The sequence below is a fragment of the Vidua macroura genome, chromosome 11, assembly GCF_024509145.1.
Source record: "Vidua macroura isolate BioBank_ID:100142 chromosome 11, ASM2450914v1, whole genome shotgun sequence".
NCBI classification, from domain to species: Eukaryota; Metazoa; Chordata; class Aves; order Passeriformes; family Viduidae; genus Vidua; species Vidua macroura.
In genome coordinates, this window is record NC_071581.1 from 19,648,701 (window position 1) to 19,770,596 (window position 121,896).

General features: G+C 44.6%; 3 protein-coding genes across 4 annotated transcripts; 2 read left to right on the forward strand and 1 right to left on the reverse strand.

Annotated features, from left to right (window-relative positions):
* Positions 1-53,308: 53,308 nt before the first annotated feature.
* Positions 53,309-69,386, forward strand: WFDC1 (WAP four-disulfide core domain 1). Its single transcript, XM_053987813.1, has 7 exons — positions 53,309-53,544; positions 59,207-59,402; positions 60,415-60,498; positions 62,902-63,042; positions 64,592-64,633; positions 65,900-65,974; positions 66,754-69,386. The coding sequence occupies exons 1-6, from the start codon at positions 53,401-53,403 to the stop codon at positions 65,956-65,958; spliced, it is 666 nt and encodes a 221-aa protein (XP_053843788.1). The 5' UTR covers positions 53,309-53,400; the 3' UTR covers positions 65,959-65,974; positions 66,754-69,386.
* A 5,653-nt stretch (positions 69,387-75,039) lies between these two features.
* Positions 75,040-102,519, forward strand: ATP2C2 (ATPase secretory pathway Ca2+ transporting 2). The gene is made up of 27 exons (XM_053987393.1): positions 75,040-75,138; positions 80,602-80,712; positions 81,340-81,456; positions 83,979-84,068; positions 84,738-84,773; positions 84,866-84,927; positions 86,083-86,191; positions 86,268-86,417; positions 86,774-86,842; positions 87,152-87,227; positions 87,468-87,534; positions 88,713-88,837; positions 91,120-91,217; positions 92,279-92,380; positions 93,202-93,291; positions 94,691-94,792; positions 95,355-95,511; positions 97,132-97,302; positions 97,584-97,681; positions 97,771-97,821; positions 98,415-98,581; positions 99,242-99,310; positions 99,391-99,507; positions 100,109-100,256; positions 100,839-100,934; positions 101,238-101,379; positions 102,036-102,519. The coding sequence occupies exons 1-27, from the start codon at positions 75,040-75,042 to the stop codon at positions 102,146-102,148; spliced, it is 2,832 nt and encodes a 943-aa protein (XP_053843368.1). The 3' UTR covers positions 102,149-102,519.
* MEAK7 (MTOR associated protein, eak-7 homolog) lies at positions 102,431-115,341 on the reverse strand. Of its 2 annotated transcripts, XM_053987396.1 has the most exons (10): positions 114,885-115,341; positions 114,590-114,690; positions 113,281-113,457; positions 110,525-110,755; positions 109,915-110,059; positions 108,854-109,294; positions 107,568-107,686; positions 106,581-106,760; positions 105,423-105,574; positions 102,431-102,742 (listed from the first exon to the last, which is right to left on the reverse strand). In XM_053987396.1, the coding sequence occupies exons 3-9, from the start codon at positions 113,446-113,448 to the stop codon at positions 105,440-105,442; spliced, it is 1,419 nt and encodes a 472-aa protein (XP_053843371.1). In that variant the 5' UTR covers positions 113,449-113,457; positions 114,590-114,690; positions 114,885-115,341; the 3' UTR covers positions 102,431-102,742; positions 105,423-105,439. The 2 variants fall into 2 exon arrangements, with proteins under 2 accessions (XP_053843371.1, XP_053843370.1); XM_053987395.1 differs by having other exon boundaries at positions 102,431-105,574.
* Positions 115,342-121,896: the final 6,555 nt, after the last annotated feature.

Below are 121,896 nucleotides of genomic sequence, written 5' to 3' on the forward strand. Positions count from 1 at the left end.
TGAATTCTTGTTGCTGATCACAGCACAATGAGTAACCACACCAGTTTTGGGGATTGCAGTCACGTGACCTGCTGCTGTGGTTGCAGCCGTATCAAGGGGAATAAAACCTTGAAGAGCTAAAGAGTTTAAGTCCCTCACATACCCAGGATTGTGAAAAAGAGAATGGGAGAAAGAAATAAGGAACAAAACCTTTTATTTAAAGGCCTAACACTGGAGCAAAGTCCCTCAATTGTGCCCCATATATTAATTCAGCATCACTCATGTGGCTGGAAATGAAAGAAATGCTCCATTTGTTCTGAATGCTTTGGGTTTGCATTTAAAATTAAAATTGCCAAGGCTCTACAGGCATGTTATTTGTTGGTTTTTTTCCTGCCTTTATGTTTGCAGAGTTGGATAAACTTTATCACTTTAGTTTAACAGCATATCTGGAAGATGTTTGCTCACATGTTTTCTGTATTTAGTATTATCAACATCAACGTTTTTTCATGGATTGTTCATGGATTTGTGGATAATTCTGGCTCTGTCTGGAAAACATAAATGCCAACTGGTAAAAATCAAGTGTGAGAGGCGATCTGGATGTCTCAGTAAATAAATATCTGTAGAAGTGATTTTCAACTCAATCTAGTGGTTCTTAAAACACATTTCATAAAGTGTTTCCTGTTAAAAGTCCAGCCCAAAAAGATTTGAGAACATTTTTTTTTCAGAGAGGTGCAGTTCCCTTCTTAAGCAAGTGTTCCCTCACCTGAGACCCTGTGAGTTATTTGTGATTTCTTATTGTCATTCCTTTGCAATAAATTCATCACTGTTTCAGTGGTAATGCTTTGACTAAAGCTGCAATTTCCTAAACACTCAGCTGTGTTTGCTGAACACACATTTTTTCTGTTTCATTGTGTTTCTGTTTTCACTTTGTTAGAACTCTCTTTTTTTCTTTTTTTTTTTTTCTTTTTTTATTTTTTTGTCAATGTAGAAGTACCCAGGCCAGCAGGGTAGAAGAATTTAAATATTTAGTATCATGAATATTTTATTACCTTCAGGATTATATGTGCACCTAAAAAGAGAGAAAAAGGAACATGTACTTCTGTCCATCTCTCAGACTGCCTGCAGCCTGGGCCCAGCAGCCACAGACTGCCTGAGCAAAATACTCACATTTTTGAGGTTGTACTGTTGGGTGGTGTTTGTGTAAGTGGCAGGAGTTTTCAAGACAATGTGACAAAGTTTGTGTCCCATTTGTGAAGGTGGATTTGTATTTTTTAAAGTGTACACCCAGTAAAACCAATGGGAAACTGTTACTGATTTCAGGCCCACTGGGAAGCAGGAGGTGACTTTGTGGTGCTGCTTGGATGGATTTTCTTGGCCAGGGCTCAGCCTCACTCTGCATCTGTGTTTTTGCTCCAAATATTTGGGAAAACCACCCACTCCCAGCACAGCTGGCAGCAGCCACTTCCCCATGTTGAAGAAAGGTTTTTGGTGTGTTCCTCCTGCTCCATCCCTGCCAGGGACCTCTCTGGAGAGCTCTGAGCTCCTTGTGCTCACCAGAGGTGTGAGCCAGCACCTCCAGGAGGATCCAGCCCTCAACAAAACAAAACTTTTTTTTTTTCTTTTTTTTTTTTTTTGAGGCACTTTTAAACATTCTCAGTGCTTTTTTTTTTATTGTGTAGCTTTTGTAGCTGTCTCTCTTTAAGGCTCAGGCTGAACTGTTCACAGATTTTAAATTTATAACGAATCCAGCAACTTCTTTATTTAACCATAACATTTTTAAAAGGTCACCTGTATATTTGGAAAAGCAAGAATAAAGTTAATTGCTGTGTAGTCCTTTAAAAAACCTCTGTTCAGCTGAAGATTTTGCCCAATCCTGGCAGGACTGCAATAAATGAGACACCTGAGGGACAGGCTGTTATTCCAAACACAGATATTAATTAGTCAAGCTGCCACCCTCTGAATTGGGGTTTGCCAAGGGTCCAGAGAAGGAGAAAACTTCCCTGGTGCACTTATTCTGATTGACAGAAGAAATCCTTACAGAAATCAGAGCTTTCTAATGCTGCTGGCAGTCCCAGGAGCAGCCGAGGTGTAGAATCACAGGATTGGTGAGGTTGGGAGAGAACTCCAAGTTCATCAAGTCCAGCTGTGACCCCAGCACCATGTTCACCAGGAACCCTGTCCTCAGGTGCCACCTCCACAGGGTTTTGGGACATTTTCAGGAATGGTGACTCCACCACTGCCCTGGGCAGCCTGTTGTAATGCTTGATAACCCTTTCTAGGAAGAATTTTTTTCAAATATTTCAAATATTTTCAAATCTAAACCTCCTCTGGCTCAACCTGAGGCCATTTCCTCCAGCCCTTGGGAGAAGAGTGAGCAAGGCAGAAGTAAACTCATCAATATAACCTCTTTGACAAGTTCAGCAAGCTGGTACCACTGTCATCTCCCTTTTACAAAAAGTGCCAGAATGAAACCCAGTTTCTGGGCTGAACTGAGAGCTCTGAGCAGTACTGCAATACATTTAAATGGTAGCTATTACCAGACTGTGCAATACCTTTAAAACACATTTTATTTCTTACTGCTAGCTTTTGCTTGAAACCAGGGGAAAGGCTTATACTGGGAACCATTCCTGTGCACTTATAAAACATCTGTAAAGGAGCAGGGAAAAGCAGATTGCTCCAGCAATGGAAGCAGGGGACAAGAAATGCAGTGCTCAGGACTGAAGCTGCCTGTTTGAGGGTTTGCAGGGCAGGGAGGGCTCTCAGGTTACCTCTGAGTGCTGCTGCCCCAGCTGCGTGGGGCTGCTCTCCAGCTGGGCTCCTGCACACCTGACACGGGAACAGAGTGCTCACTGAGCCAAAGGAAACTGAGCCTTGCCTTCCCCTTGTCTGACACGTCCAGCTGACAGCTCCCTGCCATAATTAAATGGCAGAGAATTTGTTCCTGTGCCAAGGCATGATAAAGGTGCCCCTCTGCAGTTCAGTTTATCCTCAGGCAATGCTTTGAACGGAGTTGTGTGACTCCAGCTGCTCTAAGAAGTAAAATTACATCTGATACCTGGTTATGCCACTCTCTTGCCTCTCATCAGGCTTCTCAGAGAGCACTGAGCATCAATTTCCTCTCCAACACGTGGTGTTCTTACAGCAAACTGGAGTTTAGGCACTTGGAGCACAGGCTCTAGGGGTGTATCCCAGATTTAGGAGTATTTTATCCATCTGTGCTGCTCTGTCCTTAAAAACTCTCAATTCTGAAAGACCAGCCGAGAAACTTCAGCTTGTTCTATTACCTTCTCTAGTCCTCAATGTGCATGTAAAAATAAATAAATAGCAGAACCTTTTGTGAGCCAAGGGATCCACAGCACCTGTTCTGATCTGTGTAAAGGGGTTACAAACCTGATTTCAGCTGTCTGAGACTTGTGGCCACCCAAAGCATTCACCCCTCTCACTGTGAGTTTGCTCAGTGATGAATTTTCTCGCTGTTCTAAAGCTCCCACTGGATTTTGTTGTGTCTATCCATATTAAGTAATGAAATTGTAAAATAGAAAAAAAAAAAAAATAAAAAGCAGGTAGAACAGGAGTACATTGTTTGCCCCAGTGATGTGATCCAAATTAAAAAAAAAATAAGTTTCTTTTTTCCCCCTTCTTCTTTAGATGTCCTTCTAAAAGAAATGACACAATGGAGCAGAACTAAAATACCTGGATTTTCATTTCAGCCTGATGTGAGCACCTCAGAGGGACAGAACAAGGGGAATGGGATGAATTTTGAAATGCCAGCAGCCTGGCAAATAGCCACATCATAAGCTACACACTGGCAAAATAAAACTGCATGTGCTGGGAACCATGTGCATGTGTTGTGGTTGTTTTCATGAGGATGGAGCACAGCGTGACTGTGGGGGTTTATAAACAGCAGAGGGACTGAAAATTATTTGTGGGTTGGAGTAAGTAGGAGAAAATTCTAATTCTAATTGCAAAGCATTTTGGTTCAGACTGTCCCATGGACCTCTGGGTATCTGAGAATTTTTTTAATTATTTATTTTTTATTATTTATTTTTATGAAACTGAGGGGGGAGGTACTTAAAGCTTGTCTTTGCATTAATGACTTGCTTGAGGAGCATGGGAATAGCTGGCACAAGCCCTCTCTGCCCCGTGGCTGCAGAGGCTCTCCTTGGCAGGACCTCTGCTGCCCTGGAGCAGCCCCAGAACCTCTGTGCCTGGAGGGGGCTGCAGAAACCTTCCAGCTGCATTCAACACAGAGTTATTAAAAAACAGAGATGGGAATAATTCCCAGAGGCCACACACACCTGCTCCCAAAGCAGGATTAAACCACTTTTATCCCATTCCTGACAGGGACTTGTCTAAGTTCTCCCCTTGCTGCCCATCCCCTCTCTCCTGCCACAAGGGATAACTGAGAACATCCCATGCCCACAGGTGGATCCATTCCTGTGCTGCCAGTGCTCAACTCTCTTCAGAAAGACAGTAACAAGAAGCTGTCAGGTTTTTTTTTCCAGTTTTCCAGCTCCCTGCTGCCATTCCTAGCCTTGTCCAGTGTTTGTGGAGAGCTGCAAGGAGCAGAGCAGTCAGGAAAATCACACCATGTAGTTACAGCTTAATAACTGCTTTTAGTGTCCAGAATGCCTTCTAAGTGATGTTTTCCAGCTCTCCCACCACCTTTATTACCCTCTGCATGTTTCAAGAGACTCTCTATAACATTCTTTACACCCTTGGGCTGCAGGTACCAAAGTAATTCAGATGGCAAAGATGGGAACCCATGGGGTTGTGCAGGCCCCTTGCAGATTGGGGCCAAAAAAACAGAGCCTTGTCCTGCTTTGTCAGGGCTAGTGGAAATTTTTGTGTCATTTGGGGGAAGGATCAGTCCCTTCAGGAATTCTGAACAGTTCAGGCACCTCAGAATTCTGCTGAGCCTGCAGAGCAGGGGCTGCCTGGCACAGTGTGCTCCTGTGGTTGGCACTGGAGGTAATAATTCCCAAACACGGAATGGCTGGCAGGAAAATGGAAATGATCTTTATCAAATTAACTGAGAATGTGCATTGTGGCTGTATCTGGAAGCACTCTCAGGGGTGCTCTTAGCTCTCACTCTCCCAGCCTCAAAGACATGGCCCTGCACATTGCTGCCAAGTTATGTATGGGAGACAACACCAGGCAATATTCACTCATTCATATGTCAGTGCCACCTCAATGTGAGCCCTGCAGCAAGATTTAGGGTCCTCCTGGCTGGAATTTCAGCTCAGGAATGAAACTTCTAAAGCTTTCCATGTAAAATATCCAATTTTTAGGGTGAATGAGTTAAAATCAGGAGGAGGCTTCAGAAATCAGGAACCAGAGTTTGTGCAAAGAACTCGTGTAGACATCACTCAGCGTCAAGGTGAATTAGCAGGTTTTTGATCTGCTAGATTGTTAAAGGAAATTGGGCAAACATGCCAGAGAGGAATGTTTAGAATGTGTAAATTATCCAAATGTGTGTGCTTTGAGCAATGGAGAGAATGGAGAATTCTGCTGGAAACAGAGATATTTTTACTTAGCCATGGAACAAATCAGCCACGATTTCAGGTTTTCTTTCTGCAGAGATGTTGAAAGGTTTTGTGAAAACCTGCTATGGGTCAAAGGAGCTAAATCACAAAGCTAAGGCAGAGCTGAATTTATTTTCCTTTTACTTTTACTTCAATGAAATAATGATTAATTTCAATATGAAAATTTAGAGAAAATGTGGCTGTATTTAATGAGAGGAACCAAGACAGTAAAACCTTGACAACTGATTGCCTATCTAGATATTTTTCTTTGTATGTAAATCTATCTGCAACTTTTCATCTCCACATTTAGATGCAAGAAGTCCATACTATCTCTTTATATTTATTATCATTCATTTCTATATATAATCCCACTTCTTTGTATAGAATTGTTGCAATAATTGGTTATTTTCTCACGGAGCAGAATGTGTCCACTGATAGCTGGTGCTGATAGAAGTGTCCTTCAATACTAAATTAAAAATATGTGATTCTATCATCATCTGTCTAGACCAGGGTCTTTCATCCTCCTGCTGTCTGCTGCATCATGACAGTTTCCACATCTTTCCACAACTTCATCTCCAGTTGCACACATGGCAACCAGAAATAGCCTGGCTTCCAGCAAAATGTCACTCACCCCATAAAGTTAATAAAGAAGTCCAATACCTTATTTTTGCTGCCCTGCAGTTGCCATCTCACACGTCAGGAGAATGTAAGTCCAAAGCTGTGGGAATGGCCATCTGTTCTGCCTGCACACTGCTGATACTTGGGAGTGCTGAATTACTCAGATGCTCTCATTTTTAGAGACATCTGGAACTGGTGGACAGCTATTCAAAGAAAAAAAAAATTAATAAAATGCAGCAGCACAGAAAAAATTAAATTGGGCTGAGTGCCCTCTCCATGGGATCATGAGAAATTTCAGCACATTTGTAGAATCATTGAATGGTTTGGGTTGGAAAGGAACTTTTTTAAAGTCCATCCAGCCCCACCCCTGCCATGGCAGGGACACCTTCCAGGTGGCTCCAAGCCCTGTCCAGCCTGGCCTTGGGCACTGCCAGGGATCCAGGGGCAGCCCCAGCTGCTCTGGGCACCCTGTGCCAGGCCCTGCCCACCCTCACAGGGAGGATTTTTTTCCTGATATCTCATCTAAGTCTACTCAGAAAAATGTAATAAAGCCAGAAGGAATGACATCATTAGTAAGTTTTACTGGTTTGTTTCCTGAATGACACCACAAAGCTCATGGGGAAGTAGAAGACAGTAAGGAGTGCAGCAAGGTGGAAAAATCAAACTGGATGAACTCAGTTATGTACAGACAAGTGGGGCACATTGTCTAAGCCTTTAGAATGAAAGAACTGTAATTATATTTTAGCATTGCCAGTGTTAACTGGTACAGGGGAATCCCAAAGGTGCACAAGCCAGTCCTGGATTCCATGTGGAATTTTAGAGCCAAGGGCACTTTGGATCAGACCAAAGGAACATTTCCTGTGCTGTGTGATGGGATAATTCAGCTGCCAGCCCTGGCATCAGCTGTCCCTTGGCTAGAACACACCTGGGTGTTGGAAAATATGGAAATACCCACCCACAGTGAAGAGGAGAAGTTCCCAGGAGCAGGCAGCTGCTGAGGGCTCACTGTGGAGCACCTCCAGAGTCATGGAGCTGCTGTTTCATCCAGCAGGGCCCTTGGACAAGGTGCTTTTGATGCAAGTGCAGAGTCAGAAGGAGGAGTGGGGAGGCAGGGCATGATTAATAACTCTGCATTAATTGCAGGCTCAATAAACACAGCGTGGTGCCACACAGGCAGTGAGGAACCAGCTCTGTCCCCAGGGACTGCAGCTTCTCCCTGCTGTGCCACCTCACCTTTGTGCTCTCCCCAGTTACTTTCCTAAAAAACAACTCTGTTTGAAAAGTAAAATGAACATTCTAACAATATAATTTTTTTTTTCAGTAGTGAAGCCATCAGAAGATTTTTGCAATTCTTTCTTTAGTGCCTGAAACAACCAAAGCCTTCTAGAATTGTTTTTCTCTCTGATGCAGAATTTGTGTCAGTATTTTTCTGACATGGTGTTTGTGTCAGAGCAGGGAGTTTTGATGGAGAAGTTTGGAGATCAATTAATTTAAAATTCAGCCTTGCTGTGAAGTTTCCTCCAGCAGCTCTTGTTTAGGAACACGGTTTTTTATGTACTTAAATTTGAGTCAAACACACCAACAGGATTTCATATGGATGGAGCAGGTGCTTAACAACAGTACTGCCAACACCTGCAGCTAAATCACAAATTAATCTTTGCAAATTTTGTTTATAAAAAGCCAAAGATGCTATCCCACTTATACTGCCTGCTTGGCTCTGAAAGGTATGTTTAGATTAAATTTTTAATCTTTTCATGGCGATGATGAAGCCTTAATGTTGAATTTCTTTTTTATTATTATTTTTTTATTTCCTATGGGCTAAAACTCTTGCAGCCACCATCCTGCTGGACCTGCAATTTAAAGGAAGAGAGGAAAGCACCAAAGAGTGGGGAATGAAATTGAAAATATTGAAAATACCTGGCTTAAATTGTGCATTATGCTGTGAAAGCTAAAAGTAAATATTCCCTGCAAGGAAGATGCTGCTCACAGCCTGGGCAGGTGTTTTGCACCTGTGGACCTGGCAAGTTCTGGCTTTTTCCTTTATTTAGCAGCAATGTTTCAGGTGAAATATTTTCACACAAATCTACCTCTGGTGCAAAGGTCTTGAACACCTGGACAGCGAGCTGGGAGACCTCAGAAATGGGATTTTCCGTGTCAGAAGTGGCGTTTCTTCACCTGCTTTGCTGCTCAGGGCAAACTTTCACACAGGAGCTTGTGAAGCTCAGAGACACAAATTCACCTTTCAGGGGAAACGTTGCTTGTGGGGGCTGCTAAAAGCATCGTGTCAGAAATGTAGGTCCAATCTTTTCTCTGATTTACCATCATTTGATCGCTTCAGGATTAAATGTGAAGTGTTGTGAAGTAATACAGGCTGGCTGTATCTGCTGCAGGACATCATTCCTGACAGAGCAAATTGGAAGTGACTCATCACCTGCTTTATTTATTTATTTATTTATTTGTTCCCATATATTCATATGTTAATTATATGTATTAATAATATTATATTAATTATATTAATATTAATTAATATTAATTATAGTTCTAATTAATTGTATTTATTATTTATATTAAATAGATATTAATATACTATATTATAGTATTTATATCTATTAATATAATATATTGGTATAATATATATTAACAGAATAGATTATATTTTATTAATAGGTAAAATATAATTACATTATGACTCAGAATTTATATAATAATAATTAATAACTAAATAATGTATACTATATATTATAATTTATATATAATGTATTAATTATAATATAACATAATTAATATATAGTAATATCTAATATATTAGATATTAGATATTATGGACATTATATATTATAATATATATTATATATTATATATTATATATTATATTATATATTATATATTATATATTATAATTATATTTTCACATACATATTAAATATTCATCTATATTTTAGATTTTGAAGTGGATTTTCTGCTTTTATTGTAGCAAAGCAGTTAAATACAAGGCCTAGTGCTCATTTTATGGGGCTTTTTTTTTTGGGTTTGGAACCAGCCCCTCACTCAGTCACACACTTTGCTGCATCCAGGTTCCTGTAGAGACTGAACCCTCAGTGAGCAACACACAGATGGCAACTTGTGCCAGCAGTCCTGGGTTTATTACTCCCCATTTCAGATGGATATTTAATTTGTTGTCACTTTAGGCTGGAAAACTGGCTGTTAATGTAATCAAACACCTGCTTTCCGTCAGGCCCCAGGCATTTATTTTCATTACTGGGGTTGCCTCAAAAAAAAAAAAAAAAAAAAAAAAAAAAAAAAAAAAAAAAAAAAAAAAAAAAAAAAAAAAAAAAACCAACCTGGAGGCTGGGTGTTGGAGTGCAGCTCTTTGGAGAGCTGTGTGTCCATCTGGTGTGTGAGTCTGGAATAAATAGAGAGGGCCTGGTGTATCTTCAGGAGGTGTGAGAGCAGGATGCTTCACAACAGCCACAGGGAACGATGTCTGTCTGAGGATCACGAGGTTTAACTCAATTTGGGAGATCTGAAAGGAGGGGAGAGCCCAGGAGACATGAAAATAAAGTGGAAATTTTCACCCTCAGCGCCCTCAGTTGCTCTGGTTGTAATTTTAGCAGTGTTTCCATCCCCAGTGTGCTCCTCGAGGATCCTCTCCCCCACAGTTTGTCCACCTCTAACTCCTGGCTTCCCTCTGCTCCCAGTGCACAACTGCAGGGTTCTCATCCCTCCTGCCTCTTTTTCCCGGCTGCAGCTGCATGGATTGGAAAAGCAAAAGCAGCTGGGGCTATGGCAGGGCACCTGCAGCTCAAAACGAGGGAGATAAAGATGACAGAAAATCAAAGGAAACTGAATAAAATGAGAAGGAGGAAAAACAAATCACATGGAACAGGGAAAAATGAGGGGGAAAGATAAAAGAAGATTGGAAGTGTCTGAGGGATGCAGAAACCTCTCTGCAACATTTTTTTCCATAAGACAAGTTAACATGCATCAGGGAATGAAAAATAATCTGTTAAATCTGTTAAAATATTTCTTATTTCTTAGCTGAAAAGATAGTTCTGTGTCATTGTGCCAAATAAACCAATTTTAATTATTTAAATTTTTTAAATAACAGGTGTAGAAACAAAAGAGAGATCTACTAATGTCTGCCTAGGGATGCAAAAACCTACAGCCATGCAAGGCAACATCAAAATACAGGTCAAAAAGCAGGGAGGGCATGGGGAGGAAGGTGAATGTTAACACCAAGTCAGTGGAGGTCAGAAGAAAATTAATTTTGCAGTTATTTGCTTTAGGGAGCTATCAGGTGCCAAGGATGTGCTGCACAGGCAGAACCTCCCTCGTTCCCTGAAGGATGGGTGGAGACTCTGATTTCTGTCCAGGTATCATGATCACACCTGTATCTGCTTATGTACCTTGGCACTGAAGGCTTGTTGTGGTTTTATTTCTTTCCTTCCATGTAAACACTCTGGAGGCTCTGGACAGATGATTTGTCACCCAGAAAAGTGATTTAAAGTGGACAAGGTGACAAATGCCGGTTTGTTTGGGAATGAGCAGAGCAGAGGGATCTGCTCATCTGTTCCTGCACTTGCTTGCCTGGAAGAGAAGGAAATTCCCTGGGTAAGTCCAGTTTGTTGGCTCTGAGGGCTGAATGTTCTGGCTGGGGAAAATGTCTTGTTTCCATGGAGGGGGGACAAATGGAACAGCCCTAGAGAAACAGTGAGCTGGGAGGAATTTAACTTCATCAAGTTCTTGAGAGCTTTGTTACCTCTTTCAGCAATGATGGAGCTTCAGCCTTGGGTTGGAATGCTCCTCTCAGGTCTGAGATCAATTCCTGTGTTTGGAGTTTGTTTCCCCACCAGTTCAGGACTGCTGGGAGACGTTCCTTGAGCTTTTATTGCAGCATCAGCCTCATTACGTGGTGGAGGCAATTGGAAGATGGCAAAACTCACGTACAGCCAGCAGCAGCCAAAGATTTCTTTGTTACAGAACATTTTAAAAACTTTCTAGCCAATAGCACATTGCTAAAGCTTACAGACAATTGTTCTAGCTAATTACTAGAATTATTCCAGCTAGTTACTAGAATTATTCTAGCTAGTTACTAGGATTGTTTTTAGCTAGTTACTAGAATTGTTCTAGCTAGTTACTAGGATTGTTCTTGTTAGTTACTAGATTTGTTCTAGTTAGTTACTAGGATTGTTCTAGCTAGTTATTAGAATTGTTCTAGCTAGTTACTAGAAGCACACGTACACCTCCTTCACACAATGCTTGCTTGTCTTCTTTCATTTAACAATACACAACACTCCATTATTATTAAGCTTAAAACCTTCCACTATCTTGCTAAGCATATTTTTCTGCAGTCTTAAGGTCTATGTCAGCCAAGCCTAAAACTCAAGCTATTGTTTCATGTCCTTGCTTGCTGTACTATTGTAACTTTTTCTACTTTCAGACTTTGCAGCTAGCTCTAAGTTTTCTGCTCTTTTTGTCTCTGGGGCCTGCATTCACAACTTTCTGAAAATCTTCTTTCCTTTACTATGCTTCCCACAGGAAGGACTTCTGCAAGGTGGCATTTGGAGCATGCAAACACTGCCCTGTGGGTTTCACTGGAATTTAAAGTTTGTGGCAGGGAGCAGGGAGCATCTCCATGACTTCCTTGGTGGGGAGGAAGAGTTTTCTGCCAGGGCACTGCAGCCCTTCCCAGCACGAGCTGCTGGCCTGGATGTGCCCCAGCTCAGGGAGATGTAACCAGGCTGATTTAGAAAGAACCAGCCTCTGAAAAACGAGAAGGGAGAAAGTCTTCCTTCCACGACTGATCCCACTTCACCACCACAGAAATGCACAGCTAGAGATGAAACACATCCCTGCCACCTCACAAACCTTTCTGCAACACTTGTGCCAGCTTTGCATTTCCTCACTCTGACCACAAAGCTGAAAGACTAGAGCAGAGCTGGGCAAGCCAAGCCCTGTGCTGGCACAGGGATCAGGCCATTCTGGGCCATACTTCAGTGCATTATTGCTATTTGTTGACATGTTCTCTGTAATTTAAGGAGCCGTCTGCTTTCCCTGGCAGTAAAGTCAGATGGGTGTCTGGGATTTTCTGCCCTGCACTTGATTATTTCTTCTGTCTCCACAGTAAGAGCCCAATCTGTCACTGGATTATGTACATTGACTTAGCAGCAAGATTTTAAGGCTGAAACGAGTGTATGAGAATTGGCTGCTGAAATCCTGAGGCCCTTGGGTCTGTGAAAGTGAAATATTGGGAGGGGAGGGCTGATAGCAATAATATTCTGTACAACCCAGCCAATATGTGGAAGCCAAACAGCAAAGGCAAGCAAATAATTCCTTTCTATTTCCATCATGTATTTAATTTTTAATTCAGTATATAGGTAACAGGGGGCTTTTAAAAGGCCATTAGCCAAGGATTTCCTCTTGGTTGATTTTCTTTTCTTAGAACAGAATGCCTCTGATTGCATTCTGAGGTCTATTATTGACGAAAGTTGATGGTAAAAGAAAATACCAGGATCCAGAAGGAATGTTTCAGGCTGAACCAAAACACTGGGATAAATCTTTGGCCAGTCAGTACAAAGGTCTTCCACAGCCCCCAGACTGGTCTGTGTTGCTCTTTGCTGTTCTCACCCATGAGTTTCAGGGTTGGAGCCTGACTGGGAAGGCCAGGAAATATTATGCATTCTCCAAAACCATTATAAATATAAAAGCATAGCCAGAAGCAGCCAGAAAAAGCTGATAGATCTCTTACAGTTTATATCTTATGATTTAAAAATCAGCATGTTGACATGAACACACCAATATCTCCAACAACTAGAGCTGTGTTCCTTCCTGTTTCCTATTCCCAGTGAGAGCTCTCTCATCCCCTTTCAGCCCAGTGAGTCCATCAGCTCTCTCTCAGTCTGACCCACACCCCACCTTTGGAGAGGGAAATGTGGCCACGGGCACAGATGTTTGTGGGCTGGCCCCACAGGCAGAGATGTCCTCTCCAACAACATTCATTTATTCAGGTGGGTGGCTGTGAGTGACTCCTGGGTGTCACCATGGGACAGCTTCCACTGAGCTCTGCTTGGTCCTGCTCCACCTTCCAGTCATTCCATGGATTTTCTTGGGTCTTGGAGGTACCTGGCAGGAGCACAGAAGGTGGGAAGGGCAAGAGCTCGGCAGCAGATGGTGGCTCTTCATTGCTACACAGCCAGGAGTTCAGCAAAGCCAAGCTGGGTGGTGACAGAGCAGATGTTTATGGCTATTTCTCATTTTAAATCACATTATAGCAATGTATGGAATGAGGAATGACTGAGGGAGCTGGGGGTGTTCAGCCTGGAGAAAAGGAGACTCAGGGGTGACCTTATCACTCTCTACAACTCCCTGAGAGGTGGCTGTGCTCAGGTGGGGTTGGGCTCTTTCTCCAGGAACTGACAGAACCAGAGGTCACAGCCTCAAGCTGCACCAAGGGAAATGCAGGTTGGATATTAGGAAAAAGTTTTTTCACAGAAAGGATGATAAAGTTCTGGAATGGCTGCCCAGGGAGGTGGTGCAGTCACCATCCCTGGATGGGTTTAACAAAGCCTGGATGTGGCACTGGGTGCCAGGGTTTAGTTCAGGTGTTGGGGCTGGGTTGGACTCAATGATCTTGAAGGTCTCTTCCAACCCAGTGATTCTGTGAATTCTGTGGATTCTGTGAATGTAGCAAATCATCCATTAGGGATTGTGCCGAAGCAACAAAGGATGCTGTGTGTGATGGTTGCTTCACACAGCTCCTCACAGGTTCTGTGTGGTTCCAGCCCTCCCTGAGCAGGCACTGCCTGCACACCATCACCCCTTGCTGCATCTCCCAGTTGTTTATTCCAGCCTTTGGTCAAATAACATGGAATTCAAATCATGGGGAAATGCTTTACTGGGCTTTTCAAAATTAACCACATGGATTTTCTTTAAAAAAAAAAAACACAAAACACTTAAAAACCCCAACTATGTCAGGAGGAGATGATGAAGGACAGAGCGAGCCCACAGAGCAGTTCAACTGTATTTAGCACTGTGGTACATCCAGGCCATGAGTCTGAAACCCCCTGCAGTCATTAAAACATGTTAATGGCAAAACATGAACCTTTAAACTGAACCACAGAATTTATATATCAAAACCACATTTAAATTTGTTATCTACAAAGATGAAGTCTTGGTCTGGAAGGTCAAGACATCAAAGGTCCATCTCCAGCAACCTTTGCTGTATTTTTGCCCAAGTCCTATGAACTATCTGTGATACAGTTTTAAAAATGTGGATAAAAGGGTTTTTTTCTACTCAGAGTCAACATTTTTTTAAAAAAATTGTCATTGAGACCAAATTAAATCTTGGGAAAGTTGTTAAATCGCTTAATTAGATATTTCCATCAACCAATATGATATTTTTTTGATTTTTCTGGTTTCCTTGGAAACCCATTTTTGCAGTCCCTGCCTGTCCATGTGCTCCAGCTGCTGTGGGTTGAGCTCTGAAGCTTTCACAGCAGCTCTGGAGGGGCAGGGCAGGGTCAGGCTCTTCCCTGGGGCTGGCAGCAACAACGTGAGGGTCACTGGGCAGGCCAGAATGGGCAGGGATGTGTGATGGGAAGGAATTTGTGATGGGCAGGAACGTGTGATGGGAAGGTGTAGTACAGGTGGAGTCAGGAAATCACAGAAATGCAATTCCAGGAATCAAACACTGATATTTCATTAATACTCTGGTTTGCAATCCCTGAGTTTGCACCACTGACCATCCACTCAGTGGGTGTTTTAAGAACAAGTTTTCTTCTAGAATGGAAAGCAAAGATCCCATTTTATTTGGATTGGGATTTTAAAGAGTATCAGGATGAGCCGAAAACATTGCAGTCAAAATCAAGACAACTTTTGTCTCTGTAAACTTCCAAATTCCTTAAAACAATGTAGCAGCATTTTCCTTAATTAAACCATGAGAAATATTTAATATTTTTAAGGTTTCTGGTCAGAAATGTGTTTCAGTTACCAGATATCAGCCAGCTGCTCTCCACTGCTCCCTGCCCTCCCCCAGGTCCTGCCCTGGTAACGCCACACCATGGTCCAGGAGTTCTCCCTGGCTCCTGCTCAATGGTCCATTTTAATTTGGACCCTCTAATCCAGATAACTGAGTCCACAAACCTACCGATTCCTAAAGAAATAGTCCCCCTGAGAAATTCTTACATGAAATTAATCAGATTTTGCCTTTAATAAATGAAGAATTTTTAAAGGAATTTTAGAATTATATTTTGAACAACTATCAAAATAATAAAATAAGTGGGTTTTTAGAAAGTGGTCATTTTTTCATTTCAATATTCCAGGTATCTCCATCTCAAAAAGGAGATGCTTCACATAGGAACAAAATGTTTTCAGCCACCCAGAACCGATGACAAGAAATCTGAATTTCTCTTCCTTGAGGAGTTTCAAAGTGTTGATGGATTGTCCTGATGCACAACATGAAACACTTCCAAAATCTTACAGCTCTTCAGGGAACAGGAAAAATCTTCCCACTCAGTTCCTGTGGCAACGGAGGTATTTCATACTGAACTTTAAAAACATTGACAGATTTCTTCCTGCGGCCAAAGGAAGGCAGTGAGAGTTTATGTGTTTCAAAGAAAATTGAGATGCTGGCAGACAACATCAATGTCTGTGTGTGTGTCTTTCAAAATGAAGTTGTCACCCAATGCAGTTGTAGTATGAATCATATCCTTAAGAGTTACATAAGGTTTGGGCTATGAGAAAAAGCTGGGGCTTATTTTCCCCCAGGGAAAATTTTGAATCTAGTGACAAATTTTGAATCTAGTGGAAAAAAAAATATTATTAAACATAAATAATATTATAAAAATATAAATAATATTATAAAATATAATAATACTTTTAAATATAATATTATATTATATCTATTATAAATGTATATTATTATATTATATTATATTATATTATATTATATTATATTATATTTTTGTTGTTGTTGTTAATTGTAACAATAACTGAAAAACTGGAAGCCCTAGAATTAGGAGCCTATTTATCAGAGTTCAGTATATTGTATTTATAAATGGATAAATATCAGTGTAGAGAACAGCTTTTGTGGCCTGAATTTAGCAACCACTCCGTTCTGATGATAAATAAGAAAGGTCCCCTTGGTTATGTAAAAAGAAGAGGGAAGCATCTCAGCGAATAATCCCGAGGGATTACAGGGTCCCAGTGAAAGTCCAGTATTAGCCAGCAGCCAATGGCTTCACATCTGGAACTGGGAGCCCAAAGTCAGCTGGGGGGTGGCACTCATTAAAAATAGATCTGCTGCAGAGCTAAGGTGATTATTGGTGCTGATTTGCAGGATTAGACACGGGCAGCAGTCTGTCAGGCTATTTCTTCACCTGAGCGCACAAAAACCTCCTCCAGGGCTGGCGCCAACAGGGGCTCGTGGCTGGGCAAGGGAGAGGGAGGATTTGGGAGGGGAGAGGGAGGATTTGGGAGGGGAGAGGGAGGACACCTTCCCTCTGCTCCTCTGCTCGGGTGCCTGGAGCCCGAGCTGAGCTGATCACCAGAGCTGCAGAGATTTGAGAGGATGCAACGCTGGAGATGTGAACGCTTCACGTGATCTCCCCGCCTGGTGCTGGGGAGCCTTTGCAGCTGGATTCATATCCAGTGGATGGAAATCGAAGGGGAGCAGGTGCTGCAGTAAGGTAGAAAGATCATAGAGAAAGGCTTCATAAAATCAGGCCTGCTCTCCTAAAATCCATGGCTGGCCTTGTCAAGCTGGCACTTTGCAAGTTCCCCTGTGAAAGCAATCCTGGTGTGAGCAGTTGGTGAACATCACAATCTGTTCCTGGGTAAAACACAACCAGCACCTCTATAAAATGTTTTTACACTGTTAGATAGAAAAATGAAAACTGTCTCTCACAAACAGCTTTTCCTGCACGTCCCCACCCAGAGTTTGAGTGACCAATCAATACAGAATAACAATTTGTTACTGACCAATAAAGAAATTGGCAAGAAAGCTCCTGACCAACTGGAGTCCCACACGAGGTGTGTAAAACTGCATAAAAAGGAGCTATGTCAATAAAGGGGCTTTTTCCACCATGAAAAAAAATGGAGTCCATGTGATTTATTCCCATAAGCAGGGAATTACAGGTTCGTTTCTTTGAAGGAAATCAGGATACATGGGATGGACTGAGAGTGGTGAATGCAATTCTTAGTTTTATTTTAGAATAAACAAGTCAGAGGACTCCACACTGTAGTCCCCACAGAAATACCAGTGTGTAAAAATCTGACTGGGAAACCCTTCCTTTCCTTGTTACTAATTCCTCTTTATTCTTATTTTCAGAATTGTTCTGGTTTGCAAGAAAACACTTAGCAAATATTGCGGGGGAAGAATAGATTTCTGTTCAGGGACAGGAAAAATATACACTTTTTGAGGCTAAACAAGCAGCTTGGATAACCAAAGGTATATGTTCCTGAGAACCCATTTCACTTCATTTGCTGAGACAATGATAGAACAAACAATTTAAAATAATGAGCACATTCAGAAGCATTACAACGTGTTCTGTCTGCCAAGGGGGGAAAGTCTCATCCATCAAAGAAATGATTACAGGTCGTTTGCCCAGATCCTGCTAATTCCAATGCGTACCACAATTTCCTCCTAACTCCTGCTTTGTGTATTTACTGATGGTGAATGAATATTCTGTTGAACCATCTGAGCACTGGGCTTTCAGCTGGCCATTAAGTTAACTGCTGAGAAATTAGAGCTGGACCTCAGAAATGCAGATTCATGGGGGTTATTTGGGAATTCTTTAATCAACTGCTCCTGCTGAATTGCCACATGAATTTTGTTTTACCTGGGGCTATGTCATCCATAGTTACTGTTCAGATTAACCTGTCAGGTCAAATAAATGTACTTTTCTAATTAGATTCTTAATGTTTCCTTCTGTGACTCGGACAAAATATTTCAAGATCCTTTCCCACCTTGGTTCAGAAACTCTCTCCTGAGAAGGGAATTGCTGAAAAAAGTCAAGCCATCCCCAGCAGCAATTTCCCCATGCAGATGTGGGTGGATTCAGTGGGGATTCATATCTTGGAGCAGAGATAATAAAAGAGAAGCCCATAAACCCAGTTATTGAAGCCCTGACAGGCAGCAGCACTTCCTAAGCCTAATGGCAGCAGCCAGCATGTGCTTTGGAGACAATCTCACTCAGTGCTTCCCCTGTAAATAATCATAAGATACAATGGATCTGTGGGAATTAAGTTCTTAGGAGGCGGTGATGTCATGTCCAGATTCAGGGCACTATTCACTTGCTTTTGGGAAACATTTGATAGTTACATAATATTCCTCAATCCATGTTCTGGATCAGCTTTGTTCCATCAGGCTTTTCCCATTACTTTAATAACTTCTGGCCCCAGCTTCACAAGTTGTTATTTTTTGAAATGTGCCACCATATTTAAAAAGAAAAAGAAAAAAAAAAAAAAAAGGAAAAGAGAAAAAAGGAAAAAAGCCCGGGAATCCAGCAACTTCTAATTTGTAGTTGTTGCTCACATGGATATAAATAATAGGGGTTGTTTAACTGAGGGCAGCTTATTTCTTATCTGTGGAAATATTAATGCCCTCCCTGTTATCTAATTCAGCATAATGTAAGGGGATTTAGTGGAGATTAAGAGAGAAAGTGGGAGAAGGATTTATATTCTTTAGGGCCATGCTGGTGCTCCCAGGAGTTTTGGCATCACTTCCATTAGAAGAGGTGATTGCTCTCCGAGGAGTTAAAATAATTGGAAGGAGAGGCAAGCTCTTACACTGGAATGAAAAGTCCTGAGGAAAGAAAGAAGCAATTGTTCAAGTTTCAGACTCCCTGCCCTGCTGCTGGAGGGAAACATCTTTGTTCTCAGACCTGGAGCCTGAGGAAAGGCCAGCACCCCAGCAGAAGTTAATTTTTAACAGCTCTGCTCCTCTGCAGAGATTCACTCCCTCGGGGCGCTCCAGGCTGGCCAGACAGTGACAGAGCACAGTTCTATAATTTAGTGTTATCAAATCTCTCCAGTTACGTGTGCAGCTCCTCAGGGGGAGCTCTGGGAGAGGCTGCAGCACCTCCAGGTGATGGGTCCAGCATTCCCCCAGTCAATACACTGAGCTTTATGGATATCTACTGGTTTTATACAGGAATAAACTTGGTGTGGAGGTGGGGAGCCATATCAGAAGTCTACTTCTGTTTGCCCTGAATGATTTGATGTGATTGCATCGCTAAATTTACCATTGCAGCCAAGAATGCAAGGAATGCTCTGTAGCACAGTGCCTCTTTCTAGTGACAACATGAAATACTTGAATAATATTTGCTCCTCAGCCTCGGAGCCCAAAGCATCACCGTGTTTCCTGAAGGTCACATATTTCCACAAGCATTTTGGAGAAGTGAGATGAATCTATTCATTGCAAACTTACTCTTGATAGGTACTTTTTAAGCAGGGAAAGGCTTATGCAAAGACAACCACTTTTGTGAGGTTTTATGAGATTCCAGCTAATGCCAATAACAGATTCAGGTAAATTTTGTGGGAGCCTGGTTGTGATAAGCAGCCAACAGTGACAGAAGTTTTCTTCAGCATCTCAGCTCGTGTGTAAAATGCCAGGTTGACTTTTTCCCCGTGGAGGTGACATTGGTAGATATGCACAACTATACCTCGATGAGGCTGAAAATGGGATCCCTCCTGGGCAATGTGAAGGCACCACACTATTTATGACATTTGATCTTACAGTTCTGCTGAATGTAATTGCTCCTTTTGGTGCTAACTGAGCAAAGGCAGGTCAGAAACTCAATACTTCCAGGCTCTGTAGTGAAACAAACACCACCTTTCCACACAAAGGAGGCTTGAAGGGCAGGAACAATATTTAAATGTGGATTTGAACTAAGGAAAGTTACATTTGCAGTCATCCTTCTTCATCCTGTGAGTGTGGAAATCTGTGTCTGTCTTTCCTGGGACTGCAGGAAACTTCTGGCCATGGACATTTGCTGTTTGAAGCAGGTTGGAGGTAATTCCATCCAGACCATTGGGTTTTACAGCCTGCTCATTTTTATTGCTTGTTATTCCAAGCAAAAGGAGTCATCCTCTGGGAAGAGAAAGAGAAATAAATCCTGGATATAATAATACAGCTGTAACCATGCTGTCCAGTCATTTGCATCCACAAATGGAAACTCTTTGTGAAAGTGAAGGTTGGAGCCATTCTCTGGCCAGCTTAATCCAGCCAGTGATCCCATAATCCATGTTCCATTTACTGGCTTCCCCTCCTAACTGGTTTGGAGTCAGCATGATTTCTTCCAAATGCTAATGAAAACCAGGGAGCACTTACTGAGGCAAGCAAATGGAAATACAATCCATATTTTCAGCCATTATTACAGCTCAGGTCTGACTTTGGCTTCATGTCACAGCATTTTGTTGAGCTCAGCTTCCAGCCTTTGTTCTTTTCTGACCTGGAATATTGGAGGAGTTTGAGATGACCAAGAAAATTTTTGCTTAGGAAATCAAAGAAATCGCTTCCTATTGAATTCTCAAATGTGGACAAACCTGTTTGTTTGGGGCTTTTTTCCCCCAAGAAATATGAAAATTACATGCCAGAATTCTGAACAACTTCTGTTCATCACCCCACGTGTGCAACCTTTTTGTTGAGCTCCTCCCACGAGCAATTTTCATACCAGCCATGCCTCCCCACTCTGCTGTTATTTATCCATCCCCCAGCCCCTGGACATTGCTGCATGGATTCTCACCAGAGCCCTTTTTCTGGAACAGTATCTTTTTCTGCTGTATCTCCCACGGAACAGCTCCTCTGGGTGTGTGGTTGTTCCTGTTCACTGCAGCTCAGTGACACAAAACAAGGGTGAGGCTGCTCTCTCCTCGGTTTGTAACGCCTGGAGGTGCTCAGAGGAGAGCTCTGCCTGACCCAGTAAAGCCAGAGGGAACCCAGAGCTGTGATAAATTAATCTAGAGCTCAAATATACACGTCAGCCACTCCATGCCTTGGTCCACTCCATGCTGGGACACGGCGCTGAGGACACTCCTGGTGAGGAGTCTGTGTCCATTAACCTGGTGGAAGAGCTGGTTCACTCTTTGCCTCTTTTCCTCTTGGTTTGTTTTCCATCTCTTCTGGGGTGATTTATGGTTAATTTGCAGCTTTCTCTGAAATAATCAGAAATAACTGATAATGAAATATAATAATCAAAATGAAATAATTAATCAGGATTCCCTCAAATCTGAAATGGGACCCCTAAATCAGGCCCCCATGTCAGGAGCTGCAGCAGCTTTCCTCACCATCACCTCACTTCAGTTCTTCCTCACTCAATTACGTGTGGAGACGCTGAGTTTAATTGTGTTATTCCTGGCAAAGAAGGAGAAAAAAAGCAGAGGAGAACTAGTTCTAACAATCCTATTTGTGAATTATAACTGTACACTCTAATCTAATCATGTTTCTCTTTCCCCAGATGTGCAGAACTTTAAGAGTGCCTCATTACCGACCACTAATTAAATCTACTGTGAAAGAAATGTTGGGTGAAATCCTGCCAGCTTGGAGCTGCTGGCAAAGATCCCAGTGACTTCAGTGGCACTCAAGTGTTGCTTTTTGGGTTTTGGTCTAATCAGAAGATGATCATTGTAGTTATATATTATCTGGTAACATCTGGGATCTCCAATTAAATCTCAGGCCTCATGGCACTGGGCAAGTAAAGAGGTTTATTTGGGTTTTAGGTCATTCATCATGGGTAAAATCCTGACAAGTGCCTGCCTAGAACCAAAGGATTTTTTTTTTTTCCTGGGGGCCCACAGCCCCCTTTGAAGCCAGAGTCTTTCCAGAGTGTGTGTTTGGGTCTAGCAGGATTATCAGCCCCAAACAAGAAGCACTCGGGGGTTCGTGTAGGAGCCAGACATCCTGGGGAAGGCTGGCTGGAGTTCCAAGTGAGGTGTTACCCACTCACACAGAGATGTGGCAGCAGTGCAGGAGGGACCAGAACAACACCCATAACACAGGAGAAAGGAGAGAAGGGTGTTGGGTCTGCCTTGAGGGGGCTGTGAAAGCTGCTGTGAGCCAGAGATGTGAAAATCCAGTGTGTCAGGGTTCTCAGATCAGTGATATTTACAGCTGGAGCCTGGCTTGATGGTGACTTTCCTGATTCCTCCCTAAAACTCATTTAAATTCCTTGCTGGTTTGTTTTTCCCTTCCCCATGGCACTCCTTGATCTATGTAGTTCAATTAAAAGGCAGCATGAGGGCAGTGTCTACAAGAATTTGTTTATTTCCACATTTTGCCTCTAACAGAAGTTCTCTAAATGCTCCGCTTCTACAGCAACATATTTCCCACTTCTTTTTTCTCCCTTTTCTCTAAGCTGCTAAAACTTTGCTTTAATACTGCAGTGTGAGTTAACAGCTGTGTGCCCAAATCCCTGCCTGTTGGTATAAACTGAATTTCCCATTTGTGACCACTCACCTATGTGTCAGGCTAACAGAAAGAGGCTCAAATTTGGTTTCCTGATTTCCCTCTTTGCTCACAGGAGCACTGCAATGAAAGGAGACTTTTCTGGCTGTGTTTTACCCTTGTCTTTCAGCAGCACTTTCGTGCTAGATGCCTTCCTGATTAATCTGTAAGGTTAATTGTGGATGAAAAAAGACAGAATTAGGTCTCTGTCGTAGCACCACGGTGTGTTTGCCTCCTTGGGGATGCTGCAAATCAGACACCTCCTACCAGCAGGTGTCTGAGAATGAGGAAATAAATACTTTATCTTGTACAAGCTTTCTGAGGAGTTTTTCCCATGTTTAGTGCACACCATGATTTTTTTCTGAAAATGCTTTAATACTGTGAAGTGCTTGTTTACATCAACAGCTGAAGGGGGCTGTGTGCCCTTAATCTGTAGTGCTTCCTTTGGCTAATTACAAACCTAATCAGTAATTCCTTTTACATTTCTACTGACTTTGTATCTCTGAAGACAGATTTTAAGGTGAAGGGGCTTGAAACACTCAGCTGTGGAACATCAGAGCACAGTCAAAGCACCACAGTCCTTTCATTTCAGCTGGGACTGCTCTGTGGGAAAGGGTTCTTGTGGAAATTTATCCTAAGTAGTTTTTAAAGATGTTGTGTTAATACAGTGGATGTGCTTCTTCAGGTTACTATTGAAAGATGTTCCTTTTAACAGAGGGGAGATTTTTGGGAGAAAGTCCTTTGTCCTAAGCAGCTCACACATGCAGCTGAAGTGAACAGGGCTCTGTGCAGTGCCTTCTGTTCCCAGATGAATACTCAGTGGTAAACATCATTAACAGGCTATACATTTAGAAGAACCAGTATGCCATTAAAAAAAAAAAAAAATAATACAGCCCTTTGCCTTTCATCTGTGCCACTCTCTGCTGTGGAAGATGCAGTTTCTGTCTGCAGGGACAAATCTGAACCAGGGGCTGTCTGTTGCATGGCAAAGACAGAGCAAAGCCCTGGGCTGGCATTAATCAGTGCTGTGAAAGGGCAGGGAAGGAGGTGCTGCCCCAGGTAACTCACAGGGGCTGCACGAGAAAGAGCTGCAGGAAAGCAACCTGGAGGGCTGAGTTGTGGCTGTGCAACCCAGGTGCTGCTGAGGGCCCAGTCTCCACTTTATTGTCAATTAACCTAAAGTAAAAAGGTGCCAAACCCTGACTCAGGGAAGAGATGCTGATGCCTGGCTCCAGATCAGAAGGCTGAAGGATAGCTTTATTAAAACTATACTCTATTACATTCATATTCTATTTAAAGAGACACTATCCTGTTCTACACACTCACTTCTTACTCACCTCTCTAACTCAAACTCGTGACTCTGCTGAGAGCCCGAGCCACAGCTGGATCCCACTGGTCACTGACCCCAAACAACCTTCACCAGAATCCAGCCCAGCAATCACTGCAGGTGAACAATCTCCACACCACATTCCACATGGGGAAAACAAAGGGGCAGAGATAAAGATTGGTTTCTCTTCTTCTCTCTGTGCTTCTCCTGAGAGACAGAATTATATCTCTCTGTCCAGAGAACGTGAATGTCACATTATCCTTTCAAAGCAAAACTCTCTTTGCTCTCAGTTTGTTCACCCAGATGTTTCACAACTCACTCCATGGACAAGTGTACTCAGTCAGCAAAGACTCTCCATCTTCTTCCTCCTGTTAAAAAATCATATATGCATGACCATCACAGTACCTCAGCTTAAAAAGCTCTTTACTTCAAGTGGGACAGCTGAATTCTTTAAAAATGTCCAAAACACCCTGAAAAGTCTCAGCAAAGGCATCTCCCAGTGTAATTCTAGAGTGGATCTGACCCCCAGCCCAGTTCCAGTTTGCAGTGCCATGCTGTGCTTTCAGATCCTTCAGCTCTGGATGTTTCTGTTGTGACATTTTCTGTACCATAAAAACACTCACACTTTCAAGTTAAATCAACAGTTGTGGCAGAATGGGTACTAGAATTGCAGTCAGATCCTCAATTGCCTTTAAAAGAAGGGAAAATGCTGTGTGACATTTGAGGATGACACTAACAGCATCACTAAAATAAATTAAATGAATGTTATCTCTTTTTCTGAGTGGCTTTTAGAGGCTTTATAATGCTTTTTGGATTGTTACTGCAGAGTAGCATTAACAAAGTACCAAACATCTATTTCCATGTAATTCATCTTTTGCAATATTTGATAGTCCTGAAGTAATGGAGGAGCCATTCTTAACTGGAAATGGAAGAAATGGAGCATCAGAAGAGATAGGATGCTATCAAATAAGAAAACAAACAAGTCTCTGAAATTAGAAAATGTGAGTTTTCAGCTTTCAGTACCTTCTCAAACAGAACTGATAATGCCATGTGGGGTTACAGGAGGTTTACCCACAGCTGTTAAGCTGCAAAGAGCTTGTGTAAATAGATTTAATTTCCAAACAAAATCAGACCTCACTGGAAATGAGCACTTCTCTCTATATTCATCCTCAAATGGCAAATTTCTTAAGAAAGTTTGAGCCCTGACTTCTAAAACTCCACAACTCTGAGATTTACACTTGCATGAGGCAAGCCTGAGTTTGAATTTAAGGCAAGGCTTTGAGTTTAAAGCAAGAATCTCAGAGCAGCTGGGATTCAGGGAGTCTGAGGGTTTATTCTGAACTTTGTGTGACTACCTAGGGTACTCTAAAAAAAAGAGAAAACTCTGTGTTTTGAGTTATGAGGAGGATTAAAAGCTCGAGGTGCCATAAATCACAGGTAAGTGTTTTGAGGAGGAGTTTGGCTCTCCAGATGTGCTGTTCTCAGCTTGCAGGGGCAGAGTTAAAGAATTCCAGTGACCTCCTTTGACCAGGAGGCTCACAAGCCCTTGCCCTTGGCCATTTGTCAGACCAGGGCATCATGAAGGTGTCCCAGGGATGGTTCAGGCCATGTTTGTGCCTGTCTGGATGTTCCTTTCATGTGTTCAACAGCAACACAACCAGGAGCTCAAGGCCAGGGTGCCAAGATCCTTCTCAGCTCACTAACCCAAGCTGCAGCGGTTGCTCTCACCCCATTTTCTATATTATCTTGTAAAACAACTGTTGTCAGCTTTTGATGAGGTCTCAGAAGGCCCTGAATAAAGCCCCAGTGAAGGACCAATTCCCCCAAAAACAAAGGAGTCCCCCAGAGGAGCCTGTTTGTAGGATCACTGTGTTACAATTAGCTCTGCACAATCCTTCTGTGAGGAATTACAGGACCTTGCTTGCAGCATCTGTCAAAATAATTGCACCTCTCAGTGATTTTTATCCCTCCATTCCTTGTTTTAAATACGTTCATTAATTAAGTGGCTCAGTTCATTTCAAAGTGTCCCTGAACTGAAATGAGCAGTACATCTTCCTCATTATCCTGGGAGCAGACTGGGAGCTCAAGCAAACTGAAACCCTTTCTGTCAGCTCTTGGAGCCTTCTCTGTTCCTCTGCTTGCTCTGATTATGGAGACAACACGTAAAGACAGCACTGTGAAGGGAAATTTTGGAGCTGTGGGTGACAGGTGGCACCAGAGGGCTGACGTTGCACAGGTGTGTCCAGAAATAGGTGTGGTTTTCCTTCTGGAGGCAGAAGGATGGCACAGGGCCAGTCAGGGAGCATGGGTGTGCTGGTTTGGGCTGGGACAGAGCTCATCTCCTTCCCGTGGCACGGGGCTGTGGTTTGGATTTGTGCTGGAAGCTGTTGATAATCCGGGGATGTTTTGGTTCGGCCAAAGGCGTCTCCTGCTCCTCATGCCAGCCTGGCAGTGAGGAGGAGCTGGGCAGGGACACAGCCAGGACAGCTGACCCGGCTGACCAAGGGGTTAATTATTCCTTTGTAGGGGGAGGGTGAGGATGGGAGGGTGCAGAGCTCTTGCTCCAGGTGTGGGCACACATGGCAGGACCTGCAAATGTCACTTCTCTGTGGTGAGGTTCATCCTGTGCTGCTCCTTGTCACCACAGGCCCCCAGCCGGGTAATAATTAGCACTGACTCCACGATTGCAGAAGGCTGATCAATTGTTTTATTATATCATCTTACACTATATTATACTATCCTTATTAAGAAACTCAGAAAACCTTCCAGCCAGTCCCATACAGCTTTGACCTCATTGGTCAATCCATCCAAACACCTCCAGTGTCCAATTAAGAAATCACCCTTTGGTAAACAAATCTCCACGTCACATTCCACACGTGCACAACAGCAGGTGCAACAAGTGGAGGTAAGAATTGTTTCTCATTCTTTTCTCTGATTTTCTCACAGAAAATGCCTGGGGAAGTCTGTGCCTGCTCTGTGTGGCCAGAGAGCTGCTGCCACAGCTCCTCAAGCATCTCTGCTGAAACCACTCCCAGGGAAACACACATGAGCCAGATTGGAATCATCTGCAAAGAAGCAGTAGCTGAGGGGTATTTTAATGTTTTAATGCAGTAGTTCTAATGGCTCCCCATTTCCTGCCAGGAAAATGTGTATCTATTTAAGTCTATGACATTCGTTTAACTCAAACAATAAAACGTGTTCCTGTCATCAGAATTATTTACTAAACATACATTTTCCTGGAGGGAGAAGGGGAGAGTTTATAAACAAAAGGTTAAAATACATGTTTATCACCTTTCTGAATCCCAGGTGAAGTTGTTGTCAACACAATGAGGACTTGGGGCATTAATTAATATTTATTTTATAATTCATACTAATTTTAAATTATTAAATTATTGATAACAATTAATATATTGTGATATTAATTGTTATTAATAGTAATTATAGTATTATTTATCATTAATATAGGAAATAATACTTGTTTGAAGGTTAAAACTCAGAATTATTTGCTAAACACACATTTTACTAAACACTACTAATGTTTACTAAACACTACATTAATAGTAATTATAGTATTATTTATCATTAATATAGGAAATAATACTTGTTTGAAGGTTAGAACTCAGCCTCTGTGCTGGACACTACCTGATTTCTGTCTGCCTTCCCAGCAGAATCTGTTGTGTCTAACTGGAGATTATCCCAAGTATCACAACACAGCCCAAATCTGACAGTTCAGCTGAGCACTGGAGTAATGAGTTAAATAATGCACCTTGGAAAAGTTAATCCTTAAAAATCCGTTAGACATATCTTGTTTTCCAGGTCAAAGCAGAGCTATATTTAACCTTTCAGAGGAATTCAGGAATTTGGGGATGGGGGACAAAGAGAGGACTGAGCAGTTATTCTGTGGGCTGCACAATCTCATCTCATGGTGCAAAACAAACTTGTTCATTCTGTGGAGGTGCAACAAAAATTGAATTTTGTTCCCTCCTCCCAGATCTTGTCCCAGCAGATGACAGCCAGGCACAGAAATAAAATAAAGCACCATATCAAAAAGATATTAAATCCTGCTGCCAACAATTGGCTTCATTTTTCTAGTTATTGATTGCTGTCAAGGTCCTGTCTGGGGAAGGCTGCAGAGTCCTGGTTTATGACAGCTCACAGAAACAAGGGATCTTCAAATCCTTGCTCTGGGAACATTTCTATTTTGCCACTTAAATTCCCCCACGAACTCTGATATTTTATTCCTTAGATCAAGTGGCCCAGAAAGGCACGAAGTTTTCCCTGTCTCCTCTGGGAGAAGGAGGGAGAGGCTGATGGAATCATTCTGCAGGTCAGACATTGTCACTCAGGGCTACACAGAGAGCTCTGGCTGTGACCCCTCTGTGCCAGCACAAACACTCAGAACCCTCAAAAACAGCTTCATTTTTCCTTTTCCATTTCAACAGCAACCTTGGAGAGCCACACAGCTTAAACCCCAAGCCCTTTGAATTGTTCTCTACTGTAAATGCCATATTGATGCTGTGAGTATAAAAGTATAAAGTGAGTATAAGAGTATAAAAGCCATCCCATCCTCTCCAGGCTGGAATCATTTCTGCCTAACCATTTCCCCCAGAAAGAATGAATTTTCTCCAAGGAGGTGAAAGAAGTTGGCAGCAAACCACTCAGGCCAGTAGCTGGAGCAGTTTTGGGGTTTGTCTGAAGCAGTCACAGGACAGCAACAAAATTCCTGCATTCCCCTCTCCTTTCTCCCAGGGTCTCTTTACCAAATGTAGGGGATCTATCATCTGTTGAAGCCCCATTCACAGTTTCCTTCCTTCTGCTCATTTTCCCCCATCTATTTCCCACATGGGGACTCAGGCCAGCCCAGCGTGCAGCACTGTCTTTGATCTGTGCACCAGAAAATCTGTATCAAGTCAGCTGCACATTTCTAAGCAGATTAAATTTGCCCTTGTGGTTCATCTGAAGCCTGACAGATCTCTCCTTTGTGTGCTTTGAGGTCCAAGATCCCAAACCAGCAAAACCCTACAGCCCATCTGGAAGTTTAAACATATGAGGCCTCCTTCAATGGGAATTATTTAAAGTGCTTAAAGCCTCGTGCTGCCAAAATCCTCTGCTTTTCTACCCTTACCAGTGACCTTCACCTGAAGATTACTGAAGTGTTCTGGGCTTGTAATTTGGGGGTTTTTGGAAGATGGTTTTGGAAAAGTGAAAAAAGCCCACAGTCTTCCTGTGGAGAGGTGGAGGCCCTTTTTGTTCGGGGTGTGATGGAGATGTAGGGCCGAAGGCAGGACATTAGTTTGAAAGATAAGCCAATAGTTTTGGAGGAAATTGTAAGAAATGGTGTGGCTGAGTATCCCCTCTTTGGCTCCATGAAGTTACAGGTTTATTTTATCTCTCTCAGCCCATGTTCAAAGGAAGGTGTGCTCCCAAGAACCTGAGGTGTGGCAAAGTGCAAGGAGCTGAGGGAAAAGGTTGTGGGGGAAAAGTTTACCAAGGCTTGGCTTGATGTGGGACCTGTGCTTGCAAAGAAAACAGCCTGCTTTTCCCAGCAGGAGCTGGAGAAGGTCCATTCTGGGGATCTGACACCTACCCCAGGTTCCAGGAAGCACTTTTACCACAAAGACAAATCTGAGAGAAATAAAAACTCTGAAACCAACTCCAGGCTCAGCTCCCTTCTCTAAGTAAAATAGAAATTCAGTGTTCTCACTTCTTCTCAACTGCCAAACAAAGCGGAAAGGTTGTCATGCCTGGGGAAATTGATGTATTAGTACTTTTTAATAAAAATGCCCTTTTTTTGGTGGCTATTCAGCCCAATATATCCTGGGAGCTATATCTGAGTGCCATGCACAGGGGAAAATAGCCCTCTGAGGTCAGGAGCCAAACCCAGAAGGAACAAGCCTCCCAAGTATTCTTCTGGATGGTACACATCCTCCCTCATCTATGGAAATATTCCCATTTTGGTGCAAATCATTTATCTGGTATATTGCAAATGTCAAGGTAAAATGTAATGAAAGGAGTGGGAACAAGAGGAAACTGTGCCCAGTTTTCCTCTCCTTTTGCATCACCCTGTAGCCTTTTTGAAATGTGAAACTGTTTTCCAAAATATGCTTCTTTGGAGTAAACTGCATGTTATTTATGGTTTCTGACAAGATTCTAAGCTACTGATACCCTTGATTTGTGTGTTTAATTTGGGTTTTTTGCAAGAAAAACAGAGAGCAGTTGCTTGTGTGAACCTGAAATCTATTGCAGACATCCCAGTTCTTGACCAAGGAAGTTCAGGGAAATACTTTATCTGAAAAATAAATTACTCCTTTTAATCTGCTAGGTAAAAAAAAAAAAAACAAAAGAAAAGAAAAGAAAAAGCAAAATTAAATTAAAAACAACAAACCACTTTTTGATTCAAATAGGACTGAAAGAAATCTAAACTGAGGGGGAAGAATCCCGGCTGTGTTTTTTTTTTTGTGGGATCTGCAGCTTGGGAAAGCTGAGGGAGGGAATGTCAAGGGGACAGCTCTGATTTAGGTCCTGGGGCTGAGGGGACAGAGGGATCTCCCTGCTCACATACAGTTGGGAATGAGCAGGGATTTTATCCCATTTTGTTGATCCTGATAAAGCCATTTTGGCTGCTTCTGGAAGTGACTTTAATTCCTGGGGTGGGACAGCCCAGTGGGTAACGCTGACACAGCCTTCAACATCGAGCCCAGCCTGATGCTCCCAACCCAGGTGCAACAACCTCCTCCTCCTCATCCTCCTCCTCATCCTCCTCCTCATCATCCTGCTCCTCATCATCCTCTTCCTCCTCCTCATCTTCTTCCTCCTCCTCATCATCTTCATGTTCCTCCTCATCCTCATCATTCTCCTCTCCTCATCCTACTCATCCTCATCCTCCTCATCATCATCCTTATCCTCCTCATTCTCTTTCTCTTCCTCATCCTCCTCCTCCTCATCACCCTCCTCCTCTTCCCCTCGTGCACCTGCACTGCCACATTCATCCCCTGCACAGGGCTCAGTGGCAGCTGCAGCTCTGAGGAATCAGGAGATTTGTGTTTGCTGCCATCGGGTATTTCATTCCAGCCCATAAAAGTTGCAGCCTGTGCTTCCAAAATACTCTTACAACGGATGGAGCCGTGGCTGCTGCACATGGCTGGGAAGGAAGAGAGGCAGCTTGCCATGTTTTTTCCATCCTTGCTCATAAATAGCCTTTGCTTTGATGTTTCAGATGACCTCAGCATCCATCAACAGTTGCAGCCCTCAGCAGCTCATTCAGTGTGCTGATGTTTGTAAACAAAGTGGGGATTTTAATCCACAGTAGTAAAAGGTCAGTTGGAAAGGGGGAATGATTTACCCGTGGGTCTGTCTCCTCTGTCACAGAACTGGGCTGTAAAAGTCACAAACTGTTTTTGTGCAAATCAGAGAGAAATTGATTTAGTTAGATAGTGAAAGATCAAGGTAGCAATGGCCGGGAGTAATTTCTGTCAACTTGAGTTCTCTTTTTAGTAAAGCATCTTTTGTAAACCACTCCCATGGCCTTTGTTCACAAACCTTTAACTCTCTGGGAGCACTGCTCATTCCCAAACATCTCTGCAATCTCTGCCTTCCATGTGGGAGCTCCCTCCTGCTCTGACATCCCACTCTTCCTCACTGATCCCCTGCCAGAGGTGGAGGTCACGGCAGGGGCCCCACGGGGAGAGGTGCTCCCAGCAGCTGCCTTTCCTTGCCCTGAACCACAAGCTCTTTGCTGACAGTTTTCTAGCTCTTGTGATCTCTGGAATTCATCATTTTCAGCACAAAAAACCAAAAATCCCCAACATCTGTGCAAGGAAATGTCCTTGGTAGCTCAGCATCCAAGGGCTGTGTGCACATAACCACAGCAAGCAGCACAGAACTGTCCTCCAGCTCTGGTGACAGGAAAGGGAAATCTCCCATAAATTACAGTTGTGCTTTTAAAAGTTTGTAAGCAAACAGCCACGAATCCCTTTTGTTCTTCACAAGGGCCTGTTTGTGCAAGATGCAAGCTGAGGGCAGGCCTTGGCCAATGCAGGGTGCCCCCATTCAAGGTCTCCCACGAACGCCACAGCTGTGGGGCAAGCTGGCATCTCCCTGAAAACAAATATTGTGAGGAAAAGGGAAAGGGCAAACTTTCCTAAGCCAGATTGCTTAAGAAAGAAGCCTGGAGTTTGCAAGATGCTGGGCTGTGAGGGGAGCAGTGGGCCTGGTGTTTTACTGGCAGACTCGGACGGTTTGGATTGTTTGTGAAGCTGCTGAAGGAGCACTGGGCTCCCTGTGAGCTGCTCCATCTGACCTCAAAGGTTTTATACCAGTGTCCCTCAAACTCTGAAAAGACAGTGTCCCCAAACCCAGTGCAGCTGCTGATGCAGCAGGAACCTGTGGTAAGTACATTTTTCTCTGTCAGGATTTTTTCATAGAGGAGCACAGAGGAAAGAAAGAGAAAACAATTTCTATTTCTGCTCCTTGTTTTTCCCATGTAGAATGTGTTTGGAGAATTGTTTACCTGGGGTGATTGCTTGATTAGATGCTAGTGAAGATTGTTTGAGCCTGATGGCCAATCCAATCCAATCCAATCCAATCCAATCCAATCCAGTCCAATCCAATCCAATCCAATCCAATCCAATCCAATCCACCTGTGGCTGCACTCTCAAGAGAGGGTCACAAGTTGTGAGTTAGACATGGTAGTTAGAAAAAGTGGGTATGTAGTTTTAGTATCTCCTTTAAATAGTATATTAGTGTATTCTAGCACAGTTATAATAAAGAAATCATTCAGCCTGCTGAACTGGAGTCACACATCAGCATTTCTTCCCACCGGGTTCACCTGCATTTACAATAGAAACCCAGCACTGCCCTGCTGTTTCTTCCTCCTTATCCCTCAGAAACCATTTCACTGCAGGGTGAGGAGCAGCACGGAGCTCTCTCCCTCCCACAGACTCCTGCCAACATGGTTTAGGCAGCTGGGAAGCGTGGGACTGGAGGGACAGATCCACAGCACCTGCCTGCATGGATGTGGCAACACATCCCTGTAGTTGCCTTTGCTGCAAGAGCAGAAAATGCTCCAGCTCTGGCTGCAAAGCCCATCACAAAAATACCATTATTTTAAGCAGTGGTTATTTCATTACTGTGGTAAAAGAGATTGTGGCCATTTAAAGGGGCAGGATAGAGTCTGTAATATAATTAGATGATCCTGAAAAAGCAATAGTGGAATTCAATCACTGAGCAATCCACATGCACTTCCTGGAGGTAATCAATCCCGGTGGCAAAGGAAGCCCATTGTTCTCGTCCCCCAGGGTCTCCTGCTCCCACAATGTACAAAGGGCTTCCTTGTCAAGACCAACAAATCTACTTCCCCAGCTTAGTCAGAGATAAGAAAACAATGTCTGGACTATCCAGACAATTTGTCTATCTTTAGGCACTTTGCTTTTCTCTTTCTAAGTTTCACTGTTTCCCTGTTTGGGCCACTGCTGATGTACAGCTGATAATGCTTTCCCTGGGGTGAGGCTCTGCCTGTCTTTGCACAGTGTAAAACTGAAAATCCCTGCAGGTCATTTTGCATTTGGAGCAAGATACTGAAAGCAGTGTTTGCATCCCAAACTGGCTCACACGCAACGGGAAAAAAAAGTTATTCAAAATATAAACCAGCTTCCAAGCTCCTCCTTTGGTGGCCCTAATTTAGAATTATTTTTTATTGTCCCTTGCCACCTGTGCACGGTGAGGTTTGATTTGTAAACACTGGCCCAGAAACTCGGCATTCATTCATTAATTCTACCAAAAATGTTCTGGTTTATAAGCAGAAAATTTAATTACTTGCTACTTAATTTTAGTACTTTCCACCTTTTGTCTAGGAAATTGAATTATTCTGGTTAGTTTTCTTTCTCCAGTGTATAATAACTCGCACATATACACCACCTTTCTGTGTTAATATATATACAGTGTCCTTCCAGCAGGTAAAATTCCATCTAAAGCATCCCTGTCCGAGCTCGTTGAGCTCCATAGGAGTTTCAGTGGTGAAACTGAAGCCAGAATTGAGCCAGTGTCTCTCTTTTGTGGGAGCCCTGGGGCACGTAAAAACCAAGCGTCTGCCTCCATGAAGCTGCCATTAGCTAATGGTTCTCGATTGCAGCTGATGCAGTTTTATAAAGAGGAAAACTTTCCCTCAGAGTCACATCCCCGGCAGCAGCGGGAGCCCAGCGGGGACCCCGCAGTCAGGGGAGATGAAGGGCATTCCCCCAAGGCTTCCCAGTGCAATCAATGCTTGCTAATCTTTAGAAAATCACACTAACAAGCTCCAGGCACGAACTGCAGGAGCCCTGCACAGCAGCCCCTGAAATCACGCACAGCCCATTAATGTATCAGGGCTTTAATGAACTGGAAAATCTCTCCTCAGCAGAGGCCAGAGGATGCTTGGAGGCTCCCACCTCTCCTGAGCTGGGGTGAAGGCAGACAGGCAGCTCTGACAGCAAAAAATGCTGCTTTTGGGGCTGACCCAGGCTGGGGAGCAGCCCCAGGACCTCACAGGGACACGGTCTCTGAGGCCTCAAGTGATGATCAGCAGCTCCTGAAAAATCCTGAGCTCAGAAACCCCCAGATGGCAGCTCAAGGAAAGCTGCTGCTGCTGTGCTGTAGGTGTGTTCAGTGGATTTTCAGGAAACACCCTTTTTTCTTCTCTTTCAAACCACCAGGCAGATCTAGGAGGTGCAGCTGGCCAAAATACAATTGCTGGAGAGGCAGATTACTTCAAAATGAATGAAATCTTGCTACAACCTGCATTAAGAAAGCTTTTTTTTTTTCCTCCTATCAGTCATAAAATCTAGTTATTTCCTGAGCAATGTTGCAATTTGCCTGATGCATATGAAATAGATTGCCTGCTTTCTACTCTGTTTCCTATTGGGCAGTCTGCAAGGTTGTCTAATCTCTAAAAGAAATAAGCATCTGTTTCCTTCATGGTCCATGCCTGATTTAAGGTAATTATACTCCTATTATACTTCTACATGAAAAATCCTGGGGAAAATAAGAAAAACTGATTTTTTTTTCCCCCTCAAAAGATATTTTAACTTGTGATCCAAGAGGAATGAACATTGGATCACTCTTTAAGAGATGTAGTCTCCAAATTTTTGTCCTCTCTCTGGGTAAGTTTGGTGCATTTCCAATTTCTCCTCATCGCTGATGTGTCTTTGCAGAATCTGAGCCCAAGGAACTCCTCCCTTCAAAGATCTCCCAGCTGGCACATCCTGCTCCTCCTGATACATCAGCAATCTCAGCATCGCAGGAGCCATGACAATAAAAATAAGAAAGCTGATTTTTCTCCAAGAGAGAGGAGAAAGAGTGACCAAAATGCAGAAGGACAAATTGTTGGGAAAAGGACAGAGTGCAAGAGGCAAAGTCTTGGAGTTGATCACATCACCCTGTGGGCAGGGGAGATATTTTCTCTCACTGTATTTTCCTCTCGCTCCTCCATATTTTGAAGCAGCTCCCTGGAAGTGTTGGCACTGACAGGAATGGCCCATCAGAGATTTGTGCAAGGATAACAGAGTGACTCCCATGTCACCTCACCAGGAAAGCCACGTGAATCTCCATCTTTATATCTGGTTCTTTTTTAGATTTTCAGTAATTAAAAAATTAAAAACAAAAACAAAAAAAAAAAAAAGAAAACACCCAACCCAAACCATCTTTATGCTTGTTCTTTGGAGTCAAGTATTGGACTTTTGAATCCCTCGGGGTCAGCTCCTCCAAAACAAAAGGCACTTGGTGTCCCCACTGCCCTGAGGTGGAGTTTCAGTTCCATTTCCATCCTCAGAGGTTGGGCTTTGCTTCATCTCTGTCAGCAGACACTTCAAAGGCTCAAACAAAGCAACTTTCCCGTTCAGAAAAAAACAACCAGTCATGCTCCTTAAGGATTTCTGTTTTCCAGAGCTCCTTGACCCCCTGGCCTCACGTCTCAGGTTTTAATAAAAAATCTTTTCATAACTATTTTTCATATTTCTGATTCTGACATGGGGAAAGGGTAACCACTACCTTAAATTTGGCTCTGAATTAAAGACCATGCAGAATCAGCATTTTTAAATGCAGCCTTTGAACAACTGGAATGTTTCCTTCCATAAAATCCTCAATGAAAACTGTGTCTTGAAGCCAATATTTTCCCCCCCTGCAGAGTGTGAAACCCACAGATTTCAGCACAGATGCTGCAATCCCTGGGCTGTGAGAATGAAGAGCAATTTCACTTGAAATGGGAACAGGATTTCATCCCAAAATACAATGGTCCCAGAGCAGCTTATCCCAGCTGAGGGGATAAGCTGCCATTAAGTGGTGAAATTCAAAGCAGGAGGGACATACCTTGGAAAAAATTAATCAGAAACAGTTTCAGGTTCTTCTCTGCCTGTTGTCAGTTTGCTGACTTTACACCTCCCACATTCCTACTTTATAGGGTCGGGGTTTTGCTTTGCAACATACACCCATGCAACAGCAGGGGCAGAATATTATAATAATAATAATAATAATAATAATTCCAAAATATACCCCATGTGCAGAGAGGGAGGCCAACACACACAGATTGATGCAGAGACCTCTGATGAAGGTTGTTTGTTTTTTTTTTTTTCAAACCCAGAATCTCACTCATCCTTTGTAAGCCCTTATTCCCTGTCTGGGCTGGGATGGGGTGGGGCTGTGTCACATTTCAGAGTGCCCTGACCCAGAGGAGCCCTCAGAGGCTGCAAACAGAGCTCATCCCTGCCTCTTGGAAGCACTCAGCTGCTGTCAGCACTGCTCTGCTCTCCACCATCACCACTTTCCCAGCCTGGGGAAGGCAGGAAAATTGCAATCCCAATGTTAGCTGTGCTTTGGGGTGGGGACCACGCTTGTGTTCATTTTTTTACAGCAGCTGGGGCAACAAAGTCTGGCTCTGCAATGAGCCCTCCCCAGAGCTACTCTGATCCTTGTGATGCCAGCAGATAAAACCTCCTCAGGGACACATTTTGGGGTGCACCTTGGCGGTGCCCCCATTGAACCTCAAGGCTGGCTCAAACACCAAACCCTGCTGGGATTTGAAGCGCTCACGTCGTTTTCCCTTGCCTCATTCCAGACCTCCTCGTAAAACCTTCTGTCCTTTTTGCTCCTTTCCATAAATAGGAAAGAAGCAAATCCCCTCTGAGGAATAGCTGTGGATTCCAGGGTTTGCCCTCGACTCCCAGTGCCAGTGGTGGGGCAGGGAGGGAGGAGGATGAGGACAAACAGGGGCAGCAGTGGGGCTGCTCCAGCCCCTCTCTGCTCCATGGACAGGCTCCAGCTGGCTCCAGAGGCATCTGGATCCATCCCATGGTGGGAAGGGTAACGATCCAGGCTGGCATTTGTGAGACCAGAGCAGCAGCAGTGCTGCAGACATTACTCACATCCCGAGATATGCGGGGCCAAGGCCAAGATTCCTCGTGGATCTCCGGCTCCGTGGGGCTCCTGGGGCCCTTTCCAGGTCTCTGTGGCTTTGCCAGTAACTCCTCGGCTTCTGGGCTCCCAGCTCAGGCCAGCAAGTGCCTCTTTGCATGGTGGCCCCAAAGCTCTGAGCTGGAAGGAACTCGTTTACAAAGCCCTCTGTCAGAAATGTGTCAGAGAAACCAGGAGTTATTCCCTGCATCCCTTCTGCACGGGCTGTGGGAACACAAACCACTGCAGAATGAGAGGAAGGAGGAATGTACAGAATGAGAGGAAGGTGAAACAGGCTGAAATGCCCCTGGGTGACTGACTGGTGGGCACAGCTTCAGCCTTTCAATTCAGAATTGCCATTCCCTTCTGCAGGCAAGCCTCGGGGAGATGAAACAGGAAAGTCTTTAAAAAATGATTGCTTAGCAAAAGATTTTGAGAATATGGAAACTATAAGTGAGATTGAAATGAAAGCAAGCTTTAAGATACCAAGCCTTAGTTACTAAACAACTAGAAAACACTAATATAACCAGCTAAAAGTAATCCCCTTTTGATTAAACAATACCCTCTGCTTACAAACAAGTCCAAGACTCAGAACAGACCCTACTAACTCAGCAAAAAAAAGCCTGAAGAATAGTTTTTAAAGTTTAAAATATAACACAATATAGTAATGTAATAATTCTTATAAGCTATATGTAAATGCTATAAGATTTGTATCTTATACTAAATTAGTAAAAATTAGAATATTCAATGCAAAAGAAAATTTATTTTATATTTTATTTTTATATATTTTATATATTTATTTTTTTATTTTTATATATTTTTGTTTTATTTTATATTTATATTATATATATTTAGATATTTATTTTATATTTTTTATTTATTTTTTGTATTAAAACAAAAACTTCTCTCTCTTACTGCTCTCTTACTCTTTCAGCTCTCTCTTTCAGGCTGGCTTGGAGCTGCAGCTGGCAGCTCCAAACAGGGCCCCACACCCACACCCTTTACAATAAACCACAAGTTCCAAAACCTAACCTCAAAAATCTCTCATCTCCATCCATCCCAACCATCCTACCCACCATCACTCCTACACCTGTAGAATTTTTATTTTCTTCCTCTGAAAATTTGCAGACTGTTGAAATGCACTGACATTCGAGTTTGCAGTATACCTGTCAAAAATACATTTATGAAGAATCAGCTTTTCCACTATTGTAAGTGCAGGTGAACCTGGTGGGAAGAAATGCTGATGTGTGACTCCAGCTCAGCAGGCTGAATGATTTCTTTATTATAACTGTGCTAGAATACATTAATATACTATTTAAAGGAGATACTAAAACTACAAACCTACTTTTCTAACTACCATATCTAACTCACAACTCCTGACCCTCTGTGAGAGTCCAATCCAATCCAATCCAATCTAGTCCAATCCAGTCCAACCACAGGTGGGTTGGGTTGGACTGGATTGGACTGGACTGGATTGGACTGGATTGGATTGGATTGGATTGGATTGGATTGGATTGGATTGGACTGGATTGGACTGGATTGGATTGGATTGGATTGGATTGGATTGGATTGGACTGGATTGGATTGGGTTGGGTTGGATTGGATTGGATTGGATTGGATTGGGTTGGGTTGGATTGGATTGGACTGGATTGGGTTGGATTGGATTAGTTGGGTTGGATTGGATTGGATTGGATTGGATTGGATTGGATTGGATTGGACTGGATTGGACTGGATTGGACTGGATTGGGTTGGATTGGATTAGTTGGGTTGGATTGGACTGGGTTGGATTGGATTGGATTGGATTGGATTAGATTGGCCACCAGGCTCAAACAATCCTCACCAGAATCCAACCAAGCAATCACCCCAGGTAAACAATTCTCCAAACACATTCCACATGGGAAAAACAAGGAGCAGATATAGAAATTTTTTTTTTTTTCTTTCTCTCTGTGCTCCTCTGTGAAAAAATTCCTGAGAGAGAGAAGAATGTGCCTGCCACATTCCGCCTAAAGTATCTATTTTTAGGTGGTCACTTCATAAATAGTGCTGCTTCACAATAACTGCTCCCCTCTGGGGGGGACAGCCATGAGCTATTCCTGCACTGAACATGTTTTTCCACGTTTCCAGGAGCTGCTCTGTTGAATGAGTCGCTGCTCCAGTAGATGCATTGTGCCTAATGCGTTTGCTTATGCATTCCTGAGACTTTGCATTGGTCCCAGCAGCAGCCTGGAAGTTCCTGGCTGTGACTCTCGCTAACGGGCTGATGGTGCAATTATTCACGTGAAGGGAGTCGCTTTATTCTCAGTTATTATCTCTTCTGATCTCTCAGCAAACAATTACTTGCAAAGAAAGCAGGATCAGGCCATGTTACACACAATTATAAATCTAAATTGGCATGGAAGGGGGAGAGCAGCACGTTTTCTTCCGCAGAGAGAGAGGAAAAGTGTAGGAGCTGGGCTGCTGTGCCAGGTCATGTGTGACCTGTGTATAAGTTATGGAATTTCTGACCTAAATTCCAGTGTTTTCTCCTGGATATAATGCTGCCTTCCTATAGCATAGACTGCTGGTTTATTAGTCTTCATTCTCCCTTAATTTAAGATACCTTCTATTCATTCAAATAATGTTTAAATCTGTTTTCCTTGATACTTTGAGTGAGGTGTTGCTCTGTAGTAATTCACAGTTACTGTATAATAAGCTGACTGTTGAGGGGTCTAAATCTGCCAGTTTAGGTGTGAAAAACTTCCTCTGTGGGAATTCCAGACTAAAGCTTCAAAGAAAACCTCTCTTTGAGGCAGCTCAGCTAAAAATCCTAAGAAATTAGTTGGGAAGAACTTACTCCAGCTCAGCTTTGCAGCTTGATTTTTCAACATTGACTATGGAGAATGAAGGGGAAGGAATTGTTGTGAAGATGTTTGAGAGAGGGAGGGAGTTTATTTGAAATTTCTAGAAGCAGGACTACCCAGTGATCCAGTGTTGCCCTGATTTTTAAAAGTGTTTTCTTTTATAGTTCTTTTGAAAGTTTTAAAGTTCTTATAAAACTTCTTTGGCCTTTTAATAATGTTTACATATTTAAGAGTCAGACTTCCCACACAATTTCATGTATAAATAGAATAGTTTACATATTTCTCTGTAGGTAGAGAGAAATGACTGATTGATCTTTAAACCAGTGTAGTCAGAGAGGTGGTAATTCCATCCTCCAATCCACGGTCACCTTTAGAATTCTATAAATACCAGATGTTTGAATAAAACTGCCTCTTTTTCTCTTTTGAACTTAGCAAACTTCTGTGTAGTCATTTCGTGTCCCATAGTGACAATCCAGCAGGTAATTGTCCAGTCAATAGCTCTGCAGAGGGTGCTGATTGTTACTCACCCTTATGTCCAAATTAAAAGTTGCTTTGATTGGCAAAGGCTGCCTGGGATTCGTGGCTGGCAACAAGATCCCAAAGGAAAGAGCCTGAGGAATGGGGAGCTGGATGGGACTGGATAGCACTTCTCCAAAGGGGAAGTGGGATTTCATCCCTTGAGACGAAGTCAGGCCTCCCATCTGAGGAGCAGGGATCCAGGGATGAAGAGACACCACTCACACTTCCACAGCTCCGTTTCAGGGCAGAGTCTGGAAAAGCTCAGCTGTAAATGCCATAACTTCTCAGTCACAGTCTGAAACAGCTGCTTCAGTCTGCGCAGCAAAGTAAATCTGCCCTGCTGCAAACAGCGTGTCCAGGGCTCCTCTGGCAGAAGTGTTGAGTTAATTGAGACAAAGTTGGTAATAACTGCCAGCTCTGCAGACACAGAGCCCCAGATGAAAGAGGTTGTACCCCATTTGTCTTCATTACCTTGTCATGAGAAGGATTTTCCCTCCACACAGCCTCAGCAAAATATGGATGTGGGGCTCAGTGCCCCAAAAGCCTCCAGCAGAGTCATTGCTCTGATGCTGGGTTTTGGCATTTTGGAATCCCTCTAACAAGGACCCTTCCCGTGCCTACAGCTGCTCATGGGAGCTGGGGGGGGTCACTCAGCCATCAGCTAAGTCAGCCTTGTCACTTTGTCCCTGGAGGATTTGATGGAATAAGAAAGGCTTTGAATCCTCTGCTCCTGCTACTGAATCCCCAGCACATGGCCTTCAGTCTGCATTGCTCCTTTGAATAAAGTCTGAAGGGAAAAAATAGCCAGAGGAAGAGCCTTTCACCCTGGGTGGAAGAGATGAAGTTCAGAGCACCCAAAGGTGTGGGTGGACAATAAAGGAGCTGGTCTTTAACCACACAAGGAGCTATGATTAAATTAATCCAACATTCTCCTTTTTGCAGCTCTTTGGGGGAATGAGATCAAGAAAGTCACAAAGGAATGCCACAGTCTGCCAATAAAGCAATTAAAGAACCAAGCCTCATCTGAGGTTTCTCTTGCCAAAGAGCTTGCTGGATGTAAGTTGGAGAAAAACCTCAAATTCAGGACTTTAAAGAGAAGACAGAGAGATATTGTGAAAAAGTATTTGAGTACCCAGCTATTCACTTCCTCCCCTTAACACCCTCAGAATACAGAAAACATGGATGATGAAATAATGCACTTACTTCAGGAAGACAAGGCAGAAAAAAAGTGATTTCTTAGGGCTGGTTGCACTCAAGAACAGGTTGATGACTTTAAAAGAGAGGTGGAGTTGAAGGGGACCTGGAACTCATGCCAAATCAACTGCAAATGTTTATCCCATCCTATGGAGACGTGCTAAAAACCAGCCCATGGGACCAGTGCTCTACTTTTAGGTTGTTCTTCTACTCTTAATAATTAAATACAAGTCACAGAGGCCTGAGGTTGCCAGGATCCAGGCTGGACAAAATATACAACTGCTGGTTCTGTAGAAATAATTTACATTGGAACATGTCCAGCATTGCTGGGCACTGCAAAACTCAGATAAATGAACCCTGAAGAAGCAAAAAACAAAAAGTTGCCAAGTGGTGCAAAACATGAGTGTAAATCTGAGCTCAAACTCTGGCAAGCCCTGGAGCTGCCCTGCAGGTATTAAGTAGCCAGTATTAGGAAGAGCTATAACACAGCAAGCAGAGAGATTTGATAATTAGCTTGGGATTAGATTTTGGGAATAAATTCTTCCCTGGGAGGGTGGGAAGGCCCTGACACAGGGTGCCCAGAGAAGCTGTGGTTGCCCCTGGATCCCTGGAAGTGCCCAAGGTCAGGTTGGACAGGGCTTGGAGAAACCTGGGGTGGGGCTGAATGGGTTTTAAGGTCTTTTTCAACCCAAACCAGTCTTGGATTCTATGATACTCCTCAATTACTTTCTGAGGGACAGGCTGGAGAGGCATAAACACATAAGAAACATGCAGGAGATTTGAGTTTATGGAGATGTAAACAAACATAACTATGCAGAAATATAAAAATATTTATCTTCATATAACACAAACATAACACTATATAGCATAGTTATACAGTAAATCAAGTTTAAGAGGAACATCGAACCCAAGCTGAAATAAACATTTTCCAGCATATAAAATCCACAAGGGGAGCAGCAAAGGAAGCTGTGCCCTGCCTAGCTGGGCGTGCTCCCATGAGGGGCAGAGGTTTGATTGCCCTCTGCAGTCCCATTCAATTTCTCTCGGGGTTCTGTTGGTCTGGGTGACCCCAAGAGATTGTAAAGAGTCTTTGCTTCCCTAGCCCAACACAGCCAAAGAAGGAGCCTGGAATGCTTCTGATTGTGCTTTCAAGGTTGTTTATTTCTTCTTATCTACAACATTCTCTGTCTGACCTGCCGAGCTCTGCCTAGCAAGCCCACCATAGCATTTTGCCACGCCTTCCCGGGCAGTGTTCACCTTTTATATCAAAAGTTAAGCATAGTCTGTTTACAAATTATTACCAATACCTGTCACCTGTGTTAGACTGTGAATCTCTACCTTGAACCAATAGAAAAGTGTCACCATCACAGCAAGACATGGAGGACAAGATGAAGAAAGCAAGGCACGCCCAAATCCCTCCATCTTGTACCCCCTTGAACCCTATTCTAAAAATCCCAAAATTCTAGTTTTCCACCCTGTGTTAATTCAAATACCACACTACTCAAACCCTTGGGGTTTGTAATTCCTCATACAAAGTTGGCAGCTTTTTCCACAGGCTAAAATTGAAGCCACAGGTGTTTTTGACTTCATGCCAAGGTCTCCGAGACCCCAGCCAGGGTCTTGAGACAGCCAGAGGGATGTCCTGGACTCCGACAATTCAGCTCTGAGTAAGGGCAGAAGCAGGTCAGAAATACAGCCTGGTTTGAGTGCTGCTCTTCATCTCTGCCGGGTGCTAACAGCCTGTTCAGGGATCTCTTGCTTTGTGCTCTGCTAACAATGTCCAGATTGTTTTGCTGCTCGAGCAGGGGCTCCAAATGCTGCAGAAATCAAACCATGGCTTTGTAACAGAGACATCCCCATGCCCCGTGCCCTCGTTGTCTCACATGTGCTCATCCTGCTCTGCTCTGTCCTGCCCAGGTGACTTAGAGAGCAGAACGTGGCAGGGAGTGCCAAGCACTGGGAGAGGCTGCAGGTTCCCTTTCATGTCAGGATTGGGAAAAGCTGTAATAGGCAGCCTTTGTGGCAAAATGCAAGTTACTGCCACCTAAAAAGTGGCTCATTGAAGTGATGTCACCAAAATGGTCCCAAAATGCACAACTGACCATGGGGTCTAACACTTTTATAAGTTCTGCTCCATTTGCACCTTGCAGTTCATTGTCCCATTCCAGCTTTAGCCCATGCAGTCCCATCCTGCTTGTTTTTCTCTCTCCAGCCCACATTGTTTGTGCTCCTGGGCCTGAGATTTGGATCATTTGTCCTTGGTGCCCAGCTGGAGAAGGAATTGTTTTGTCTCCCTGCTCTGTGCAGAGAGCTCACCATCCCCTGGTATGAAGCCCAGACCCACACACTAAAGCAGCCCAGAGTGTGAAAAATATAAAAGCCAAAACCTGAGGCATCAGAAGGACAGAAGCCCTCCCAATAAAGACACACAGTTCAGATGGAAAGTTCTGTGCTGAGATAAAAGGTGGAAACTCTCCATGTGTCTGTCCCAGCCTGCTGAACAATTCAGAAGGAATTCAGCTGGATACTGAATGTGCTGCTCAGGACCTCACACAGAGACACCAGGGGAGGAATCCCCTTCCATTATACTTCTTCCAGCACCTTCAAAAAATTAAGCTATGTCTGACTGCTGAAAGAAGTCCCTTGCTGAGCTGAGGAGTGAAATTGGCCAGTATAGAAGATTCATTCTCTTAATTAGGGCTACATACATTAAAAAAACATTAATTACCTGAGTTTTCTTGTGTTTTCTGCCACTCTGATGCTTGCAAAATCTGTCTGTTTGCCCAGAGGCAGGTGTGGATGTCAGCAGGCAGTTTTGGGAATTTTCTTACAGGATGTTTTTGCTTTACAATGCCAGCTTGGCATCTCTTGATTTCTGATTTTGAAATGGGATCTCATTATATCTAATGCCCAAGCCAAGAGAGGATTCAAAACAATGCAAGGATGGAAGCCAGAGCCTGAGCTCTGTCTGGGCACCAGGAGCCAGTGGTGAATGAGATCCAGCCCACTTAGCAGAGATTTGGGGTAGGAGAGAGCCTGGGTGTCCCCTTCAGGCTGGGTGGTGATGGAACCACGTGCACTGACTTCCAGACACTGCTGAGGGAAAGGGAACTCTCCCAGCTACAGCCCAGCCTGCAACAGCTCCAAATATTGCTGTCTATCTTCAGCCAGCTTTAGATAAGGCTTTTATCAGAGGTCAAAGGCAACTGGGATTTTCTATGGCTTGTTCAGCCCTGCACTTTGGATAAGAAAAGACAAGAAAAACCCTTTGCATTCTCACAGCAAACTCCCTCAGAGCAACGGCGTGATCCAGCAAATGCAGCTCGGGCTCCAAAATCCTCAGAACCTTGTAAGGAATTCTGCAGCAACATCACTGACAGCAAGTCTTACAACCCCTGAGGAGCTGCAGGGATGCTCCCTGCCTGGCCAGATCCCTGCTCAGCCCCTGGCTCCTGCACAGAGCTGGGGCTGAGGGGGCAGCACAGCTCCAGGTGACACCAGCAGCTGTTCTGGTGACATTCCCAGGGCTGACATGAGCAGCTGGAGCTATTTCAGAGCTCTAGAGTTATTTGCCCAGGCCTGGGATATCATTTCATGTCCTTTCCAAAGCGCTCCTGGCCCCAGAGGAGCTGCAGCAGTGAGGGAGTTCACTGGTAATAGGATGTGGGACGTGGAGGTTAAAGGTTCCATAAAGGAAATCCTACACAAGCACGATGCTGATACACATCTGGCCTTTCCTCTGCCTCATGCAGGTGTCTCTGACAGGCCCCTGAGCTATGAATTTGCTATTTCTGGATGTAGGCAGGATATTTGTTATGGGAAATCATCTGCCTCTGGGGCTACAGGTGGGCAGAGCTTCAGCTGGGGGAGGTGCAGTCCCAAAATCAAACTGCTTGGCCCTGGCCAAGTCTCTGTGGGTCAGAGCAGGGCATCAGCCACGAGACAAGCCCTGTTTCAGTGTCCTGTGTGAAATCTGGGATTTGCACATGCCTTTTAGGAGGTTTTCTTGGTGTCTGTGTGGTCCCTGGCTCTGACTCTGCCATGCTCCAATCAAGATGTCCTGTGCCCCACAGTTTCTGGGAACCCCCAGAGCACAGCTCAGCTCTTTTAGGGCTGGGGGACCCTGAATGCAACTCCGTTACCCACAGGAATTCAGCCTGGCTGAAGGCAGAGCATGGTGAAGGCTGAGGATTTGCTGTGAAATCCATGTGGATCTGTGGGACATGAATTTGTAGAAAATTCTCAAAGCCTGGCAGAAGGCTCTGTATGCCTCTGTATGCAAACCTTGATATAAGAAATGCTCCCATCTCTGGGTCAGAAAAGAGCTTAGACCAACGTGGATCCACAGCCAAATTCCCTTGTCTTTAATTTTCAGGTGAATCTGCCCACCGGGGAGATTTCTCTGAGATTTCCAGTCTGGCACTCATCTCCTCTCAGCAGTCTCCGTGTGAGAGCTCCACTGCACATCCTCCCCTCCCAAAACATGTACCAATTCCCACTGGCCTGAGAGGGAGAGCTGTCCTCTCCTGGGGGACACCAGCAGCTCACAGAAGCCTTTTTGGAGACAAAAGGCTCTGGGACAGCCGTGCCCTGGAGGGAGCTGGCACAGGGGAGGGAGCAGCAGGGGCAGTCCCACCAGAGGAATTGTTTGGGATTGTCCCCAGGGCACAGGGCTGTGCCCCAAAGAGGAGCCTCTCCCCCACACTGAGAGCCACTCTGCCTCCTAATTAATGGGATCGTGCGTTTGGAGGCTTCCTGGGAATTTTGTCAGTGGGATGCAGCACTCGGCGAGTGCTTGCTTCCCTAATAACATTCATCTGCTTCCTTTAGACCTCATATCCAGCCAAGCTGGCTAAAAGTAGAGGCTTTATATTCTTTTTTACAGGCCTTCCCAAATGGTCAGGGGCCACTTAACACTGACCTCTGCCAGGCTTTGCGTGGGCTTGGGGCCAGATGCTTAAAGGGAATCACCTGTCTGTGTTCTGAATTGCTTTTGATCTTTTATTTCACTCTATAAATTCCCAGAGGAGCTCGCTGGTAGCAAACATCTGGCACAGCTTGTCCTGCTCAGGGAAGGAATGAACCCAGTATTGAAACCCCAGGTTTGGTGTCTTCCTGTGGAGCTGGCCATAAAAAAGCCCGTGGGTGAGGGGGTGAATCATCTGCATCCAGGCTCACCCCTCCAGAGGTGCTGCAGGTTCCTCTTTTTGCTGATTTTTGTATTCACCCCTCAGGACTGGCACACCTAAGGGACTCCTTTTCCTGCTAATCCACGCAGGGAGCAACCCCAACTGCTGGATTAGGCGAGGAAAAAAGAAGTAACAATTATAATGTTGCTGCTTTAGGACACCTTACACCCAGCAGAGGTTGGAGGAGTGGCCACACAGGGACAAATGATGCTGTCCTTCGCTGCTGGGGAGCCCAGCACCCCTGGGGCTCTCCCTGCTTTTCATGGGGCAGCTTCAGCTGAGGGAAGCTGAACCAGGGCTGTGGTTTCTTTGTGTTCATATTCACAATTTCACATATTCATATTCACAACAAAACCCGCTCTGGATTTACTTTGTTTTTTTTCTGATTTCCTAAGAGTGAATGGAAGTGGGGCAGAGTCTCCCTTCTTGAGGCAGCCTGAGTAGCAGGGAGGAGCCTTGGATTATTTTTTAGGGGGGACACAAAGCAGCTGTAGCCTTCCCACTGGATTAGGTAACATAAAATGTCTTTAATAACCCCCAGAAAACCACTGCCCTTTGCTGCTGGCAGCAGAACCTGTGCAGAGCTGGCAAGGAAACAGCCCCTGGAAAAGGAATTGCAGCAACCCCTGGCATGAAGGTGCTGAGATTATATCCAACTAAAATGAGTCACCTCGTGCTGCTGCAGTGGTGTGCTCTGAGGAAACTCTCTCTTTGATATAATCTTTCTCTAAAAGTCAGATCTTTCCTCTGGGAAAAGGCAAGCCTTGACTTAGGCTGACCTACCTTGTTTTTGGCTAGAAAAAGATATTTTCCCTTGGCTGCCCCATGACTTTCACTCACAACCTCCCTGAGAACATTTTTCAAAACCATTATTTAAAGTCATCCCAATCAGGCAGCATGAATGCTGGTTTCAAAAGATGGTTTTATTGCCCTAAGCTGATAAAATGCCCATCCTTTCATTCAGACACCTCTTCCTGCCTGTAACAAATGATGCTGAGGGTTTCACAGGCTCAAGTCTCACCCATGTCCTTCCACTATCATCTGACAGCAGTTTATGGCACTGCAGAATTTGCCTTATTGACACCATTTGTGGGATGGAAATTCACAGAGATTCGTGCACTTCCACAGATTCAAGGGAGTTCGATCTACAACCTTAAAAAGAGCTTAGATTGATGCAAAAATAAAGTACACAGACATTAAGTAGAAAAATCATAAACTTATGTTTCTATAGTTGTAAATAAAAATATACCTTAAGTAAGTAAGAAATTATACTGAGTAAAATAGTAAAGTCTATATTATAGTAATATATATAATATATATTATATATAGAAAAATATAGAAAATATAATATAATATAATATAATATAATATTATATTATATTATATTATATTATATTATGTAATATAATTAATATAATTAATATAATTAATATAATATAAATGTTAAGAGTTTAAAACTTATAATAAAAACATGTGTATACATACAACAACAGCCTATTAAGCAAAAGACAGTAGAAGTAAGTAAAAGCAATAAGTTAGAAAAACAAAATAACTATCCATTTAATTTAAAAGTTATACTTTTTAACTTAATGGATAGTTATTAAAAACTTATAACTGCTTTCTACTATAACTTATAGTTATTAAAAATCTTTTAGTTATTAACTATAGTTAGTAACTTATAGTTAAACTTATAGTTATTAACTTATAGTCATTAAAATCTTATTTAATTAAGAAGTTATACTTCTTAAAACTTATTAAGTTATAGTTATAAGTTACTAAAGTTATAGTTATAAGTTACAAAAAACTTATAGTTATTAAAATCTTATAGTTATTAACTATAGTTTATAACTTATAGTTAAACTTATAGTTATTAAAAACTTATAGTTAATAATGTATAGTTAAGCTTATTAACTTATAGTTATTAAGATCTTATTTAATTAAGAAGTTATATTTTTAAATGGATAGTTATTAAAAACTAATAACTACTGGATAGTTATTAAAAACCAATATATAACTAATGGATAGTTACTAAAAACTTACAGTTTTTAATAACTAATATATAACTAATGGATAGTTATTAAAAACTTATAACTGCTTTGTACTATAACCAGCTACCCACTCCTCTAAAATCTCACAGCCTCTAAGACTAATGTTTATGGAAGCAATAAATCATTCTTAACCCAACAATAGTCCCATCCCTTTATTGCAAACCACAACAATCAGCAGCAGTTGTTGAGGGTGACTCTGTGCCCAGGGGTGATGTGTGGAGCAATCTCACCCAGCATCCTTGAAGGCAGCGGGGATTTGGTGTGAGGAACTGCACCACAAATCTCGAAGCAGAGAAATCATGACTTAGTGATGTCAAGATACAAATGATTTGAACTGCTGGCCTGCTGAATGCCCGAGATTTCGCATCAACTTCAGCCAAATCCAGCCAAGGTATTGCAATAATTCAATTATTTCTTATACCAGCACCACTTATTGCCCTGTGCACCCACTCCCTGTGGAAGTACCAGCACGAGAGGGAATTGCTCCACTTGGAGGGAATTGCTCCACTTGGACTAAACCACTTTAGCCCTCCTGCTGTTTGTGCATAAGATGTATTTGAAGAGAAAATGGATGGCAGAGAAATGGAAGAGAAATGGAAAATGACAGTTATTTTTTTCTTTGACACTTGCTTTTAAATCACCATCCATCATCAAATACCTGGCATTTGAATTACACAACTCAGACACCTGCTTACCAGTCAATTTGGAATTTCTGATTATTGCCAGTGGTTGTGTTTGTAAGGATTTGTGCCTGATGCCTAGAATTTCTGCACAAGCTGCTCAGAATGCTTTACACTAATAGTGGAGACATAAACCTGGCAGTGTGAAACAAGAAATTCTTCAGAAAGTCAAGGCTGTTTCTCCTCTTTTTTGTCTAAATGGGCCATTAAAAACTGAACTTGGTTGGGCAGGAACTGCTCTGTAGTGGATGAAAAATTCCTCCATAAGTGAGTGGACTGAGGTCTCTCATGTTTTAGGCTTCACTGAGCTCCAAATGGGAGGAAAATGTGGCTATGGATGGGATAAAATGATGTCCTGGAGTTGTCCTGTGACAACACAGCCCAGCCAGGGACTGCCAAGAAGATGGATATCCAGCAAAGGGGAGAAAAATATTCTTTCCAGTATTGCCAGGGAAGTTTTTCTTAATCTTGAAAAAAAAAAAGATAAAATCCCTTGCCTAGCTTCCAACAGAGACTGGAGATAGAAGCATGTGAGAAATGGAGATGAATGGCAGGAAGAATTCAGGAAAGAGTTGTGTGCAGGATGAGTTACAGTTCCATAAGTATTATAACATCAACTTTCATTTTGATGTGAAGACTGTGACCAGCTGTTGAATTTTTGTCCTGCAGAATTCTCATTTCTTCAGTGCACAATCCATGGACTGCGAGGCACAGACCCTGTTTTTTTTCCCAGATAAATGTCAAAGCTGTGTATCTGCAAAAATAAAGGCCAATAACTGGTGTCTGAAGTAGCTATTAATCTTTGGAATTAGTCGCTTCAAGTCCAGATTGCAAGTATATGAAACAACAAAAAATGGAATTAAATTAGGGAGATTTATCGTGAGCAGTTGTTTCACAGTGGTTTGGGTTTCAGAGCGAGCACAGAGCAGTGAAAGATCAGCACAAAGACATAAATAAAAGTAGGAATACTCCAAGGAAGAATCTTGTTTACTCTGTGCAAGCAGCCATGGCATTTGTCACCTCGGAGCACAGGAGCCAGGGCACGGGTGGGAGCTCCTGGATGTGCCTGAGAGGTGCTGGATCAAGGTGCAGGCATTAATATTGGAACAGTGTTTGTGAAAGGAATTGGAGAATCCTGTGGTGTCAGACAAAGCCCTGTGAGCAGTCAAAAATCAAGTCAGAGGTGCAAGAGGTGGCAGTGTTATGGCAGTGATTCATTCCTCTCTGGATGTGCTGAAGCTGAGTGAGCCTTTCAGTAATTGCAGCACAGATTTCAGATGGTTTTGGATGAGATCTGGGTGGAGGTGACAGTGACCTGCATGTGCTGAGCTCTGCCAGCATCCCAAGGTGACACTTCTGTCCTCAGGGTGTCACATTTCCATGGGCTGGCCTGTGAGCTGTCCACAGTTACCAATGGATGAAGAGAGAAGCCTGAGGAAAATGGCCTGTTTGGAGGAAAATTCTGTTTAAAATGTGTGACTGCAGCCCTGGGGGAGAGGAGAGCTGGTGAAAGGGGGCAGAGCAGGTGACAAGGAGCTGGAGCTGTGCTCCCTGCAGGGACAGCCTTCTCAGCAGCCAGCTGCAGGGTGAAGCCTCTGTGGCACAGAATGCTCTCCAGCCCAAATGCTCACTCCCTGTCCCCTTCTGTGCCTGAAAGAGCTGTACCATGGGGCCACCTCAAACCCTGTCAGCCCCCAAAACCCAGCTTGCACCTATGGGGATGACTCTATGGATCAAGCAGGGTTTACAGAAACACAGCAATGCAGGCTCATTGCATCTGCACAGGGATTCCCTCTCAGGCTCCTGCCAGCAGAGCTCCTTTGGGAATCCCAGACCATGCAGAGACACAGCACTTGTGCTGTCCCACTGGGATCCCCCACCCTGTACCTCCACAGCTGTGAGGGAGGTGACCCACTCCAGTTTAACTCTTCATTCCCTTTCTCCCCATAAGAGCAATCCCTGGTTTTACTTCCCAGCAAAATTCCCTGGCATGAACTGAGCAGATTTTTTTACAAAGAACCTTTTTATAGCAGTAGAGATATAGAGAGAACTGCCTGAAGCACAGTTACTGCTAGAAAAACTTTAGGAACCTCAACTCTAGATAAATCAAATATATTCCCTTAAATACTGAGCTTTTTAAGGCACACCTTGCTCTTCTTTCAGGTTTCCATCATCATATTCTGGCAAGCTTCAAGATGAAATCCTTTGGCTTCCACCAGCGTGCAGCTATTGACACTTGGGCATGGATCAAAGTGAATTTCCACAGCTTTCAGGTATAAGGAATAATTAGAAGATTTTTGTGTGTGTGTGTGTGTGTGTGTATCCACAGGGTATAACTCCTGCACTGCTCTGCAGACCCATTTTAGAGTGGATATAAAAGAAATGAAGGCATCTTGCAAGGCTCCTCTCTGCTCAGCAGGGCTGCAGCCGGGGTAAAGTGAAGGCAATCAGGGCTTAGTGTTTGTATCTTGACAACTTTTGTGGTTCTGTTTCTTCCTTCATTCAGGTGGAGGCTGGACAAGCTGCTGGAGGAGAAACTCTGGGGAATTATGAAACAAACAGCCCCCCCATTTGGCTCAGCGAGCCCTCAGCAGCCCTCCTGATGTCTCTACAGTTAGATACATGCAGAAATACATATTTATACACAAGAATGTAACAGCTGCCTCGTTCTTACAGCTCTCGTCAGCACCTGCCCCTGTCTCCATCGCAGGCAGGATGCTGGGCAGCTTTCAGCCTGACTCCACGAGCCCATTCCCATCCTCCAGGCCCTGGATGTCCATGGAGATGTCCAAAACCCCACATCCACTCCTTCCGTCCCTCCCATTGTCAGGCACAGCCTGACTCATGTCCCCTTCCTTGCTTTCTCTGTGTGCTCATGTCATTTCCAAACCACCTTCCTTCCCTATTCCACACCCCAATTTATTTTTTCCTAGCGGTCTTTCCCCTCCTTCAAAATCGTTTTCAGAAAACCAACGTCACCTTGGTTTAATGAAAGCCCCTGGATGTTTATCATGTCATTAAATCGTTTCCTTCACGTGGGCTCCAGATGAAGTTATCACTTTGTCAAGACGTGATGCAAACCCACAGTAGGAAGCACACAAAGGGAGAGCCCGGGCTCTTGGGAAGTTTGGGTGAACTGCTTGCAGAAATCCGCCGAGCCCACCCCTCCGAGACCTTTATTTCCCCCTGCGGCAGCTGTCATCTGATCCCACGCTTCGGCTCTGAATGGGGCTCTCGGAGGATGCCAGATGTTGGGAACAAAGGTCTAAAAATAATCTTTCCAAGTAATCTTCCCGTCCATCACTCGAGGGGAGCGTGAGCTTTGTGCGAACATGCGAGCCGAGAACCTGATCTAACTGAAAGAAGTTCAACAGCAGCTCCCGGCTTCTGCCTCTGGGCTCTTTTTTCTTTTTTTTTTTTTTTTTTTTCTTCCTTTCTTTCTTTTTTTTTTCCCCTTCCCTTTTCCCTTCCCAGAAGCCGCGCAGGGAAAAGCGGCTCAGAGCGCTCAGCCCTCGCTCTCTCTCCCTCCCTCCCCGCCTCCCTCCCTCCCTGCCAAGCCTCGGAGCCGCCCGGATCCCGAGAGCTCCCGGGCTCCTTCTTCCACCTCTCCCTGCAAAAAAAATGGGCTCCAGGCTGCTGCCAGAGATGCGTTTGTGTAAAAAGATCTTCGCTGCAGCCCTGTGCGTCCTGGTTGTGCTGCCGGAGCCGGGCTGTGCCAGGACTCTCTGGAAACGCGCTCTGCTGAAAATGACCGAGAAATACGATGTGAGTAAGGGTGGGGGGGTTTGGGGGATGCTCGCAGCGAAAAGGGGAGTTCTCCTTACGTGTTTTGGGATAAGGAGTGTCTGGACCGGCGGGCTGGCTCTGTGTCACAGCGATTCGCGAAGTTTTCCCAGGCTGCGCGAAACTTTTGCCACCTAGCTGCTGCAGGGGGGAAGCTTGGGAAGCGCGCTCGGAGCAGGGAGAGAGCTTTGGGATGGCACTGGCACCGCTTGCCCTGGAAACTCCCCAGGGCAGCCAGGGAAAAGGGACGGGGGAGAAGGGGGGTGCAAACCCTGCGGCTCCGGGGAGACGTTTAGTGGCAGGGAGATAATGGGATTTATTGCTTGGAGCGGGGAGGGTTCCCTGCGCAGCTCCTGTGCTGCATTTTGGGGTAACTTTGGGTAAATGTGTGCTGGGGGGAGGGATGGTGGCATTGCCCACGGTTCTGTAAATCCCCGGAGCACAGAGAGAGCTCAGCCGCACGCTGCCAGACCGGCGTGCCCATCACCCTAAAGGGTGGCGATCCCAGAAATCCATCCCCGTGGCTGTGCCTGGCACATCCCCTGCGAGCAGAGCTGCTGCCCACGCCCTGGCACACCCTGGGTGCCACCATCTGTGCCTGCTCCTGACAGCCTGCAGCTCCACGGGGCACTGAGCACAGCCACCGCCTCCAAACCCACTTTGCAGGAGGGCTGGGACTGGAACTGGGACAGCAGCGAGTGGAGGGGATGGTGCTGGGTCTTGCCCTGGTGTGTCTGGGCCAAACCACTGTCAGAGATGGCCATGGAGGAAATGGGAATTGAAAAAAAAAAGGAAAATAAGCTAATAGCTTGAGTTTTGGGACTTGCTGTTAAAAAAAAAAAAAAAAAAAGTTATACATTTGAAATTTTTACTTGAGCCTTTCAGGTTCCCTTAGAAACCAGCACTCAAGGTTTCTGCCCCTTGAATGGCTTGGGTGCAAGCCCCAAACTGTTTATTTTCTTATGCTCAGGTCTGATTGCATCTTCCAACCACTGCATGTGTGTAAACAGCACCTTGGTGTCACAGGCAGATCCCTCCATCTGTTTCATGCAGCTTTTAATTCAAAAAGGATGTTTTTATGCCCATGACTTTTAGAGTGATGTTTATGCATGGCAACATTTGGTTTGTGCAATTGCTGACTCAGAATTGTGACACACATCCTCTGCCCCCGATGAGCAAACTGAAATTCTGTCTTGTCTCCTTGAAATTGTGTAGAAAACATTGTGCTGAGATTTGAAAGGCATCTCAGGATTTTTTAAGAAATCTTCTCCATTATAGCCTCTCTTGGGATAAGGTGTCCTCTGGTTTGCACTTTAATTGGAAAATGGTGATGTAAAGAGCTGCATTTCCTGCAAAATCACTCACTGGCAAGTGCATTTGTGCACTGGCAAGTGCAGATGTTCTTCTGCCATATTTCAATGTGAAGCTCAAATTTAATAGGAACTATGAGGTGAATGACCCAGAGAGAGAGGACAGGAGCAGAAGAGGGATTTACATGTTGATTTTCAGATAAGGAGTCCTGCCGAGGCAGAGCCAGCTCCCCTGGGGATATATCCTCTCCTTTCAACCTGCACTTCTTCAAAGGGCTGTTTTTCCTGGCAGCCCTGAATCCAGGTGCTACTGATCTGGCAAGCTCAGCTAGAATTGCTCATATTGACAGAAACATCGATCCAGGGAAAAAAAAAGAAAATGCTTTTCTTTCTCCTCCTCAAAGCCTTGTCAGGGGGAAAAGCGTCTGCTCTCCGTCCTCTCCTGCACCACGAGGCAGCTCTGGCAGCCCCTCTGGTTTCTCAGAGGGATGTTTTCTTTCCTACCAAATGCTGTGTGTACCCTGCAGTTGGAAAATCAGAGTCTGGGGGCAGAGCAGCTGATTTGTGAGTCACTTGGGTAGAGAGATGACAGATGGAGGTGCTGATGGCAACGTGCAGCCAGATGGGACATGGGCCACAGACATCCCTGTGGCACCCCAAAGGACACAGCTTTGTATGGTCTGAGCCCAGAAAATCTGAGGCTACAGCAGGAGGAGTGCATCCAGAAAAATGCTGGATGCAGAATGAGGTGTGAGGATGAGGAGCTGGCTTGGGGTCTGGCCAGGGGGTTTTCATTCACCCTGAGGAAGGGTGTTGGTTGGAAAGCAGTCTCTCCAAGGGAGACTGGAGAAAGGAGAAAGAGCAATGGCAGTGAGGAGAAAAACCTGGCAGGCACAGTGGGATGCAGGAGCTGGGCTTTAAAGCAAATCCATGTATTTTCCAGAGGGACACTTGTCAAGTTTAGTGATTTGCAGCTGGTGTTTGCAGCCCCCACGCTCCAGGGACTGTTCCCAAGGGGCAGAGGGAGGGAGCTACCTGGGAGTGGGTTCAGTTCATTATGAAACACCCATCATGTCTGTTGGGAAAAACCGGGCCAGTCTGGATTTCATTCCACTGTCAACTACAGCAAGTGTTTTAGAAAAATCCCAGCCTTCTTCTAAAGTTCTCCAGAAATGAAGAATTCCTCACAGCTGCTGTAATGCTCTTCCAACAATTTATTTACCCTCCAGCAGCCAGCTGTCATAAATCAGCCCTGGGGTGCCCTCTTTGAGTTCTGGCCCCCATATCCTCGGAGTAACCTGTGAGCAGAGCAGCCTCAGCCTCCCCTTTGGAACCTGCAGACACACACACACACACACACACACACCCCTTTTTCTGTATTTCCTGCTTTCTAGACTTTTACTCATTATTGTGCATCCTCTTGGAGCCCACCCCAGTTCTGCAGCGTCCTTCCAACTGCAAACAGCAGAACCAAAATGACAGATCCTGAGCTAGCAACAGGAGAATATTATTCCCATTGCTTTGGTCTTGTCCTTCAGACTCTTTAAGCTGCTTTCAGTCTGATATTTGCCACTTTGATCATCACTGGTGGGTGATTTTCCAGGTCTTTAATGGAAATATTGGAGGATTCAAATTTCCCTCTGACTGTGTATTTCTTTTTGTTTTCTGGCCGGTGTTTGGGAATACCTGCCAGGGCCAGAGCTGGTGGTGGGAGGCTGAAATAAACCTCATGTGTCATCTCCAGGGGCTCCATGCAGAATATGAATTAGCAGAGAGCTGGACTTTGACACAAGCTCAGGGACCAGCTCCCAACACAAATAACAGAATAGATCTGGGGGTTTGGGGAGGGAGACTGCATCCCTCAGTTGCTGTTGAAATTATGGCTGAGACTGGGTGGTTCCATCCAGGTTTTTCCTCATCTTTGTTGACTTTCAGGGCTCCTCAGCTGAACTCTGAACCTTTTCCCTTACTTTGTTTCTGGCTATCTCTAAGGCAGATATTGTCATCAAATTATTTAATAAGTCTCCCTGGGAAACAGAAATTTACCTCCTGCACTGAAAAACGTTTTTAAAGAAATTTTGACTGTCGTCACAATGTGCAAAAATAATAAATCAGAGCCAAACTGTGAGTGCTGGGAGAGCTTTTAAAAAAACTTATAACCCTAACCTGGAGACGACCTTAACCAGGTTATTTTGGGGAAGGAGGGAATCCTGTTTTATGCACCCATAAACAAGGGGTTTTATTAAACCAAATAAGCAAATTATTCTTATTCTGAAAGCAATGACTTGGGAGCAATAGGTGACCAGAGAAAATGGGCAGGGAGGTCATGAGGTACAAAGTTATTTGGCTGCAACTGTGATATTGTTCCCCAACGGAAATTTCATTCATGGAGCCAGCTGTTCATTGCAGTTTTGGCTTCTTGGTTTCTGAATCATCTGTGAAGCAACTGCAGTAATTGTTTGGTGTTTTTTTCATGTATCCATTATTTGCCAGTATTATTTTGGTCTCATTTCCGTCTGCAGATGACCTTTCAAATAGAATAGTAAACTGTGAGCCTCCAGGATGAACACTCCCTCCAAAAAGGAGACCTGTTCAGTGTTTGGAACTGCACAGATTTATTGTTCAGTGCTCCCTTATATCCCAAAATTATAGCTGGGATGAAATTTTTCTCTATTTAAAATCCAGCAACCCCAGGAAAAAAAAAAAAAAAAGGAACCTAGAAAAGTGTATTTTCAATATCTTCAATTTTAAAACACATTTTGGAGTGTTTGCAGCTTTTGAGGAATGGACAAATATGACAGCTTGCACCCTCAGCGTGGAAAACATAATCAAAATTGGGTTTTTCCAAACTTTTTTTAGTGGTTTAAACAGCCTATCAGTTCATGGGAAAGCCACAGAAGGGTTTCAAAGGAAAAAGCAGAAACTGATTATTGATATGGGGAACAGGGCAGGAGACTGTCATTAGTGAAAACATCAGGAATTCTCTGTCCCTCTGAAAACATCAGGAATTCTCTGTCCCTCTGACACTCCCTCTCCTGCAGGGGCCTCTCCCTGGCCAGCCTTTGGGAGAATCCATGTGGGAACAGGCTGTTGTCAAAGGACAGATGCTCCAAAGGAGCCATTGGGGGTTACAGCATAAGGATGGAGCAGGATGTAGAGAGGGATGTTAATCTCACCTCAAATTTCTCCATAGCCTGCTGGTGAAATTTCTTAGAAACCCCTGGGGGACTGTTGTACCATGTTTATTCTTGGAATAACAACCCCAGTTTCTCATCACTGATTTTGTAACGCACCACTGATTTGGCCAAGTATATTTACACACTTTTTAATGTATTTATAACTTTACCAGCCTGCTTGTGGGGCCATGGCAGAGCTCACTTCACACCCCTGGCTTGATGCTGATCTCTTTTAAAAGTGCAAATCCAGAATCCACTTTTGATTTTTTGAGACCTCACAAATGGTTGTTAATAACTCTGAGACCTGAGTGCCCTGAGCACTTTCTGCAGCCCAGAGGTGAGGGAGTGGTTGAGCCACAGGTGAGAAAGAAGTGGGCTGGGGTGATTCACCTCTCTGCTGGAGGGATTTGGCTTCTTGCTAAAACAGCCCCAGTGTGAAAAATATCTGAATGGTGCCTCATAAATGTTCCTGGGCCTGTTAATGCACTTTACACCTCCCTTGCCCTGTCAGTGTGCAGTGAGCAGCTCAGCTTCTTTCCGCTGCAGTGAAACAAGGGCTCATTTTCTTTGGGACAAAGCTGCCATCACTGTCACAGATCTCACCCAGAATGTCCCATGGTTTAGAAATGGTCTCTAATTTAACAGCCCAGAGTTCCACCGTGGATAAACTTGAAAGGGTCCCCTATAAATTCTGGTCCAGACAAGGTGATGGAGATGGAAGGAGCCCACTGAGGAGAAAGGTGCTACCAGGGACATTAGTTTCATGTCCCAAAAAAACACAGAGCCCTCATTTCCACTGCTTCCCCATCAAAGTGTTTGATTTCCTCATCATGAGAATGCCTGGAGTTTTCTCTCCATTTCCCAAAGAAGTATAAAAGACTTTAAAGGATTTTTTTCTTTTAACCTCCTAATTTTCAATGCAATAATCTCAGTTATAAATTGAGATGTTGCAATGACAATAAGTTAGTGCTCGTTTGGTGTTTCCAAAGCACCCCACTGAGGGGATCACACAGTGCTGGGGGAGCCACACCCTTATCTCTCCTCTCTGAGAGGAGAACCCAACGCTCAACCCGCTTTGAAACCCCTTGTCCCGCTTCCCCCGGCGGGATGCTCCGTCACTCACGCCGAACCTGATTTCCTTTTCTTCTCTTTGCAAAGGATTATGAGTACCCTCTTCATTCTCACAGTTCCCAGCAGCAGAAGAACGACCGGTGCCCGCCGCCGCCGCAGAGCCTGCCGGAGCGCGCCTGCGAGGTGCCCAGCTGCCGCTCCGACGCCGAGTGCGAGCGCCACAAGCGCTGCTGCTACAACGGCTGCATCTACGCCTGCCTCGAGTCCGTGCAGCCCCCGCCAGGTACAGGGAGCCCTGGGGGAGCTGGGAGGCAGAGGGGCTTGGGGGGATGGCGGCGATCTTCGTGTGTGTTGAGTGCGCGGTGCGAGGTTGGAGTGCGAGTGGACGTCGGTCTCTTCCACCGGGCAGCACTGACAGAACAAGAGGACACAGCCTCAAGCTATGTCAGGGAAGGTACAGGTTGGATATTAGGAAAAGATTTTTCACCGAAAGACTAATAAAGTACTGGAATTGTCTTCCCAGGGAGGTGTTGAATCACCATCTCTGGGTGTGTTTAAAAAAACACTGGACATGGTACTTGGTGCTACAGTCAAGTTGAGGTGTTGGGGCATGGGTTGGACTTGATGATCTTAGAGGTCTCTTCCAACCTCATTATTCTGTGATTCTGTGATTCTGTGATTCTGAGTTCTGTTCCGCATTTGTGGTTTCTGGCGGGTTGATGAGTCAAAAAGGTGTCCGAGGCAAGCTGGTGTGGCAAAATCTCTACTTGGATGAATTGTAGAAGTCACTCGAGGCTAATTGTTTTCCTGGCATGGCGTTTTCCATGCCCCATCCCTGGAAGTGTCCATGGACAGGTTGGATGAGTCTTGGAGCAGCCTGGGATAGTGAAAGGTGTCCCTGCCCGTGGCAAGGCATTGGAATGAGGTCCTTTCCAACCCAAACCCCACATTCTGTGTTCCTGTGTTTCTATATTCAGGAAAAGAGGCAATCCTGGCCTGAATTAGTGCTGACAAAAGTGAGGCAGCCAGCTCACCATCCCCTGCCATGGGAATGAGAATGGGAAGCAGCAGCAGCTGCTTGGGCCTCTAGGACACCAGGTGCTTGTGGCCCTGGATAACATCCATGTCTCCCTTTCCACTGGGACAACAAAAACATGAATATAAGTCCAAATCAGATCAATCCATCAGGCAGCCTCCTCACAGGCCCTTAGAGGAAATCCATGACTTTTCCATAACTCTGTGCCCTGTGGCTGCTACATCATGACACTGTGGTCTCTTATTTCTCTCTTCTGCAGTCTTGGACTGGCTGGTTCAGCCCAAACCCCGCTGGCTGGGAGGCAATGGGTGGCTTTTGGATGGCCCAGAGGAAGTCTTACAAGGTACAGGACATTTCTCTGTCTTCTCTGCAATATCCATAAGCACACAAAGGCCCTGGAGAATAAATCCCTCATACACAGAGCTTGCCTGGGATGTTGGGCTGCTGGGGCTGCTGGTATTTGTCTGGAGTTTCCACAGGAATAACTCAGTGCGGTGCTGGGAGCTGCTTTTGGGTGCAGTAAATACTTTTTATGGATATGGATTATCCAGCAGAGCACTAGGGATGCTGCAGGGGACTGGGCTTGTACCCATTCTTCAAATAATTAGAGATATATCTTCCTTTTAGAAAAAGGCTTTGTCATCATACACATAATTTTCTGCCAGCTTCCTGGTAGAACGTGGGTGGACTTGGAATGGGAGATCCTTTAATCCAGAGTGGCCTCATCACCCAGATGCCTTGGGCTGGGGCTGTGGCTTTTGGATATGAAGGTGACTTGGACAGGAGCCCTGGAAAACTGCTGGAGAGCTGTGCCAAGCTGACGTGAACCTGGGGCATCTAAGTTTGGAGACTGACAGTGAGATTGAGCTTCTCAGGTTCATTCCATAGGGAAAGGGGTTTTAATTCATTTTTTCCAATACCTAAAACTGAAATAGGGAAGGAGTGGGGAGGTGGGAAGAGAAGTTTTCTTCTGTGAGGCATTCCCAGATGTATGGACACCTGAAGTTTTTGGATTTTCCATGGAAAAGTTAACCCAGCTTTTGATCAGCTTTAGTCAGATCCAGGCAGTGCCAATAAATTCCCCTCTTTGGACTTACACAGATGGTTTTAGACTCGCTGAGCATCAAATCTCATTTATTATGGAAACTCCAAGTTCTTGAAGAGAAAATTCTGCCTCCAGCTCATTGGAGCTGCACAGCTAGAAATAAGATAAAACAGGTTCCTCCTCATCCATCCTTGTCACGCTTACATTATTTGTTCTTATCTGAACACCTTCATCTCAGCTTGAGGGAGTAATTAGGGAAGTAAGAACCATCAGTCATAGCATGAGAATTACAGCAGAGGTACTTGAAATTAAAAATGGGAGGGAGGAGCAGCCCTGCAGAGTCTGTACATGTAATGGCCACAAACACTGCCCAAGTCTGCTTTACCTTCCCTATCCCAGGCCAAAGTGGTGAAACCTCTGTTTGGGACAGGGGTGGCACTGCCTGACCCTGCAGTGAGTCACAGCTGAGGTTTGGATTCAGCAGCAGGTCCGTGGGCGTGGAGCAGAGCACAGAGCAGCACAATGCCAGCTTCCTGCTCACATTCCCCATCCTCACCCAGCCCAGAGCCTGGTGGGACACACTTATCCCTGCCTGGGGGGAGCAGCCCCATGGGGGGATCATCCTGCATGGTGGGCAGTGCTCATGGGTTTTGGACTACCTAAGGACAGAGGTCGGACAAAATTAAGGGGATAAAAAGCAGTTTATTTATATTTATTGAAGGGCCTTCAGGTACGTTTAGGGCAGACAAAGCCCCCCAGGGGCTACACTCAAAATGGACAGCAGGTCATGGGGTTTTCACACTTTCAAAAGTTTGGTCCATTTGCATATTGGGGGTTAATCTGCCAATTCCAGCTTCAGCTAATGAAGTCATTTACCCCAAGTTTGCACCCCCCCACTCACTTTTGTTTCCATCTCTGGGGGCCTGAGGCAGTGAGGTGTCCTTGATTGCCAGGCCTGGAGAGGAATTGTTGTGTCTGCCCAAAATGGGAAAGCAGCAGCTCACACTGGGTGTGGAGTTCAGAGTTATGCACTTGGTGCCTAAAGAGGCTACCTGGAACAGAGGCTGGGCAAAGTTAAAGGAATAAAATAGGGATTTCTTAAAAGGCCTCAATGGATACACCTTGGGCACTACAAGAGTCTGGCCGTGGCTCCACCCAAGATGGACAATGGGTCACGAGTTTTCACACTTTTATAAGTTTTGCTCCATTTCTATATTGGGGTTAATTGTCCAATTCCAGCTCCAGGTTATGCAGTCCCATCCTCCCAGTTAGCTCTCCTCAATTCCCTGTTGTTTATACCTTTTGGGCTTGAAGCTGCAACGATGTCCTTGGGCTGGAAGAGGATTGTTGTGTCTGACTAAACTGTGAAGAGAACTTGCTAACAATTTATACGAAGCTCAGAGTCTCACACCAATGCAGTACGGAATCTGAAAAATACAAAAGCTAAAACTTAAGGCACCGCTCTAAAGAATTGCAGGATGGCAAATATATGACAAACATACAAGCTAAAACCCTACGGCGCGGGTGGCGGGTGCTGCCCACCCCACAGCTGGGACTGTGCAGGGAATGGGGCTGAGCTGTGCCAGGAGGGGCCAGCCCCGTGCTGCCCTCGTGCCAAGGAGCCTGAGGTGAGGTGGTGGCCGTGTTGGGGTCCCCGTGGGTGTCACAGCGTGGCTGGTGACCTGCAGGCTTCTCTTGCAGCCGAGGCCTGCAGCACCACGGAGGATGGGGACGAGCCCCTTCACTGCCCCACGGGCTACGAGTGCCACATCATCAACCCGGGCAACACGGCCGAGGGCATCCCCAACAGGGGCCAGTGCATCAAGCTCCGGGGAAACCCAGGTAGGTCCCTGCAGGAAACCTCCCTTTGTGGGATGATGCCTTTTTCCAGGTAGGTCCCTGCAGGAAACCTCCCTTTGTGGGATGATGCCTTTTCCTGACTCAGAGATGGGGTAGTTGAGAGGCGTTTTAAAAACTTTTATTCCATTTTCAGTCTCACGTGAAGGGTGAGACAATACAGATGTTATAATTCACGCCATCACAATCAGAAGTGAACTATTTATTAATTATAATACATTATAAGCGTTTCTTGACCTATCAGCTTTTTGCCACACTGCTGTAGATGCCTTAAAGCCAGTCATCTAAAACTACCCCTCGTGGGTCCTACTCCAATGCATCTTTCATTGTTCTATTTCTCCAAAGAATCCAGTCTTACTTGCAAGGCCATTCCTTGAAACTTGTTTCTAGTTCCGTTTCCCTCTCAACCATGTCTGTCCTACTCCATGGCATTTCTAAGTCAGCATTTCTCATCTCAAGGTTTCCATGTGGATGCACACTGTGTGAGCCTTCTGCCAGGCTTGGAGAATTCTCTACAAATCCATTTCCCACATTCCCCCCTCTCTCTTGAATGGAAAAATCTTCTCGTGCATGCAGATGTTTGCAGGGCAGAACCAGAAAGGAAGGGACCAGGACACCAGGACACTCGTGCCAGTGTCCTCTGGGGCTGGGTCTACATGTGCTGTTACACAGCACAAAAATTAGAAATATTTATAAGTTACTGCATGCTTCAGTGAGAATTCTGAATTTTAAATTCCAGTTTTGTCTTCTGACTTTGCTTTCTGCATCCAAAATTTTGTTGCCTTTACTCTGCTGACGCATTTGCCCGAAAAAGAATTTCATACATGCCAAAATATTTTCCAGGAAAGCTCATAACATATTTAGATATTCATTGAATGGTAGGATATATACATTGGCACTGGGCTGCAAATCACTTCAGTGTAGAGATGTGAGACATCAGTTTTGCCATTTGGTCACTGTAAAAACCACGGGAAGCATCAAACCAGGTCTCTGAGCTGCTTCCAAAACAGATTGAGAGTTTTTCCAGGGTTTTTTCTTTAATAACATTCATAGTAACCAATGCAATGTAGAACTGTGGGGATCCTAGACACAAAGTATTTCTATGGGCTTAAATAATTATATAAGTGGCAAAAGAACAGAACAAAACAACAGAACAAAAGAACAGAACAAAATAGCTAGAACTTGAATTATGTAAAACACTAATAGATGGTCTGAAATGTTACCCAAATTTTATCTCATTTGGGAAAGCCTATGGTTCCTTGACTTGTAGCTACTGAAAAGGTTATAAAATGCTAGTGACAATTCCCACTCTTATGGCAATGAGTTGTGCCCACAGAGCTCAGTAATCTCAGCAGTTTATAGGAAGTTTATAGCAACCCAAATTACTTCAGCTACAGAGGACTTTTATATCCCTCATTGTGAGGTTATTATTTCCCTATCTCTAATTTCTCTGTGCTGTACACAGAAGGCCAGAGTTTAACACATAAAATGAAAGCTGGCTGGGTATGTTCTCACCATGTACCTTTTTTTCCAGATGGACACAACCTGAGGCATAAGTATTACAAGGAATATTTTGGTAAGCTGCTGGCATGAAGTGTTTGTTGTTGTTGTTATTATTAAGCTTTATCATTTTCGCAATGTTTACAGGGAATTTGCTCCTTATGAAATTAAGATTTGTACATAGAAGAAAGAGATTCTTTATGTTCAACTCTCTATGCCTTGGTCAGAAGATCTTATTTTAAAATCTACAATGTCCTGATTGTGGACTTGTGAGAACCAGAATTCTCAGCTGTGACAGAATGAGTCAAATGGTCTTCTGCCAGGGGAGCCACCCAGTCCAATAATGTATTTTATTTTTAAGCATATTTTTGGAGCTTTGCTCTTGGCCCAGGACTCCTTGCAGCTGAACACAGAGCTCTGCCAAAAGCAGAGTGTTGGGCTGTGGTAAGAGATAAGGGATGGCTGGAGCCCAGTGAATTCCCTCAGAGGTGTCAGGTCCCTCTCACAAACCTGGGGCTCACAGAAAGCAGGAGCATCTCCCACATCTTTCCTCACAGTTCCAAAGCTCCTGGTTCCTCCCTCTTGGATGTGGATCAGATTGGAAGTGACATTCAGGTATAACTAGACAGCACCTTTGACATAAGATTTACAAACAGCCAAATTTGGCCACTTTGGCTGATAAAACCATGAGAGGATTTCCTTTCCTCTTTTCCAGTGTGGGCTAGCCCAGCTCTCTGTTAAATAATGATACCAATATGTTGGAATCCTGGATGCTAAAAATTTTAGACGTTCTGTACTGAAAGGCACAGACCCACAACAGAACACTACATTTGACCTGAAGCTGTGGAGAAGATTTTAAAAATTGATTAATAGTACTGAGCTTACTGAGTATATAGTTAGTTAAAAGTGTGTAATATCACAGAGTAAAAAACTTAGAGTTTGGGGTTTTAGAATATAAAAATATATATGAAGCAATATAGAAGTTTTAGATTAGAGACAAGTTGTTGTTCTTTACCTTCTTCTTCCTTCTTCTTCATGAGTTTAAGTAATGTTTTGAGATTGGACAGAAAATTCTGCATTGTGGGCTTCAAATGATCAGTTATTGGGTTAAAAGGGAAAATAATGTAAGTGTCCTTTCTTAATTAAATAGTTTTGTTTTAAAAGACCTTGTAACAAGAGGTAGTTAACCATTTTGTGCCTTGCTAATAAAAAGCTACCAAACTCATAGCTGTGAGACTATTTCACTTACAAGGAACTATAAACTGCACTGCTGAGAGAACCTCGAGAAACCATTTGCCCCAGCCCAACCCAAAACCTGACTTTGCTGCTGTTTGTTTTACAGGGAGCAATTCCAACAATTTGGTCGGCTATGTGAAAAACCAGCAGAAGCATTTAGGCTAATTGAAGGTGTGCCTGGGTAAGTGCCCTGTGAATAAAGGGAAAGCTGGGTGGAAATTGCTGCTGCTTAGAATGCAATTATTCAGAGAAACGATTGTCTGAGGGTGATATTTCCTCTAAGGACAGCACCTTAAAACCCTGTACAGGTGCATGAAACACTCTCATTCCACCAGACACACCTGATCTCTTTGCAGAACCTTTGCCTTGTGGGTACTTAGAGGATGGAGTGATTTTTAGGATGAAAAATAATTGGTGTTCCTTAAGACTTTATGTTCAGGGGCTTCTTCTAACACTGGTGTAACTGGGCCTGCCAGACAAATTAAAAAGCTGTTTATTCTGGCCTGACTGGAAAAAGGGTCAGTCTTGCAAATACTTCAGCACATGGGGGGTTTTGTGGGATAATTTTATGTGTGTGAACACTTGTGCTGAGCAGTGGCACCCAGTCATGTGAGCAGAGGCACATTTATCTGGCCAGAGCTAAGCCAACAGCAAAAGCTCGGTCTGTTTTATCAGCCTTGCATTAGGCAAGAATGACAATATTTATTACACCAAAAGTTCTGTCCCAAGATGGTTTTCTCAACGTTTTGAGCTTCACTTTAAAATCAAGTTGGGTTTAGCTGGGAGTTGTGAAAACAAAGCAGTTCAGTGTCGTTCTGTACCTACGTCAGGCTGGCTGTTAAGATTACTCAGCTACTTAAGGACAAGTTCTGTGCAAACATCCTAGGAAGGATAAATATTTTAATTCCTCTTCCTTTTTTTTTTTTTTTTTTTTTCTTTTGTTGTTTGGTTTTCACCCAGCTGGACCACTCTGTCAAGGAATGCTTTACCCAGCAGCTTTCTGGTCCCAGATCTCCACATCTCCAGCACCCCCTGATCCCTGCCCATCACTGACCAAAAAATTCATTATCCAAGGAATAGGATGAGTCCAGATTTTAACCCCACCAGGAAGGGGTGAAATGCAATCCCCTGAAGGAAGCCACACTGCTTATCAGCTGCCCTTCTACAAATGAAATGCAAACACCTCCAAGGGATCCCTGTAAGCCACAGTGCCATGATCAGGCTGCTGACACAGAGCCTGCCCTTCATGTGCTTGTTGTGTGACCAATTCAGATTTCAGGCCTGTGAACACAACCCACTGATGTCAGAATTCTACCTAAATATCATATCTAAGTTGCTTTAAAATAGGCGAGACTAAAGAGGTTCTCTGGATCAAATCCAGTGCCTGCCTGTCTTGAACAGCCCCTTTAAAGGAGACTTTTCATCAGCTTAAAATTCAAAGAAACCTGCAAGTTTCTTCTTTTCCTATTTACATACAGATAAAAACCAGGCTTGGCACCCACTCTAAATGGCTAAACCTGAAGTCTTAAGAATTTGACTTTAAAAACCAGCTTTATAAATGATTTTAGGTTACTTTCCTCTTCTCAGTCTGGTGAGCTGCAGATTGAGAGTTAATAATGGAACAGATTCCTTCCTGCAATATTCAGGCAGACACACAAATGCATGCCAGGTTTTGTAATGTGCTGTTTTTAGCCAGCACAGTTAATACTCACTAAATCTCTGGGTTTGTACCTGCAAAACCTCAGCAAGAGGCCTGAAGTCTGGATAATTTGTTAAATGTGTTAGAAAATCAAATCCAGGATAAATTTGTGTGCTGAAAAGGATTGTCTGGCAGATGGGCCACTGCTCCTCAGGAGCCCTGTACCTTTGTGTTGATTTCCCTAAATCTTTAAGGTCTGGATATTGGTATTTGGGCCTCACAGCTTCTTTTAGCTGTTTACCATTTTACAATGGAAAACATGTTTTCTATTAAGGTTTTCCTTTCCTGTGGCAGTCCTGAAAGGACAGTTGCATTTATTGTGATAAACCAGCCAGAATTGTTTGGCAGAAAAGCCGCGTTTGCTCCATGGTTTAGTCCACGTCCCCATCTGCATGCATGAAATTAGCATTTTGATTTGCACAGTAGTAGCACTGCATATAAATACCCAATTCACAAATGCAAGCGCCTCTTCCACTCACAAAATACAGGATTATTTTCTTTTCCACTCACTAAACGATTTAAGCCAAATCCAAGACACTTATAAAACACTTGCTACTTTGCACATCACATTTGCAGTTGGAGAGAGGGAAGATGCCAAACTGCTCTTCTGTTTCCTATTCTAAACACAGTCCTGGGTGCTTTATAGAGCAAAGGAACAGCTGAAGGGCTCCACATTTTCCTAAATATCTTCATTTGTTGAACACACTTTTTTTCAAAGTGCAAGATCTTAAATGCAGCACCGTGTTTGGACAAAGCTATTTCTAGAATTTTATCCTATACAGCTTCCAGCAGCGAGATCTTAATTCCTGCTTGGACACAGGAGCCACAGAACCAGAGAATTGTGGAATGGTTTGGGTTGGAAGGGAGTTTGAAGCTCATCACCTTCCACTAGACCAGGTTATCCAGGCTCCAATCCATATTTTATAGTTCCAATCCGTGTTCAGACCAGAAACTTGTCACTTATCCTACTGCAGCCTTGCTCCTCAGTGCTGCTGAGTGAAATGGATTGATTTTGTTCAGCATTACTTCCTGCAGGAAAAAAAATGAAATTCTGAGTAAATGAGCAAAGCCCTCCAGTGATCACTGCTGGCCCCGAAGGGTAAATGCCAAAATGTTCTATTTTAAACTAAAAAATTCCTAAAACCTTGTGAGGCACTAGTTGACAAACTGGTGGTGTGCATTCACAAATTTGAAAGATTAAAACTTCAAATCTCAACCTAATCTCTCAAAGCAGCCCAAAATATTATTAATTTGAGTGGACACATTCACTTCAGTGTCTGTTTTCTTTGTAGCTGCAGAAGCTACAAACCACCTGACCTCCTGGGTGGGACAGCACAGGTATTTTCTGCTTGCAAAAAGAATTTAAAAAAAAAAAAAAGAAAAAGAAAATTGACAAATTAATAATTTGATGGTGAATTTCTGTTTACTGGGTGTTTCACAGCCATCACCCTTCTTTGTGGTGCTATAATGCTCAGGGGGCTTTTTCCAAGTTAATTCAAGTTATTAATTGTCAAACTCAAAGAAAAGCCACAGAAGGGACTCGACAAAGTGCTGTGTTTTCAACAGTGAAACACTGAAATGTGAAACTCAGACACTGAAATGAAAACACAGAACAAGTGAGCTGTCCTCAGCTGCTCTTCTCTCCAAAAACAGGTGCTTTATCAGCAGCTTGGTGCAGCACAGTAGGAAATGCCTGGTGCAGGATGTTTTTAACATTTTCATGACCACTTTGCAGCATGTTTGGTGCTATGATAACCTTCCTGTGTGTCACTGAGTGCTGCAATGCCCACGGCTTCCCACGTCCCCGAGGATCTGGGCAGCCCTCCTTGGTTTGTGCCATTCAGGTTCTGCTTTGGTGCTCAATAAAAAGTGACCAGTCTATTTTTCAACCCTGCTGAGTTTCTGTTGTGTTTTCTTGGTGTACTTTCAGCTTTGGATTATTGAAAAAAAAAAAAAGAAAAAAAAAGGAGAAAACTTCTAAATTTTAGTTGTTGGGAGAACATAATACAAGCATAGGGAGACAAAAATAATTTTGTCCACTGGAAGGGAGGTGATAGATCCCAAAAGACATCCACCACCCCTGTCCCTTCCAGAGGGGCCCCTGTTTTGGGTCAGACCCTCAGTTCTTGGCATTTGCACTGCCCACAGAGGAGCAGGTGAACAGCCCTGTGTAGTAAAAAATGCGGCGAACCCCGGACGCGGGAAGAGATGCTGATGTCTGCTCCAGATCAGAAGGCTGAAGGATAGCTTTATTAAAACTATACTCTATTACATTCATATACTATTTAAAGAGACACTATCCTGTTCTACACACTCACTTCTTACTCACCTCTCAAACTCGTGACTCTGCTGAGAGCCCGAGCCACAGCTGGATCCCACTGGTCACTGACCCCAAACAACCTTCACCAGAATCCAGCCCAGCAATCACTGCAGGTGAACAATCTCCACACCACATTCCACATGGGGAAAACAAAGGGGGCAGAGATAAAGACTGGTTTCTCTTCTTCTCTCTGTGCTTCTCCTGAGAGACAGAATTGTGTCTCTCTGCCCAGAGAATGTGAATGGCACAGCCCTGGGGAGGCCGGGGGTGGTGCCCCAGGAGAAGTGACCCTTTGTTTGCTGGTGCTGCCAGCTCAGGTGCTTTGGGCTGCACCAGCAGCTGCTCAGGCAGCTTTGCAGGAGCCTCAGAGGGTGGAGAAGCCAAGCAAGGTGAAGGTCAGAGCTGGGCTGTGCCCAGTGCAGAACAGAGCTGGCACAGGAGAGGGGTTGGGCCGTTCCCAACCTCCACCATCCCACCTGCTCCACCCACCCAGTCCTGCTCTACCTGCTCGTCAGGAGGGGCAGGAGTCCTCCTGCACTGCCCTGACACCACGGCAGGGAGAGGAACTGCCTGCAGCTGAGCCACGGGGGGACAGCAGCAGTGGCACTTTGGGAAGGTCTGGGGGGGCTGAGATGACCCCAGGCAGCACCAGGTGTCAGGGTAGCTCCTCACTGTGCCAGTGAAGTTGTCCTTGGGATCACTTGGACCTCTCATGGTCCTTTAGGATCACCTGGACCTCTCATGGTCCTTTAGGATCCCTTGGACCTCTCATGGTCCTTTAGGATCACCTGGACCTCTCATGGTCCTTTAGGATCTCTTGGACCTTTCATGGTCCTTTAGGATCACCTGGACCTCTCATGGTCCTTGAGATCATTGGGATCACTTGGACCTCTCATGGTCCATGGGATCCTTGAGATTACTTGGACCTCTCATGGTCCTTTAGGATCACCTGGACCTCTCATGGTCCTTGGGATCACCTGGACCTCTCATGGTCCTTGGGATCACTTGGAACTCTCATGGTCCTTTAGGATCACCCGGACCTCTCATGGTCCATGGGATCCTTGGGATCACTTGGACCTCTCATGGTCCTTTAGGATGACTTGGACCTCCCCGTTTGGATGGGGAGGTTACAGGGGCTGTGCACATAACTCCTGTCTCCTGCTGGGAAGTGTGACAGCAGCCAAGAACCTCGGCTCTCAGGAGGATGATTTGTTCGATGAACACCACAAAATCATGGTTTAATTTAAGCTCATTCCCACGCCAACGCAAGCAAAAATGGTTTCTGCTGCTGTTGTTTGGTAGAGATCTTTGTGGAGAAAGCACAGCGTGACCTGAGGCAGGGTCTGGAGTGACACTGAAGTGCTGTCAGGGCATCCCAGGAACCAACAACGGGATCCACAGAAGGACTGACAAAATAGATCTTCAAGGAGTCTACTCCTACCACCAGAATAATATAAAATAATTTCTGACATACCACTCTGTGGTATTGGACTGTCTTGGTCACCTTCAGGAAATTTTCCAAAGTTTGCTGAGCAGTGAAGAAGCCTCTGAGGTTTGGACAACCCATAAGAGTTTTTCGAGGCTGGAGGTTTTTCTTTGCTCGTGACACAGCAGGGGTTGGCTCGTACAAGGGGTTATTTTCTTCTCCCACCTCACCCTGGCTGCACAGGCTGGATTCCCCCCTGGAGGTGGTGTTGAATGAGCACTGATTGTCTCTCTATGGCAAAAGGATTTACTGCATCATTTAGGATACTTTAATGGTAAATTAAAAAAAAAAAAAAAACAAACAAAAAAACAAAACAAAACAAAAAAAACACACACGCACACAAAAAAAAAACACCAAAAAAAAAAAAAAAAAAAAAAAAAAAAAACGAAAAAAAACAAACCCAAAAACAAACAGGAAACCAAAATAAATTTAAAAAAAAAAAACCCCAAAAACTACTTTTTTCTGGTGAATTTGCAGAGGTAAATCCTATTTCTTCCCATTATTTTCTCCTTGTTACTTTTCCATGCAGACAAAATAGCAAGAACAACAAGAGAAGCTGTGCAAAACAAAAAAGATATTTAGAGAGCTTCCCAGACAGAGCTGTGGATGGTGGGGCTTGTTCCACTCATCCTGAGCTCCCCCCACCAGGTGAGTCTCCCCATTTAAGCAATGGAAACTGTGCAAAAAGAAACCAAAAGCTTTCATTAAATTCCCTCTTCCTTCCCCATTACACACCTGGGCACAGACCTAAGGATTTTACTCCACCTTTATGAGACAAGATGGAAAAGAACCGTGGCTCTAAACTTTGTTCTTTGCTTTAAAAAACCAAGAGCAGCAGAAGTTCTGCCCAGGGAAATCCCAACCCAAAAGTGAAGTGTTTGGATTTTTGAGGAGCAGCAAACTGCATTCCACCCGTGCAGAAGAGATTTTTTCCCTCAAGGTGGCACAAGAGGAACAAAAGTGCAACAAGCCCTGGTTCTGGCCGGGGAGCAGGTGAAGGAGCTGTGAGTTTTGAGCTCACAGCATCATATTTTTGGGCTCAGGGGGTCTCAGAGAATGGCTCCTTTGCTGTGTGTGTCTTCATAACAGATATTTTCTACTTAAAAGACAAAAAAAAAAAAAAAAAAAAAAAAAGAAGCTTTCCAAATAATCTGAGTGTTATTATCCAATTAAATAGGAAATACTGTAAGGGCACTGTAATTGGGCTGTGTGTTCTGGTTTTAGAGTGTGAAAATGATAGAGTAAAGAAATACAACTTGTGTTAGTGTTGTTTTCTTAACATTATAGTCCTGATTCAGTCTATTCCCAGCGTTTTCTGAGCCATGGGATAGCAAAATACATTAACTTTTCATTAGATTTCCTAACATGCAGAAATCAACAGCAGCAAGAAAATGAAACTTGAGTCCATTCAGGAATTTCTCAGAGTGAGGGGCAAACAGCAACATCTTTTTCCTGCATTTATTCCATCTCATCAAATATAATTTCCCATAACAGAACTGAGGGAACACAAAGATGAGAGAGAGGGCCGTGGTCCTGAGCCCAAACCACGCTGTTCCTCCCCAGTTTGCTGGATAATCAACCACCCTGCACTGATTGTTATGGTGCATTATTATACTCATCAAGGTATTTTTCTCCTTCTCTGAGTCCTTTTTGTCGTGGAATTTCTGCCAGTCCCACTCAGGGCATTGTTCCCCCTCCCTAACCCAGGGTGTGGCCCCTTGGCCGTGGTGCAGATTCTGGATTTTGCTTTTGCAGCTCCATGTGTCTCTACAAGCAGCAGGGTTGTGCCAAGGGGATGATGCTAAATAAGGAAAGGATCAGACTGTTGCTCAATTAGCCACAGTGGCTAATGAGGGCCACGCTGGGGCTGCCCAGGCCACGGGGACACCGTGCACAGCACAGCCCCAGGATGCTCCTCGTGGGCAGCAGCTTCATGGATGATGGGTGAGGATTTGGGGTGAGAAAAGCAAAAGCAAAACCAAAGGGAAATTTTCTTCCTACATGCCTAGAAAGAGGGAAGATATCTTCCACCATTTTTCTGGCAGGATTTGGAATGATCTTAAGACTGTGGCGATCACAAACATGCTCAGGTGGGCACGGGGAGGGATTCCCTGGCAGGCAGAGCTGCTGTGCTTTGTCAGGAGCTGGCAGAGCCAGCTGGACGTGCTCCAGCTCCTTGGAAGAGCTGCACAAGGAGGGGGGATCACTTCAAGAGCACAAATGAGCTCAGAGAGGTTTCACCTCCTGACTCCCACAGGATAAACTCCAAATCCCTCTGTATCTGCTCCAAGCCATGGCTAAGCACCTTACCTAAACCCTGGGCAGGGCCTGGATGTAAGATTCCCGAAAATCAGAGCCCAGCATCAGCCCTGGCTCCTTTCCCGTGGGAAGGAGCACTGTTCAGTGCTGCAGGAACTCCCTCCCTCTGCCTGACGCATCCAGCTCGGATCCTTGCGAAAGCGTTGCACAACCAAGGGAGCCAGAAAGCCCCATCTGGGTTTTACAAGGTCCCAGCTCCTTGCAGGGTTTCCCAATCACTGTGTTTTCTCCTGGGAAGAAGTCCCTCCCTCCCTCCCTCCCTCCCTCCACGGCACCTGGGTGGGTGCTCTCTGTAGCTGTGTGGGGTGACCTCAGCTTTTCCTGGAGCTGGGGATGCAAACAGGAGGTGCTCCATTGAAAAGCAGCGTTTTGGTGAGGGTTTTTGGCCAGGTTTTGGGGACCACAGGCTGTCACAGAGGTCTAGGGGCTTGGCCTCATCATGGTCCAGAGCTAAATAAATGTGCAGTTTTCTGGACACTGTCCTTGGAGGAAAGTCTTCTCCTGCAGAAAACTGCACATCCATTTTTCTCTGGCTGGGAATGACTTTTATTCCCTCAGTGCAGTTTTTACTGTCAAAGGAGGATCTTAATCTCACAGTTTACACCTCAGGGACAGTTTAAGGGTAGGGGGATCCCGCAGTCACAGTGCCTAGGGGAGGATGTCGGTCTCGTGGGGCAAATCAGAGCGTGATGCTCCCTGACAGGCAGCCATAAATCTTTGGGAATGATGTAACCAGTGCACTTTATCAATCCTAGAATCACAGAACCCAGCTGGAAGGGACCCACAGGGATTATTGAAGTCCAGCTCTGGACACCGAAGCCCAACCTTAGCTGTCTGTTGGGCTTCACCACGAAAGCACAAATGAAACACTGTGTGTTCTATAAGTGACCATTACAAATCCCCACATCACACATCCATGATGTAAACACTTCTAAATCCCAGCGTGGTGCTGACTGGAACATTTCCTAAGGAGAACCATCCCAGCCTGGAAGTTTACAAACAGGCTCAGCCGTGCGTGTAACCTGTCCCTGGCGAAACACCTTCCCTATCTCCCCGCCGCTGCTCCTCCCGCAGCAATCCTTCGGAGGGCGGAGGAAAAACCCCAACCTGCTCTTCAGGTGCACACCGAGGTGTGCCTCGTGTCCCAGCCCCGTGTCACACACAGCCAGGCTTCCCGGCCGGCTTTTATGGGAGCAGCTGGGAGGGCGAGCACCTCCCTGGGGCTCCGGAGGCCGAGAGAAGGCGTGACTTGGCGGCAGCTCCAGGTGCCTCTCTCTCCCTGCAGGTAACCCCGAGCTCCCGGGGAGCCGGAGCCAGCCCTGCCGCTGGTCCCAACCTGCTGGCCCCGCTGGTCCCAGCCCGCTGGCCCCGGTGGTCCCAAGCTCCTGGCCCCGGGGCGCTCCGCAGCGCGGCGCGGCGAAGATGGGCGAAGGGAGCATCACCAAATTCTTCCAGAAAAGGTCGCTCCTCCGCTTCGTGCAGAAATATCAGCCCCTGGGAAGCGGCGAGCCGGAAGAGGAGGTGAGGATTGCCCGTGCCTCCTGCCTGGACCTGCTGAAATAGTTTGTGTGGTTGGGGATCGCTCGGTGTGCTTCGCCTGCTTTGTCCCGCCGGTAACTCGAGATCGCTGTCGCTGCGCTGGCCCCGCTCCGTGCGAGCCCAGCGGCTCCCGGCAGCAGGGGGATGAGGTGGGTGCTGTTTGCCAGGGTCAAGAGCCATGGGGAGCCTTGTTTCTATGCAGTAATCCAAGAGCTGAGGCCCGAATCCTGCCCAGGAGCTTTGTTCCCTGCTCTGAGGAGCTTCCGAACTGACGAAGAGCGTGGGAGAGCCCTGGAGTGCCGTGGGAGCTCTCTGGGCACAAGAGGGGAAATGGAGAGCAGGGCTCCCCTGTCCCCTGCAGGGTACCCCTGCCACCAGAGCTGGCCACTGGCAGAGGGGCTCTGACCCTGGGGCTGTGACCCTCGGGCTGTGACCTGGGACTGTGACCCTGGGGCTCTGACCCTGGGGCTGTGACCCTGGGGCTGTGACCTGGGACTGTGACCCTGGGGCTCTGACCCTGGGGCTGTGACCCTGGGGCTGTGACCCTGGGGCTCTGACCCTGGGGCTGTGACCCTGGGGCTATTCCTGCACCCCTCTGTGCTGTTCCTGCAGTCAGGGCTGGTAGCCAGTTGCCAAGGAGAGTTTTGGCTCAGACCTGCAGAGTCCGCTTGGAAATACTGCTCTCCTTTCCTGAAAAATGCTGCACCGATGTCCCCTCCCTGTCCTCGGTGCAGATGGAGTGGCCAGTGGTGGTTTGGGTGACATATCTGCTGTTCTTCTTGGGTTTTCACCACAAAATCTTCCAGGCTGGGATTATCTGATTATTTGCTGGGCACAAGGTTCCCGTGGCTCAAGCCCCAGTTTTTCTGCCACATGGCAGATGGGTTGGGTGCTCTGCCACGTGAACCCCATTTCTCTAATTCCTTCAGCACGTGGGGTTAGCCCTTACTCCCATTCCCCACGAGCTCCATCCACACACCAGGAGAGATTCATGAGCTTTTCCTGACTGCCTGAGGCCTTCCCCAGGTATCATTTCAGCTAATCCCCTTTCTGAGTCTGGTCTGTCCAGTGTGAGGTGGGTCAGTGTCACACGGAGAGAAAATGAGACATTGAACTCTTACCCTGTGCAGTGCATCGGGTGTTGCTGCTCGGCACTGCTCACCCAGAGCTCAAAACCCCAGGAAAAGAAGATCTTGATGAGGTTTCAGAAAGTCCCTGTGACCTGGCTTGGTGAGAAGCTGAGATTTCTGATTGCACGTAGGCAGGAGGCCACTGGCAATTAGGCTGGCTTGTTCTTAGGCTGCACATTTGTGCTGTGCCAAAATAAATAGTGACATGTATTTACTTTCAAATCTAAACCCCTCTTGAATTTTAGCTCTAGTCCTTGCAGAGAGTGGTCTGTGTGTGACAGGAGAGGGAGGTGAGGAGAGCTTTGTAGACAGCAGTGTAAAATGAAAATAACCACTTGGTAAATCAAGAACTTATTCCCAGAGTATGATTTAGGCTGGTAAATGACTCATTTTTCCCCTACTCGAGAGCATTTTGCTTCTTTACTTGAAAATAGTTGCAGAGCACTTCCAATCTTATAAATATTTTAGTCAAAGCACTGTGCTGGGCCATCAAGGTGTGATTCCAGGTGATCTGATGGGACTCCAGGCAGGATAAATGTCCAAGTGTTTGTGAGGAAATGCCTTCACAAACATTTCCAGTGAAGGAAAGCCCCAGTGCTGTCACTGTGGGGTGATGGCCCGTTCACCTGTGGCCATGGAGATGGCAGGGCACTCCCCTGGCACGCCAGAGCACACACCCAGCCTGTGTCCAGGCTCTGCTGGGCATGGTTTAACTCCTTTCCTGCAGTGCCCCGTTCAGAACCAGGGGAATTCTTGTGGGGCTGATTTACAGCTTATGAGAATTGTGTGTTTCCTGCAGAAATCTGAAGAGCAGGCGAAGATTTCTCTTCTGAGCATCCCAGGGTGTGTGAAAGTGGGAGAAAAGCCTGGGCACTGCTTCTTTACATCCCCTTTCCCTCTGCCCATGTACCAGGGACACAGCCCAGGGCAGGACGCTCAAGGGGCTGCAAGCTGGGTGCTTCAAATCACCTTTACTGGAAAACCTGGGGCCTTTTGAACAATCAAAGGGACTGTTTTGAGGTTTGTGTCTGCGAGCAGGGGGACCAGATCTTTGTTTCACATAAAAAATACCAGAATTCTGTTGACAGATGTGTTGACAGGGGAGTGGGAAATTGTGTGGGAGGTGCAGAAATCGTGGTGGTGGTGGTGGGAAAGGACTGGGAACTTGGAGAGGGAAGCCCAGCAAGGCAGCTCCTCACCTGCAGGGCTGAGGGTTGCTCTAGGCTGGATTCTGCATTCTGCCTGCACCCCTGCAACATGGGTCTTTTTTGCCTGCCATGTCCACCCAAAAAAAAAAAAAAAAAAAAAAAGAAATTTAAAAGGCTTTGGAGAGAATGTTTTGATTGATTTATTGGATTTTTGGCAGGGATAAAGTTTAATATTTGGAAGGGCTTCATGCAGCCCACTCTGGATTTGCAGTCCATTAACTGGTCCAATGTAACCTAAGACAGGGAAAAGAATATGCAAAGCCTCAGCAGAGGCAGAGGTGGGGGAAAATCCCGAGAGCTGATATTTTGGGCTGTTTGCCAGAGTACACAAAAAGGGCTGTGTGCTCTACAGACAGCCCCATGCTCTCTTTCTTCCACATGGGCTGCTCTGTGGCACAATTGATGGATTGTTTTGGGATGAGGGATGCTCAGGTACCTCCAAGGTGGCTCCCAGCCACACCAGCTGCTCTTTACAGCCTCCAATATCTCCTGATCTTGCAAAGTAATAGATAAACTGATAATTCCCCTTTTGTTATTTCTTCCTGCCCTGCTGTGTGGAGTCTGTGCTCCTGTGCCGAAAGGATAAAGGTTATAAATGGAAATGGATATTGTGGGTAGCCCACATCTGCTTTGCAATGTAAATACAAAAGCCAGTAATGCTCCAGGAGAGGTTTGTTTGTCGAGGGATTTGCACAGGACACTGCCTGGCGCCCCACATCCATGGGGTGGGATGGGATTGGGGCACAGGGGCTCTGCAGAGGCAGCACGTGCAGAGGAGGAGGGAGATGGGGCCCCACTGATGCATTTCAGGGGCTGTTCTGGTGGGAAAAGCTGTGCCATGCTCATGGCGTAGAGAAATGTGAGACAACGACAATAAGTTGCTGTTGCTAACATTCTTTGGTCATGAACATGAGAAAACATCAAGAGCAAAACAATGCATGTAGTAAAGAAAAAAACTAACAGCAATTAGGAATCAATCAGGTAATACACACAATCAAAATCACATATGAAGTGACACAATGTCAGTGCCATGCTCATGGGGGAAAAGCCCTTTCAGGTGCAGGCTCAGCAGTGCATCCCAATAAATCTGTTCCTGTCACAGCAGCCCTGGCTGCCAGGAGCAGGGAGCTGCCAGCGTTTCTGGAGAAGCCACAGAGGGCTCAGACACATCCAGAGCCTTTGTCATTCATTTCCTCCACACCTTTCTGAAGGTAAATATTGCTGATAGAGCTGGGCCCTGCTTCCCCTGGGGACTGCAGGCATGTTATCTTCATGTCCAGGTCTCTTCCTGCCTTCCAGCTGCTCTCATTAAAATTTAAACTCCTCCAGGACAGAGCTGTACCTTGATACCTGTGTGTGTCACCTGCAGCACAGAGGAGCCTGGAGAGGCCACATGAATCAGTGAATTCCAGGATGTGTCTATCCATGGCAGCCTTGTGTTTTCTTCCCACCAAACCCTTCCATCTCCAGAAGTGGCTCTTGGGATTTCAGTGTCTGGATGTCAACAAAGTTACAGGGACCTGTTGGATTTGTACAGACAGGACACCCAAACAGGGATACAAATTATGAGTTTCAAACATGGAAAGTGATATTTTTGTCCCTTCTCAAGAGGTCTGTTAAGGAGATGTGGAAATAAGGGTGATGTCCAGTGCTAGGATGGCTCAAAAAGGGGAGCAGTGCTGCAGCTTCCTTGGGCAAAATGGGGTCACCAGCGTGAGGGAAATGTGGGAGCAGGAAAATCCGTGGAGATCTTGGGCAAATTGCTGGGGGTTTGGAAAGGCAGATTGTTCTTGGGACAAAAAGGTTTCTGAGTGAGCCCTGCCCAGACCAAGGGGTCCCAGCAGACCCCTGTGCTGCTCCACTGGGAGCAGGGGCGTGCTGGCATCCCTCGTGTTGGCAGCTGGGCTGTGGGTCAGGAAATGGCCATAAAAAGGGGCTGCAACAGATGGATATGGCTAAAGCCTGGTCCAGGAGCAGGGCTTAGAGATGCTCCGAGCTCTCCAGAAACCCCAAGGCTGAACCAACTCCACGAGAGAAGAGCCAAGGACATTTTCTGCATTTATGATTTTCTGCATTTATAATTTTCTGCATTCATGATTTTCTGCACTTATAATTTTCTGCATTTATGATTTTCTGCATTTATGATTTTCTGCATTCATCTTGGGCTTTAGATTGCAAAGCTCTGGATGTTCCTAGAAAGCTCCTGAATATTCAAGGGAGGGCCAAGTTCCCAAACACCCCTGGCAGGAGGATGAGCCAGACCTGAGTGCAGCCCACAGCAAACATTCCAGGGTGCCAAATGCCTGCCACGCTCTCTGGGGCTTCCTTCCTTGATGAACACACACTCTTGTGCTTGATGGATGCAGGGGAAAGGGAATGGAGCCCTTTGGGAAGGGGGAGATTTGGAGATTTCTCCCTCTCTGTACTTAGCCTGATCACAGTGCCTTCATCGTGGGCCTGGCAGAGATTTTGGGGATGCTGCTGCTCTGGGAAGTGCATTTGAGAGAAGGAAATGGAGGGAATTGAAAGGGAGAGGTTGGGATGCTGAGGGTTTGGGCTGCCTGGATGGGGCAGGAAGGGTTTACCCTGCTTGGAGGCAGCTGCAGAGTCAGTGGTGGAGCAAAACAGCCCTGGACACAGGAGGGGAGATTTTGCTTCTCACTTCACATTTCTAGCTCACATTTTCACTTCACTTATTACATTTTTAGGAGGGAAAAGGTGTTTTCCTTGCTCTGAGCATCAAGTCTGGGCTGTGAGACACGGGCAGGGGACAGAGCTCCTCTGGGGCAGGACACCTTAAACAGCACAAACCTTTCCTGATCAGCACAAACCTTTCCTGATCAGCACCATGAGCTTCTCTTTGTGGTTCCCCAGCTCCTCACAGCCTCTCTGCCACAACAAGAACCTGCCCCTGCCTTTAACCCTGTGGTCAGGATTAATTAGAGCTGGTATTAAAGCGCTGAGATTCTGGAAGTGGTGTAATGACCAAAGGAGCCCAGCTGGCAAGGGGAGGGAAGGGAAGGGATGGAGGGAAGAAGCAAGGAGGTGCTGGAAAGCTTCAATTAACACTGCTCTCACCTAAGGATTGCTTTGCTGTGTTTCCTCAGCCCCAGGAGGAGTGTGAGCTGAAAATCATCCAGCAGGAGAATGAGGTGGCAGTCCTGCCCCCGAAGGACGCCTGTAAATGTCACAAGGAGGACTTGGCAAGAGCTCTAAACGTAAGGATTTGCCCTTGGGAATGTGGGGTCTGCCTGTGGGAAGGGCGTGAGCTGCAAAATCAGCCTTTAACTGACTTTAACTCCTGGGGTGCCCAATTCCTCTGCCTTTTTGTGGGATGAATCCCCTGAGGGTGCCCACCATCAGGGAAAGCTTTAGTGCTTGGCTATATTTTGCGTTCTGACCACAGTCTTTTTTAAATCCAGGCAGAAAAGATTTTATCCCTTCTCATTTTGTTCCCTTTGAGTTTTGTCAGGGCGTATTTATTTTTATTTTCTCTTTAAATCCACAGCGCAACCAGAAAATCCTTCTTTCTTTTACTATTTTCCATTTCTAATTTGTCATCTATAATATAATTTCTCCCTTTTAGAAATATATTTTTTTCTTTTTAATTAACTTGTGCTTACTTTATGGATTTCTGTGGTGATTGATGGTAAAATTGTATAGTTTAACAAAAATACATATTTAAACAGAAAAACAACAGACAGATCTATTTTTTCATGTGGGACTGAGCCATAAAGATCTTGCCTAGTCTGCTAATGGGGGTTGAATATAAATTTGACATAAGAAGTTTTCTGTAACTATAATATGAAATGTTTGGGCTGGGTTTGGGGTTTTTTTCTCTCTAGGTTGATTTACAGACTGGACTCTCTGAGTTTTCTGTGCTCCAGCGCCGGTCAAAACACGGCTGGAATGAATTTTCAGTAGAGAACACAGAGCCAATATGGAAGAAATATCTGGACCAGGTAAGGATTTTCTGCACAGATCCTCATTTCTTGGCAGAAACAAAACCTGGCTGGGTTGCTCTGATCGTGTGCCTGCATTGAAATATTCAGGGTTTCTACTTCCAGAGGCTGAGCCTTGGAACAGGCTGTGCCCTGGGTACAGAACTGCTCCTTCTCCTGGGAAAAACCACTGTGAGGCTCCTCTGCAGCTCACTGAGGGTGCAGATAACATCTGCAAACAGAAATGAACCTTTTTATCTCCACACAGCCCACAAATCAAACGCTGTGGATCAGGGCCCTGATTCCTGGAGCATATTTATTCCCTTTGAGGCAAGTGAGAAGTCTGTGAAAGGTTTGAGGAGAGCCAGTGGTGGCTGGAGGATGCTCTGATTTTGGCTGTCCCTCCAGAAAAGGGGCAGCTGTGGAGCTCAGGGGAGTTTTAGGGTTGATGCCTGGTGAAGGCTGGCCTAGAACAGAGACTAGATGGAGATAAAGAATAAAGTAGGGATTTATTAGAAGGCCTCAATGGATCCACCTTGGGCAGCACAACCCAAAATGGTCACAAAAAAAAAAAAAAAAAAAAAAAAAAAGGATGATTGCTCACAGGGTCTCTCACTGTGATCAGCTCTGCTCCATTTGCACCTTGCAGTTCATTGTCCCATTCCAGCTTTAGCCCATGCAGTCCCATCCTGCTTGTTTTTCTCTCTCCAGCCCACATTGTTTGTGCTCCTGGGCCTGAGCTTTGGATCATTTGTCCTTGGTGCCCAGCTGGAGCAGGAATTGTTTTGTGTCCCTGCTCTGTGCAGAGAGCTCACCATCCCCTCATATGAAGCTCAGACCCACACACTAAAGCAGCAGAGAATTTGAAAAATAGAAAATCGAAAACCGGAGGCATCAGAGTCTCTGTCAATGACACACCAGTGACAGGTACATTCAGAAATGGTGCCGTGTGCTCTTGACATCCACAATTCACACCAACTGCCCCCAAAAGCCAGGCACTGATATTTGTTTTCTTCTCTTTCCCCAGCTGAGTTATCCTTGAGTTTTGCTTTTATTATCTGTTTCCCATCAGTATTTAATATGTCTTTCACCTCTCTTTGAGAGCTTTTAACCAGACAAGAAGGAACTTTTGTTTGTTTGTTTTTATTTTTCATTTCCAGCCAGTGATTTGACAGATCTTCCTTAGTTGAATCACAAGGATTTGAGTTGCTTTGAAAGACTTCATTTTTATTTCACGGTTTATCCCTTTTTTTGATATGATTGACATTCTTTAAGCTTTTGGGAAGGATTACTAAATCTCTCCAAGGATTCTTTTATTCCTGAGTAAAAGTAAGATTTTTCTGCTCAGCCTTCAGAACCAGTTTCTCCTACAGGGACACCTGAGGGATTTGTTGGTACATCTGTGATCCTCCTGCAACCTTTTGGTGCCTCTGGTTCACACCCTGCACTTGAGCATCAGCCCTCAGCAGCCCCTTGCTGTGGCTTTTTCCAGCTGCTGTTTTTGTAAACATCCCCTTTGCCTCAGTTTTCCAAAGAGAAAGGGAGGGATCCAGCCAGGAATAAATTTAAACCCTGGCTTTCCTGCTGAGCATCACCACACACCTGTTGCACAAAGCAGGCAGATTTATCTTTATCCATTTAATTCCTTTCCATCAATTCCCACATCAGTTAAACAGAGCTGTAATTTTCTCAGGTAGGAAAAGGGGCCTCAAAAATCTCTGTTTAAAAGTGAAACAACTGAGCATCTGACTCCCACAGCCTTCCGTCCAGTGTAGATGTGAGCAGATTAATTAAAGAAAAAAATGAAAAAGAAGAAGAAAGAGGATTTTTGGTTTCAGATTCTAAAAAGACAGTAAAGGTTTTGTTTGTCGTTATTGTGCATCTAAGAAGCTTTTGGAATTAGCTCTGTGTCTGCAAAGGGGAGCAAAAAGGGGAAAAGTGGGGGGATTCATGGTTTTTGGTGTGAACTTCACAGAATTCACAGAATCACAAGATTGGAAGAGACCTTCAAGATCATGGAGTCCAACCCAGTCCCAACACCTGAACTAAACCCTGGCCACATGGAGGCTTATTTAAACCCATCCAGGGATGGTGACTGCACCACCTCCCTGGGCAGCCATTCCAGAACTTTATCACTCTTTCTGTGAAAAACTTTCTCCTGATACCCAACCTGTATTTCCCTTGATGTGGCTTGAGACTGCAGCAGATTTCATCCTGCTGCTCCCCAGGGCCACCCATCCCCTGTGGGGCAGGAACTGCAGAACCTGACCACGATGCCAGGAGGGTCCTGCAGCAAAACCACCCAGGGACCCTTCCTGCTGGGAGAGACCCTTCCCTTCCTGCTGGGAGAGACCCTTCCCTTCCTGCTGGGAGAGACCCTTCCCCTCCTGCTGGGAGAGACCCTTCCCTTCCTGCTGGGACCTTTCCCTTCCTGCTGGGAGAGACCTTTCCCTTCCTGCTGGGAGAGACCCTTCCCTTCCTGCTGGGTCTGCAGCCAGCTCAGCTTCAGCACCTCCCATTCCATATTTCCCTTGTGTTCTCAGTTCAAAAACCCCCTGATCCTCCTGCTGCTGGCCTCAGCTCTAGTGAGTGTCATCACCAAGGAGTACGAGGACGCTGCCAGCATCACCATGGTACGTGTCACCTGTCCCCCACCACCATGGAAGGTGTCACCTGTCCCCCACCACCATGGTACATGTCACCTGTCCCCCACCACCATGGAAGGTGTCACCTGTCCCCCACCACCATGGTACATGTCACCTGTCCCCCACCACCATGGAAAGTGTCACCTGTCCCCCATGACCATGGTACGTGTCACCTGTCCTGCATCACCCTGCTATGTGACACCTGTCCCCCATCCCCACGGTGGGTGTCACTTGTCCTGCATCTCCACGGTGGGTGTCACCTGTCCTATATCACCCTGGTATGTGACACCTGTCCTTTGTCCCCGTGATGGTGTCCCCTGTCCTTCATCCCCATGGTAGGTGTCACCTGTCCCTGATCCCCATGCTGGGTGTAACCTTTTATCCCCCATGGTGGGTGTCACTTGTCCCTCAACACCATGGCAGGTGTCACCTGTCCTTCATCCCCATGGTGGGTGTCACCTGTCCCTGATCCCCATGCTGGGTGTAACCTTTTATCCCCCATGGTGGGTGTCACTTGTCCCTCAACACCATGGCAGGTGTCACCTGTCCTTTGTCCCCATGGTGGGTGTCACCTGTCCTTTGTCCCCATGGTGGTGGCCCCTGCCCTGTCCCCACCCTGTCTCTGTGCCCTCACCTGTCACACCCCTCTGTTCCCAGGCCGTGCTCATCGTGGTCACCGTGGCCTTCATCCAGGTGGGTTGTGCAGAGCTCTGCTCCGTGGCCATGGCCAGCAGGACAGAGGCCTCTGCTGTAACTTGGCTTTCTCCTCCCTTCTCCTTTGAAAGGAATATCGCTCCGAAAAGTCTCTGGAAGAGCTCAACAAGCTGGTGCCCCCCGAGTGCAACTGGTGAGACGTGGCTGCAGCAGGGAGTGGGGCTGAAAGGGCAGCACCAACAGGAGAAGAGAATTATTCCAGGTTCCTGTGCACACAGTGAGAACCTGGTCTCTGGAGGGGTGGCACCATGAATGGGTGCAGCTCCATGTCACAGGGAAATGGGATGAAATAATCGGTATTGATCAGAAATTATTAGAATTTTTGTTTAACTATTAGGAAAAAATTAGAAATAAGGAGTAGGCACCTTGTGGAATTGAATAAATGCTAAGACAGGAGGGTCCCAGAAAAATCCTGCTCCACATCCCTGCAGCATCCTGCATGTCACTGTCTCCCCAGGCAGGAAAAACCTCACCTGTGTGTATAATTTTTTGCTTTAGGGTAGTTTTTCCCCACAAGAGCTGGGCACAAAGCTGAGTGCAGGTGGGATGGGGTTCCTGTCCTACCTGGTGCTGCACACACGTGTCAGGCACAGGCACAGCCAGGTCACAGCCCATGGAGCAGCTGCAGGGTGGATCAGACACCGCTTTCCCCACGGCTTTGATGTTTGTTATCAGCGCTGGAAATGACAGGAAACGTTTTCCCTATTTATGTCTTTAAAAATCAGTTTTGTCGCGGCCAACAGAAATAAGTTGTGAGGCTCAGGGAAGCCTTGCCCTGCCAAAGAGGTGTGGGGTTTTCCTCTGGTCCAAAGTTCACCCTGGAGCTTACAAACCCCACTGTTGGTTCTTTATTTATTTATGATTTATTTATGATACGACACCAGAAGCATCCAGCTGCCTGGAAGGCTCCACTTTGAATGCAACAGAGGAATGTCAGGGGTAATTCTAGCTTTAAAAAGCCTCTTTTTAGGTTCAAGAATCTGCAATTCATTATTTAAAGCATGAAAGCACAACTCTTTATTGCTCCTCTACTGTATAAATAATGTTTAAGTCACTTCTGAAATGTAAACCATCCATAACCTGCCCATCTATTTACAAATTAAAACCAAGCCCAAGCTGAACATAATCCTCCACTCATTGCTACGAAGGTTTTCTGTTCTTATTTACATTGGAAGCTCTTTGGGGCAAGGCTTCTTGCTTTCTTGCCAGCCAGATTCCCAGTCTTGCAGAAAGAATAAAACCCTCAGAGCTTGGTTCTCTTTCTTTTTTCTCCATTTGCCTCGTGTAGCCTAAGGGAAGGAAAACTGCAGCACCTTCTTGCACGAGAGCTGGTGCCTGGAGATATCATCTACCTGTCTGTGGGTGACAGGGTTCCTGCAGACCTCAGGCTCATAGAGGTAAATTCAGCTGGAAACGAGCCTGGCCGGGAAAGTCCTTGTCTTAACAGTGCCAGAAATGCATCTTGTTAATTAGGTTACAGATCTGCTGGTGGATGAATCCAGTTTTACCGGAGAAGCTGAGCCTTGCAACAAGACTGAGGGTGTCCTGCTGGAAGCTGGGGACATCACCACGCTGAGCAATGTGGTTTTCATGGGGACCCTGGTGCGATACGGGAAGGGAAAAGTGAGTTCTGACATCACTGATCTTTTCCTGGGCGTTAATTACAGATTCTTTTGGTGTGGGCATGGAGTGACAGGAAAAGGTGAATGGCAGAGGTTAGGTTGGATATTGGGAAGGAATCGTTCCCTGTGAGGGTGGTGAGACCCTGGCACAGGGTGTCCAGAGCAGCTGTGGCTGCCCCTGGATCCCTGGAATGTGCCAGGCGAGGTTGGACAGGGCTTGGAGCGACCTGGGACAGTGGCAGGTGTCCCTGCCCATGGCAGGGTGGAACAAGAGGCTTAAGGTCCCTTCCATCCCAAACAAGTCTGGGATTCTTTAGGTTTTTCCACCTCCATCTCTCCTTTTTCCCCTTTTTTCAGGGCGTGGTTATTGGCACGGGTGAAAATTCCCAGTTTGGCGAGGTGTTCAAGATGATGCAGGCTGAGGAGGTAACACAGTCCCTGTCTGGGGAAATTTTGGCTGTCCTCTATGAAAGTTTGTGAGCAGGAGCAGTTCCAGGAGTGAATGCACTGGGTTCAGTTCTGGTTGTGCCACAAAAAGCCCGTGTGAGTGAGGGACACCAAAGTGACAGAGAAGCACAGGACAGGCTCTGCCTGTTGGAGGGTTGAGGGTGGGAAAAACACAAGGGACCATGAATTGACAGCCAGGACTGTGTGGGACACTTGTTCCGGGCTGACCATCCTCTCCTCATCCCACACAACAACCAAAGGAAAACCAGTAATCTCTAATTTTTCCAGACTCCCAAGACACCTCTGCAGAAGAGCATGGACAGGCTGGGGAAGCAGCTCACCCTGTTCTCCTTTGGGATAATTGGTGAGTGGGATGCAGGGCTCACACCTGCACGGTTGGCTGCGGGACCCCTCTGTGCTCCAGGGCTGCTCTTCCAAAAGCACTGCTGGGTCTGGGTTACCTGGACTTTGGGGGTTCCAGCAGAGACACTGAAGGAGAGATTTGGGACCTTCATTGCATTTTTAGTTCTGCAATGTCAGCTAAAACAGGTTAGGGATTTTTGAAGTTCTTTTTTTAATCAGATCCTTTACCCCCCACCCCCAGGTTTGATAATGCTCATTGGCTGGCTGCAAGGGAAGCATCTCCTCAGCATGTTCACCATTGGAGTCAGGTGAGGACTGCAGAGCCCTTTTCTCTTTGATTTCTAATGAAACATCCCAAGGAATTCCCTGTTCAAAACAATGGACATTTCACATAAGACAACTTGAGTTAAACCTTTCACAAATGCATATTTCTCATGCACTGAAAAATTAACTTGAGGTTTAAACAGAGTGGAGAAAAACAAAACCAAGCTTGAGGGTTTATTTAATTTTGTAAACTGTTATCTTGCTAATCTTCACTGGCAACTCTACCTCATCCTGCTGTGAATGCCCTTTCCTATCTGTGCTGTGAATTTAGTGGGAGTGTACCAACAGCAAATATTACTCTTTGCTGTTCCTGCTGGATTTACATCTAAAGAAAGGAATGCATACCTCATACAGCATAAAGAAGCATGCACAGCTTCTTAATCAAACACAATAAAAAAATGTGTTTTCAGCAGTGCCCATGAAACCTGTTAACTTGGTGTTGTCATGGTTCTAAAATCAATTCTTTAGAAAAAGAAGTGTTCTATGGAAAGAAAGAAAAAAAAATCCCAGGTGAGGAGACAACAGAGAAGCCAAACCAACTCAGTGCCAGCTTCCTGTCTCCCAGGGGATGTGGTGGCAAAGGAAAGTGGCTCATTCTGAGTTTTGGAGGGCAGATTATGCTTTTGTAAGGTCTCCTGGGTTACATTTTGCACATGCCTAGAAGCATTCAGAGCTTCCCAAGGAATATCTAATATCCAATATACAGACTGGGGCTGGATTTTTCCAGCATATCAGGTGTTGCAGGTTTTGATGACGGAGACATTTGAGGAGCTGGTTCTGTCCCTCATATCATGGGGTAAGAGATGAGGTGAGGGGCTGCACGTGGCCAGGAGTCAGTGGCTAACGTGTGAGCCCTGATGCCAAGGAATATTCAACTCCCATCCTCAGAAAGTTAAATAAACGAAATTTAAATCCAGCCTCTGCATCCCTGCTTAGCCAGCAATTACTGCTCTTTGGCAATGTAAAGAAGAAAAATAACTGCTCTGTCAAAATCATCCAGGAAGAGGTCGGAGGGCTGGATAAAAATCCTGCTTTTGTATTTCCAGCGTGCCAGGAGTCCCAGGGGTTTTCCCCTTAGGAAAAAATGTCCCTTTGGCACCTTTGGGTCAGTACTTGTGGTTTGGCCCCCGTGTTGAGGCTGTTGTGTCTCTGCTGTCCCCAGCCTGGCCGTGGCTGCCATCCCTGAGGGCCTGCCCATCGTGGTCACTGTCACCCTGGTGCTGGGAGTGCTGCGCATGGCCAAGAAAAAGGTGATTGTGAAGAAGCTGCCCATAGTAGAAACCTTAGGTAAGGCTGCAGAGGGCTTGGTCACCTGCCAGGCTCCAAAATCTGAGCTGGACAGCCACGGGCTGGTTCGGGAGCCTTGGTCTGATCCAGAAAAATAAATTTGGAATAGGCTTAGTGGGACAGAGCAACCCACTCAGAATTAAATACATTTTTTACCCTGTGTTTCTCACCCTTCTCCCTTAGTTTGGGGTATGAACACAGGCACATGCTTGGAATGGTGCAACCCAGACACACATTGGGTTAAAATCTTTGTTTCTCCTTGCTCTCCATGCTGTGGGATCCTCCTGCAGATCCACCCATCCACTTCTTCAGTGTCTGGTCAAAAAAACCTCCCCAGCCCCTTCCTGACAGTAGAAACGAAGCCAGTTTTCCTTCTGCAGGCTGGGTGGCCATCTCCCTGATATCCAAAAAAGTCATGGAGAGGGAGGCCGAGAGGACCTTGAGAAGGTGTCCAGCACATCCTCACAGCTGCAGGGCACAACACACCGGGATGGAATTGTCCTGCCACCTCCCCTTATCTTTAATTTGTCCCTCGCTCCCAGCTGGATGCACTCCAGGCTTTGCTGCTCTGCCCTGGGTCAGGGTGGCAGGGATATGAAGGAGGAGACACGGTGTCTCCTTAGCACCACTCATTAAAGGCACAACAAACACCAAGGCTGGTCCGTGCTGTTCCCAAAATCTGCTGCAGCTCAAACCTGTCCTCTTAGGAAACGCTGCTATTGTTTGAACTGCCCTTGTTTGTTCTGCAGTTAAGGAATCTTATCACCCTGATTTTATTGTCTCTGCCCTGACCCAGGACATCTGAAACGGCTTTTCCCTCCTGAGGGAATTTGTTCTGCCAGGGCTGCACCCACGGAGGCAGAACTGCAGGTGCAGAGAAGGCACAGCCAAAACTGTCTGTGAAACTTCTGAAAAGGAGAAAAACAATCCTTCTTCTTTAATTATCAGTCACTGAAAATGAGGTATTGGAGGTCACAGCTTTGCTCTCTGCTAATCCTTCAAAAGTGTGATTCATTTAATTGCAGCCCAATTTGCTTTATTTTCTCTCCAGGCTTTTACCTGGAGGTCATTGTGCTCATGGGGTCTGTGCCTGAGCACTGTGATCACCTCCAGAGCCAGGGAAGATGTTCACACTCAGAAGGGAGCTGGAGCCTGATGCTTGTTTTGTGTTAATTTCCTCCCTTCTTGGGAGTAGAAACTATCTGGAAAGTGGTGCCTCTGCTAATTCACCCTTTTGTGCTATTTTGTAAATGGGCTCTGGAAAAATGTGCTTTGCTGGATCAGGATTGGCACAAAGCAGAGCAAAGGGGCAGTTTATGCTCTTAGATATGCTCTCTGAGTGTTTTTTGTGACAGTCTTTAACCCACCTCCTCTCACAGTCCCTTGGTGAGGCAGGGAAGGGCTGCCATTCCTAATTTTTAGAGAAGCAAGGCTTAATTGGCAGAGTGGGAATTGGGTCTTTTTGGGATAGAGCAGCCGTTCTGTTTCTTGTAAACGTAGGTGAACCTGGTGGGAAGGAATGATGATGTTTGACTCTAGTTTAGAAGGTTGAATGATTTCTTTATTATAACTGTACTATAATACATTAATATACTATTTAAAGGAGTATCGTGTAGTATAGTGTAATATAGTATATAGTATATATATATATAATTATATATTTCTATAATATATATTTATATATATAATTGCTATCTATATGTAATTTATATATTTAATATATTATATTTTAATATACTATTTAAAACTACATATCTACTTGTTCTAACTACCATGTCTAACTCACAACTCGAGACCCTCTCTCGAGAGTCCAGCCACAGGTGGGTTGGATTGGCCACCAGGCTCAAACAATCTTCACTAGACTCTAATCAAGTAATTACCTCAGGTAAACAATTCTCCAAACACATTCCACATGGGAAAAACAAGGAGCAGAAACAGAAATTGTTTTCTCTTTCTTCTCTCTGTGCTCCTCTATGAAAAAATCTTAAGGGAGAGAAGAATGTGGCTACCACACTGTTGAGTGATATTGAAACTCAGAAACGTTGATGGAGACAATGTGACCCTCTTCAGGTGTCCCCTACCACATGTCACACCCAAATGATGCTCACAATGTGCACTCAAACCCTTCCTGTCCCTGTTAGGAGCCTCACCCATTTCTCCATCTTTTCCCCCTTTCACCGGTGCAGTTTAAACACCGCGAGTGCAACTTGTTCTGCCTCTTTTCAATCTCTCTGCTGGGCTGCACTGTTTGCCAGCTCTGACCAGAGCCATCCCTGCCCCAGGTTGCTGCAATGTCATCTGCTCGGATAAGACGGGCACTCTGACTGCCAACGAGATGACGGTGACGCGGCTCGTGACCTCGGACGGCTGCCAGGCTGAGGTAGGGGTCAGGGGTGAGGAGCTCCCCCAGCCTCTCCTGCTGGGATTCAGCAGCACTGAATCTGCCTCTGGTTCACTCAGACCCCAACCAGGTTAGGCCAGCCCCAAAACCAGCAGTTTCTGTCACATTCCGTACAGAGAAGGGATTTTTGCAGCCCTGGGGACAAACAGAGGTGGGGCTGGGGGTACAGAACTGCTCCGGTACCACAGAGATGTTCATTGGCATAAACTGCTGTTCCCTGCAGTTATTGCAAATGCTGAAATCTGCCACTGACCTGTGGATGTGACAGTCTGGTCAGAGAGAGAAAGCCAGATAAGCTTTCCCAGGAATTGTTCCGAGGAGTTTTGAGAAGGCTGAGAGAAATAATTAAAACAATCAAGCAGCTGGTGCTTTGAACAGTTGTTTTCTCATAAGATGTTTACCAAAGAGTGTCTTCTTAATTAGCCAGTGGTGTAACACCAGGGGTGTTGATTAAATGACCAATCAGGTCTGCCTGTATTGGAATGGTGTATAAAAGAATAGGTTTTCAATAAATCTCAATTTAACCTCCTGAAGAAACCTAGAGTCTATGTGTCACCTCACTCCCGTTCCTGACTCAAGGGTGACACTGAGCCTTGCTGGTCCATCTCCTGGTGGAATATTTATTACAAGAGCAGCTTCGTTCTCTGCTTGGTTCATTCCTCTCTGTGCAAAATGAGGGAAAATGCAAAATGTGAGGCAGAGGAGAGACAGACAGTCAAGAGGGCAAGGCTTGAACAAACCCAGAGATGCCACTGCTGCCAAAGGTCTGCATCTCTCCCCTGAGCTGCAGGAGACTTCTGGAATCACAGCAAACAAGTTCCCTATAGGACAAATTGACTCCTTTTGTCCCTAAAAAGCCATTTTGATGTGATATTGTCACTGTCTGCACCCTTTCCTTTAATCCTTGCTTTGTCAGAGAAAGAAGAACCCCTGCACTCCTTCAAAATGAGAATTTTCTTGAGTGCAGCCCCCTGCACACATCTGCAGTCCACTCCTGCCTGGCAAAGGGGAAATTTCCCATCTCTCTCTCCCTCCCCCAGGTCAGCGGGGTGGGCTACAATGGAGAAGGAAATGTTTATCTTCTGCCATCCAAGGAGATCCTTAAAGAATTTTCCAACATCTCCATTGGGAAACTCGTGGAGGTAAGTATAAATAATGAACCAGCTTATCCTAGTTACATTCAGTTTTCAGTTGCACAAATAACTTTGGATAATTAGTGTGGAAAAAAAGACCACTTTTGTAATTCTAAAATGGACTGGCTTGCTAAAACCTTGTCATAGAAAGACTGAGAGTGATGTAATTCCTGAAGTTAGGAGTGAAAGGCAGTGACATATGGCATGCAGGGAGAGACCAGAGCCATCAGCTTCATGAGTCAATGATATTCTGGATAAAAATACAATTCTGGCAGAGGAGAAACCAATAGATTTTACCCTGTTCAGGTTTTTAATGTGCACAGTTTCTAGACATTAGCCAGCTACACTGTCAGTTTATAAATTTATTGTGATGTTCTCTGGGTTTCGTGTCAGCTTTATATAAAATTTTGAACATCCGGCTGTAGGCTAAAGTGGAGTGTTTGGGTGGTGAAATGATTTGAGCTGGGATCTCAAATGGAGATTGGGTCCTGTTTTATTCATACTGCACATTAGAAACAGTAGTAGGAGAGACTGAGCTTTCATTTTTATGATCTATGAAGCTCACTAGATGTATCTTATGTTTTCTTGATGTTAATTTATCCAAAGCATAATATTTTACCAAAATATTGGTGTATGTTATGCATTAAGTGGCTTTAGAAAACACAAGAACTGATCTCAAGTGACGCTGCTGATGGGAAACCTTTTCCCAAAACTTTTGGGATGTGGCTCCATTCATTCCCCAACCTTCCATCAATTCATTTGAAGAGATGAAAAAGCTTGGACTTCAGAAGTGACAAAACTAGCTCATGTAAACCTGTCCCTTTCTCCAGGCTGGCTGTGTAGTCAATAATGCTGTTATCAGGAAAAACAGTGTGATAGGACAACCCACAGAAGGAGCTCTCATCGCCCTGGCAATGAAGGTAAGACCCTTAGAGTTTAAAATTTCCCTGCAATTCAAATAAATATATCAATCAATCAATAAATAAAAGCTGGATTTGTGAGGTCTGGCAGCAGAGTGAGACTGCTTTAAATTCCCCAGACTGGTTTTAGTCCCCCCTTGTCCCCTCTGCCCAAGATCACAGATGTTGCCTCTCCCAGTCATCCTTTAGTCATGGACAAACACTTTCCTTGAGCTCCTGTGCTGACAGCAATCACTGCCAGGCTTGGTTAATCCTGCAGTTAGGCTGGGTACTGCATTTCTTTGGGGCTCAGACACGACAGCCTTTTTTATAATTCCTCCATGTGCCAATTAAGAGTCCAGGAGGAAGAGAAGAGTTAAAAATGGGCAGGAAAAGGCCAGGCCAGATAGCAAGGCAGAGGGTCACCCTCATTTTTGGGTCATCTGCTGGCTTTTACTTTTTCCTAGTCCTGATTATGTAAAACAAGATGTTTTTATGAATATTGCATTCACACTGCTGGGCAGAGCTGTGAAACACCCCAAGGTGTCACCTCATCAGTGTCACCCAGGCTGTGGCCTCAGCCCTCAGGTGAAGCACAGGAGGTCCCTGATGAAATGATGCCCCAGCAAACATCTGATCTTATCCCCTGCTTTTAAAGCTCATAACTCTAGCAGTGAAATTATGATTTTTATTTTTTTTTCTTTTTAAACAGTGGCATTTCCTTTCCCCAAATGCTGAGTTAAAACCTTCCTCCTGCTCTGGAATTCAGTAGCCAAGCAATACCAGAATAAGAGGGAGGGTGTCTCTCCTATTTTTCTTTTTTAATGTTTTGGTTTGGTGGGAGCTGGGGACAAAGATGATCAAAAGAAGCTTCCAGTGTCTCCCACCTGGAACACCCACACACTCTGCTGGAGCAGGAGTGTATTGATTTGGACTGAAAGGTTTTGTTGTGAATTGCTTTTTGAGCGTAATTCATCAGGAAATAATCCAAAACCACATCCACGACTGACCATTCTGTTATTTGCTATTTCCCTTCTTCTTTCAAGTAGAGTTGTTGGGAAATAACCCAGAAAAGAAACCCAGAAATCTGCTCAGCCCATTGCTTGGGCATAGGTTTAGAGAAAGGACTTGATCCTCCTTTGACCCAAAGCCTCACAAAAAGGCAGAGCAGCTCCTTAATTCTTTAAAAATGGAATCAAGCTTCAAAGTCCAGTTTAATTTATCCAATATCAGGCACATGAAAAGGGAAGAAATGTTTTGAAATATGAATTTTGCTCTCCTCGTGTTTTCTCTTGAGCTCTGTGGTATCTGACAGCCTGGAAGGACACAGTCAACAGTCAATCCTTGTGATATGGGAAATACATCCAGCTTTTGGCAATGCCCAGCCTTACAGGGCTCTTTTTGCTTTACCTCGCTTCAGATGGAATTAGCTGACATAAAGGACATTTATGTAAGAAAGAAGGAAATTCCATTCAGCTCCGAGCAGAAGTGGATGGCTGTGAAATGCACACTGAAAAATCAGGTAAAGCAAACAGAGGCAGGGGCTGGTTTTGTGTTTCTAATTGTGTACCTCCACAATGGGCATGAAATTGTATCTCTTCAGCAAATAATGTTTTCAGGTGTTAACTCTGTCGGGAGAAAACGGAACAAACCTCAAAATTCCCAGCTTGGGTGGATTTTTAGCCTGTAAAACTGAGTTTGAATGGGAGAGGGGAATACTTTTCATACAGTGGTTCGAGCAGGAAAACAAAAGCTTTTCAGAGATAACTGACAGAGAGAGAGAGGTCTGGTGTTTGGGAGAAAAGGTTGGTCCTTCATCCCTTACTGGGTTAAGGAGCTCATTTTGGCTGATATTATGCTCTGGTTTAAAAACTCACCAACCTTTTCATTACCATGCTGTCTGTGAGGGCTGAACATGAAAAATGGACAGAGCAAAAATATCCCATCCTATCCATAATATATGCTCCTGGGCATCTCTTGAAACAGGTAAAAGAGGAAACAAGATCTTTTCTACCTAAAGACTTACTCGTTTAAAATGTGCTCCTTTTTTTTTGGATAAAGCGTATTTTCTCCTTCCTTTCAAGGATCAGGAAGATATTTACTTTATGAAAGGAGCATTTGAAGAAGTTATCCAGCACTGCACTCTGTACAACAGTGGTGGCATCTCGTTGTCACTCACGCCCCAGCAAAAAGCCCTCTACCAGCAGGAAGAGAAGAGAATGGGCTCCTCAGGACTTCGAGGTCAGTCCTTACTGCCCCTCACAGCTTATCTGGCCTAACACTTTCCTGCTCTGTTGTGGTTAGGATGGGCAGAAGCTCAGTCCTCACAAAATCACAGAATGGTTTGGCTTGAAGGGACTTTAAAGCTTATCTCATCCCACTCCTGCCATGGGCAGGGACACCTTCCACTAGCCCAGGTTGCTCCAAGCTTCAGTGTCCAACCTGGCCTTGGACACTCCAGGGATCGAGGGGCAGCCACAGCTTCTCTGGGCAACCTTTGCCAGAGCCTCCTCACCCTTACAGGGAAGAATTTATTCCTAATCTCCAATCCAAATCTCCCATTTCACCTTAAAGCCCTCAGTTCTTAGCATCACTTTCATGATCTCTTCCCAACACTTGTCAGAATGCCAAGGGCCATTTCTTAGTTCTGCTAGCTGATCTTTTTTTTTTGGGGGGGGGGCTGGCTTTAAATTCAAACTCAAAAGTGAGTTTGAAAGGAACTGAAAATAAGCACTGGAAATGTGAGTGTTTCTCTTCCCTGGAGGGCTGTGATTGTCTGGGACATGCTCTGGGTGCTGCACTGCAGAGCTTTGTGCTGGGCCTAATCTAAGCACTGCTCTGCCGAGTTTTGGGTTTGGAGAAGGCAGCAACAAAAAGCCACTTTGGAAGGAGTTCCAAACATGGATTTGGGCGCTGAGATTTCTGTTTGAAGCTCGGTTCAATCCTTTTCTAGGCCCAAATCTCTCAATCTCGTGATCCCAACTGCCTGTCAGTGCACTGCCCACAGGAGCTTTATCCACGTGTCACCTCCTTCATCACCAGGAGCATCCCCTCAGAAACATCTCAGACTTTCACACAGTGACACAGACACCACTCCCAGCTTGTAAGGAGATGAGGAAAAGCCTTGGCAGCTGGAGCTGGAGGATGGTGGAGTTAATGTACAGATTCTCCCACCCTGTGTCCTGTGGTTAGGAGCTCCTGTGCAGTGCTTGATTTACAATATCCAGATTATCTGCCCTTGTGGCAATGGCAAATTACTGCTCTGAGGGGAAGTGATTAACTCAGACAGCTGCTGCAGCTTTTGATTCCGTCATCAAAGCAACACTGACATGAACCCCTGGCAAAATACCCTTGAGTGATTTAAGAATGATTGAATGATAACGGGTGTGCACCAGGAACAGAGACAAAGTGTTCAGAGCCTGGATGTTTATATGGTGGGAGTTTCACTGCTTTAACTGAATTTACACTTCACATTTTTAGGTTTTAAAAAAAGTGTAAGTTTTTGCAGGAATGCTATTGTTTAACTTAGTAGTTTAACAATGTCTGGTTCAACATAACACTGTCCAGATTTAATCCATCTGCATTTAGGCAAGACATGGTAGACAGCTTAAAATTAGAAAGAAAGAAATCCTAAGAGAAACATGTCAAACAGAAATGCTCTCATTCAGAGAAACTATGCTTTAGTGGACTGAATTTTTGTGTCTATACAGGATCTGATTGTAATGACTAAAGATCTGCTTTTAATGACTTTTTCTGTTGGGAAACAGGCAATTTAATATCTTCTCTAAACACTCCTTTTAAAGCACAGAAATACATCATTAACAATTACTCTTGTCCTCTTTTTCTCCCCTCTGTTACTAGTACTTGCTTTGGCTTCAGGTCCAGAACTTGGCAAACTAACATTTCTAGGTCTGGTTGGAATAATTGATCCCCCAAGGGCTGGGGTGAGAGAAGCTGTTCAAATCCTGTTTGAGTCTGGTGTGTCAGTGAAGATGATCACTGGGGATGCCCTGGAAACAGCTGTGGCTATAGGTACCAAACTTTCATCCCTTAATAATCAACTTTATCATTGTTTTTTTGTGTACAGTAGAGGCTTTAAAGGTCACTGAGTTTTTGCTTTTCCATTTAAATAAACATTAAATGGAGTATAGAGCAGCTACAAACTCAGGGCCAAATTCCAGTAAATTAATTCCACTATTTTAGCATCAGAAATGGCAAAATCTCAGTGTAAGTCTCTTAAAAGACACAGATAGCATTGCTAGGATTATAGAATCCACCAATATTTAGAGTGTGACTATCTCTTTTCTTTGCAGGACAGAATATTGGTCTCTGCAATGGGAAGCTGAAAGCCATGTCTGGGGAGGAGCTGGACCAACTGGCAGAGGCAGAGCTCTCCTCCACTGTCCAAAATGTAATGGCTTTGATTACATTGAAAAAAGCCCATTTCCAATAGCTTCCATCTAATACGAGAATATATTTTGTCTTTATTTTGTTTTTCAGGTTTCCATTTTCTTCAGAACAAGTCCAAAGCACAAACTAAAAATAATAAAGGTACTAAGAGCCTCTGAAATTCATTGTACACCTCACAAAAACAAGGGGGAGGGAGCCTCGGTTCCTTGGATTATCTGGTTTTCCCCAGCAGCATCAGCTCAAACTAAAGGACTGTAAAACCCCAGCTAGAGCACTGGCAGTGTTTCTCTGAAGGTATTAGCTGTGGAATTGGACTTGATGATCCTTGTGGGTCCTTTCCACTTCAGGATATTCTACGATTTTATGATTTTTTTTGCAAGTCTGGGCCTGGGCGTACAAAAAAAAAAAAAAAAACCAAAAAAAAAAAAACCAAACCCTAGTGAGGTATTAGCAACTACAACATCAGGAGAATGATTTCTGAGGGTTTTACTCCCCTCTTCTAACTTCTGCTGGAGTTGTGAGAGTCCCTATACTCCTGAAAAAACAGCCTCCCAATTCTTGGTCTGAGTTTTGTCCTCAGTGTGGCGCCGAGTCCGCTTTACCCTCAGAGTCCAACAGACCTTCAGATCTTTCAATACAAAAAGAGAGCAGAGCAAATAGTCCAGAGTCTGAAATTGCCAGCGTGGCTTGTTGGTGTTCTGGCTTGAGAGCCTCTGAGCTGTCCCCTCCCGCAGGCCTTGCAGAGGGCCGGTGCTGTGGTGTCAATGACAGGGGACGGCGTCAACGACGCCGTGGCCCTGAAATCCGCGGATATCGGCATCGCCATGGGACGGGCGGGGACAGACGTCAGCAAAGAGGCTGCCAACATGATCCTCGTGGACGATGACTTCTCAAAAGTCATGTAGGTTTGGAGATTTTCTTACTCTTCAGCTCTTTTCTTGGCTGGCTGCTGCAGCAAGCCTGCTGTGTTGAGGAGGGCTGGGAATGGAAGTGGAGAGCCCCAGGGCGGCTCTGACTCATCTTTAGTTGCACACGTGCTGGTGACTTTCCTTCCAAGTGGTGCTGACCAAGCCACCTTTCACCTGAAAGCCCTGGCTCCTCATTGCTGTAGCTAACTGGGGATCTGAAAGCACCTAGAAGTCAGGGTTGATCAGAGCTTTTTTGGTCATAATTTGGACCTGGAGGTGATCCTGCAGGTGTTTTCCAACCTTTATGATTCTACCTCGTACTCTGCCTCATCCAGGAAGCTCAGAGGAAAAACATAATGTGCAATGCTCTGTTGGTTCATAACAACAGAGAGAGTGGGCAGGGTACAGTGAGTATATAAAGAGGTCCCAGGCCTGCTTTATGAACCAAAACCTGGCCACGTGACCCAGCTTTTCAGATCTACTCATTGATAAAGGAATTGTAAATGAGAAGCTGCACTGACAACCTCCTCCTGAGCTGGGCTCTGAATTTCCACAGAAATAAGGGCTACAAAAGACAATTTGTGTATTGAGTGTCACGGGGAGTAAAACAGCATGAGTGCTCTTGACTTAACAAAATCCCCTCTCCATTCCAGGAATGCAATAGAAGAGGGAAAGGGAATATTTTACAACATAAAAAATTTTGTCCGGTTCCAGTTGAGCACGTAAGTTCCTGTTTGCTTCAGCTCCTGTGAAAAGCACCTTCAGGGTGAAGCCCTGCAGAATAATGTTCTGTGCTTTGCAGGAGTATTTCAGCTTTGAGCCTAATTACCCTGTCAACAGTGCTCAACCTACCCAACCCCCTCAATGCTATGCAGATCTTATGGATCAACATCATCATGGATGGGCCGCCAGCACAGAGGTATGGAAGAGTCCAATGAGCAAAATAATCTTGGGTTTAATGTGTCTGAATGTGGCCTAGGAACACAAACTGTTGTGATTCCTCATCAATCATCATCAGTGGTTCAACAAGCTGCACTTCTGGTCCCTCCTGGTCTTTCAAAAAGGACTTCCCATTTACGTGAGGTTTTCTGTATTTTCCTGGTTTATGGTGGAATCACTTAACTATTCCATTTTTTGGCTAGGAATGGCCTGTTATCCCGAAAATACCACCTGCTGATGGAATGGCCAGGAAATAGTGGGGATATGCCCCAAAATCACAAGACTTAGGAACCTCATCCAACAGCTAAATAAGATTGCAGCTTCCTCATTACGCATACTCTCACAGTCACCTCTCACGTTGGGGTGGTCTGATGATCTAATGCTATTTTAGCAGCTCTATATGCAGAAAAGACCTTTGGTATCAGTGTCTTGGACAAATTTGGGCCTTATGTCATCTTGCTTGAATATTCACGCTGTTTTCCAAAGAATTGCATCCTCCAGCTGCATCCTGGTTTCCCAGGATGAACATTTTGGGGTGCTCTGCATTAATTAACACATGCCTCTGCTTCTCTTGGAGGCAGCTTGGGCGTTGAACCTGTTGACAGGGACACCATCAAGCAGCCCCCCCGCTGCATCACAGACACCATCCTCAGCAAATCCCTGATCCTGAAAATCTTCATGTCAGCAATCATCATCATCAGTGGAACCCTCTTTGTCTTCTGGAAGGAGGTGAGGGAAATCTGCACTCGGATCTTGTTTCCATCAGGGTGGGTGGAGCACAAAGTGAGGGCAGTTTCTGAAGGACGTGACAAGGACTTTCTGGAATCTATCTCATGGGAAGGGTCAGTGTGGGCAGAGGGCTGAGAAAGCAGGGTCAGCTCCCAGCTCTGCTCCTGCCTCCCTCTGTTACCTCTTATTTGGTCCTTCCAATCCAGAATGGGAAACCTAGTACTTGATGTGGCATCAATACTTTAAGAGACTTTTCACCTCTAGCTTTCCATTTTCCCAGCAGAAAATGCCAAGTACAATGGATTGCTGTTGGTACTTTAAGTCTCAGTAATTTAATTTAGAAAGTTCTTTACTCAAAGTCCACATCAGTTTAAGAATTTAAAATACGGTTGATAAGATCATAAACATTAAAATTAGCAGAGAGAACTGAATGTTGCCTATAATAGCTAGAACTAGATTTACTCCTTTGTTTTACTACCCTATGGTTTGACTGGGCACATTAAAGGGAACATTTAATTCTTCTATTGAATTGGCATCTTTTTGTAAGGTTAAATTAACTCCTGAATTTTTGTGTGCTTCCAGAATCCAAAAGGGGGCATAACTCCTCGAACCACAACAATGACTTTCACCTGTTTTGTGTTTTTTGACCTCTTCAATGCCCTGACCTGTCGCTCTCAGGTGAGATGGCTCTGTCAGCAGTAATTTCTTGTCTCAAATCACAAACATAAACATTAGAATACCAGCATTTTGCATAGTAAGGGGTTTTTTTAATGTTATTTAAAGCAGTGTGGTTTTTATCAACTTTTTATACAGATAAAATTATCCATCACAAGTGCAACTACACTTTCAATTACGTAGCTCTAAGTTAGTGTTTATGTAACTTAAAAAGTAATGGAGATGAAATGTAAAGAAACAGGGCAACATTTAGCTCCAACAGAGATTGGGGAAAACTACTTTTTAAATTCTTTTTCCCTTTTCTAGACAAAGTTGATATTTGAAATCGGCTTTTTCCGAAACCGCATGTTCTTGTATTCTGTGCTTGGGTCGTTTTTGGGACAGCTGGCTGTTATTTACATCCCTCCACTACAAAAGATCTTCCAGACAGAGAATTTAGGAGTGTTAGGTAAGTTGCAAAATAAATAATGGTTTGTTTTGTTGTGGTTTTTTTTATCCTTTAAGTGACTGTAGAAAGCAGATGCCGTTCCCAGTTTGCTCTGTTAGCTCCCAACACATAACTGGAAGGGGAAATCAACCAACAGCTCCAATCTCTGTGTACTTACACAGACCTGTACCCAAATAGTAGCAGTATTTCATATTATCCCAGCTTAGATTCTGAATTTTGATTTACTGCACATAAATGCAAGTAAATGGAAACAAGCCAAGGCTTTCCAGCTCTGTATGATGATATTTCTCAGGTCATTATGCAGACACTCCCTTTGGAAAGTGCTGAGTTAAAACTTCAGTTTCCCAGCTGAACTGGAACACAGATTTTAATTTAAATCAGCAAATTGCACCCTACCACACCGCGTTCCTTCTACATTAGGCTGTGTCATAAGCAGGGGGCAGGGATCCCAAATGATTCCTGTTTCCACCCTCCAAGGGGACTGTCCCAGCTGTGGGTGGCCCTTGTCTGCTGCAGTGGTGTCCCTAATTCTCAGCTGGCAAGGGCACGGCGAGGCCACGTACCCAGGGGCTCACCAGCCCAATTCCGAGCTGCAGGAAAGCCCTGGGCTGGGATTCCTGCCCGGCTGAGCTCACCTCCACTCTCTCCTCCCCCAGACCTGCTGTTCCTCACCGGCCTGGCTTCCTCAGTGTTCGTGCTGTCCGAGCTCGTCAAACTCTGTGAAAAGCGCTGCTGCCCCCCAAAGCACACACAGGGACGTCACAACTGACTGACTGCTCTAAAACACACCTGGAACAGAGCTGTGGGGCTGGATGATCCCAATCCACGGCTTTGTGACCCACACACCCTTCCTGAAGGTACTCAAGTGCAGCTGCACCAACACTGCTGACACCAGAGATCCTTCTATCCCCTCCACATGAGCTGTCTGCAGATACCTCCAGAGTGGCTCCTGTTTTAAACCAAGAGCAGGTATATTTTTATAACACTGATCTGTGTTCCAGAAGACTGAGCAAGTCCTAGACAAAAAAAGTTTCAAACCTGTACAGAAAAATCTATTGTGCACAAACTGAAATTTTATTTATTTAAATCAAAATAATTTTTATTAATAAAATCTACATTTTAAAATGTTACAGACAAGTATCTGAGTGAGACTCGTGATTTAGACACGTCCTTTAATGTTTCATTAGAAGAGTGGAAAAGACCTGCCTTGAAGCATTTCTTTTCCTTCCATCTGTAGTGTTTGTGGATTCCCAGACAGCCAGGCTTGACTCAGCAAGACTTTCAAGGAAACTCTGGGGAGCTGTCAAACAGAGCAGGGAGCTGAAGTGCCAACCCTCAGCTGTCAGGTTTTGTACCTGTGTGACTGACAGGAGAAGAAGGGAAGGCTGATCAGACCCAAAGCTCAGCAGTGGGTGGATTTAATGGGAAAGGGACTCGCTTCCAAAGAGCCTGAGAATAAAGTTGAGTCAGGAACAGAGCAGGGATGTTGGGTTTGCAGCTGGGCCAGAACTGCACAAAAGGGACTGAGCTGTTCAGATCATAGCTAAGCCCACTGCTGACAAGAACTTTCTGGACATTTTTTGGTGCATGAGCATGAAGCCCAGATTTCTTAATCATTAGGTTCAGGTTAAAATAAAAATTGAGTTTTTCCCAAGCCCATCTTTTACATTTAAAGAACAATTTGGAATAATCCCATCTGCTGGTTGGATCAGTAGTGTCCTAGTAAATAATGCTTCACTGAGACATTTGCTGAAGTGCCAGTGTCAGTTTTCTTCTTGTCCCAGCTTAACATCTTCAAAATGAAGAGGAAGAGTCTCAGACACAAACTTGTCAAAAAACTACAATTTCAGAGGTCACAACGCTATGCTGATAGTCACAAGATGAAGTTGAAACAGGATTGTATTTTGGATTCATAATCTAGAAAGAAACAGTTATACTGATACTCACTAAAAATCAAAGCAAACCTGGCCACTGAAGTATTTTTGGTGTAGAGTAGCTTTGTAAATTTTTTTTATACCCTTGCAGATGGTTTCAGTTCTCAAAAACAAGCTTCTGCCGTAATGGAAGGAAAATGAAGCCTAGCTGTTTATTTTATGTTTAACTGCAGAAATTCAACTGTCCCATCCTGTATGCCATCTACATGGGAGTGTTTAATAGGCTTAGTCACTGCTCAGTGAAAATGACCTCTGAGACTCATGGTCTGAGTTTGAGAATGTTCAAACAAAAGCTGCTATCACCACACTTACAGACAACATCATGTACTTACTACTCCTTACATTGTAAAATTTAATATTTTTAATATTATTTATATAGAGAGAGACAAGAAACCTATACAAAAGTATCAGTGCAATTGTTCTGATGCTTATTTTTTTCTGTGTGTTACACGACTATCTGGTTTCTCTAAGCAAATACAGCATAAAAGGACATTCTCCCAGGCCTTTCACAACATCTCTGTACTGGAACAAACAGCATGTAAATGTCCCAAGCATTAGCTCAGGTACTCCACAAAACACACAGCTGAGTCCTAGGATACCTGGCTGGAGTGATTTCTTCATGCTCTCCTTTCAAGGCTAAATTCATGTTGTTTAATATAATTTTAAAAAATGAGATCTACGTTAAGGCACAAGTGCAGATTGTTCAGAATATTCAAATCTGGCTCCCTATGAAAAACAACAGGTGAGGGGAAAAAATCTCATACAAGAAAACACCAAGGGAAAGAATTTTAAGGAAAGCCACATGAGCAGAAATTATAGAATTCTACTGGTTTTTTCTAAGCTGCAAAGAAGACATGCCAGGACAAAGGGGACTGGAGACAGTCCTTTTCCTCAGAAGGAAGAGTGACAATCAGAGACACTGATAACCAAACACTCGTTGCTGAGTTAGAAATTGCAGCCCCTGGTAGAAATCAGGGTTCTTTTTGACAAGTTAATGACACACAGAATTAGCAAGGTCAAACTAATCATTACTGAGAGATGGGAACTAATTCAAGGAGAAAAAGTCCTGAGTATGAGACCTGACAAAACTGGTGCTGACTGGTGAACAGTCACAAAACAGAGCACTTTAAAAAACTGCATTTTACATTGTGGAGATCCTTTTCCCTAATAGAGTAATGATTCATTACGTGGAAATAAAGTGTACAGCAATCTTCTTTAAACATTTTACAGACATAACCCTGATTTTTATTTCTTTCACAAGGTATCTGTAGATCCTATTCTCAATTAAGTGTGGCTGCTTCTTACTCAACCTTTTTTACAGCCTGATTTTCACTCCAGTCTCATGAGGCTACTAAAGAATCTACCTTCTCTAGAGAATTCTGTTGGAGGTATTTTTAGGATAAATATGGCTCCAATGATTCTGGTCCAAGTTTAAAAAGCAACAGACAAGTTTCTGCAGAAACAGATGAAGTGAGATGCACTAGGGATAGTATAGTACTATAAAAATTCTTGTTGTGTAACATCCTACAGCTCACATGGAATCACTGAAAATCTGACTTAGAAAGCTTGAAATTTAATGCTTTAATTGAAGCAATGCAAATTTATAGCACCCTTCATATGGCATCATGTGGACAATTCTATGTTCACCAGTGTAAGACACTGTTACAGTTTGTAAGCTTTGCTAACTAATTTTATTGCATGCAAATAAATATGTGCAGTTGAGGTATAAGAGCTTTAATCAGTGCCTTAAACAGCTTTATAAATATGTAACTATGTACATATCAATTCTCCAGGACAGAAAGCCATACTGTCAATAACTTCTGCTGCTTTTAATTCAGTGTGCAGACATGATCTATGGGGAATGAAAGCAGATTCACATTCAGCTGGAGCTCAGCCATGCCTAATGATTTTGTCCCCAGTTAATTTTTCTGTCCTCCCCAGACAAAACCCTTCAGGCAGAATAGTGCTTTGGACCTAAATATTACACAAGTACAAGGCTTAAGCTTTGTCCCAGACAATTAGGTACATTCAAAGGGGAAAAAAAAGGAAAAAATATCTTGTCCAAGGAACATCATCACTACTTGAAGCAAATAAAAGTGAAGTTTTTACATGTTACTGTGGTTCCTTTAGTTCTCATCATCATCACCTTCTTCCTCTTCCATGGGCTCCCGCAGACCTTCGCTCTGACGGCTTTTCCCAGCCATTTCCAGCAAGGCCTGAGCCTGAGGATCCACATCCAGGATACTCTTCTTACCTTTTCTCTTCAAAACAAAATAAAATACAGTCAATTTAAAATGTCAACATCAGGCTACAGGGAAAGGACACACTCAAAAGTCTGTAAGTGATGTGGTCTGCAAGCTTGGCACAATGGAGATGTTATTTCCAATTTCAAAATTCACAAATACATCAAATGATTTTTACTGCTGCAGCTACATAAAATAGCCATAAACTTTTCCTAAGATGACACTGAGATATTTCAAGTTTATTCAGGTTACAAGCCATCCAGGACATCCTGGTTAACCCCACCTCAGTCTGAAGTGCTGATGTGAGGTTTTTAAAGAGATCCAGTTACAATTCAACAGTTTCTGTAAACAGTTTGCTCTGTTTCTACTTAGAGCTACGTGACCAGTGAAGTCAGGGTACATGGATTTAGTAAGAAAAGAAGTAAAAATTAAAAAGAAATAAATTTTAAAACCCCACCAAACTGTACAGACTAAACAGACAGTTTAATAAGACAATTGCAGGGATAGAGGAGACTGGAGAGAGGGCTCCTATTCATTCCCAAAAATAAACTAAGTGCAGACTGGCATAAACCTATTCACACGAATTTATGGTAAAACAATTGTAAATTTAAAGTTACTGATAAAGAAAGCTTTTGGGTCTCTTCTTGAACTACAGATTAGACTACTTGAGAATTTCCAGTGCTTTTAGAAACTCTGGGTTTTACTAAGCCCCTCCAAGGAGGTTCCTCCTGGAGACCATTCCTCAATATTGAGAAGGCCTTTTGAAATTCAAAATACTGCTATTCTGACTCTATCACCTCATGGCTCCCGATATTCTTTCTTGTTGGCAACCTCAATAATTCCACTACAGTTTTGCTATTTGGTGCTATAAAACACATGGCACCACAGGGCCAGGTAAAGAAAATATTATTCACTACAATGGAAAGAGTGTTTAAACAGGAAACTGCAACCGTGAGCTTTGCATTCACATCTTCTGTTCCAACCAGGACACAATTTCACAGGTTCAGTTCACAATTTCACCTACCCCTGCACTCTCAGGGGTGTCTCCCACTGCCCAAACTTCCATGGCATCCAGTGTAAAATCCTCTTTGGCTGACAGCTGGGGGCTGTTGTAGGTGGTGCAGCGAGGTTTGGCTTTGCTGTGGCCCTTCCCGTAGTCACTGTCTATCCAGAGCCCAAAGTAGCCATGCTGCCCACCCATACCCTGTGGAGAAAACCAGCACATTAAACACATCCTGCACAGGGAAAACAGACTGGAAAAGTTAGGAAACCTCAGAGTAAGCTGCTGTGGTCAGTATTTATGCCACACTTCTGTGGGTAGGTGAAAAAAGGGGATACCCACATCTACTATTCCTGAATACTAAAAATTTATCTGAGTAATACTGCCTTACCTCTGTGCTTCACAGAATACAAATATCTATGACTTGTGCCAGAAATTAAGCTCCTGGCTTTTGTTTATTGACTATTAAAAGTTCAATTTCAAACAGAGTGGCAGTGCTCGGGTCTGCTGCCTCCTTTCCATTTAGGAAAGTATCTACAGAAACCAATAATGTCGTTTGATGCTGTTCACTTTTTCTAGAGCAAATGCAATTCCCAAATTTATGGGCACATAATGCTCCAAAACTGTAAAGCATTTCCAAGACAGGTGGTGTGTTGTAGCTCTGTAGAAACTCCTCTGCGTCTGGAGAGCTCATTTGTGAATTTGAGTAGGAATAGCTCCTGCCACTGTCATCACACAGCAGCAGCAGCTACTTGCAATGTCTGCACTCTCATCCTGCTGGGCTTTCTCCTCCATAATTCCAAAAGCAGTTGCTTGTGGCAGGGAGAGCAGCCAGTGGAAGAATCCTCAGCTATACAGATCACTGTTTTGTGCTGCTTCAGGCATGCAAATTTCCTCAGAGAATAACAAGTGAAATAAATCTGCTCTCAGAAAGAAAAAAAAAAAAACCACAAAACACTTCCGAACGCCACCACAAATCCAAATTCTAAATCATCATTTGTGAATACTCACAAGTCCATTTGGCATAGTCTGCTGGCCATGGTTTAAATACATGTAGTGCTCATTGTACCCTGTGTATGTGTATACAGCCAGAGTGGGGAAAACAGAAAACAGAAAGCATCTGTTGTCACCTGCAAACAAGGAAACATCTCAGATCAGACAAGAGATCAAGCAATAACTTGCCTACATATAAATTAGAAAAAATAATTTAAGCTGAATAATTCAAACACAGCAGCTGCCATCTCAGTTCATCTCACATCAAGATTTAGATCTACTTTTTATTCTAAGTGAACTCTGTGCAGTCACAAAAATCAATGCAATTACAGGCTGTGATCAAGGGCAGAGTCAGAGGCACCACTAGGACATTATGTCACTATGTCACCTACCCCAGACTGCACTATATCACCTAAAACTGGCCAGCTGACAGATCTGTACAAACTGAATGCAGGCATCCCTAGTTCTGACTACACTGATAGATAAATCAGTTCAGAGTCAATGATTTAGAGCAATTTTCACATGCCCAGTTCAGGTGTGCTTGCCCTGTAGACTTTGTATGTTTCTCTATCAGGAAAAAATACACGGAAAGGGGTGTGTAATCAGTGTAAAATAATATAATACCAACTGTCTGAAGTGGTAGTTTTCAAATACTCATTTAGAACAGGAATTAAGTTTCTAATGCAGCCAGAGTGAGGATTCCCAGCAACACCAAATACTCATAGCCCATGTTTTTTTCTTCACAAATCCATCACAAACATTCTTTCCTCTCTATTCCCTCAAAGTTTTAAGGGAACAAGAAGTTTAGCTTGTCCAAAGAATCCTCTGGCTGCTGGATTTTAGAAGGGGACCAAAGACAGTGCACAAATGGCAAGAGGAGGCTCAGGTGTTCCTGATGGAGGACTGCCATCCTGTGGACAAATTATTCAGACACTAATTCATCATCTGTGCTCCACTTCATTCATTTTCATTTAATTTTCAATCTAAGCAGCTACAGGGCTTGATAGATTTCCCTGAAAACTTGTTCTGTGGTCAATAAGTCCTGCAATTTTAAAAGCCTTATCAAATACCAAACTATAAATATTAATCAGCAACACGCCTGACTGCCATGCTAAGAATAACTTTGCATGTGTTTTACATTATTTGAAAATTAGTGTTATTTTTTGCCACAGAGCAATTCACTTGGAAGTGTAAGGAACACTTTGTGTCATTAAAGGGACAGTATCCATTAAGGGACAGGATTCTTGTGCCTGTACAAAACCAGGGAATTTACCAGATACTGAAACAAGAAAAGTGAGTTTTACCTTGAAACTGTGGCTTCACCTCCCAGGAGTGAGATGCAAACCCACCGAAGAGGAAACCATCCAAGTCCCTTATGATCACTATGCAAGGGCCTTTGTTCACTATGTGGGCACACAGCTGTGAGAAGCTTTCCCCGTGGAGCCTGGAGGAAAATAAAAGCTGCCACTTGTGCTGCATCTCTGCAGGCAGGTGGGAGTTGATGTAGATGATGGCTGGGATGTCAAAGAGACTGACAACTCCTCTTCCTTTGATGCCTTTGCAGTGAGGAACCAGGTTGAGGATGTCGTTGGTTTGGTCTGGGAGGGAATGCAGGACGTGGAGGCCTTGCCTGATGACAACACTGAGGAACACTGAGATCTGGGGAACTCGGTACACCCAATCCTCAATGACACTTTGGTCAAAATTTGTCTCCAGCAGCTGAGAACCCACAGGTTTCGTCCCATCTAAAGAATAAGACATACAGGGAGAGGAGTAAGTCTCCCCATCTGGAAAATAATCAGGTGATTTTTAAGTGTAAACAGAATAGTCCATTATTGTAATGGACAGAAAACCACATATGAAAGGAGCCTGGAACAGTAAAGTGTCAACTACATTAAACAAATGCAGCCACAGAACTGAGAACTCTACCTGCTGCATTCTTTGGTTGGGCTGTCATGATTTAGAAACACAGACTTCAAGCTACAACTCATGAAGTGTTCTTTACAAGATAGCAAAATCTGTTATTACAACAGTGCAAAGATAGATCTATGCTTTATAAAAGGACATAACCAAAAATACATTACAAATTTTATTTAAATAAATATTATTTAGATGCCCATTCCTATCACTTGCAAGTCAGGTATTTGTAAAATAGACATGCTCCATGACAAACTAGGACTTCAGATCAAATCTCCCCTGAATTTAGGGGAGAAAGATTGTAAGATTAAATAAATAAAATTCCAATGTCATTTTCTAAGTTTGAAATTTTGGTCTCACCCTTAAAATTCAAAGATGTGACCTAAAGAGAGAAATTCAAGTCACTGATTACACAAGCTCTGGGATAAGCTGAATCAGGGCTGCTTACCTGGAAGCTTCAATTCTGAGAGCAGCTCAGAAGCCAAAGCTTTGACTCCACTTGAAGAATCCCTGGTGTTCTCCAAACTCCAACCTCTCAGCTCCTTCCTATAGCTCAGTACATGGACTAGAGATGTGATCAGATCCTCTGTGAACTTAAAAGATTAAAACATCACCATTTTGGTATTTCTTAACTGAAATTTCCAAGAGCTTCAAAGGACTGTCTGAAGATAAAGTCAAGCAGTAGTGACGACGTAATCCCAAAGGCAGAAATAGCTCTTGCCATGACAAGTCAGGAACTTCAGAAATGCTATTTCAGTGTCATAGGCCTTGAAAAGGATCCTTTTTCAAGACATTTCATACATGTTACTTCACAAAGCACCTCCATAAAATAGGGAATGAAAGAGGGAGGGGAAGGTCAAGTTTTGCAGCGTAGGAGCTGCTAGTGAATTACTACTCTGTGACATCTCAAAAGCTATATAGTTGCTCTTGTAACTAAAGCCCTAGAAAGCATTTTACTCAGTTCCCTGAAGCACCAGCCACACCACAGCCCTTGCTGGCTCTTAACTATAGCCTTGCTCTCTTACTGTCCCCCCAGCACACTTTAACTGCTTGTTTACCTCTTGGATTTGTTTGCCTTTCAGAGGCCCTCCCGTCTTGTCGATCATTCTCATTATTATGCTAATCTTCTCATCTGCATTCCCTTTTAAGAGATTTGACATAAAAATTACAAACTGCTCCTTAGCAATCTGTTCACTGAGCCCAGATGATCTGCCAGGCAGGTCAATGCTTTTCATTCCATTGTACAAACGAGCAGTCATTGGCTGTGGCAGGGGCTCCCGGGTGTGTGCCTGCAGTGAGAGAAACAGCAAAGAGCATGTTTTATAAATGAAGAATAACTGATGTGTTCCAGTCAATCTGTGCTGACATGCAGTATGTAGTATCAGCAATAAATTTTTGTCAAAGAACTGCTTTGCCAAGAGAAAAACTAAAAATCTCTATTTTTATAGTAATTTTTTTAGTGATTTGGGTTGGTGCTGTTTTTCTAGAAACACCACAGGCTTCAGAAAAATCAACACTAAAGTTTTAACAGGATATTAGCAAAGGGTTTCTAGGTGATACCTCTGGTGCAAAGGTTTACAGCTCTGCCAGCAAAACATTCAAAATTGTGTTTTAATTCTGCTTTCAACAGTGCAGCTCACTTCAAAACAAAGTGGAATGTTTTCCATATCTCAGTTTTGGCCTCAAGGTAGCGTTTAACCCCACATACATGTGCAGAAACAATCCTGGAAAATTTCCCCCTGCACAGCAGCTAATTGAAGCACAGATCATCTAATTTTTAAAAAGCATCCCTGGTGTTAAGAGAGTCAAAATCAGCACTTACTCATCTGGATTGCATGCTTGGCCTTTTGAATTGAAATCTAGCTGGAATATATCATCACTCATCACAGCTCTGTGGGAAAGATCTGACTCTGGATTCAACTTTCAGAGTGTTGAAGTTAATGACACAGTTTAAAAATAAATCATCTCAAGTACATGCATAGAGGAGGACGTGATTACCCAGTGTCCTCACTGTGCACAGAGGTGTGCTGAAGACTCGACTCTTCCACACGGGGTGTAGCTCAGTGGGGACTGTGCTGAAATCAGTGGAGCCCCACCTGCCTAAAAGCCCAACTACAGCTCCACTCAGGGGAGCTGCCATTACTGATTCCTGGCTCAATACCACTCTTGGGAAGCCACCTGGGCTGCTCCTATTTGCTGTTAATGGCTGTTGCTGGGCACGAGAGATCCAGCATCCCGAGCTCTGTGCTGCTTGCACTGACGTCAGTGCCACAGCTCCCACTGATTCCAGCAGCAGCAGAAATAGCAGCCACAGCCTTTCCCATCAGAGTGCTCCACAGCGAGGGAGGGATGCTCACAGGGGGTACAGCTGTCTTTGAGAGGCTTTCTAAAAATCCTGTAGGAGCCTGAAGTGGGAGAGGCAGCAGGGAACACAACTAAAACATTATACTCAAGGGTTTTTTACTTCACACTGCTGAATTACCTACTCCCTACCTAATCCCACCACTTCACTGTGATGTTTCATTTTGCTTCTAGCTATTCCAAAGAGTGGGCCTGGGGTGCAAAAAAAGGAGGTGTGTAAAAAAGGAATCCTTAATAACCATCTAACTCACACCTCTGACAGCTTAGAACCCCTGTTTTAAAAAGGCTTCATGAAATTATCAAGAGGATCCTGCTCCACCTGCTTCCCAAGCTATGCAGTGCTGTTCTGGCCCAGATGTCTGGGCCTCACCAGTGGTACCAGACTGTTGTTGGATCAAATCTGTCACATCTGAGTCCAGGCCATGAGCATTGTCACCTACAAGGCAGAAATGCCACTGCCATTCTCCCTGCACCTACAGGAAGTCTTCCAAAAGATTTTCATTTAAGCTGGCAAACAAAAAGGCAGGCAGGGAAAAGGCAAATGTTCATCAAAGATCACACTGATCTGGGGTAAACCTAGAAAGAACTTCTGCCAGGTCCCAAACAATTAACAGGCACCAAGGACACTGGATGAACTAGGGCTGAAAAAACAGGCAGCAGGAACATCATTTCCAAACTTGGTGTTCCAGAAATTGGTGACAGCTCACAAACAGCCAGGCTGCAGGAAGGCTGAAGCTGGTCTGTATGCACAGGCATTGCTGAACACCTTAAAATAACCTGCTGCTTTCAATGAGTTTTAATTTGACTCCATTATATGTGTAATAGATATCAAACTGCACTTTACCACTACATTCATTTGGCCACTTAGTTCCTGACTAGCTGAAGTTATTAAGGATCCCAATGACTCATTTTTCTCTTTTCTTGATTAGAAAATGAATGCAAAGTTAATCAGAAGCATAACGCATGTTAATTAGCTAAAACAGCGAGCCAGAGCTTAATCAAGTCAAATTGAATTCTCTCTTTTTAGTACAAGTGAAGAGATTAGAGACAGTGATATGTCAAGGGAGACAGGCATAATCAAATAAAAACTGACTTTGTGACAGCTTTTCAAGACAATCTGTAAATGATCCCACACTACAGACTCCAGAGGTAAAAATATTCTTCCCATTTTTCAGGTCTCTGTGAAAATATTTCCATACAACCTAACTTCCTTCAGAATTAGGAAAGCTGCAAATGGACCCAAAAGTGCAATTTAAGAGATAAATGCAAACCTGAAAGCCACTACCCTGGTTAAACTGCAAGAAAAAGTTAAATATCCATCTTGCCCCAAAATATGAAAAAATAAATTGAGATGAGCAATCCTTAAAAAAGCACCACACCTTTATAGTTTATTTCTGGAACTCTGTTCAGTGCACTACACCCCAGATATATCATGAATAACAGACTGTCTTGCCTGTAGTGCTGCCAGAGTCACAGTTTTCTTTGCAGCTTTGGCATTTTTTGCTCCAGCTGAGCCACTGGATCCTGATAAGGTATCGAATAGTCCATCAATGTCAGACTGCTCCTCAGGAAGAAATCTGGAAAGGTGATTCTGATAGGCATTGCTTTCAGCATTCCCCATCTTTTCAACCTGAAGCAAAGAGAAAAAAAAATCAAAAGAAGCATTAAACACAGAAAGGTATCACAAGGGCCATGAAAGACACATCAAACAGACTAACATAGCAGTGCAAGCTTTACAAGAAGAGCAAATTAGCAGCCTTACAGGAAATTATTAAAACTACTGTTAATCTCTGTATTCACCAAGGCTTGATGAACCTGGAGAACATCTGTGAACAGTAACTGCTTTAAAAGCTGGCAGTCTGACAGCTCTTGGCTAAACCCACCCTGGCCACCAACACCAACCTCAGTGAAGCCTCTATCAAATGGAAAAACCAATATGATCTAACGGTAAAATTAGTTTACACAAAGTGACTGTGAGTTTGACAGCTGGAATACATCCCTAACGTGAAGAGCAAAGTCTGATAATGGATTAGTTATGACATATTAGGCTGCATCTTTCTGGTGCATTAATGGACTGAACCTAAGTTTGCCAATATGATGTTGCACTAAAACACCGTCACTGCAAAGTCTCTGAAAAATCACATGAGAGTGGGTTTTTTCATGGACACACTATAAAAATAAATCGAAACAAAGGCACAAAAACATTTAGGAACACAACTCAAGACCCACTAAAAACACACAGACTCATATGAAACCAATGAATCCATGAATCCATCATTGGGAGTACCTGTACCCACAGAATTGGGAGTACCCACAAAGCTGGCAGTGGGGGGTTGGTTTGGGGTTTCTTTGTTTGTTTTACACTTTCAGTGGTATAACTATTTCTCTCAATGTTCCAGGAGTCACCTGCATTACAGATTAATTTTTAGTATTGCCTGGGCCATGTGCTCTGCCCTTCTCCCTGGAGCAGCACAGCACAGACCTAACAGCACCTGAAACCCCCAATTCCACCACGACCACAGTGAGAGCCACCACTGCCAACAGCCTTCCACCCGTCTGGGGAAGACACAAGCCTGGGGTGACAATATGAAATATATCAGATATGGAACAAAAACATCATTTTGCAGGGTTTTTCCCTGCAAATTCCATGTCCTTCCTGACACTTCTCTTTTGTAGACGAGCCCATCACGCAGCCCTCCAGCCGCCTCCGAAGGACACACTGCTGAGCCCAATGCAGTATTTCTGTCCTTAACTTTGTTTACCGTAGACAAGAGGCCGGGTGGTGGCTGCTTCACCTTCAGGCCTAAAGCCTTGTCTGCCTGAGGAAGATGCCGATCGTGGGGTAAACGGAAACCACTGTAACCTAGAAGACAGACCGTGGAGATGTTGTTAATTTAAGCAGCGAACCGCTGGAGAAAGGGGGTCCCTGAAAGGTTTATTCTCGGTGTGCCGAGCCCTGCCCAGCCCTCCGCAGCCGGCGGCAGCAGCTCCCCGCCCCATCCCGGTAATGAGGCGGAGGCTGGGGCTGGGGCGAGCCCTTGCCCGCCCCTCGCTTACCGGCACGGCGGGCCGGCCTCGATGGGCCCCGGGCTGTGACACCGGCCCGGGCCCGGCCCTCGATAGCCCCCGATGGGCCCCGGGCTGTGACACCGGCCCGCGCCCGGCCCTCGATAGCCCCCGATGGGCCCCGCGCTGTGACACCGGCCCGGGCCCGGCCCTCGATAGCCCCCGATGGGCCCCGCGCTGTGACACCGGCCCGGGCCCGGCCGGCGCCATCCGGCACCTCCGCCCGCACGGCCGGGGCGGAGCGCGGGGCCGGCCCTCGGCCACGGGGAGGGACGGGCGGAGCGAGGCGAGCAGGGAAGGCGGGGAATTGATGGAGGAAGTGGAGGAAGGCAGGGAAGGGATGGAGGAAGGCAGGGAAGGCGAGGAGCAGCGGTGTTGTCCCCGCGATCCGGAGGGGACAGGCGGGCGGTGCCGCAGCCCGCAGTGGAGGCGGTGAGGAGGCAGCCGGAGAGCTCCGGACACCAGGAGAGCTCCGGCCACCCCGCCTCCATCAGGGGTTCCTCAGCCTTGAGGGGACCCTTCTCTCTAAGGGAACGCTTTTCCCTGAGAAGACCCTCCTTTTTGAGCGGACCCTTCCCTCCTTTGTGAGGGAACCCTCCACCCTGAGAATAGTCTTCATTTTGAGGGGACCCTTTTCCCTAAAGAGACTCTCCTTTAGGGAACCGCCTGCCCTGAGGAGACCCTGCTTTTCCAGGAGCCCTTTTCCCTTAAGAGACTGAGGCATCCCTTTTTACTCAGCCTCCCTAGCCCTAAAATGTGTTTTAAAAACAGTAAAAATTCAGAGTTGTAGCTGGCACACAGCGACCATCCTTCGCAGCTCCTGTCAGGGCTGAGGTGCCAGGTGCCCTGTGCTGAAGCATTTTAAAAAGCATCCTAAAAAGTTTCCTGGGAAGGTCCCAGAAAGGCGTGTGGGAGAAGGTGCTGCTGGCCCTGATGTGTGCTGGAAACAGCCTTTGGGAAGGGAAAAGCTGGGTGTGCCTGTGTGTAGTAAATACACACACACACAGGTCACTTTCAGGGTAAACGCTCAGCCTCTGGTGAATTTCAATGGCAGCGGGGAGTGCAGGGAAAGCACAACAATTTCTCAATGAATAGGTTCCGTTTCTGTCTCCTGACTGGCAAAATGAGGCTGGTGTGAGGCTGAGAGGTAAAAAGGCTGTACATGGGCTAAGGGACAAATGCAAGGTCACAGGGCTGGCCATGCCTTCAGTCAGACATGTGAAGACTTGGGAGAAAAATTATAACCCCAGTGGTTGCAAAACTCTGGTCCCACAATACACTTTTTTTTTTTTTCAGGTGGCAACTTTTCATCCCATTTGCATTATTCTCCTTGTTCTTTCAGCTACAGGGTTTGGTTCCTGCAGCACACCAAGGCCTTCACATTCAGAGCACTGATACCATTTTTGCCCCTGCTTTGTCTGACTCTGGTTGATTTTCTTGCAGCATGAGCTCAGTGTGAAGCCTTCTTCTTCTTCCAAATGGGGGGAGATGGGGAAATTCACACAAATCTGGTGTTGTGAGTGTTCCTGCAACAAGGTACCATGGAACAGGTTAGCAGCTTTGGCATTTAACTTTTAATTATAGTCTGATCAGTGTGTTTTTAACAGAAAGCAGAAATGTACAAAAGATATTTTAGGGGGGAAATATAGTTTCCCAGAGAAGTTATTAATGTCCCATCCCTGGAAGTTTTCAAGATCAGGCTCAGAGAACCCTGGGCTAGTGAAAGGGGTTGGAATGAGATGAGCTTTAAGGTCCTTTCCAGTACAACCCAATCTGTGATTCTGTCTGTACTAACCCTTTTCAAGAACGAGTAAAAATCTTGATAAAGTTAACCACACTTTTTAATTGTGGGGTGTTTTTTTGCAACCTTCATGGATTCAAAATTTCATAAAAACCTGACGAATAGTCTTCCTGTTGCCAGCTCAGACGTAAAACAGATTGACCAGAATTCCAGGGTGGATGCTGTTTCAGATTCTCTCTGATCACCACTAGAGGCACAGGAGTTACCCAGCTCCTGTCAGCAGGGTCAGGACATAGCAAGTAAAAATGAAGGAATTAATGGCATGTTCATATGATGTGAATGAACCTGGGCTAGTGGAAGGTTTCCCTGCCCGTAGCAGGGTCGAGATGACCATTTGAACTCAAAACAGCTCGAAACATTCCAGGATTCAATGACATTCCTCTGGAAACTGCTGGAGATGTCTTTGCCCACACGATGGCATCGCAAGTTTAGGAAGTTCCCCACACTGCGGGCTTCAGCACCGCTCCGAGCGGGTTTGGATTCCCCCGTTTACACACTGTGTGTTAGAAGTAAAACCTTGTGGAATAAATTAGTTCATCCCTTTCCTATTAATTCTACGAGATGACTGTGAGGACAAAACTCGGTTCTTGGTGGAAATCCCTCCTTGGGCTACATGAGCAGGTCCTGGAAAAAGTCCACTCTGTGTTTGGTTTCCATCAGTGTTAATGAGCTTCAAGCTGATGCCCAAGGAGAAAAGTGAAACATGCAGAATGAGAAAAACATTTTTTTCATTCAGGTCAACTTTTTCTTCTTTAATTTATTTTTAAAGGTTAGTGTTTCTGTGGATGTATTACTTCACATGCAATTGGATTTTTACATTTGTTTGTTTCATTGGTTTCATATTTTATCTATTTCTGTAGGACCTCTTTTCAGTCCAGAAATACAAGACTTGAGATTCTAGGCTTACTGACCTTGCACTAAGACTGACAACCAGCCAGCTAATTCTGATTGACCAGTATCATCTTCTCAAAGAAATGATGATTTCAAGACCCTTTTTCTCCAGCTACTGAGCTCAGAATCAGTCAAAAGCTACTGAAAGCTACTGGCCTGGCTTAGCTGAGATTTATCCTCTTGCTCAAGCCCTGGCCGTTTGTGACAGAGCTGACTGTGAGCTGTGGGTTTATTTGCCCTGCCATCAATCTAACCCGAGCTTCCTGCTGCTCCTTGATGGAGTTTTGTCACTTGCCTGTGACATTAGGCTGTAAACTGCAGGGTAACCAGCTCTTAAAGCCACAAGATACTCACACTAAATCGCACAGATTATGCTCCTGCTGCGGGGGAATTTCCAGGTCAGAGGCTAACCACCCTTTCAACGCCTGTTTTTTGCACCGAGAGTGTAAAAAGTCAAGCTGGAAACGTGGTGCATAAGGGCAGCAGTTCGCAGCTCTCCTTAAATGAGTCGTCACTTCCTCCTGTGTATTTTCAGCTACTCAGCAGAGCTGGTGAAGTGTCTCGAGTGCTTCGTTTCTGCCAGTCAGAAAGAGAGAATACACTAAGATGCCTTTTAAGGACATTCAAGAATATACTGGTGTAAAAAAAAAAAAAAAAAAAAAGAGGAAAAACACACAAAAAGGTTCTATAAACAATTGTGGCTAGTTCTGTGAACTGGTGTTAGACGTGTGTTTAATTGCAGAGTGAAAAAATAAAAAACACAAAACGCCAAACTATTTATTTTAAAGACTATATACTTTTGACTTTAATAAAATTGAGTAGGTTTGGTTTTATTAGTTTGACATGACCACAGAAAATTTAGATGACCTTAGTTCCAGGTAATCCTCATTTCAGTTCGAGTCTCTCAGTTCAAGTAAGTCTTCTTCAGTTAAAATAAATTATTTCAAGATAACAAAATAGAATATAAATGATGAGCTAAGCAGCTGTGCGTTTATATCAAGCACATCTGGTTTACCTCAGTTATCTTTTAGTTTCTTTAATTTTTTTTTCTCCTTTCTTGAGTTGGAACAGAGCAATTTTGCACCTCATTAGTCTTGTATACATATGTTAAAGTTGTTACTCTCTGGTGTCAGTGACTCAGAATGGTTCTGATTCACCTTTGCTATGATTCATACCTCGAACTGAGCTCTCACCGAAGGCCAGCTGAGAAAGGGACCCTGCTGTGCCAAAGACTGTGCAGACAGAGACAGGATTTCTGCTCCAAAGAGCTTATAATTAGCTGCATTCACACATGCAATGAGCAGAACTCCAGCCTTCTCAGCCACAGGCATCTGAGAACTCCAAAATGGTGGTATCACACCGGAGACACTTTTCAGCAGAGTATTTTGGGGGTATGTTCACCTCCTGGGAAAGGGAGATTGGGCCTATAGGTCAAAATAAGCCATTCAGCTCCAAGCCTCTTGCAGCCTGGAGTGTAGATAAGCACTGCTGTAAGTCACATGGAGGAGACACGGCTGATGCTTTTCACTTCCCAGTTATTACTCAGCATTTCAGTTACACTGTACTGCAGAACTCTGGCCTTTGCAAAAGAGGTCACATTGGAGTTAAACGAGTTAAATTATAAAATACCCTTTCCATGTTTTAGGGTCTGAATACAAAAGTCATTTCAACTCTTTTAATGCCATTAGGCTCAGTGTTTCCTGTTTTGCTGGGCGCATGAAGTTTCACAAGCCATCTGCAGGTGAAATCCTGCAATAATGTTACTTGATGAAACTAGTGGTAGGCTCAGCCCACTGATCATCTGTAGGGTGACCTCAGCACAAAATTCCTTTGACTTTAAAAGGTATAGTCTAAACCTACCCCTGATGCCCTTTTATATCCGTGTTGTTCAGCTCCACCTGTAACTGGCTGCTGTAGGAGCTGTAACTTCGCAGCTTCTCACCTGGTTTGCCTTCGGGTTGTTGTGGGATTGCCATATAAGGGTAAAAGAAAGTGATTCTCACCCGAACCGAGTCCTTAGGTAGTCACAAAGGAAGTTCTGGGTTTTGCAAGTCTTTGTACTTCCCTTTTACAAGCCCTTCTGCCTGCTGGTAACCAACTCTTCTATAAAAGGAGAAAGGCTGCAGTGAACAGATGAATCTGATTATTTGGGTTGGAACTAGGTGATGTTTAAGGTCACCTCCAAGCCATTCTCTGATTCTGTGATTATGGGTAGAAATTAGAACATGCAATATTTCAGAAAATATATTTATAGGTGGGATAACATTAATATAAACCACAGCCAATTCAACAAGGCAAACAATCCTTAACAAGAGAACCTTTTCCACCAAATATGCAACCTCTGATGCTGAGAAACCCTACACAGCCCCTTTTGTTTATTTTCTGCTTAGCCCAGGCCTAGTTTGAATTAAATACCAGATTACTTACTGCATTACCCAACTCTTTTGTTTTGTTTGCAAAGGTTTGTAATCTGTGTTTAGTGAAAACTGTAAAGTACAATAAGCCTGTAACTGAGTAAAGGAGTCAAATGGTAGAATTCTGAGTATCAACAGTCTTCGGGTTTGCTTCTTTTTTTTTTTTTTTTTTTGTTTGTTTTTTTTTTGTTTTTTTTTTTTTGTTTTTTTTTGTTTTGTTTGGTCTAATTTTTGTTTTTTTTTTAATTTACAGTCTGATTTCTATGAAGGAATTTTAGATTTTATTGAGGGTATTTTTTCCAATGAGGAAGTCTTCCATAGAAAATATGTAACTTTTGCTGTTTCCATATATAGTACTGCAGGACGGAAAGCAGAGGATCCTTATACTGCAGATGGAAACAGGAGGTCTCATTTCCTCAGAGCACAGCTTAACTCCATCTATTTCAGTTGTAATGTGGGCAGCACTACACACAATAACACCGTGCCCCAGACTTTTTGTTCTGTTTGTGAGCGTGGATCACCTCACAGGGTGTTATCACAATTGTGTCCTTGGGGTCAGAGTGTTTGGTCTGCTGACCCCGAACCCTGGAAGTGCTACCACCATCAGAAACAATGAGGTGGAAACACAGTGAAAAACATCAAACAATTTCAGAGCACTCTGTGTGGCAAACAAAAACATGTTTATGAGATGGGAAAGTTCTGGTAACATTCATGAACTCATTTTCACTCTTGTTCACCTCTTTAATGCATGCAGACTCTTTCTCCAAACAGTGGGAGGAAACCCCTTGAAACATGCTAGATTTGTGAGGGAAGACTTTTTCAGCAGGGCACCTGTGTTTCTTGGCACTGTGCAGTATTGACACCCACCGTGTAACAAGAAACCAGTGTTTTGTCCTCTGTTGTATGGAAAACCCTTCAGTTTTGAAAATAAGTGATGGAAATATGATCACGGCTTGTGATGTCAAGAGCCATTGAGTAAACAAATAAATTTCTTGCAGTTTCAGGGGTTTGTACAAGTGGCATTGCCTTGCTTTATTACTTGGAACTCCTTTTCCCACACAGCTTCTTCCCTTCCACCTGGGCTGGATTTGATCTATTCATTCTTTGTTTGTTCTTGTTGTTTGTGCAGCACAGTTTATTTTCCACCATAACTCATCTTTTTGACTGCTTCCCATATTTCTGTCCAGGTGTGGAGCGTGTCTCTCTGAGTCCAAAGCCTTTGGTTTACCTTTCACAGAGCAACCCAGAGCCCACGATGGGATGGTTATTGCCCAAAACAAAACCAGTGCAGGTTTTGGGAGCATCCAGTTGTTTCTGACTGCTCAGTGCTGGGATCTCTGCTCCAAGAGTATCCAGGAAAAGGTGAGATACCAGATTAAAGTGTGGGAGAGGAAGCTGTTCCTGCCTCATGCCTTTCCCAGGGGTGTATGTATATATATACACTATATATAGTATGCAGTCAGGTCCTTGTACATCTCAGCATTGCTAAATTGCTCCAATAAGTTCCAGGTTTTTTTCCAAAACTTTGGGCTGTAAAAGCCTGGTTCTGTAGCAGCTTCCTGTGTGATCCAGCAGCTTCCTGTGTGATCCAGCAGCACTGCCTGCTGGAGCCATGAGCTGCGGGAGGATGTTAGGGCAATAAACTGCTTCCATCTCAGTGTTTATTCCACATGTGGCAGATGTGTCCCCCACAGATGCTCTCCAGAGCAGAACACAGCAGCTTTCTCTGTGTTTTCTGTTTTCAAGTTGTACTTTATCACAGGAGAGTGAAACCATCACTATCAACAAGCAGTCTTAAACTGCAAATCCAGCTCTTCTCCCCAGTACAAAGAGCTGTTAAAGGTCAGTCTGGCTCTTTTCAGCTTGGGCCTAATTAGGCATTGCAAACAAGCAAGAG

Coding starts and splice junctions, on each gene's coding strand:
- ATP2C2 (XM_053987393.1), top strand. CDS start 75,040: ATGGGCGAAGGGAGCATCACCAAATTCTTCCAGAAAAGGTCGCTCCTC. Junction 80,713..81,339: donor ACTTGGCAAGAGCTCTAAAC/GTAAGGATTTGC, acceptor TTTTCTCTCTAG/GTTGATTTACAGACTGGACT. Junction 88,838..91,119: donor GCCCATAGTAGAAACCTTAG/GTAAGGCTGCAG, acceptor TCCCTGCCCCAG/GTTGCTGCAATGTCATCTGC.
- MEAK7 (XM_053987396.1), bottom strand. CDS start 113,448: ATGGGGAATGCTGAAAGCAATGCCTATCAGAATCACCTTTCCAGATTT. Junction 110,060..110,524: donor AAGGCAAACAAATCCAAGAG/GTAAACAAGCAG, acceptor TAATCTTTTAAG/TTCACAGAGGATCTGATCAC. Junction 106,761..107,567: donor AGACTATGCCAAATGGACTT/GTGAGTATTCAC, acceptor TTTTCTCCACAG/GGTATGGGTGGGCAGCATGG.
- WFDC1 (XM_053987813.1), top strand. CDS start 53,401: ATGGGCTCCAGGCTGCTGCCAGAGATGCGTTTGTGTAAAAAGATCTTC. Junction 59,403..60,414: donor GTCCGTGCAGCCCCCGCCAG/GTACAGGGAGCC, acceptor TCTCTTCTGCAG/TCTTGGACTGGCTGGTTCAG. Junction 64,634..65,899: donor GTATTACAAGGAATATTTTG/GTAAGCTGCTGG, acceptor TTTGTTTTACAG/GGAGCAATTCCAACAATTTG.